Here is a 144,179-nt window from a genome sequence, read left to right as displayed (position 1 = left end):
ACAATAGTCACTAAAAATCCTTACCTAATATGCAATAGTATAAAATCCCTAACAGGAGCAAAAGGAGGAGGGAAGACAACATCAGACCCTCTCTGAGACCGGTGAGTGGATGTTTCTCCCTTCCCTACTCCCTTGGGACGCCATGTTGAGTGAGAGATAAAACTCTGTTCTTGAACCTATAGCTATGCATACTCTTTGTTAATATTATACTCTTTGTTAATATTGTATTTAGTAGTTACCCTGTTCTTGTATGTATTTGTATATGCTCTGCAGACAATCCCTATCCATGGTCTCTAAAGAACTCAACTATTTTGGATTATTCTGTTGCTTCAATAAACCTCACTTTTCAAGTCTTGTTGATAAGACTGAATTAGCCTCGGTTGGCAAGCAAGTAATTCCGTTACCATGTTAATTCGATAGTCAGCAATAGGACACAATAACGTATTTGTGGCTGTAAGATTGAGTAATAAGAAGTGCAGAGTAGTGTTAACAGCATGGTGGCCCCTCAGGATTGCGAGTTGTGCTAGCTACACGGAGGCCCAAATACTGCCCATTCTTTCGCCCAGTCGGTGCTACAGTGTGCCCTACTTGATCACGTGACACATGGTGTATGGACAGAGTATACTTCAAGAATACTAAGAGGTATCTCTGGAAAACTGTGCTTGACATTTTTATATCGCATGTATGGAGCTGGGACTGGATTATTAAGTGTTTATCTAAAAGAGGAAGGTGATAGCGAAGAGATTGCTTTATGGAGGAGAACAGGTGAACAAAGCATCTCATGGCTAAGGGGACTGATAGAATATCAAAGTGAAAGAAACCACCAGGTACAAAAATCAGTCAAGAGAAAAGATTAAACTTAACTATATGCTAGAATGAAAGTTTTGGATCTGAATAAAAAAAAAAAAAAAGAAAGAAAAAATGTAGACAATATTAAATGGCCATCTGAAGAAGCTGAAGTAATAAAAAACTTACAAATGAATGTGGGGAAGGAATTCTTAAATATATTAGTGGGTTACAAATATAAAAATAGTTCATTAATTAATTAACTCAAAATCTGAATTACTTAAATGCATTTTAATTTCACTTCTTGCCAGTAGCAGTAGTTTTATTTACATCATTTGTGGGAGCATATCTAAGTAACGGAGGCTTCCTGATAGAAGACATATACAATGAGCTGGACTAAGACCAAGGCGAAAAGATCATGGGAAAGTCACCAGCTGGAAGAACACAGAAGTAGGAGAGGAAGAACCTGTAAACAAGCTTATCAGTGCAGGATAGAGGACTGTGTGCGGGCCAATCATGTAAACATGTGCCCCCGATATCTACAGCCAACCTAGTACGGTAGAAGACGCGTGGAGAGTAGTATGCAACCAATCACAATGTAAGCGTACGTGTGGCTAGATGACTTAGCAGAAATGTAGTAGATAAATAGAGTGCTGTAACGCAAATAAAGTGATTTCTGTTAGACTCATATTGAAGCCTTCAGGAGTCATCTGGCCTCCCACAGCTGGTGATCCCGATGTGATGCAATTTCAGTGGGACACCCCAACGGGAGCACCTGGCTGGGGAACGGCTCGATGGGACCGAGGTCCGGGACGGATTGGGTGGCAATCCGTGAAGATTTGAAGATTCGTTGCAACGGTCACCTGGTGGAGGTGAACAGCTGGGGCAGGAGATGGGGCAGTCAGTAACTAAGGAAGAAAGTGCAATTGTTAAGCTCCTCCTGCATATTCTCTCTAAGAGAGGAATTAAGTATGATGAACAGACCCTCTGCAAGCTTTTGATCTGGTGCAGAGAGAACGGGTTCAAAGCCAAGCCCCACCTAGCATTCGATGTGGAGACGTGGGAGAACGTAGGGCGGCAGCTCTGGGATCATATCGCTGACGGGGATAAGCAGGCCAGGGACCTTGCCGCTACATGGCAGCTGGTCCTATCATCTACCTTATCCGATATGAAAGCAGAGAAGAAAGTGGCTGCCGGAGCCACGGCAGCCTTTGCAAGCACTTCAGGAACAGGACCATCACACCACCGAAAACCGCTGGTGTTGGGAGATCCATTGCCAACCCCCTGGCCCGCGCCCGCGTCCCCGCCCATGTCCGCGCCTGCGCCCGCGACCGCACCTGCGCCGTCTGTGCCCCCAGACCCCCCCAGAGAGCCTGAAGAACGGCCCGGCTGGGTCCAGGACTTGTTGGATCGCCTTGAAAACTTACAGAAGGGGGCCGAGGAAGGGAAAGCGAATGAGACCAAGGAAACGGTGGTGCAAGGAAAAGCGGATTGTGATCCCCAAAGTCACTGGAGGGAGATGAGACTGTCATTAGTGAGGCAAGGAGCGTTGTCAGCATTTCCTGTAATAGCGAGTCCTCAGGGTCAGCCAAATCAGTGGACACCTTTATTGTTTGATTTAGTGAGAGAGGCATGTAAATCGATGCAGCAATACGGCTTACATGGTCCCTTCACCCAGGCTATTGTTAATTCAATTCTATCAAATCACTTGCTGACACCTTTTGACCTGTGCCAGCTCATGCAGGTAATTTTGACCCCTATGCAAAAAGTCCTATGGTGCTCCCGCTGGACAGAGGACTGTGACATTAAAGGCCTCAATAACATGGAACGGTATGACGGGGATCCGTTGTGCCTAGGAGGGCCTGCTGCCTTAACGGGATCTGGAAATTTTGCTAACCCTGCAGATCAAGTACAACTTCCTCCCGAGGTGCTACGCGTGTCGGTGGACTTAGCCAGGGAAGCTTTGCGATCTATACCTGAGGATGGGAAACCGATTCCACCTTACACAAAGGTAAAACAAGCAAGCAGGGAGTCGTATATGTCTTTCTTAGACCGCTTGCGAGAGGCCCTAGAACACGCCTCTCTGACTCCAGAAGCGAGAGAAGCCATACTGATGTCTTTAGCGGATGAGAACGCTACTGTGGAGTGTAAGCGAGCGCTTAGAGCACTACCACGGGATGCCTCGATTGCACAAATGATGGAGGCTTGTGAGCGTATTGGCTCGGATGAGCAAAAGGCGGATTACATGGCATGTGCATTTGCAGCAGCCGTACGACCTTTAGTTAACAAAAACAACCCGCGCTGCTTCAAGTGCGGACGCCCCGGTCATCTCAAAGCCCAGCGCCAGTTCGATAAAAGGGGCGGCGGATATGCGTTTAATGGAGGTTGCAATAGATGTGGGAGGTTTGGTCACTGGGAGAAGGAGTGCCGCTCCCAGGCACACGCAAACGGAACCAGGTTGGGAAACGGGAAGGCGAGCGCGCCGATGAAAGTAAGATCCTGAGGAGCTTGGATAGCATCACCGCCGCCACAACAGGAAGTGCTGAAGTGGACATTGCCCTCACAGTAGACTCAATGCTCACCGACTCCAGTGTACAATGCCTCCCATCCGCTACTTGTGGCCCGCTAGGAAAAGCATTAAGTGCACTACTGTTAGGTCGCTCATCGGTTACACGCAAAGGCCTTTTTGTATTGCCTGGCGTGATCGATGCGGACTTTATGGGTACCATTCATGTGATGATCTGGACCCCCAGTCCGCCGATTCATGTTTCGGCTGGGGAGAAGATCACACAGCTAGTGCCGTTTTTTGCATGCGTTCCCAAATCTGCATCAAAAGTCAGAGGGAAACAGGGTTTTGGCTCAACCGGGACCCCTGCAATACATCTGGCAATGGACATCTCAAAACGACAACCAATGGAACGGGTAACATTAAAACACCCATGTGGGCATCAGACATCAATTTCAATGTTAGTGGACACTGGGGCGGACGTAACGATTGTCAGTGTGGATGCCTGGCCTCACACCTGGCCATTAGAAACTCCATTGATTCCTGTTATGGGGGTAGGTGGAGTGCAAACAATGCGTGTTAGTAAGGAGCTAGTTCAATGCTGTATGGCAGATGGCGGATGTTGCAGTATTAAACCATATGTCACCAATGCACCACTATCGCTGCTAGGACGACATGCACTAAGCCAGCTACGTGCGCGATTGTTTACTGATCAACAGGTTTTCTAGTGGCGGTCACTGGGAGAGAGCGACCGGTGATAAAATTATCCTGGACGGCTAGTACACCTGTCTGGGTCGACCAGCGGCCACTGTCTACAGAAAAGGTCGCTCACTTACAAGCATTAGTACAAGAGCAATTAGAAAAGGGCCATATACAGCCTTCAACTAGCCCCTGGAATATGCCTGTCTTTACTATGCCGAAAAAATCTGGGAAGTGGCGATTGCTGCATGATTTGCGGAAAGTAAATGCAGTTATGAAAGATATGGAAGCATTGCAACCAGGCTTACCATCGCCTGTGATGATCCCAAAAGACTGGGACATCTTAATAATCGATTTAAAAGATTGTTTCTTTACCATACCATTGCATCCTGAGGATCATGAAAAATTCGCGTTCTCTGTACCCTCAGTTAACAAACAAGCCCCTATGCAGCAATATCATTGGGTAGTGCTTCCCCAGGGTATGAAAAATTTGCCCACCCTGTGCCAGCTCCATGTCTCGTGGCCATTAACTCCCATCCATCAGATACACCCTGAATTACTGATCTACCATTATATGGATGATATCTTAGTAGCCAGAAAGCATCTGGAGGCAGAAAGTCTGCTGACAGAGATGGAAAAGATCCTAGGAGCGGGAGGTCTACAGATAGCGCCAGAGAAAGTACAACGGCAGCCAGCTTGGCGGTACCTGGGCTGGGAGATTACCAGAACAGTTGTTAGGCCACAAAAGCTCTTTCTGCGAACAGAAGTCACTACCCTAAATGATGTACAGAAGCTCCTGGGCGATATTAATTGGGCACGCTCGGTCTGTGGTATTTCCAACGCGGATATAGAACCCCTCATACAACTCCTTCGTGGGGGAGGCGGAGTTGATGCCCCACGTGAGCTTTCCCCCAAAGCAAAAGTAGCATTACAAAGGGTATCCAAAAGGGTATCAACTGCATATGCCAGCCGCTGGGACCCTGATGAACCGGTGGGTTTGCTCTTGCTAAACCACAACCACCCCCCGCTGCTGCTATTAATGCAATGGTTTGAGGATAGAGATCCCCTTCATATACTCGAATGGATTTTTTTGCCTATTCAACCCAAGCGTACGGTGACAACTCGTTTAGAAGCTTTTACACAGCTGATAATGAAAGGATGATCTCGGGCAGTGGAAATAGCAGGACTTGAACCCAGTTTTATCGTTGTGCCATTGGCTGCAGAATACCTACAGTGGGCTTTACATAACTCTGTGCCACTTCAAGTTGCCCTCTTGGACTATCCAGGGCAGGTTAGAGCCCACCTGCCACCCCATCATTTTATGGCCGCGGTCAAATTTGGACAGTTCGAGGAGCGCCCTCCTCGGCGATCCCCAACGCCGGTTAAGGGAGCGCCTGTGTGTACAGACGTTGGAGGGAGATCACAGAAGTCAGCATTCACCTGGAAAGAGGGAGACGTCTGGAAGGAGGTGGTGCTATCGGACTTTAGTGGTTCCACTCAACAACTAGAATTACGTGCTGTCGTCATGGCTTTTCAGCGCTGGCCGGATCAGGCCCTGAATGTGGTCTGTGACTCCCTATATGTAGTAGGTATTGTTCAACGCATGGAACGCGCAATTCTGAAAGAACTTAGTGATGCAGCTCTGTTTGCCCTCTTTAAAACACTCTGGCTCACGCTCGACAAACGCGAGGCACCATATTTTATTACACATATTCGGAGTCACACAGATTTACCAGGTGAGCTGTCGGAGGGAAACCAACGGGCAGATAGGCTGCTAGCTCCAGCATGGACAGGCCCCATACCGGATAAGTTTCAACAGGCTCAGCATTCCCATCAATTTTTCCATCAGTCTGCCAAGGCGCTACGACAACAGTTTAACCTGACAGACACTGCGGCACGAGGGATTATACAAACTTGCCCTGATTGTCAGCAATTCACGGGTGTGTTGCAGATAGTTAGGGTCCGGCGGCCGGAAGATATCGCGCTGTACGGAAAGATAGGGCCCCTAATAGCCAATAGTGTTTAGTCTATGATGTAAGCAGGCGGATGTGACGTTGTAAACCTTAGCTATATAACACCTTGTTACCCATCAATAAACACCATTTGCAGCATCCCCATATTGGTGTCTGTGCTCTTTGGCCCGGGCGCGGGTTGGACGTGCCTGTGCCGCCTCGGCGGACGGAGTCAATTGCCGATGTCAGGCAACAAGTGGTGACCCCGACGTGATACTCCGAGGCGGCGGACCGCTGGCAGTCGAGGGATCCGCGGATCATGGAAGCGATAGTCAAGGTCGTACTATCTTGTGCTCGGGAATGGGGGATTTCTATGAAATCAAATGCAGTTAAGAACTGCATCGAGCGGCTCCTGAAAGAGGGGGCGATTAACAGTGCCGGGGAAGTTTTATTCCCTCAGCACTGGCAGAGATGTACCATCGCGTTAGCGGAATACAGTATATCTAAAGGGAGTGCGAAAGATCTAAAGACGTGGGGAGTGATACGGCAGGTCCTCCAGAGAGCAAGGGAGGAGAGGGAGACTTGGAGGGCAGCACCGGAGGCGCTCGAGAAGAGCGAAGCAGTGGGAGTGCAGACGGAGGATGAAAGGGAGTTTACTGGGGAAGAGTCGGACGCCCCTGAGGAGTAAGAGGAGAGCCCGAGTGCCCCTGAAGGAATGGAACAGGAGGGGACAGTTCAGGTTTGTCCGGCGACAGCAAGGGCAAAAACGAGCGTGCCTGGCTCTGGCGGGGCTCCAGAGGAAAGGGCCGGAGTGGCAAGAAAGTCGGCAGAAATTTCGGGGAAGTTGGAGAATAGCGGCAGTGAGCATAACGCAGCCGTGGGTGCTGCGAAGCAGGCGCTGTTTTTAGTGCCATCAGAACGAAAGGCCCCATCATTTACGATGGTGAAGCAGGGATTGCGGGAGTCCTACCGAAATTTGGTGAGTGGGCTCGTGCAATCCCTGGAGCGGGCTACTGATGAACAGACCCTCTGCAAGCTTTCGATCTGGTGCAGAGAGAATGGGTTCAAAGCCGAGCCCCACCTAGTATTCAAACCCGATGTGAAAGCCAAAAGCAAAGTGGCCATCGGAGCCATGGCAGCCTTTGCAAGCACTTCAGGACCGGGACCACCATGCCACCGAAAACCGCTGGTGTTTGGAGATCCATCGCCAACCCCCCCGCCCGCATCCTCGCCTCTGCCTGCACCTGCAGCGCCTGCACCGTCTGTGCCCCCGCTTCCGCTTGTTAGATCGCCTTGAAAAAAGGAGAAAGGGGGGCTGGGGAAGAGAAGGCGAATGAGATCAAGGAAACTTATGTTGCTGAGGGCTTGACAACAGCCAAGGGGGAGGCGCAGAGGAATTTGATCTGTCTTTAAAAGTGGGGGTTGAAGAATTGTAATGCTTTAAGTGAGGACAGAAACTGTTATTAGGGCTATTATTTCTATTTGCTATGTTCATCTCTATTATGTGTTGTATCCTTTGTATATTGATGCTGACACGAGGTATGGTTGAAAAGCTGGAAATTTGTACAATCCGTAGAGTCATAAAGCTATTGTGCAAAATAGAATCCAAGACCCTGAGAAAGAAGATGTTTGCCTGCCCAGGCTGAGCGATAAGGAGTGCGGAGGCGGCTGCCCAGCCAGGCTCAGAGCCGACCTCCTCCAAAAGCAGTTGAAGGCGGCTGCTCGACCGGGCTTGTAGCCAACTTAACTGCAAACATCCTCTAAATTAGTTTGAAGGTCAAACACCCAAGAGGGAGGGAGATGAGAAAGGCAGGACCCTCAGACTGACGGCTGGGACCACTTACTGGTATGTGCACTTGTGCACCCAGGAGGGGAGGTTATGTGACTGAAGGCGGAGTTTGTCCGCCCCCTGGTCTGCCTGCTGGCTCGTACTGGCCCTACGTGGCAGGATGCACCGGGCGTAAACAGACAGTGCACAGAGAGGGGGGGTGAGACTCCTAACACTGAGACTCACGTTGTCTCTGCGGGGACGCCCGCCGAGTTAGGAGCCTGTCGGCAACCCTCTAATCTGCCAACTCGAGAGAATGTTCAATCTCAGTGTCCTGCCGATAACCAGTGGAACTCACTAGTGGAGTGCACAGCTACGTGAGGTCATGCCACTGGATAGAAACTGTGTTTGTGCTGTTTGTGTCTGTGGTCTTTAGATCTTTATTGCGTAATATATATCAGCAGAGAGGGCTAAATAAGCACAACAAGAAAGTCCAGAATTTGAAAATGGGAAAGCCAGGAATAACTCAGACTACGGCGTCCCCCCCCACCTCCCCCGCCCACCCCCCCCACCGATGGAGGACTGGGAGCCGTACTCTGACTTATATCCTTGGACAGAGCTTAGGGGAATACTTAATAATTGATTTAAAAGATTGTTTTTTCACCATACCATTGCATCCTGAGGACCATGACATAGTGGAACGTATGAACCAAACGCTGAAATGCCAGCTATAAAAAAAAAAAAAAAAAAGAGAGAGAGAGAGAGAATTGGGAATTATGCCTGCAGAAAAATTGACAAGAGCAGAATCTGTTTTAAAAATTTTGAGATTACCCCAGGATGGCCTAGTCCCTCTGATGGTCAAACACGGGACTGGGCTAAAGGGAGCCCTGACAGAAGTAAAGTTGGGTCCGTGTAAGATGATGCTGAGAGACTGGGACACGGGAAAAGGGACGGGACCTTTGGACTTGATAACCTGGGGGAAAGGGTATGCTTGTGTCGTTACAGATACTGGAACCAGATGGGTGGCAGCAAAATGGGTGAGACCTTGGCTGGAAGCAAACTCGCATACATCAGATGTAGCAGGCAAGCAGCTGGTACCCTAGCTGTGGAAGGCGTGAGCCTGCAGAAGAACAACATGGGAGGAAGAAGTGTTACTGTTATTATTAGCTGTATATTGTGGCTTTTAGGAGGACCGGATCATCGGACGCTCTGGTGACAGGCGTCCCGCCCGAGCCTGTGAGTTCCACGCCGACCGAATCCAGAAAACAACAAAACAGCCTCCGCAAGAGGGGGCTGCGAATTTTGCAGCTTGTCACTATAGGACAGGTAGAATCACATCAGCCCTTTAAATGGGGTACTTGAACAGATCGAACAATCTCGAGTAATTAGTACAAAAGTAACTACAGGGTCACCAATTTTCAGTGCCATGCCTTGCCAACCAGCACCCATTGAACCCTGTTCCAAACGCAGCTGGTACGAAAATTTGTTCACCTATTCGCCATGGTTAACCACCCTGATATCCACCTTGATAGGGCTGATAGCAATGATCATGATGACACTAATCTTTAGACCCTGTATGTTGAATAAACTCATGCCGTTTGTCAAGAGTCGACTAGAGAAGGTTAACATCATGTTAGTAGAATGCCGACAACGGCTTTAAGAATATATCCACTCAGTATTATCCCCAAGTTATCCCAAGGTACACCCTATTCCTATACCGCGGTATTACCTGTCATCCCCTACCTTCTACACTTTGTGCCTTATGTTTTTATGTCAAGTTTATGATACATAATTTTAAGATTGTTATAAACTATAAGAATAGAATAATATAATACTAAGAATAAGTAAGAGTAATATAATAAGAGTAAGTAAGTAGAATAAGATAAGAATAAGTAAGAATAAGATAGTTATATTTTAGCTAGTTTTGTTATGCATAGGGAGGGGGGAGACGTTGCAGATAGTTAGGGTCCGGCGGCCGGAAGATATCGCGCTGTACGGAAAGATAGGGCCCCTAATAGCCAATAGTGTTTAGTCTATGATGTAAGCAGGCGGATGTGACGTTGTAAACCTTAGCTATATGTCGGGGATTGCGGCTGGTCTGCCGGTGGGCTCGGGGGCTGGCGCCCCCGGAGGCGGCCATGACCTCTGCGGAGCGGAGCGCATGCCCGGAGCCCTGCGCAGACCGCCCCCTCTCTCTGGGCGGGTACACAAGATGGCGGCAGGCAGCCGGCGGCTGCAGCCCGCCTGGATGGCAGCGGCGGAACAGCCTGCAGCACCGGCCGGGCCTCCCCCCACGGCAGCCCGGCGGCGCCGGTGACGGAGGCAGGGGCAGGTGCTGGCTAGGGCAGCAACCATTTACTGCATGACCGAGGCAGAGCTGGTGGACATGGCCCTGAGGGTTCTGGCCGACATCAGAAGCTGCAGCGCGAGGAAGCGCAGGAGAAGATCTGCAGTGCAGCCAGCATGGAGGAGTGCAGCGACTGCGACAGCTATATAACACCTTGTTACCCATCAAGAAACGCCATTTGCAGCATCCCCATATTGGTGTCTGTGCTCTTTGGCCCGGGCGCGGGTTGGACGTGCCTGTGCCGCCTCGGCGGACTGAGTCGATTGCCGATGTCAGGCAACACGGGTGGCCGCCCGACTAGGGTGAATCCCAGAGGTACCGGTCCATTGGAACTGTGGCAAATGGACGTTACCCATATACCGGAGTTTGGCAGACTAAAATATGTCCATGTGTCGGTCGACTGCTTTTCTATGGCCGTCTGGGCCACGGCACAGATGGGTGAATCCAGCAAATATGTTCAACGCCACATGTGGGTGGCTATGGCAGCATTGGGAGTCCCACAAAGGGTAAAAACTGATAATGGGTCTGGCTATGTCACATGAGAGACAGAAGAGTTTTTCCATCTTTGGGGCATAGAGCATGTTACGGGCATTCCACACTCCCTTACTGGGCAGGCCATAGTGGAATGTATGAACCAAACGCTGAAATGCCAGCTGCAAAAACAAAAAGGGGGAGAATTGGGAATTATGCCTGCAGAGAGATTGGCAAAAGCAGTATATGTTTTAAATTTTTTGAGATTACCCCAGGACAGCCTAGTCCCTCCGATGGTCAAACACAGGGCTGGGCTAAAGGGAGCCCTGACAGAAGGAAAATCGGGCCCGTGTAAGGTGATGCTGAGAGACTGGAACACGGGAAAATGGACGGAACCTTTGGACTTGATAACCTGGGGAAAAGGGTATGCTTGTGTTGTTACAGATACTGGAACCAGATGGGTGCCAGCAAAATGGGTGAGACCTTGGCTGGAAGCAAACTCTCATACATCAGACATAGCAGGCAAGCAACCGGTACCCTAGCTGTTGAAAGTGTGAGCCTGCAGAAGAACAACATGGGAGGAAGAAGTGTTACTGTTATTATTAGCTGTATATTGTGGCTTTTAGGAGGTAATGTTGCTTTTAACGCTATTGTAGGAGCTGATGCTGCTTTTAACGCTAATGGATACGTTATGCTTCTTAGATGGATTGTTAATTATACCCAAATCAAGAGTTGTTGGCTTGGTAGGACAGCAGATCAATTTAATGCACTGGTGTTAGGTATTCCTCTAAGCAACTGGACAGACCTGAATCCGTATAGCCTGCTCAATACGTCATATCAGTGTACATAGGAGAATGTCACAATGGAAGGAAAGCCTTTTATACTTCAGTTGGTTAGTAACACGGTGCCTTACATACATTATAACTTATCAGGCCCGAATCTAGGCACCTTTCAAAACAAAACAGGCCATTGGACGACCATAAAGCTTAAATTGACCCATAGCGGGGATATAAATTCTGCAAGTAGCTATTCTGTGGGAGTAGGAGACCAACACTGGAAGAGCCACCACGAATACATATCTAATATTGATCAGTCCGGAAAAATACTCACAGATATCCAAGACATTTGGGATCACGCAAAGATTTTGCATAAAGTAAACAGAGGATGAGGGTCTGTCATGGTTGGACAATTCATTAAATGGATGGGAAATTTCGGGATGGTTTCACTCGTTAATCAGAAGTGCTGGAATGGTGTTGTTGATTCTATGTTGCATTCTACTAGTTGTGCCTTGTTTATTAAAATGTGTATCCAATATGATTGAGAATGCTGTAAAGAAGGTTTGGCTGGTTCAAGAACAAAAAGGGGGAATTGTGGGAGGATGTCTAAGTAACTGAGGCTTCCTGATAGAAGACGAATACGATGAGCCGGACTAAGACCAAGGCGAAAAGATCGTGGGAAAGTCACCAGCTGCCAGAACACAGAAGTAGGAGAGGAAGAACCTGTAAACAAGCTTATCAGTGCAGGATAGAGGACTGTGTGCGGGCCAATCATGTAAACATGTGCCCCCGATATCTACAGCCAACCTAGTACGGTAGAAGATGTGTGGACAGTAGTATGCAACCAATCGCAATGTAAGCATACGTGTGGCTAGATGACTTAGCAGAAATGTAGATAAATAGACTACTGTAACACGAATAAAGTGATTTCTGCTAGACTCATATTGAAGCCTTCAGGAGTCATGTCTGGCCTCCCGCAATCATTCATGCATTTTTTTTTCTTTAATTGTCCAAAGCCTTGTCTAGATTTAATATAATCACTAAGCTCTGATACTTGTAGGATGAACTTTCTGAGTTGGCACCAAAATCAAGGGTTAATGTGGGCCAGAGTTCTGCCTTTGATTTCAACTCTGCCAGAGAGAAAGCCTGCTTCTGTTTCTGTCAAAGAGAAAGCTGAAATTGTTGTTGACTGAAACAGCTCAAAACTGCACTTTATTTTTTTTTTCAAATTTCAATTAGTCTGGAAACTAATTAGAAAAAATGAACTTTTACTAAAAAGCAAGTTTTGCTCCATTAGTAAGAGCACAATATAATAATTTAACACTTCCCCCTCCCCCTCAAACCTTACCTGCATAATAAAGCATGGCAAAAAAATGGGCTGAAAAGAAAGAAAGAAACATTGTATCACTAGAATAAACTCTCATAAATGTATCAGTACTCTGTCAAACACAACGATTGTGTGTCAGATTGTGAGAACAAATATTTTATTATCACATGTCCCCAGATTCCCTGACCAAATAAAATCCATTCAGATAGACTACTGATGGAATATAAGTTTCTTAACATGAAGCAGGCTTTCAGGACACACTAGATCCTTGAATAGATTACAGTGGTATTTTTTTCTCCTGTCCTTCACCCTAGATGTGGTATTCATGAAGCTATGCCTTACCTTTACAGATCATTTCTGATTTGAAGCAATTCGTAGGGTGTCAATAAGAAGTGAGACAGCTATTGATGATATTCTGTTCCAGGCAGGACTTTGTTTAGGTAAGCAAAATAAACTTTGATTTTCTTAGGAGACACCTAGTAATTAATGTAGCATTTTATTTTGATTTGTTTTGCAATTAGGTGATAATTCTTCCATTGAATCCCCACTGAATGGGTCTAATTTTGGTATCATGCTGCTGGGCTACTGCAGATTTTTTCCTTTTTTATAACACGTGAAAACTGAGAAATTCCTGAGAACTTGGACTAGTAAGGATATTATGAAGCTTTTTAATAGCTGTATGGCCATCTCATTTAAAATCCAACATGATAATTGCATTCTTGTTATGTAAAATGATAAAAAAAGCAAATCATTACTCTATTTCCCCATTCATTTGTATTCTAGAAGTTGAAGCAATTCTGTTTTCATCAGGCTATCCTGACAGCTTAAATGAGCTATCTATTTTAAAGCATGCTTTAAATAATTACTGGACTGGTTTGAATATTCACCAATACATAGGAAGAACTCACAAGACTCATATTCCTTGCCTTTGCAATGAAATTATTGACTCAGGGCTTCTTAGTTTTTTGTTTATTTATTTTTTTTTCTCTTTTGCATGAGGTATCAGTTAGTTATTATATAAAAGCTTCCCATTTTGCATAGATCATCAAATATAGTATTTTAATGCTTTTGTAAGTCTTTCTGTCATATAGTTAAAAAGAGAAAAGTAGACGTGCACAATTAAAACCTATTATTGAGTTATCTTAAATCTGCATTCAGGGAATGTTTTGTGTTGGATACGGAATGGATTTTTTTAAATGAAATTATAACTATTTTGAAATAATAAAGAAAATATTATTAGCTATTAGTAATATCCTGCAGGTTAAGTGCAATTATTCATGACGACAAATCTCTCTGGGAAACTAACATTTTGCTGGAATTTTTTTGTGCTTTTGTATTCTTTTACTATAATGAATATATTTGTCATTCTTGCCAATAACAAAATGACTTTTAGTGTTCCAGTATAATTCAGTGTAAGCTATTGCCGTTTTGAACTATATGAAATGGGTTTGCATACATTTGAAGCTATAGCTTTTCTGGCATACAGTTCTTGTTTTTTAAAATAAAATAAGTTTGTATACTCACATAAACCATACTTGTATTTTTTTATACTTTGCCCAACCACAAATGCTTTGCATTTATGTTAATGAATTCATCCTTTTTTCAGATTTTGTATTTGCTTATAAGTTTTTGTTTTGAAATTATTCTAACTTCCTAATAAAATGTAACTTTGAAAATTATCTTATTGCTCTGCCTCAAAATTAGTTATTGGCATGAGGAGAAGCAGATGAATTTAATAGTTTGGATTCAATATTTCAAGTACTAAAAAAAGTGAAATGCATGGGTCATATCATCTAAGATAGTCAGCACAGAGCAGCCCAAAACCAGTCTCATCTGCTGCAAGGAGTTTCCGCACTGAGACGCACATGTGATTCTTAGAGTGACCACATCCCAATCTATTTCTGTAAGGCATGAACCCTGAAAAAATGTGAATAGCCTTTGCTCCTTTCAACACAAAGTATAGGGCTTTTCTAATTGGCATCACTAGCACCTGGGACATGTTAGATGAGATTTCAGATTGTTCTATTATAGAATAGATCCTCCCCATTCAAAACCTGTTTTATTGAGCTGTACAGAGCATTTTTTGAGATAAAAAAATGAAGATCCAGCCCCAGCACTTTTTTTTTTCATTTTTTGGTGACACAATTAAAAAGGTTGTGCAATTAAATATATTCAAGAACATACTTGTTTACTGGACCTCCTTCACCAGGAAACAACAGCCCATTTCTGTCTCTTACTAACTTTGCATGAGTTGAAGAACAGAGGGGGAAATTGAAACTTGGATTTAAAGGATTTTTATTACTTTTCAAGTTAAACACCTTCTGAATTTCAGTCTATAGAACAGGCAAATTTCCAGACTAGTGAAAAAGGAAAGCTGCAAAAGATCTGAAAATCAGAGACAAGGTCATTAAGGTTGTTCTACTGGCAAACCTCAATCCTGTGGTGAGATAAAAAACATCTGGATTTTTTTTATGTGCTGTACTGGGCATGTTTACTGTCAGATAATTTCTTCAAAAATCTATAAATATGAAAGAATCCACAATGCAAGAACCCACAAGTAATTGCTTTGAACCTGGTTGTGGCACAGTCCACAGAATATCCATGAAAGAGAGAAATTCAAAAGCTACCGTAACACCCCAAACACTAAAAGGCTAAAAGGTTTGTATTTGACTGCTGTAAATATAGCTTTGTGCTGCATCAGAACTAAATTTATCCTGAAAGCAGGGGAAAAGTCCTTTTTTGTTTAATACTCATTTTATTTCAAGATTTTTGATTGGTTGATATTTTGTCATAGCTTTCTTACCTCCTAAGAGGGCCAAATTCTGACCTCAGTTACACCAATGGAAATCCAGAATAACTATATAAAACATGATACACAAATGTAATGAAACCACATTATGGCCCAAACCTAACACAGCTCCAAGTTTACAGCCATGGAGCTTCACTAAGACAACTCCAGCTGAGCGCTGAAAACAAATGACATTTATCTGCCTGTATTTTAATCCATCTTAACATGATGTCTTCCAGCACTCAAGGTACACACAGCTCCAAAAGCACTACCATGTAAGGTAGAGGCACAAAGGGAGCACAATTTTCCTCCATGCTTACACACTGACTCAAGTACCCCTCACAATTTGAAGAGCAAATATATATCTCTTGCTTCCTCAAACAAACACTAAACTGTGGGAAACTGAGAAACCATGAGAAACTGTGGGAAGCTGTGGGAATGGTGAAAGTTAGGAGTGAGAAACGGTGAAAGTTAGGAATCACAGATTAGCAGATAGAGAAACCTAAAACACAGGCTGGGCGCACCAGTCTCTGGTTGGTTACCTGTTGTCCATTAGCAGGATTGGACCCAGATAGCAATAGAATCAAGGAATTGGCTGGAGGCAGGGGGAGGGAGCGTGTGGACAGTGTATGCTCACATACTCAGAGAATATATAAGTTTGGTCTGATATTCAATAAAATGGCTTCTGGTCCTAAACCTTAAGCTCCTGCTCCTTTCGATGACTCCCACAAATGGCACCCGAACAGGGACCGAGATAGGCGAACGGGGAAGATCATGCGGTGGAGAAAACTTGACAGGACGGACGAAGGACAACATCTAGGCGGCTGCAACTGATAAATGGTAATGAAGCTCTGAACCATGGGGGAGTGTGAGCCTCGGAAGCTCCGGCACTCGAGAATTGCGGGCCTTGGAAGCTCCAGCACTCGGGAGCGCGAGTCTCGGAAGCTGCAGCACTGGGAATTGCGGGCCTTGGGAGCTCTGGCGCAGTGAGAGTGCGAGCCTCAGAAGCTCTGGCACTGGGATGTGGAAGCCTAGCTGTCGAGGATGATGGGGGGATCCATGACAAAGGAGCAGGAAAAATTGCTGCAGACTATGCAGCATGTTTTAGATAGGTCCGGGAGAGGTCAGGATATCCAAACCGGGGATTTGATTTGTCTTTTAAAATGGGGATTAGACAATTGTGACGCGTTAAGTGAGACAACAATATGCGATCCCGGGGCTTGGGAGGAGTTCAGTGCTGTTTTGTGGGACTGGGCTACCCGAGGGGACTTTGCGGCATCATCACTGTTGCGCTCGTGGCGTATTGTATGTGAAGCATTGCGAGAATATGCGGTTACATCAGAAACAGGGATAGAAGGGAGCGCGGCCCCCACCTCCCCCACCCCCTCCAAGCAATTCAAGACCTCCGCTTTTGCCATCTTTGCTATCTTTGTCACCTTTGCAGAGGATCACTATCCACCAATGTATACTTATCCGCCCCCCCCCCCCCAGCCTCGGGTCTTCACACACAGCCTCCCCTCCCCTCGGACGGGGGATTGCAGGAGGTTGTGGTGCCACCACCCATGGAGTCGGGTAGGGGTCGTAAAAGGGAAAGAACAGAGAATCCGTGGGCAACGGTTAGGCGCGGGGTATTGCAGGACGGTGATTTCGATATAGGAGAGGCAGCAGGGCAGGAAATGGAAGATAACTCGGGCGATCCGTTGCAGATGCTTGCCGGTGCTTATGCGTCTCTTGCCAGAACTCGGTCGGCGGGTTCCGGGGCTTGCTATGCGTGTGGGCAGATGGGTCACTTTAAGCGAGATTGTCCGCGGCGCCGTAAACCGCCTGCGGCACCGGGACCCTGCCCCCGCTGTGAAAAGGGAAGGCATTACGCACATCAATGCCGCTCTTTAACTCATCGAGATGGGCGAATTGTAACAATTACTGCGCGGAAAGATTGGCCGCAAACATGGCCGACCCAAGCCACGCCCCTGGAAGCCACGGGAGTGGGAGTCGCGGTAGCTCCACGGGTCAGCTCCCATTCGATTTTGATTGAAATTCCTGAGGGGTGGGTAGCAACTCCACGCCCCTATATCCTGCCTGTTCCTGTAACCTTTTGGGGCAGGGATGTTCTCGGCCAATGGGAAACGACACTGCGTTTTCCCTAGGGGCTACTGACGCACAGCTGACTCCCGCCCTCACGTGGCTCACGGACAAGCCAGTGTGGGTGGATCAGTGGCCTCTCCCTGCGGAGAAGCTGCACCACCTTCACGAGCTTCTCGCAGACCAACTATGTCAAGGGCACCTTCGGCCATCCACCAGCCCGTGGAACACGCCTGTGCTTGTCATTAAAAAGAAAAGAGGGAAATGGTGATTACTACAAGATCTATGTAAAATTAATGAAGACCTCTAATAACCTGGGGGTGAGGGTATGCTTGTATTCATGTTGCAGGACAAAACCGTTGGGTACCAGTGCGATGGATAAAGCCGGCATTATCAACACTGACGGCTGCGGAGAGAGGAGAAGATCCCGAGGAAGAGTTCCAACAATCATCGGAGGACTAATCCTCTATGGACTTGCTGCAACCAAAGCGATCGCTGCAATGCCAGCACCACCACTTCAACCTCGAGAGAATGTGTGGGTAACCTTGGTGCACCTGGGGAACCAGACTCAAGCGAATATTTGTAATGGGATGTATAGTGCTAACTGTAATCATAATCCCTTGTATGTATTTGCCATGTCTCATACAATGGATACGTGCCTTAGTGGAAAGAACGATAACAACTGTTCTAAAGAAGAATGCGAATTTAGTCACCACCGTTGAAGAAAAGAAGAAGAAGAACTTGCTGAACTGTTGGGAGGTTTTACAACGTTGCCAAAGCCAACTCCTTGGCTATTGCGCTTTGGGTCCTTAACTATGCCTGGTGCTAGAAAACAAAAAAGGGGGAGATGTGGGAAACTGAGAAACCATGAGAAACTATAGGAAGCTGTGGGAACAGTGAAAGTTAGGAGTGAGAAACTGTGAAAGTTAGGAATAACAGATTAGCAGATAGAGAAAGCTAAAACACAGGCTGGACGCACCAGTCTCTGGTTGTTTACCTGTTGTCCGTTAGCAGGATTGGATCCAGATAGCAATAGAATCAAGGAATTGGCTGGAGGCAGGGGGAGGGAGCGTGTGGACAGCGCGTGGACAGTGTATGCTCACATACTCGGAGAATATATAAGTTTGGTCTGATGCTCAATAAAATGTTTTATGGCTTTTGGTCCTAAACCTTAAGCCCCTGCTCCTTTTGATGACTCCCACTCTAAACATCAAATGTAACATCCACTTCATTTTAGCGCTTACTTCAGAAAAGGATATCCATTTGTCATTTCAAGTTTCTTGGTTGCTTAGACGTGAATAGATGATCTTTTAATACCCCTTTATATTATTTTGGTCTGAATTCATTCTGTATGCTATTTTGTCCCCATCCTTCATCTGTTGATTTCTTGACTCGCTCTCTAACTTTCTCTGTCTCTCTGTATGTCTCTCTCTTGCCCCCTCTCACTCTCTCTCTGTCTCACTCTCCCTCTCTAGCCCTTCTCTCTCTGTCTCACTGTCTCTTGCTCAGCCTCTCTCTCTGTGTCTCTGTGTGTGTGTGTCTCTTTCTCCCCCTCTCTCTGTATGTCTCTCTCTGTCTTTTCCTCTCTTGGTATGTTGCGCGCTCTCTCTCTCTCTCCTTTCTTCTCAGTTTCTCTCTCCCTTTGTCTCTGTCCCTCACTCTCTCTCTCTGTCCTTCTCTCCGTCTCTCTCTGTCTCGCTCTGTATCTCCTTTTCTCTGTGTCTCTCTATCTCACATCGTCTCTCTGTCTTTCTGTCTGTTTCTTCCTCTGGCTCCCTCTCTCTCTCTCCCTCTCTCTCTCTCACTCGATATCTCTCTCCCTGTCTCTACCTCTCACTCTGTTTCTCTCCTTCTCTTTCTCCCCTTCCCTCTTTCCCTCACACTCTCTGTCTCAGTCCCTGTCTCTCTCTCTACCTCAGTCTGTTTGTCTGTCTTGTTTCTCTCTGTCTCTTTGCCTCTCTGTCTCCATCTCTGTCTGCCCTCTCTGTATGATGGTGTGCTCTTTTCCCAGCCCGCTGCCCAACCTGACCTTTTACCGGTAGCCCTATTCTAGTGATAACCACTAGTGGAAGTCATGTTGTTTGCATCTGGTCATAGTGACTGCATCCCTGATTTCTTCTGCAACCCCGCCTCGGACACTAACCAATAACAGTTGTGATATTGCTGTATCCTGCTTAATTTGGACTCTTGGGAGACAGATAACAGCACAATAGCCAAGGGCTAACTGAGCATGCACCAGAAAAAATTCGTCTGATATGCAAATATGACTAAGAAGTTAATCATCTTACCCCATAAATAAGGGGACAGCCCAGAGCCCTTTGAGCTCTCCTGCACAGCAGCAGGCTGCATTACAGGATCTCCCCTTGAGCAGGGATGCCTATCAAGGTTACTCCTCAAGGTTGAGAGATCCCTTACCAGCTACAGACCTTTGGTAAGTGACTAATAGTGTGCTGAAACTTTGTAAACTTTGCTAAGTTATATCTCTGATTGACTGTATATATAATCCTTTAGAAATAAACTGTTGACCAAGTCTGGGACTAAGATTGGATCCAACCACACTGAGACTGTTCTGAGGAGTTTGGAAAGCATGGGGTCCAGTCTGAACCTCATGACTCAATAGGAGGGTCTCCATGATAATTTTGTCTGACTCTGTCCTCTAAATAACCAAGTACACCTTGCCATTGAATCTTGTTAACCAATTGACATATTTAAAATTAAGCTGTTAAATCACTGTCCTATATCAATAAAACATATTACTACTTCTCTCTTATGAGTGAAGTTCATCACTCATCCATTACACTGTCTCCCTCCATATCTGTCTCTCTCACTCTATCTCTGTCTCTATCTTCGTCTCTCTGTCTCTCTCACTCGCTCTTCCTTGTCTCTTTTTTTTTCTCTCTCTCTATCTGTGTCTCTGTGTGTCTCTGTTCCTCTCTCTGTATCTCTCTACCTATGTCTATCTCACTCTGCCTCTCATTCTCTGTCTCTCTCTGCATCTCTCTGTCTCTCCTTTCTCTCTCTCTGTGTTCCCATCTCTGTGTCTCTCCTTTCTCTCTCTTTGTATCTCTCTGTCACTCTCTCACCATCCTCTCACTCTCTCCATCTCTTTGTTTCTTTCTTCCCCCCATCTCCCTCTCGCAGTCTTTCTCTGTCTCTTTCTCACTATCTAACGCTCTCTCCCTCCTTCTCCATCTCTATCTGACCATTTCTCTCCCCATGTCTCTCTGTCTCTCTCTGTCTCTCTCTCTCTGTTTTTCTCCCTCTCTGTCCCTCTCCCTCTCTGTCTCTCTCTCTGTTTCACTCTCCCTATCTCTCTCTGTCTCTATTTCTTTCACTCTCACTGTTTCTGTCTCTCTGTCTCTGTGTCTTTGTCTCTCTCTTGTGCTCTGTAACTCTCTATTTCTCTGTATCCCTCTGCCTTTGTCTCTCTCTGTTTCTCTCACACACACTCTGTCTCTCACTCTTTCTCCTTCGTGCTCTGACACACACACTCTCTCTCCCTACTGTCTACATCTCTCTGTTGATCAGATGACAACTCCCTCAGAGGTAAAGCAAGCTTGGCAAGCTCATGAATGATCAGGGCATTGTGGACCCATCACAGATCAGGCTTGGGATCTATCATGAGGCCATCCCATATTATTTATGGAACTCAATCTGGCCATGGAACTCATTCTGGCCACCACTGTAAAAGACAACAAAAATGTTTCTACAAATGCATTAACAAGGGTCAAGCAGAATCTCCATCCTTTATTGGATGTGCTGGGGAACATTGCCACCAAGGATGAGGATAAGGCTCAGGTACTTAATGCCTTCCTTGCCTCAATCTTTAACACCCATATCAGTTATCCTCAAGGTACTTGGCCCCCAGAGCTGGAAGACACCTATGGAGAGCAGAACAAACCCCCCATAATCCATGAGGAAACAGTCAGTGACCTCCTACTCCTCTTGGACACTCACAAGTCTATGGGGTCAGATGGGATCCACCAGAGGGTGTGAGGGAGCTGGCAGAAGTGCTCGCCAAGCCCCTCTCCATCATCTATCAGAAGTCCTGGTCAACAGGGGAGGTCCCAGATGACTGGAGACTTGCCAATGAGACGCCCATCCACAAGAAGTGTCGGATGGAGGATCCGGGGAACTACAGGCCTGTCAGCCTAACCTCGGTGCCTGGGAAAGTTATGGAGCAGATCATCTTGAGGGTGAACACACAGCATGTGTGGGACAACCGGGAGATCAGGCCCAGCCAACATGGGTTCATGAAAGGCAGGTCCTGCCTCACCAACCTGATCTCCTTCTATGACCAGGTGACCCGCCTAGTGGATGAGGGAAAGGCTGTGGATGTGGTCTACTTAGACTACAGGAAGGCCTTTGACACCATCTCCCACTGCCTTCTCCTGGAGAAGCTGGCAGCTCATGGCTTAGACAGGTGTACTCTTCGCTGGGTGAAGAACTGGCTGGATGGTCGGGCCCAGGGAGTGGCAGTGAATGGCGTTAAATCCAGCTGGCGACCGGTCATGAGTGGTGTTCCCCAGGGATCAGTGTTGAGGCCAGTCCTCTTTAATATCTTTATCAAAGATTTGGATGAGGTGATGGAGTTCACCCTCAGAAAATTTTCAGACGACACCAAGCTGGGAGGAAGAGCTGATCTGCTTGAGGGTAGGAAGGTTCTACAGAGGGATCTGAACAGGCTGGATCAATGGGCTGAGACCAACTGTATGAGGTTCAACGAGGCCAAGTGCCGGGTCCTGCACTTTGGTCACAACAACCCCATGCAACACTACAGGCTTGGGGCAGAGTGGCTGGAGAGCTGCACAGCAGAAAAGGATCTGGGGTTTTGGTCAACAGCTGGCTGAACATGAGCCAGCAGTGTGCCCAGGTGGCCAAGAAGACCAACAGCATCCTGGCTTGTATCAGGAACAGTGTAGCCAGCAAACCTAAGGAAATGATCGTCCCCCTGTACTCAGCACTGGTAAGGCCACACCTCAAATACTGTGTTCAGTTTTGGGCCCCTCACTACAGGAAGGACTTGTCGCCATAAATTACTGTGCAAAGGGTCATAAATTTGATTTACAGATGATGATGATTATTATTATTGTAAATTTAGGCCCTAGTTTGTCTCTAATTTCCCCCTTTTCAAATAATTCAAGCTAGTGGGTTAATAGAGAGAATGAATGGCATATTAAAAATTCAAAATTCGAAAACTCACCATCACACAAACATTAAGGTGGTGGATGAGCATGCTCCCACAAGTGCTGTTTATGGTTAACAATAAGTATTTTGGGATGCTTACTCCTTATGAGCAAGTACAAGCAAACTAACCCTAGCAATTCCTGCTTAATTATCTGTAATGGAAGGGGGGGGTGGGATTCCCCTCCATATACTTGCCTCCTGAGAGGTAGAACTCTACACCCTTGAGCAATTTACCATTAGTGAACAGAGAGTTGTAAGCTTACATTTAAGACTTGACTGCCCTTTACAGTGTGTATGGCCATTTACACCTTTAATATCTGCTAAGATAGCCCCACTCTTATTGACCTCAAGATTTATCTTTCCAGATATCTGTATCCATGCCAGTGAATGTCTCACAGGGAACACCAATACTGCGAGAAATTCTGATCCACAATGCCAGAGTGCCCCAAGTTCAGCCAACATCCTCAATACACTCTTTAGCCAGTGTGCGGATACTAACTCCCCAAAAGGAAAAATATCCTGGCACTGTTTTAGCAGATGATCCAGGAGCCACTGTTCTACTTCTTCCTGATGTTCCTACCACAACTTTCTATCTTCCCCTCAACAGGTTATCACACCAGCATCTATATGTTGAGTTTGGAATGTTGCTTCTTGCTGATCATGACACATGCCATTGATCTACAAGACCATCCAGCTTCCCATATAAATACATGGATTAGGCTCACACAAAAATCAGCTAATCTCTCTGCTTTCTGTATTGCAGGAGGGCAATCAATGGATGAGGTCTCAACTGCATGTTACATAGGCGTACCAGCTCCACTCACGGTATTGCAGTTATACATTTTTTTTTAAATAGAAAAAAAAAGATTTCTTACTGACATGAATTTATACAATTTAAGTATTGTTTCCCCAAAGACGACACCTTGAACTTACTCTTTCCATATAGCTAGCAGATCTAAAGCAGATACTTGCTTTCACTTTCTAAATGCTACCTCTGTTATGCAGAGTGTAACCAATACACAGTTATTTTGTAATGATACTATGGATATTACCTATGTGTCTGCTCACCTTATACTGCCATTAAGATGGTTTGTTCTGTGTGGCACTCCAGCACATGCATATGTGCCAGCCTCAGAAGCAGAGGTAATAAGTGATCAATATCAATCATAGTGTGCCTTGTGTTTGTGTATCTGTTCTTGCTAGGAGTCTGGGTGGCACACCAGCCAGACCCTTGCTGTCTCTCTGTTTCCTACCTTTCTCTCTCTCTCTATCTCTCTGTATCTTTGTGTCCCTTTCTCTCTCTCTCTCTCTGTTTCCCTCTCTCTCTCCTTTCTCTCTATCTCCCTCTCTCTCTCTCCTTTCTCTCTCTCCCTCTCTCTGTTTCACTCTCTATCTCCCTGTATGTCTCTCTCTGTCCCAGCCTCTCTTTCTATGCTTCTCTTTGTCTGCTCTCTCTCCTCACAGTCTCAGTCTCTCTCTCTCTCTCTGCCCTTTGTCTCTCTCTTCTGTCTCTCTCTGTCTCTGAATCTCTCTCCTCTCTGTCCAACTCTATCTCTGTCCCGTCTCTCTTTCCTCCCTCTCTTCCTCTCTGTCTCTCCTCTTTGTCTCTCCTCGGTTCTCTCTCCCTGTTTCTCTTTCTCTCTTCCTCTCTTTCTCCTTCTCTGTCTGCCTCTATTTCTCTCTCTGTCTCCTTCTCTCTCTCTCACTCCCTCTTTCTCTCTCTCGTTGTCTTAACTCAACTCCCATTGTCAAAAAAAAAAAAAAAAAAAACTACTTAATATGGGAGCTTTCATGAGGTGAATTATTTTAGTTTGTATTCTCAATAACTAAAGAATAAGAGGCGGTTACCTTTTGTTCAAATGGATTCTGCTTGTGCTTTTGCTCTCAGCAAGAAATGGTGCTCATCTTGCAACCACTTTGTGCCGATATGCTATTTCTTTGCCATGCCTTTACTACCATGTTGACATGTTTTCTAGCTTATCACCTGGTAAAAATTGAGCATGACCTTTGACATGAAACCAACATCAGTACACTGAGTTGCTATTATTAAACAAACAAATGAACAAACAAAAATCCAAATGGGTGTGCTTTTATTGTGTGTTGATAGCCATGGACAGTCATAGTTGGAGTGTTTCAGTGATCCCCTTTTTAGTTAGCTGGCCAGAGCCACTTTGAAAATGCTAAAGAAAGGTAGAAGATGCCCGATGTTGCAACATACTGTATTGCAACATACTTTTGAAATTTACACAAATACTTTGCATTTAATACGGTACTTCCTAGATTATGCTTTTAACTTTTATACTGGATGTCCATTTCCTAGTATGTAAACTGTCTGAGCATGTTGCTGTTGTAAAGTGCAAAGTAATTTACTAGCTATTGTACAACCTATGTGAAGCAATGTTTTAATCCCTTTTATACCCTGTGTAGGAAACTGGATCTGAGACATACAGTGTATTTCTCATTAGGTCAAAAGGGATGTGTATGGGGATAAATGGTATTTGCTTGAATGGTTATTGATTACAAAAGGGGCTTCTTTTGGTTGATTATCAGCATAATTTTCATGCTTTATGTGCTTTAGGAAATAGATGCTTGTAGATACCAAAATGGGACCAAAATGGTGTGATGCAAGAAAGATGTTTCATTACATGGTTTATCAAAATATTTGAAACACTGACATTTCTGTTTCTCCCCAAACCAAACTTCATGACTGCTTTAAAGTTTATGGGAGTCTTTCTGCTTTCTTCAAAAGATTTTTGTAGTTATATTAGTTATAGGCTAAAATGACAAAAAAAAAATGTATCCAGTCATATGATTAGGGCATATTCATTTCTGCCACAGAAGGAAACCTAAAACATGTATGGGATTTTTGTGTGCTTGCATGGTAACAGTGTAGCCTGCTACTTTTCTAAGAGGTTCTAAGGCTTATGTGGGACAAATTGTCACCTTATATAAAGACACTAGAGTGCATGCACCTGCATGTATATTTACATTCAGAATTCTCTTATCTCTACTGTATCCACAGAAGTGAGCCTGTGCTTTCTTTATGAATGTTCAAAATACAAATATACAAGCTGAGGTGTACCTGGCACATGTGAATTCTTTACAGTCAGTTGACAGAAACAGTTGTTCCACTGCTACAAAAAACCGGCATAGCTTTTGCTTGTAGTTCTTTTTCTGCTGTTGTCTTTGAATAGTCTTTTAGCTTCTTCCATTTTCATCTCCTTTTTTAATACTTTCTTCTCAGTTGGCTTTTCTTTTTTCAAACTACTAAGTGGGTTGGGAAATATGCAACTTATTTTTGTGTCCAAGTTCATTCTGGACTTTGGGTTTTCTTTCATATCTCTTCCAAATTGAAATACTGTTGATATTGAAATACTTCCAGTTGAAATTCTGGAAACTTTGTGTTAAAATGAGAAATGAAAGATTTCGGACCTTGATTCACTAGTGTGCTCAGATGCTAACACTCTTAAAACTTCATTCTGCATGTCGGCTAAGTCTGCAGCTGGGACCCTGTGCTGTTTCCTTAAGAGAGGAGATTCTTTTGGGTTTTTGTGTTGAGCATAAGAAAATCAGTGAAACAGTCTTTCCATTGCTTTAAACTTCTAGGGCTGAAGCTATCCTTCTCACGCTACAGAATATATTGATGATTTTGAATCCACCTTAACCATCCCTGAGGGTTACTCATTTAAAGAAGCAATGATTTCTGTGTCAAAGTTGTCAAACCAGATTGTGGGATTCACTAAAGCCTGTTATGAGGCTCCAAATTGGAGCCTGCTTCTGTTGCCTTCACTTGTTCAAGTTGTATTAAGACATGAGCGTACATCTGGCAAGTGAATACTGCACTAGCAGAGGGTCATCCAGAGCTTGTATGATACTTGGTAATTATTGGTTGTTTGAAGGCCCTGGCCCAATTTTTGTAGGTACAAGAACACAGGAGAGTATCACAGGTTCTGTCATGTATTTTACATGCTGTCACTCATCTTGTACTGCCAGTGAGAGGCATATATCTTATGCATTTGTTTCTTGACCCTTTTCCACTTCTATTTTTTGAGTTATGAAATCTACCTGTTGGATTCAGTCTCAGAGAAAGAATTGAGATAGATAGCTTTATGTATTCTCACACTCGGCATGTAAGTATATGGTATATATACAGAGAATTATTTTTTGTGCAAAAACATAAATTATTTAATCATAGTTGATACATACATGCTTGAAGAATAAGAAAGATGTGGACTACACATTTTGAAGAATGTTGATCACTAGTAACTCACCTTTCACTCATAAAATGGAAATAAAAAAACAGTTGAAGAGTTGAACACAGTATGAGGTTGCATGCTATGGCTAAAAAATACAGTTTCTAAAGTATGATACTAATTATATCACTTTGGAGTCGCTCACAGAAAAAAAAATCATTTTCTGCTTTCCTATCTAGAGTTGCATATCACTGAACATCATCTAAAAGACTTCGTTCTTAGAGAACAACAGCTGCTGAGAACAGACTAGAATTAGTATAAAGCAGCAGAAAGAGTATAAAGCAGTAAGTGTACAACTAAGAGCTTCAGAGGTAAATACTCGTGTGAATACTAGGAAATAAGCTATGAAAACATCTTGAATTGAAGCCTTTGTAGTGTAGGAAAGGATGCTTCTGTGTCTTTCTTTAGGAATGGGTATTGTCATAGCTGAATATTTAGCCTTGACTTCTGAATCATAGAATCATAGAATCATTATTGCTGGAAAACACCTTCAAGATCATTGAGTCCAACCATAAGCCCTTGAACACCATGCCTGTTAAACCATGCCCTTAAGTGCCTCATCTACATGTTTCTTGAACACTGCCAGGGACAGTGACTCCATCACTTCCTTGGGCAGCCTGTTCCAATGCTTGACTACTCTTTCTGTGTAGAAATTTTTGCTAATATCTAACCTGAACCTTCCCTGATCCACCTTGAGGCCATTTCCTCTTGTCCTAATGTAGTTATTTTGGAGAAGAGATCAACCTCCACCTCAACTACAACCTCCTTTCAGGTAGTTGTAGAGAGCGATAAGGCCATTGGCTTACTTGGCCACCTGGGCACACTGCTGGCTCATGTTCAGCCAGCTGTTGACCAACACCACCAGATCATTTTCTGCCATGAAGCTCTCTAGCCACTCTGCCCCAAGCCTGTAGCGCTGCATGGGGTTGTTGTGACCAAAGTGCAGGACCTGGGACTTGGCCTCGTTGAACCTCATACGATTGGTCTCAGCCCATTGATCCAGCCTGTCCAGATCCCTCTGTAGAACCTTCCTACCCTCAAGCAGATCAACTCTTCCTCCCAGCTTGGTGCCATCTGCAAATTTTCTGAGGGTGAAGTCCATCCCCTCATCCAGATTGTTGACAGAGATATTAAAGAGGACTGTCCCCAACACTGATCCCTGGGGAACATTGCTCGTGACTGGTCACCAGCTGGATTTAACTCCATTCACCACCACTCTCTGGGCCCGGCCATCCAGCCAGTTCTTCACCCAACGAAGATTATACCTGTCTACGTGTTCCGGATGGGCTTGGGGTTCAGCAACAACCACACAAAATGAGATGGCTATGTCGAACATTTATTCAGGTGAAGGCACGCAAAAGCAGCAAAGCATGGATAACTACTCATGAGGTAATACCCGCCGGCCAGTTACTGGACCCAAACATCCTCGGGAGCTGGCAGATCAGAGAGAGAGAGAGTTGCTGACCGGCTCCCGCAGAGACAGCATGGGCCTCAGAGTTTGGAGTTTCTCCTTCCCCTCCCTCTCTCCTCACTGTGCTCTCTATGCCTGGTGCATCCTGGCACAGTAGGGTCAGTATGACCCAGGAGGCAGGCCAGGGGGCAGACAAACTCTGCCTCTAGTTGCGCAACTCTTCCCCCCCCCCCAGCGCGTAGGCATGCATCCCAGTCGGGGGTCCCAGCCCTCAATTTGAGGGTCCTGCCTTCCTCCTCTTCTTCCTCATTTCCGGGTGTTTGACCTCCAAAGCTAGTTTGGAGGACGTCTGCAGTTAAGTTGGCTACAAGCCCAGCTGAGTGGCTGGCTTCAACAGGTTTCCAGGGGGGGGACAGCTGCCTGTGAACAGGGCTGAGCATCTGCATCCGTGCTCCTTATCACTCAGCCTAGGCAGGCAAACATCTTTTTCCTCAAGGCCTGGCCTCTGCTTCCCATGGGAGATTGTTATGACTCTACAGATCACAGAAATTTTATCTCCAATACAAAAGGTCAAGTTAGCAACAACAGGTTTTTGAGGTTTATATTTTGTCATGTCAGTTCAAGTGAGAACCTTAGGGTTGCCTTTTTTTTTATTATTTATTTAATGTGCCTAAGAAACAAAGCTGTATTTGTGACCCACATTCAATATTAGGGAGGATGGTAAGTCTTATCTGCTTATTAGATAATTGGCACAGTCACCTATGTGTTTATGATGATTGTTCAAAAGTCTTAATAATTGTCTTGCTTTGATAGATTGTTAATTTTAGTTTTGGTGCAATTTTTTTAAATAATTGGTATTAGTACTAAGAATGTACATTGCAGCATTTAATTCTTAAGGGAAGTTTTAAGAAAATCAAGATTCCACTTTTTATGTATAAATTTCCAAACTTGAAACAATTAAATACTGTCACTGAGCATGTGTTCAAACACAAATTAACGAGAAAGCATTGGCTACTGGTAACTATATTTTCTTAAACCTGCTTCTTATTTTGCACCAAACCAATTGCACCACTGATGAGCACAGCAGAATACAAATTGCTTATGAATACAAAATGCAAGTGGTTTCTACTGTTTGGTAGATGCCTTCAAGTAAGCTGTAACTGCAGCCCCACAAGAGTATAGAACTTTCCTGAAGTACTCAGATATAGCTCTATGTTGGTTCTCATGCTGTTTGCTGAAACAAATTTAAAACCACATCAGATGTATTTGTTTTCCATTCTTCTTGTTGCATATTGAGGTTTTCCTCTCCCCAAACATGTTTTCTTCTCTTCCCACCCTGAAAAAATTTACCTGCCTCAGGCTTGGGTCGGGCATAGCCAATGTTGAATCTATTTCAGATTTTCAGTGCCTAGAAAATGACTCAAAATCCTATTTCATGCAGCTCGGCAGGGCTTGAGGTGGGAGCTTTATGTGCAATTGAAAGCTGAGGTTTCCCACATCAGATGATTGAGAATTGGCTTTGACTCTGGAAATGATCAGAGGCATGATTATAAAACTGATGCTTCTTGTATGGAAAAAGCATCTATGTGTTGCCTTTCCCTGTATCCTTTGCCTTCATTATCATGAGATTAAATGCATACATTTCAAATGAAACTAATGGGCTTTTAAAGTTCTGCAATGCAAAATACAGTTCCAATTTAGAAGAATTCTTTGTGTTTTTAATTTAATACAGGGCATATACATATATGTAATGGGACATATACATTTTGGTGTACAATTGTCTTAATGTTAATTCAGAATGACAAAATAACTTGGCTGTGACTAAAAAGGCTGTCCTCCCTTTGTGACAGTATTATCTGTATAGCTTTAATGCCGGTCCTTCTTGTCCCGATGCGGTGCTTCCATGAGGCTAATGCTAGAGAAGGAGGGAAGTGGAGAAAAATCTAAATGATGGCTATTTGTTTTTCCTTCCTGAAAACATCAATGCAGTATAAAAAAAAATCTTTAATCTTTGTGTTTGGGAAGATCATTAAATGCTTAATTCTAATGAAGAATCTGTTTCCTAGTGCTCTGTAGAAAATGGGACTTCTGAGTTGATATCTGCCATCCACCCTAATTCTTGAGTGGACATGAGAACTCCAATGGTGATAACTCATGAATGTAACTGTTGTAACTGCTTCTGTTGTATTTAGGAAATAGAGATTAATAATTTAATTAATGCGTAATGTGAGCTATGTCAGTGGCTGTATCCCATATATTAAAAATGTGAAATAAACTTTTATCCAACTGTGTAGTCTTTAAATGATGAACATATCAAAAGAAAATTCTGCCAGTGGAAGACTCCCATATTTAACTAAAATACGCACACACACAAAATGGGGAGATGAAAGCTCTCCAAAGAATGGAAACATAGTTAAAGTTCCCAAACTGTCAGAAAGATGTTCAGAAACAAAATATTGCGGAGACGAATTTTAACTTACAATCTTATGCCTGTAGTAAAAACGGTAATGGTATATTCCCATGGCATAACTGTCTGTCAGAAAGATGAATTGCATGTGTAACCATTGACTAAATGTATTGTAAAGTATCTTTTGGATAAAAGGTTCCCAATCTCTTGGTATATGCTCCTTTTCACTTCAAAGTTGTTGGCAGTTCCCAGCTATCTGCCACTGAATGTTCACCTGAGCTGGAAGACAGAAACAAGTAGTTATTCCCAAGCACTTCCTCTTCAGTGTGTGCAAGTGGCAGGCCTGAGGTAGGGAGGGGATGTGCAGAGATAAGAAGTGAGATTTCTGGTAGCAGGGAGAAGAGATACTTAAAGATCTCCAAGCTTTTTGCCTGAATACTGCTGTTTTATGATAATCTGTAGTTTACTGTTTTATGAAAGTAGTAGCATTATATTTTAGCTACTGTTCTGATTGATAGGATAGCATTGTAAAAGTCACAGGGCTGGGCTGGTCGCCTTACCTATAGTAAGTTCTATGGTAATCTATAGTAAGTTCTGAAGTCTTAGGCTATTGTTCAAAAGTAAATACTCAAAAGCATATGTTCTGTTTTTCACTTAGTTTACAATACCAGTTTAGAAATTTTGGATGCTGTGTGTGTGTGTATTTTGCTAGTTGTATTATAGAGTATAGAGGTGGAATATGAAATAGCAAAGGAATTATTTTTGATTATGTAACTGTAAGGTTGTGCATTTTCAATTAAACTACCATTCAGCGTAAATCATATCCACTATGTTATCCCAAGTAGTGGAATAGAGTTAAATGGAAGGTAATAAAAAAAGAAGGCTCAAAGTACTTGTGCTTTGCCTTATAGGGAATTTATTGTAAAATAATCCATTTTTAGACATATGTTGAGTCTACATACTTCTGTAGTTGCGAGAAAATAAATTTAGCTGTATTAGAAGAGCATGCTTTTGATCAATTTATCTTGGCATTTGTTGACTTTCAGGAGAAAGGCAGAATGAGTTCTGTGTTGAAACAGAGATTTTCAATCTTTAAACTGTGATTTCATGTACCTTCTCTGATTGAGATGTTTTTTGGTGGTATACTAGTGTCACCTGTGGTTAGAACTGGAGTTAGAACATGTGCAAATGACTAATATTTAAATGTTCAGCTCTCTCTTAAGAAGTCAGTGAAATATAATGTAAAGTCATAGACAGTAGTAGAAATCAATAGGAAATTTAAAATAAAAAGATGTGTATTTTGATATCTAATAGCAACAATTTTGTCAACTAGATGATAGGAAGCATATTCTTACAGAGAACTGAGTCTGGACCAACATCTTACAAAAGAATTTCAAACTGTATGTACAAAAAAATGAATCTCTGCATATTTCTTAAATTTTGTATATTGTACACCATTATCATTTTTTACAGCAAAGAATACCGTATATTTAATGCTAGTAGTGTACTAGTAAGGGATGATGTGAATTTCCGGTACTATTGACTTGTATATTGTTGCTTACTGTTTTAAAGCACCTTTAAATAGCGAGCTAATAAAAGCTGGGGTATCCTATGACTATCACTTTGTTCTGTGCAGAGGGGAGAGGAAATCTGACCTGAAATTTCAATTAAAATCCACATTCTTCTATTAATAGAAATAATTTGAGGCCATATTCTTTGAGCTTATTGCTTTAATGGAGCAACATGAAAGTGCTGAAATCTGGCCTACCTGCCCTCCTGGAAGTCTTCTCAGACTTCAGAGTATTTTTATGGCTTAACTAGCATAGCCCCTAGCTTATACCTATGTCTGTGAGCATCTGTATGTGCACAAGGGAGGCAACTAAGGAGCAATTATGTATCTGTAGTAACACTGTAGTCGTCTTTCTCAGTCCATAATAGTTTGTGAGGAAATCTTGCTGTGGTAAATTTGAATATCTGGCATCCTGAATAAAAGTAATCTAATATTGTCTGGCTTATTTGATTTCCTTTTAGCAAACTTCACTACTTCATTAGCATTGCTGTAAAACATGTGTCTTTTGTAGCCTTTTCAGGCTCTTCTGAACATGTTGGAGGAAATTGCTGCTTTTCTGAATGAGGAAAAATCCAGGGCCTCCTGTTTCACAGGCCTGAATGCTTCAGTATGTTTGCTGCTTTCCCTCCTTACTCCCTTCCTCTTCCTCCACCTGTATTGTACTTGCTTCCCACTCTGTACTAGATCTCTTGGTATAGAATCATAGAATGCTTAAGGTTGGAAGGGACCTCTAGAGGTCATCTAGTCCAACCCCCCTGCACACGCAGGGTCACCTAGAGCACGTGGCACAGGACCGCATCCAAGCGGGTTTTGAAGATCTCCAGAGAAGGAGACTCCACAACCTCTCTGGGCAGCCTGTGCCAGTGCTCTGTCACCCTCACTGTTAAGAAATTTTTCCTTAAGTTCCTGTGGAACTTTTGATGCTTCAGTTTGTGGCCATTATCTCTATAATAAGCTAGACAGCAGGAACAATGTGCTGTTAATGCCAGATTCTGTATCTATTAGAATTTTAAGTAGGTTCTTCCAGAGGAACAGTATGTTGTGTGTGTTTAAAATAAAAATAAAAAGGTGCAGTAACCTGATATAAGCAATGCTTTACGAGACTTTTTTTTTTGGTTTAAAGCTAGAAACATATCTTGTTCAGTATACAATGCAATAGACTATGTAATTGTATTTGAACATAATCAGTGCAGTGTAATATTTTGATAGTCAAGGCTAGAAATGATAAGTATTTTGTTGATTGCTTGTTTTTTTTCCCTTCTGGCAGCTTATTAAAGAATACAGTAAGCAGACACAAGGAATACAACAGCTGATGGAAGAACTATAGGAAAAGAAAAAAATGTGTTGGATGACACAAGGGGAGGGAAAGGCGCAAGGGGAGGGAAGGGGGCTCAGCCTGTTGACTGACCCAGGAGTTATGATGGTTTCTTCCCCCCCAACTTTACATCCTTAGTTCACCTTTTATACTTTTCTTTACATTCAGGTGGAGCTTGAGTGACTAGAGTCATACCTAATATTGTTATTGATTGGTGAAAAAGTTTCTCGCTTTCATTTAAAGGTACAATCAATGGAAAATCTAGAGCGCATGCTCAGTGAGGGGTGGTCGTACCTCGGAGGCAGGTAACTTTTGGGATGGAGGTGTGGTTTTCATATTATAATGAGCAAAGTTCATCCAAAAGGAGTGATTTGCCACCCTTGCTGGCTCAGCACCAGACATGTTATCATATATCTCCCATTAGACAGCCACTGTGCGGCTTATCAGCAGCCCAGCACAGGGAGTGCAACAGAATTTGGCTGCGGTGTCTTCACTCCGCTGCATCCTCTGTTACTCCCCTTTGCAGCTGTGAGGAGGGCAGGTTGTGTTGCCCAGGGAACTGTGGAGGAGCAGAGTCCGTGCGCACCAGCCATCCTGGAAGTGGCAACTGTGTATCACCCCAAGCAAGCTTTGTAATTCCAAAACTTCGGTTAGGCCCTAGTTTTCCTCTCAGTTCCTGCTTTCAAACAATTCTTCCACAATATTGAAAGAGCTGCTCCATTGAAAGAGCTGGGCCTGTTCAGCCTGGAGAAGAGAAGGCTGAGAGGAGACCTGATCAGTGTCTATAAGTACCTCAAGGGAGGCAGTGAGGATGATGGTGCTGGCCTCTTTTCACTGGTGGCCACTGATAGAACTAGAGGAAATGGCCAGAAACTAAAGCATCAAAAGTTCCACAGGAACTTAAGGAAAAATTCCTTAACAGTGAGGGTGACAGAGCACTGGAACAGACTGCCCAGAGAGGTTATGGAGTCTCCTTCTCTGGAGATCTTCAAAACCCGCTTGGACGCAGTCCTGTGCCACATGCTCTAGGTGACCCTGCGTGTGCAGGGAGGTTGGACTAGATGACCTCTAGAGATCCCTTCCAACCTTAAGCATTGTATGATTCGATGATATACAAATATTTGACTGAACTAAATGAGTATGGAAACTTGGGCTGTAGTCCAAGGACTGAGTGGGCAGGAAGAGTCTCCTTAACTGAGGCTTTGCAAAAGCTAAAAGACCTATTGTTGCGGTTTGATGGGGGAGTAAACTTGGTAAGAGATGAATCCCCTTGCATTCCAGCCGTTCCTCAAAGATTGGAGGGACTGGGGGCAGCTGGACTCATCTCTTAATAGGGATATCAAATACTATGGAAACTATAGGCCCAACTGGCAGTATCGGGTTCACAAACAGTCTGTTGACTGGTCCGATCCCCTTCAAAACAATTAGTCGAGTTCACAAATAGCACAATTTATTCAAATGCAACATTAAGAGAACAGGTTTCAGATGTCAGTACAGGAAATTCTCTACTACAGTGTGGGGTTCTTAGCTAGTGTACAAATGCACAATCATCACTCACCCAGAACATAGGAAGAGGGCTCTCAGTCTTGAGGAGTCTTCTCAGGCAGTGTCCTGACCGGAGGGGAGGAAAGGGGTTCAGCCTGTCGACTGATCCAGAAGTTACAATGGAGTCTACCCTCTCCCTTCTTCCTTCTTTCCTTCTTCCCCGGTTCCCTCTTCCTTCTTTCTCAGTTCCTTCTTCCTACTATATCCCTCCTTAGTTCACCCTTTATATATTTTCTTTTACATTTAGGTGGTGCTTGAGTGACTCTAGTCATACTTTCGTTATTGATTGGTTTAAAAAGTCCCGAGTTAATCGAAAATCTAGAGAGCATGCTCAGTGAGCAGTGGTTGTTCCTTGGAGGCAGGTAACTTTTGGGTTGGGGTTGTGTATTGGTATTATAATGAGATTAGAATGAGGAGAAATTTGAGCAAAGTCCATCAGAAGGGACTGATCTGCCACCATTGTTGGCCCAGCACCAGACATCTTATCCTACTATGTGGCTTATCAACTGCATGGTACGACCAGGTTGCCACCTCTGCAGGGAGTACAACAGAGTTTGGCCGCTGTGTCTTCACTCCGCTCCACCCTCCATTCACTCATCAGCTGCACGGCACCATCAGATTACCACCTTCGCAGGGAATCCAACAAAGTTTGGTCATGGTGTCTCCATTCTGTTCCCCTCTTCATTTACTCTTATTAATGTGTGCTAGGAGGGCAGATTGTGTTGCCAAGGGAATTGTGGAGAAGTAGATTCCACACATACTAACCATCCTGGAAGTGGCAACTGTCTCTCACCTCAAGCAAGCCTCTATAATGCCATAACTTCTGTTAAGCCCTAGTTTTTCTCTAATTTCCCCTTTCTCGAGCAATTCTCTCACCTATCTGTGCACCTCATTGCAAGATTTGTGTTTCAAACGTGTGAATTGATCTTTAAAATGCTTGGCTTGTAGGAACCTTGAACCTGTATGGTTAATTAATGTCTGGACAGCATCTCTCCTTAATGTAGTTGTCTTGAAAATTTGCAGGATTTCTTCCTTAGAGTTCTGGGTTTTGCTGTTGTTGTTTGTTTGTTTGTTTTTTGTTATGTTTCAGGCTGAGGCATGTAATGTACATTTGACTTTTCTTTTCAAGAGTGGTACTTCCTATTTCAAAAGTTACCTCTTCTGGATACATGCCTGCTACATTGCACAGGCAAAGAGGATGATGGAGTCATGAGTGTTTGCTTTTTCCCTTGGAGCATTGTCATTGTTGACCAGAGGTCCTATTTTCAACTTTTCCAGTTGCACCCCGTCACACATTACCTTTCTCCAGACAGTGTGACAAGCAGTAAAACTGTACCACATTGTCATATTACTGGACAGTAGAGCTTTACTGTCCAGTAGTTCTGCTAGCTAAAGATTTTCTTAGAGATAAAAAAAAAAGAAAAGAAAAGAAAAAAAAAAAAACAAAAGAACTCCTCTGTATATAAAAGCAGCCACTGCTATTTGCAAATAGGCTGTAAACATAAGTGTATGCCTCCCATACACATGTTTCAGTTCATAACCTGATGATGCTTTGGCAGGTGCATCCTTGCTATGTTTAGAATTCTTCTGGTGTACACTAAGTCTTTGAAATGGATAGTATATTTAACCATGAAGCTTAGTGGAGCTACAGCATTATTTAGCATTCCTTAGCTGTGTATAGGACCCTTTCAGCTTTCTTGCTGCTCCTCATGCTGTTCTGCTTCCACTCAGCTCCTCTGGAACACTTGCTATAAAAACAAAAAAAAATAAAAAAAAATCAGTATGTGTGTGAGGAGAAGTAGCAGTTAAACACGCATGCATCATCCGACTTTTTCCACAGACTAGACAGGTCTTCCTCTACCACCATCTGCTGTTCTGACAAACATCTATGTCTGCTCATATAGAGAGAAAAGCAGCATGGAAATTGTGACTTACTGTGAGACTTAAAAAGATTTTGAGAAACCAAATACTCAAAAGTGCTTACTTATAAATCACCCTTTACTGTATTCTTGACTGTAATTGGCACTTGTGCAAGCATGTTACTGTTAATTTGGAAAAATTGTAAAGCTGTGCTTAGGAGATGAAATAGCAAGCTAAAACGAGGGAAGACCCTTACACAAGTACAGTGCTTGTAGCATGCTTACTTGAAAGTTGGGCTTGTATTGGAATAAGAATAAATGAAATCCATTAAGGCTGTTGTTGACTAACTTCTGTGTTCCAGACTTTGGAGTTACAGTGAGAAGTGATCAGATGCACAGACCTGGTCTTGACTTCAAGCTGATTACTCATAAGTATGGTAGGTGCTCTTTAGAGGCCAGAATATGCACTTGCTCTAGGCCTGATAACAAATTTTATTTAGAATTAACAGTACTGGAGGCTTTTGTTTATGGTTCATGTCCAGGTATCCTCTCTTTTGGTACTAAGCAATTTAGCTAATGCTTCCTTTCTAGAAGCTGCTGGTCCATCTCCAAACATGGCTTTCTATACTTTGTGGAAATGGACTTACAATTTATTTCATGAGCCTACTGTTGCTTGTTCTTTTAGCCTTTTTTTTTTCTTTTTTCTGAACTAATAAGTCTTAATTTTCACCTTCCTTGCCCAGTTCCTGTATCATTCCATTATGTCTTCTGGAAAGCAAATAAAGTGTTAGAGCAAGCAAATGTGTAAGATGTGAAATTTATTGTTCAATTTTACAACCACATTCATATCATTAACATGTTATCTGACATGGTCAATGCTGCCCATGCTTAGGGTTTAGGTAGTGGGGTTTTCTTGGTGGGGGGATGAAGTGAGAAAGGAAGATTTGTAATTACAGATACTTGCTGCTCACTAAGCTGAGCATGGGTCCTGTCCCCATATGCAGTGATAAATTAAGGGAAGGTCATGGGCAATGCATAATTTCTGCTCTTGTTCCTGCATTCCCAGAACCTTTAGCACCACCGATGCTATAAAGTTGCTGAACTAAAGAGCTGTATTGACTCAGTAGTACCCTGGTAATTGTACATCAAAGTGTTTCATAATTTTATATGAGTTATTTTGACATTATATACATCAATTTCCCTTCCCCTTTATTTAGTTTGCTTGCTTCTTGAAAAGCGTGCTGTATTTTCTTCTGCTTTAACTGACACAATACATGTATCTGGTGGGAGAGCCTACGTGATAAGAAGGGGGAATCTTGGTGCTCCAGCCTCACCACAAATGCACAGAGCCAAAAATCACCCTTTTCAGTTATGAGCTACTGAAACAAAATGTCCAAAATAGAACTTTTCTAGAAATTTTTGTTCCAGAAGCATTTTTCCCAATGCCTTGCTATTTCAGAATAAAGCCCAGGATGTCATAATTTCAGGGGAAGAGGGGATAGAGAAGAGAATTAAATCCACCTCTGCTCTAGGAGAAATTCTCCCCCTGTTCCAGCCTGAACATGAGAAGTGGCAGAAATGTTTCTCTTACCAATGTAAGATTAGGCAGGCTAAGAACCATCTCCCTCCTGTGAGGCTCATTCATCCAGCTGCCTTTTGTATGTTAGGACAGCCTGAACTGAATGTGGGATTTTCTGTGCAGGTGGTTATTTAGAAGTAGTTACTGTACATAAACTTCATTTTACTACAATGTTAACTTTAATCATTGACAAAGCTGCATGCGTTTAGCTATTCCAAAGTTTTCAGGGACTACCATGGCAGATGCTGAAAATCAGCAGGGAAAATATGCAAAACTAAAGGCAAGTAGCAGCAGCAGAGGCAGAAGACAGGAGAGGTAACCAGCCTACCTTCTCACTATAGCAGCCTCATATATAAGTTCATATATAAGGATGGTAAAAGTCATCTTATCTACTAGTCCTATAGTTTAGATGCTCCATTTTCCTTGTGGCTTCTGTTCAGCAATTCAGACTTCTAGATTTTGCTTTAATCACCATTGTATGGCCTAAGAAGCAACAGATAATACTGAAACAGAGGCTGACGGCTTTTGATATGAAAAACAATAGGGTATTTATCAGTTATAAGTTGGGGGCCACAAGACAATAAAAAACAGAAACAGATGTACCCTCACCTCACCTGCTCACCTTGTGGAGAGCAGCTCTGCAGAGAAAGACCTGGGTGTCATGGTGGATGACAAGTTGACCATGAGGCAGCAGTGTGCCCTCGTGGCCAAGAAGGCCAATGGAATCCTGGGCTGCATTAAGAAGAGCATCTCTAGCTGGTCGAGGGAGGTGATCCTGCCCCTCTACTCAGCCCTGGTGAGGCCGCATCTGGAGTACTGTGTCCAGTTCTGGGCTCCACAGTACAAGAGGGATGTGGAGCTGCTGGAGAGAGTCCAGCGCAGGGCTACAAGGATGATCAGGGGCCTGGAACATCTGCCCTATGAGGAGAGGCTGAGGGAGCTGGGCCTGTTCAGCCTGGAGAAGAGAAGGCTGAGAGGGCATCTAATCAGTGTCTACAAGTACCTCAAGGGAGGGAGTGCAGAGGACGGTGATGGTCTCTTTTCAGTGGTGGCCACTGATAGGACTAGAGGAAATGGCCGGAAACTGAAACATCAAAAATTCCATAGGAACTTAAGGAAAAATTTCTTAACAGTGAGGGTGACAGAGCACTGGAACAGGCTGCCCAGAGAGGTTGTGGAGTCTCCTTCTCTGGAGATCTTCAAAACCCGCTTGGATGCAGTCCTGTGCCACGTGCTCTAGGTGTCCCTGCGTATGCAGGGGGGTTGGACTAGATGATCTCTAGAGGTCCCTTCCAACCCTAAGCATTCTATGATTCTATGATTCTTCAAAAATAGAAGCTAAAAGCAACAGGGACTCCCCTCTCTCCCCAAAAGCTCCCCATAGAGCTCCTCCCCTGCTCTATATGCAGATACACAAACTGGAAAAAAATACAATGTATAATAATATAGAAAAAATATTTATTAAGAAGTAAATATGATGCCAGTCAAAAGTTCCATTTTTTAAAAGGGGAAGAGTTCCATAATGGCTGTAAAAGTGTTTGAGGAGATATTTTAGGGGCCAGGGAACTTTTAAACTAAGGACAGAATGTCACTGAAAGCACTGTAATTGCACAGTTTATGCCATTGGAAAAGCTTCCTTTGCTTTAAGGCAATCCCTTAAAGTGGACTTTGGTAAGTACATTGTTCTGACAATTGTGACTTTGCATTAAGTTATTGTTGATGTAGTTTGTCAGATGTGTCCGGGAAATGTGAGGAACTCGACCTGGAAGAGTTTTTGGCTCCATAGCAAAAAACATCAGGAAAGCAGCAATTGTTATGAAGGTCTGATGCAGAAAGAAAACCTTCCTAACTCCTTGACTCTGAAGGAGTGCTGAACAACACATGTTTTAGACTCTGATGGAAGTGAAAGAAGTCACCCTAGGAGGTAGATTACCCTTGTCTGTGGTTTTCTGAACCACTCTGCAGGTATTTAACTGAATTTTTATGGCATTGCATGTCCTGTTGCCTTTCTTCTCTTCTCAGTAGAAAAAAAAACTGCCCTTGTAGAAATTGTGCTCTCCGAATTAGATGGTCTGTATTCAGGGTCACACTTAACTCCTCATTTTTCAGCTGAAATCTTACTGCTAGCATACACTGGAATGTTTCTATTCTTCATAGGTCATGCCTAGTTGAAATTTCATCCAAAATTTACAGCATTCATGGAAGAAATATTCTGTAGTGTCTCTTAGAGAATAGTTCTTCTATGAATGCTGTAAATAGAGAGTCTTGTCAACACTAGGAAGATTTTGGTAGCATTTCCAGACCACTAAAGACAAAAAAAATAGCGTGTTTTAAGTGAGGAATGATAAATCTGATAATGATAAATGATAAAGTGCTGCATGATGGGATTGTAGGGGAATGAGCTTAATGTCCCAGTCCTGCATCCTTTTATTCCTAAAAAGGATGACAGGAAAAACAGAAAACTCTATGCTGTTTGGTGTATTTGTCTTTTGGATGTTCAATCTCAGCACAGAAAATACCCATGCTTGGGTGTAAAAATGATCACACTGCAAAATAAGTATCATATCAAAACCTGGTGTCTGTTTACATATCTTGTTCTAGCTGTAAATAGCACTATCCCACCCCTCTACCTGCCCTTCCAGAGGGTTAAATATTTCCTTGTGCCTGGGGTCTGATTTTGTAACCATACCCTTGCACAATTCAGGTATCAGGTTAAATTAGTTTATGTCAGTAATTGCTTTTAACTAATCCTGATTAAGTGTCAGTGAGCTTTTAGGGACTGGACTTCTTGTCTTTCCTTCCTTTAAAGGCTGAACAGGTGAATTACATCATTAGTCAATCCTTTCACACCCAGGGAAATCTCAAGGCAGCAGTGTGGCAGTGCAGGCTGAAGTATCGTTAACCCAGAGGACAGTTGCATAGTACAAGGAACAGCATTAGTCTAAGCTCAAAAGGCACTGAACAATGAAAAGAAACCACCTGGGAGCCAGAGCATGTTGGTGAGGTGATATTCTTCCCCCACTGCAAGTTGTGGAGAAGGAATGTCTGGGAAAATACCTGGGAAAATAGAAAAACAAGATCCAAGCTTATTAATGACTAGCAACACTGAGCTCTTTGAAGTTGGCTCATATTACACTCAACTCATGCATTTCATCATGCACAGTAGTATTTTTTTTATAATTATCCCAACCGATTTTCACGATCACTCTCTGATTCCAATTATTCAAAACAATTATTTGTTTTTTTAATTATTTTTTTTTAATTTGGACAATATATATACATATGTACAAAAACATCTATGGCTACTTTTTTTTTTTTTGCAATTTCATGTGATTTGCAAAACAGAACAGCAAAATAACTTATAAAGGATATGACTAGTGTACAAAATTAAAACTGATTAAACTGTTGGAAAGTTGGTATTTTACAGTGTTACAGATCACTAATCTGTAAAACAACATTTTGAAGTATGTGTCCAGCCTGGTGTATGCTCGGATAAGTCTATCTGCAAACTGAAAATAGATCTGTAATACATGTCATGAAAAATTGTTCAAAAAAGAAAGATGTATGTTGTATAGCTATACTTTTAAAGCCATAAATTCTCTAATGGGCTTTCTTAACCAAATAGGGGAGCTGTCCTAACTTCAGCACTATTAAGTATTTCCAAAATAGTATAACAAGAAACACTTTTCCTAAACTTAACTTCAAGATGCAAAGAAGCAACCTGGAGTTTATTTATACTTCATGTGTTAGAGCTGTTGTTTGCTTTAACTAAAAGAAAAAAAAAAGAACAAAATGATAAAATAGAAATCTCCAAACCTGAGAATTCCCAATGTATTCTGTTAGTGGTTAATGAATCACATTAATCCTGTCTGTCATATGCTGAAATACAGTATACATTAGAGCAAATCAGTTACTATTTATGAGAGTTTCTTTTTAAGAAACAGCGTCTTATCACAAATAACAATATGAATCCTCATGTTCTGTTGTTGCATGAACCAAAGTGCTCCCCATCTGTTAATTCTTTTAGAATTTGAAGAAACAATGATAGTTCTTTAAATGTGCCTTCTACCCCAAATATTCAAGCTGGAGTCCCTAAAGTTAGGCATCTATATCCATATGTAAGATAATGCTGGTAGCTAAGTAACCAAAACTTTTGCATATTGATTTAAGAAGTGTATATCAGCTGTAGTTACCCATTGTAGTCAATAGGATGTGAGGGTGTCTTGTATTTCACAGAATCAGGCCTTAATTTTCCAAGTACAGCATTTGTCCTACAAAACGGCAGCAATACAGACTATGGGACTAACTCTAAAGTTTGTGTGATCTTCACAGAGAAAAATGAAGATGAATATGAATGCTCCTTTGAATCTCACTAGGTTACATGTGGCCCTGACCTCACTCAACAAGGCAGCATTAACAATACTGTTAATGTATATTTCTACTTCAGTAGAAATACTGAAGCTACCTATTTTTATTAGGAAGAGCATATGTCCCTACAAGTCAATTTGGACATCAGAAATTAAATTTTGGTTTCTAAAATAAATGTTTCAAAAAGCTGAAACAGAGATAGAAAGTGTGCTTGGTTTCCTGATGTCTTAACTGAAGAAAACACATCCCTTTTTATTCCACAGACTGCTCAATATCCCTAATGCCTTTAAAGCAGTTCACATAGATGGAATTTATCATGAACTACACAGGTAAAAACACTATATGCAAACTGATTTCTAATGATGAAAGCCATATACAACCATAGAAGAAAATATTCTAAGTTGATTTTTTTATTATTTTTGTTTGTTCCTAGTGTGCAGAAAATCTCGCTGTCAAGAACTGAATGTCCAAAAGGAGACAGAGGAGTCCTAAAAGTTTATTCAAATAAAGGAAGAGTCCACCAGGCATATCCCTGTGGAGTCTCTCCAATTGCTGGGGGACGCAGCCCCCCTTTTATCCTAATTTCCCGACCGAGGGACGCCCTCTCCTTTTCCCCATTGGCCAAGGTACTCAGAAGTTACAGCCTTCCCGGCCCGCCTACACCGAACTCCGGCCTCCCGCCATCTGTTCTCACCTGAGCTCACCAACTCCTTTGTCCCCCTTGCTGAAGAATGTGGGGGAATTGCCCTATTTCCCTCCTTTGTAAAGGCCCCCACCTCCTTGCAGATGGCTCTTTTTGTCCCACTCGCTCATGGCTCCACTCAGTCTCCCCTCCCTTTGTCCTGCTCTTCAGCCAAACTGTGGGGAAATCCCCTTATTGATGAATACAGAAACTTGAGCATTCCGCTCACTAGGAAGCAGGTAAAACAATAAGATACTGTAACTGCAGGTGTACTAACAAGATTTTTATGTACCAAATTTTACAAGATTACCTAAATTCATCTGTAGTGGACAAAACTTAATTTTTCAGTATGATTATTCCCAAGAAGAATTTGGCTCTAAGTCTCTATAGTAGGGCTGCACCCCCCCCCCCTTCCTCTTCTTGAGGAAGAGGTAAAAACAAAACAGAAGAATGTTTCTGGAAATAAAAATGTGTAAACATAATTCTCCCCCTATAAATAGTTGGAATGGGAAAAGTCACTGATAACCTCTTACAGTTCATGCCTTTAGCATAAACAAAGATGAAATACTCAGATAATGACAACAATTTAAAGTTTTCGTTCAGTGATATGTTTTCTCCTCTTAAAGAGCAAACCATAGCTTTAAAATAAGTGCAATATTGCCTTTATCAGTACTTGACATGTTACACGTGACACAGGTACAATGCAAAGTACCTAGGGAAGCTTATGTCCTAAGGAATATTATGACACATTATCTGTGTTGCATTTCCAACTAGCTCACAGTTTTCCCCCATACTCTACTGAAACACCTATAAAGAGATATATAGGAACCCTTTCAAAGTGCTCTTTGCAATAATTTTAGCTGTTTCCATTAGCAGAGTGCTCTTAAGGAAAGGTCTACCCTCTGCATAAGCACACACAACTCCCATTGGATTTTGCAGGAGTTTTAGGCAAGTGTATGAAGAGAATAAATCTTTAAGGCAAATGTATGAAAAAAAAAACCAGTGGTTTATAAAGATGGCAGTGCTGTTATGCATCCATTCAAACAAAACACAGCAGAATAAAGCATTGTTAGTAACATTTCTATAGTACAGTATGGTATTTATTGTCAAATGAAAGTATAGGATCAATTGAGAGACGTATGTTTTTGCCCTCATAACCCTGCCACATTACATAGGCTGACTTGTATTTTTTCCAGGTAAGTGAATAATAAAGTTAAATACTTTAGTATTTAATTTAGTATTTAACTTTAGTGATTTCATTTAGTGAATAATGAGTTAAATACTGGCAGAAAATGACTGAGCTGCTGTGAGGTTTTTTTCGCTTTAAGTATCTGCTTGAATTATACACATTTTTTTCCTGGAAAAAAAAAGGGCAGCTTATATTCCAAAGTATAGCTAATACAATGAAAAATTTAAAAGACCCATTTATTTTAATGGATCTTCTTGAGTATAAATTCACTTTATTTCTGTATGACAAATGTTAAATGAAGGATCATTCTGAGATAGAAGTAAACGCACTACTAAAATGTGTTATGGAATTTTTACTTGAGAATTATTTAAGTGACTCAGAAAGTGGTACTACTCAACAATTTTTAAATACAAGCAGCATTACGTTGTTCAACAAAACATGTTCCTGACACAGCAATTACAAAGAACTTGAAATCACACTACCGTGGTGTCACAGGCCAAACCATCCAGTCAGACATATATACACCAGTGTCAATGCTTTAAATTACAAAAGAAAGTCATTGCCTAGTCTGATCGCTATTCTCACTCGTGCTCTGCAATTCACTTGTTTAAGACTTGTTCCCAGTGAAGTGGGGGGGAGGGAGGTACAGAGTACTTTTTTTTTTTGCACTTCGGCTACATGTGCTTTCAGAACGTGAATAGGGTCTACTAGAGGTACAATAGCAAGCTGCACTTGTGTTTTTCACCACATCCTCGCAATGGATCGCTTCCCCCCCACTGCCTTCCCCAGGCCAGCTTTGCCTTCACAAGGAGCTGGACTTTTTGGATTTCTTGATCATGCTGGGGTGAAACTCCGTGTGACGCCGGGCATGCTTCATCAGGTGATCACTCCGCATGAATCGCTTGTCGCAGAGGGGGCACCGAAACTGTTTCTCACCGGTGTGGGTTCGGTAGTGCCGGGTGAGCTCATCAGAGCGAGAGAACTTTTTAAGGCAGTCAGGCCACGTGCAGGGGAATGGTCGCTCACCTGAGGGAAGAAAAGATGACAAGAAGTTTAGGGGAGAGGTATTAACAGGTATATAATCTTTGCTGCAGCAGGGCAGCTGAGAAGCCAGGGAATACGCTGTTGAGCAGAAAAAAAAAATGCCTTGGTTTCTTTCTATGGTGCCAATGTCTGCAGAGCTGTTGATCACTCACTTCATCAGGTTTCAGTCTCACCTCTAGCAGGAGCCAAACCCCCTTCCAACCACATGAAACTCTCACTCTAGTGCAGAACCTTACATGACCACCAAATGCTGTCATAACAACAGATGAGCTCTGTCTATTCCTGTACATTTTTTATGTTGACCTCCCCATCATGTCTTGAGAAAGGAACACCAGTATTATTCCTCTAACACATTTTGCTGAATAAAATCATCTGTAACTGTTATAAAAGAAGCTAAAAAACAAACAAACAAAAAAAAAACTTTTACCTAGGACAAGTAGGTCCAGTCTGGGAACAATCAAGTGGGGATTTAAATGGGAGAGCTGTGCAGCCCAAGAGATAGGTACAGTAAATAGGTACAGCAAAAAATGCAGTGCCTGTAGAGAGAAGGCCTGTGCTCCCTTCTTTTCCTGTCCCTCCCTCCTAGAAACCCATGCTGCTTTAGAAAATAAAGGACTCCCCTCCATCTCTTAGATAGTTGATTTGAGGGCAAGAAAATTATCTCATTATTCACAGCTCTATCAATATGAATGTTTGCTATGGTGGTAAAGAACCAAACCAACCACCTTAACCTAAAATACACCACACATTTGTATTAAAAATTAGGATACCTGGAGTGAACAGTATTCACTATAATTTCTCCAGCACCCCAAATTCCTCCAGTTCATCTTTGCAGGTTGCATGGGTCTTGCATAAAGTCACAGGCTTTTCTCACCTGCAAAGCTGGCTCAATTACATGTCACAGAAGAAAACTTCAACTTTGCACAAAAGCTTTCAGTCACAGACACCATGTACCAGTGCATTTTGATGCCTTAATCCCCTTTCTTAAAGCTCTCCTGAAGGAAGTATAAATGACAGCTATTTTACAGCTATTTATAGTCATCCATGAAATATAAAATCTACCCCAGCAGAGACAAAAGGCAGTAAGACTAAAGACTTGAGTAATGAGTAGCCCAGAAGCTAGGACAACAACTGGGAATGGAAAGTATTGCAGGGCTTTAGGGAAGAGAATGGAGGTGGCAGGAGAATGACTGATAGCATCCAAAGGATGTAACATCAAAGAGGAAGATGATGGCCTAGATAAGTTGAGATTTAGCCACATAATGGGTGTTGAAAGTGCTTATGAAAGACTCCTAAATAATGCAGTTGTTTTAATCATTTATAGGATTCTAATTATATGGTGTTCCTTGACGGACAAACTATATCATCCCAGACTGACCAGCATTTGGTACAAGTTTTAGTGAGGTGAGTAGACTGTGTATGTTAAAGCAGCTTCTTAGGCCAGCCACAGCATAAGTCTGCTTCCTGTGCATTTTCTTTCCTCATCTCACAGCAAGACTGATCAGAGAAGAAATCAAAAATAGTAAAATGCCAACTTGGAGCACTAACCCAGAGCATCAAGGAGACATTCCTGTAAGCCATTCTGACTTGTGTTCTTTTTTGTTTGTTTGTTTGTTTTACAGTTTTTTTGGCTTCTTGATGTATGTTTTTAGACATGGCTGGAAGCCTTTCTGAATAACCACTGCTGGTATAAATGAAATTGATTAAAAGTGTCTGTTTGCTCACACCTGTGTGAAGGCCATGATCACAGCTACAATGCAGAGCAGCACTGGGATGTGTGCATAAACATACACAGCTACCAGTCTCTTCTGGCATTGCTCTGCCTGACATCTGTGCGTGGCCTTCAAGTCAAGCATTTCACTTGTACTGATCTTTTACTACCTATCATCTCATGGTTTCTGCCACAGCTTATTGAAGCAGGCATCAGAATGAGGTACAGAAAAGTTTTCTGGATCACCCAAGGAAGGTGGGAAAAGTACTATAAATCCTACATATGCGAAAGCATTTACTATATGGCCCTATGTCAGGTAACTACATTCCAGAGCAGCGGAGAAAGTTCAGGCATCCTTGCCCCTTCCCCAGAGGCAACATTTCTTATCGCCTACCTGACAACTCTTCATCCAGCAGAAGGGCCTAATTCTATTACAGATCAGTACCTAGGCTAAATAATCAGGATCACTATTTTTGGGACTCATCGTCTACATTTTAGACACCATAATGTGCAAACTGGGTGCCTAAAAGCAGGCGTTTTGAATCTAACCCCATATAACACTTGAGAAACCAGCCTACTTTTTCAGTACTTGTGGGAAGCAAGGAAAAAAAAAAAGAGCCTGATTCCTGGCATTCCTTCTGAAATGCAATGGGGGGTGTGTGACTTCCACCACTATTCCCCTGCATAACCATTTCATGTGATACAAGAAAATGTTTAAGGTGTAACATAACAGGGGTATTGGAAAATGCAGCACTTGCTCACGACTCCTTGGATAAGCTTGCAGCGCTACAGTACCTAGATAAGAGTACTGCTCAGCAGGGAATGGAGAGAAACAACTTCACAGTTAGAGTTGTGAAGGCCACAGAGCGCCTTGCACAGGATGGATATGCCCCACTATAAAGTAGAAGATCTGCCTATGTGCTTGGGGTGGCAAATACTGCAGAGATCCCTAAAACATGAACAGTTGCATTTCCTGAAATAAACAAGAACTACTACTGTAACTCATTGTAAGCTGCCTACACCCAAAGTACAGTTACAGAAAACAATTTAATCACATCGGCAATACAAGCTTTGGGAGATTGTCACAATCACTTTGGAGATGCATATATAAAAGCAGGACAGGCATGATCCATGCTACAAGAAAGTGCTAAAACTCTAGACTTTTCAAAGGCAGAGAGACAAGTGTGTGTGTGAGGGGGGCGGGTAAAGAGAGAGACTTTTCCAGGGCCTCAGTAATTGTCTCTGACCCTGGAAATCTACTGCTCCTATTGATTATAAAGCCATAACCAACTACAAAAGCCCAGAGAGAGGGTGATTCAGTGATTAACTTAATAGATACAGAGCAGTGGTGGAGTATGCATTTAGAAGGCTTTTAAAGCAAGAGATCTTCTCTTCCATCATCTTTGAAAGATCCTGGAGAACGGGAGAGGTGCCGGAAGACTGGAAGAGGGCCAATGTCACGCCAGTCTTCAAAAAAGGCAAGAAGGAGGACCCAGGAAACTACAGGCCAGTCAGCCTCACCTCCGTCCCCGGAAAAGTGATGGAACGGCTCATACTGGCCGTTGTCTCCAGGCACATGGAGGACAAGAAGGTGCTCAAGAGTACTCAGCATGGATTCACCAAGGGGAAATCTTGCCTGACTAACCTGATAGCCTTCTATGATGAAATGACTGGCTGGATAGACGAGGGGAGAGCGGTGGATGTCGTCTATCATCTCAACTTCACCAAGGCTTTTGACACCGTCCCTCACAACATCCTCCTGGGCAAGCTCCAGAAGTGTGGGATAGATGAGTGGACAGTGAGGTGGATTAGGAACTGGCTGGATGGCAGGGCCCAGAGAGTGGTGATCAGCAGTGCAGAGTCTAGTTGGAGCCCTGTAGCTAGCGGGGTCCCCCAGGGGTCAGTCCTTGGTCCAGTCCTGTTCAATTTATTCATCAATGACCTGGAGGAAGGCACAGAGTGCTCCCTCAGCAAGTTTGCTGATGATACGAAACTGGGAGGAGTAGCCGATACCCCAGAGGGCTGCGCTGCCATCCAGAGGGACCTGAACAGACTGGACAACTGGGCAGTGAAAAATCTCATGCAATTCAACAAGGGCAAGTGCAAGGTTCTGCACCTGGGGAGAAATAACCCCAGACACCAATACAGGCTGGGGACTGACCTTCTGGAGAGCAGCTCTGCGGAGAAAGACCTGGGTGTCATGGTGGATGATAAGTTGACCATGAGGCAGCAGTGTGCTCTTGTGGCCAAGAAGGCCAATGGAATCCTGGGCTGCATTAAGAAGAGCGCCTCCAGCAGGTCGAGGGAGGTGATCCTGCCCCTCTACTCAGCCCTGGTGAGGCCGCATCTGGAGTATTGTGTCCAGTTCTGGGCTCCACAGTATAAGAGGGATGTGGAGCTGCTGGAGAGAGTCCAGCGCAGGGCCACAAGGATGATCAGGGGCCTGGAACATCTGCCCTATGAGGAGAGGCTGAGGGAGCTGGGCCTGTTCAGCCTGGAGAAGAGAAGGCTGAGAGGGCATCTAATCAGTGTATATAAATACCTCAAGGGAGGGAGTGCAGAGGACAGTGCTGGTCTCTTTTCAGTGGTGGCCACTGATAGGACTAGAGGAAATGGCCAGAAAGTGAAGCACCAAAAATTCCAGAGGAACTTAAGGAAAAATTTCTTAACAGTGAGGGTGACAGAGCCCTGGAACAGGCTGCCCAGAGAGGTTGTGGAGTCTCCTTCTCTGGAGATCTTCAAAACCCACTTGGATGCAGTCCTGTGCCACGTGCTTTAGGTGACCCTGCGTATGCAGGGGGGTTGGACTAGATGATCTCTAGAGGTCCCTTCCAACCCTAAGCATTCTATGATTCTATGATTCTATGATCTCATCTGTTGACATGCAATGACTGTGCATTCAGCAAAGATGGGCATAGTATTTGCTGATTATATTCACACATTATTTTTTAAAGCACCAGAGGTGTGTTCGTGCAAGAGTCTACAGAATAAACAAGTCTTGAGGTACGGTGCCACTCATACATAGTTGGACAAGCAATGGTGCAAAAAACTTCAATACATGCTAGTGCTGCCTCCATCTGGTGCTATTGATTTCTGTGCCACATCCAAGTCAAACATATATTTTTTTTTCATATGTTTTTCCCCTCTTTATTTTGGGGATTAGTATCGCTAAGTCTAGACAAAATGAAACACTGAAACTGAGTGCTATTAAATACAATTTCCTTTGGTGGTAGTATGCTTCTTATGTTTTAAGGTATGCCTTAGCTTGGATTTTAATCAAGTAATGAAGGATTATGTGCAATATCTATCTGATTACAAGAGATAAAAGATGTAAATCATTTTATTCAAAACATATCCAGGACAGCTTACAGAAGTAACAAGAGAGATAACAAATGTAACAGAAGTTTGTTTACAGGTTCTTTGTCCAGTTTGACTCCTAGGATGGAGCTGGGGAAGCAGTACATGCTGGGATGGAGGAACAGTACAGCTTGACTTTGGCTCTTCAGAGGTCCTCTCTGGAGTCTGAAGAACTCTTGATTCTGCAACCCCAGCTCACTTTAAATCTCATATGAATGTACACGCCATTGCCTTTTGGTCTCTGTTCTCTTGCTTCCATTAATCTTTTCACCCTGTTTGTTCTCCTCACTCAAATGGTTAGTTTCTTCTTTCTCTGGAAGTTTAAACTCTGTATCCAAACTGCTTTATATGACCCAAAGCAGGTGACTTTCTTCTGACTAGACAATTAATTATTTAGTTTTGTACTACTTTGAGACATGCCACATTTTCCATATCGTGATCTTGGTGCAGCAAGGGTTTCTGAAAAAAGAAGATAAAGTGGGCATTAGTAGACTTGTTAACAATACAGGTAGCACCCACTATCCTGATTCATCATTTGTTTTCTCACTACAAAATGCTGCCTTTGATGTGGATGACTGATGTCCGGAGCTACAGGGCAGTGGCTTTAACAAACATGACAATTCAAACAAGCAACTAGCAGCCAACTTCTGGACTGAGTTGGTTTTCTTTTTCTTTCTTTTTTTTTTTTTTTTTTTGGAGGGGGGGGTGTATTTGAAAAAGCTGAAGACAAAGTTGACAACTCTTGGCTTAGAACAGGACATGCTCTAGGACTGGAGTACTCCCACTGCTCTCCTATACCTCCTTGCCTTTGTCTTCTAAGGTCCTCCTGAATCTTCGTGACTGCTGGAGCTTGAACTGTCCAAAGAAATCTTTGTATCCTGGGAAGATCTGGTCCTTGGCTTAGACTGCACCATGATAAGCATTTCCTTTTTTCCTTCTATGACCCCCCAGTCACCACTCCTGAGTGTCTCAGCATCTCCTGAAGTATCACAAGTTTTGTAGATGCCACGAACATGGTCCAGCTTATAACAGGAGAAATATATATACATATATATATATATATATATATATATATATATATAGACAGGCTTTCTTCCTTGCCCCAGAATAGCTGTTATCTCATGTCTCTTTTACTTTTTTTTTCCTCCAGTGTCCTTGTTTCCCCCATACGGTCCAAGTCATTTCCTGGGAGACATTGCATGTGGACACTCAGCCAAAATCCAAGGTGTTCTGATGAAGATGAATCTCATGCATCTGTACACTCACTTCTGGGCAGATGATTGGAGGCCTTTCAAGCAGCCTTTTTCCTCTTCTGAGATATTCCAAAATTGGATCATTAAAATACATGACAACGACAAAGCTACAGATACTGGTGAGAAGCAGCACAGAGCAAGATCAGTGTTGAGCATGTAGGTACTATTTGTATAAAACAAAGATTTCTAGAAGACTTAAACCCAGGTCAGTTAGTCTGGCAAGAGATCATATAGACCCCTAAACAAGGACAGATGATTACAGGATAGGCAATGAATGGATAATTTGCACCAAAGGTTTTATTCCACCAGCACTCAGGACTAAACATCTTAAATAGGATGATTAAGGTGTTAAAAAGCTGCCTTCAGCATGTATTTAGACTGCTCCAACGTCCTAAAAACCACTGTTCAACAGCTGCTTACACATGCAGGTATTTGAGGTTCTTTCAAAAGACCAGATGCAAAAGCACCTGCTAAAACCCAGCTCTGCTGAGCTGCTGGGAGTCCTAGGCTCATGCCTAAACCCCAGTAAGACTCAGTCTTTCAGTTACCCCCATGTGATAAAGTTTCAGATATAAGGTATATACTTAGAGCTTCTCTACTGGACTAGATTCCTCCTTGTTTGCCTTAGAAAAGACTTTCTTTGGGGGATTGGTTCCCCTGGTATCCATGAGTCAGGGAAGCTACTTAGGAAATGAAAGACCTCTTTTTAAATCCCACCACAGAGTTATGTCCACACTTTTCATAGCCAAGAGAAATATCTTCAACAGTAAATTCTTGGGTATTCTGGAGTAAGTTTCTATCTCTTCTCCCTTCCCATCTTTTTGCCATTTGAACTTCCTCTATTTTACAGTAATACTGAAATATTAATTGATAGAGCCTGACTCATAGTCTGGTGCTTAGGGCACTTACCTGGAATCAAGGAGCATTAGATTTAGGTTCCCGTTCTGTCTAAAAAATTAAATGCTTGTTAAAGGGGAGCTGCTCGAACAGAGGAAGGGACAGAAACTTGTTCCAGTCAGAGGGAATGCTCTCCAAACTCTACATAGCAGGGACTTGAAAAACAGGTCTTTCGGCCACTAGTAGCATTCTCCTACTACTGAGCTGCTGGGTACAATGGTGTTATGGACATTTCCATCTCTAGTGCAAAAAGGAATGACTTGGCACAGGCACAAACCTTCAGAAGGCTTATGGCTAAGTGAGCCTAGCCATGAGGAGCAGCATTTCTCTCCAGTCAGGAGTCAGGCACTGAACTATGGACAACGTGCTAGCACAGAGAGTCTTGTACACAGCTGGAGCTTCCTCTTCGAGGTGCTTGTCTGAAGGCTTTTCTTTGGACTCTGATGGGTGACCCGGCTCTGCAGAGAGATGTATTGCAACCCCCATGTCGGTGGGCCCAAAGTATCCACAGTCAACATGTGGTTGACTTAGCAAAGTCAAGTTGGGCAAAGTGAAGTCAAAGTTGGGCAACAGTGAACTTCTTACTTAATCTTTATGATTTTTGCCTGCTTTGCTCATCTAGTAAGCCTTACAGGCAACATGATCATGTTTCTCCCAGATATGGAAATACACCTATTAGCACTCCAGGAATTTACACATTTTTAATAAATTCTTGGGAACAGAGGTTTCAGATGGAGGTCTCATATGCTAATCTTCTCCATAACTGCTTATACTTGTCATTTTGTTCTACATCTTCACTTGCTTTCTCCTGACCTCTGCATTGCTTCTACAGCTCTCATCTTGTCTACATCTCGTGTGGGTGTCTGGATCAATTTCTATGCTCAGAAGGTCTTCAAAGAAAAGTCTATAAGACTTGCCCATACCACCTCAATAATGAAAATTCTCCTACAGACAGACCATTCTTGTAAAATCAACGAAAATTTGGAAGTGGCAGGAAGGATTAAGTGTTCTATTCTCATAACACTATTTATGAAGATAGGGTATCCTCCTTCAGACAAAAGCTTTTGGCTTATGAACTCTTTGGGGTAACACCACCTTTCATCTTCTACCATGCACCTCAGAGATGTAACTGGAAATAATTTACATAAAACAATCTTACTTGTAATAGCATTTCCATCCAGAATATCAGAATTTAAATAACAAATTCCAAGTTATTTTGGTGTAGTAGTGATGAGACAGGCAACACTTCACAGAATCACAGAATGGTTGAGGTTGAAAGGGATCTCTAGAGATCATCTAGTCCACCCCCTCCCCCCCCCCCCCCCCCCCCCCCCCGCCACTTAAGCAGGGACACCTAGAGCATGTGGCACAGAGTCACATCCAGGCAGGTTTTGAAGACCTCCAGAGAAGGAGACTCCACAACCTCTCTGGGCAGCCTGTTCCAGGGCTCTGTCACCCTCACAGTAAAGAAGTCCTTCCTCATAAGAAGATGATGTGGAGGCTCGTTCAAAGACAATAGTACCTTGTTAGCAGATAGTTAACCACAAGGATGTCAGTCTTCTCAGCAGATGGGGGACAGAGCCGAAAAGGGAGGACTGCAAAACACCTCCCCCTGCCCCGTGAGAGGAATGTCTTGCCAGAAGAAAAGAAACAAAGCCAGGACAACCACGCAGGTGGCAAGATGCTGATTGGTTGTAAGCTTTGCAACACTTGTGTTAAGAAAGTATAAGAAGAAGTTGGTTTGAAAATAAAGTTGTCTCACTCTGCACCCCAAACTGAGTCAGTTTCTTCACAAGGTGCAACAGATGAAACTTCCTGTGTTTCAACTTGTACCCATTAACCCTTGTCCTGTCACTGGCCACCACGGAGAAGAGTTTGGCCGCATTCTCTTTACATTCTCCCATCAGGAATTTGTACATGTTGATCAAATATCCTCTCAGCCTTCTCTTCTCCAGACTAAACAGGCTCAGCTCCACCAGGAATAAACAGGCGACTCCACCACTTCCCTGGGCAGCCTGTTCCAATGCTTCACCACTCTTTCCATGTAGAAATTCTTCCTAATGTCTAACCTGAACCTTGCCTGGCGCAACTTGAGGCCATTTCCTCTTGTCCTATTTTTGGTAGTTATTCTGGAGAAGAGATCAACACCTGCCTCACTACAACCTCCTTTCAGGTAGTTGTAGAGAGCAATAAGGTCACCTCTGAGCCTCCTCTTCTACAGACTAAATAATCCCAACTCCCTCAGCCGCTCCTCAAAGGTCTGTGCTCCAGCCTCTTCACCAGCTTCATTGTCACAGAATCACAGAATCACAGAATGTTTAAGGTTGGAAGGGACCTCTAGAGATCATGTAGTTCAACCCCCCTGCTCCAGCAGGGACACGGAGAGCACGTGGCACAGGGTGGCATCCAGGCGGGTTTTGAAGATCTCCAGAGAAGGAGACTCCACAACCTCTCTGGGCAGCCTGTTCCAGGGCTCTGTCACCCTCACAGCAAAGAAGTTATTCCTCATATGGAGATTAAACTTCCTATGTTTCAACTTACACCCATTACCCCTCGTCCTGTCACCGGCCACCACAGAGAAGAGCCTGGCTGCATCCTCCCTACAATCACCCCTCAGGTACTTGAACATGTTAATCAAATCTCCTCTCAGTCTTCTCTTCTCCAGACTAAACAGGCCCAGCTCACCTAGTCTTTCCTCATACGACAAATGCTCCAGTCCCCTAATCATCTTTGTGGCTCTCCGCTGGACCCTCTCTAGAAGCTCCATGTCCCTCTTGTACTGGGGAGCCCAGAACTGCACACAATACTCCAGGTGCGGCCTCATCAGAGCTGAGTAGAGGGGGAGGATCATCTCCCTCTATCTGCTGGCAACACTCCTCCTGATGCAGGCCAGGATCCCATTGGCCTTCTTGGCCACGAGGGCACATTGCTGACTCATGGTTAACTTGTTGTCAACCATGTGCGGAAAATCTCGCTGTCAAGAACTGAATGTCCAAAAGGAGACAGAGGAGTCCTAAAACTTTATTCGAATAAAGGGAGAGTCCACCGGGCATATCCCTGTGGGGTCTCTCAAATTGCTGGGGGACGCAGCCCCCCTTTTATCCTAATTTCCCGGCCAAGGGACGCCCTCTCCTTTTCCCCATTGGCCAAGGTACTCAGAAGTTACAGCCTTCCCGGCCCGCCTACACCGAACTCCGGCCTCCCGCCATCTGTTCTCACCTGAGCTCACCAACTCCTTTGTCCCCCTTGCTGAAGAATGTGGGGCAATTGCCCTATTTCCCTCCTTTGTAAAGGCCCCATCTCCTTGCAGATGGCTCTTTTTGTCCTTCTCGGCTCATGGCTCCACTCAGTCTCCCCTCCCTTTGTCCTGCTCTTCAGCCAAACTGTGGAGAAACCCCCTTATTGATGAATACAGAAACTTGAGCATTCCGCCTAACTGTGGAAAAACCCCCTTATTGATGAATACAGAAACTTGAGCATTCCGCTCAATCCCTCCTCTTTTTTTTTTTTTTTTTTTTTTTGAACAATATTTGTTTTTACAAACTAGGTTATTAACTAACAACCTGCAACCTGCATTCAGTATGTCTAGTACCCATGGGTAGTCTTCATATCCTCCTGGATTCTCACAGACCCAGCAACCCAGAGTTTATTTTCCAGACCCACTCCCCGTCAGCGGTACAGATCAACTGAGAAGTCCAGGCTTCTGGAGTCTTGGAAATCTTAACTCTGGTGTGATGAGTCCATCCATGCTCAGCTGTCTTGATTGATGTACCAAGACCCAATCCCCTGGTTGGATATCATGGACTGCAAAATCCAAGGGGAGGATCTGTGTGAGCTGGGCTTCCTGTCGGAGAGACTTCACAAGAAAAAGTATTCTGGCCACATATTGCTTTAAATATAATACAGTCATGGATTTCCTTTGGTTCTTCTCCCTCAGGACCAGTTAGACAAGAAGCTGGGTTAAACCCTCCCTCGCTTCAGAAGCCCCTTCAGATAGCAAGGCCCTGACAAGGTATGGGACCTTGACATCATGGGATCCCTCTGTGGTCAGTTTTCGGACCTCAGTTACTATTAGGACCGTACTTGCGCAATTCTGCAGACAATAAGGCCACCCCTTAGCCACTGGGTCTAACATATAAGCTATTGGTATTCGCATGCCTCCATGCTTTTGCACTAAAATTTCCTTGCCACGGCTCTGTTTGACATTCACATATAATTCAAATTCTTTCTCTGTGTCCAGAAGAGCTAAGGCCGGAGCCTGGGTCAATTTATCTTTTAATTTTCTAAAGCTCTGTTCTCCTTCTCATGTCCATACCACAACATTGGGGCTGTTTTGGGTTAAAAAGTCATACAGTGGTCTAGCTAATGCAGAAAAGTCTTCAACCCAGGCTCTGCAGTATCCTACTAGCCCTAGGAACTGCCGTAGCTCTCTCTTAGTCCTGGGTAATGGCACTTCTAAAATTCCCCGAATTCTTTCTGGGTCAAGGCATCGTAAACCTCCGGTCAAAATATGCCCCAAATATTTGACCCTTCTTTCCACCATTTGTGCCTTCTTTTTGGACACCCTAAGCCCTTTTTGGGCCAAGAAATTAAGTAATTTCACAGTGGCTTCCTCTACTACCCCCTCTTCTTCCCCTGATAGGAGCAAGTCATCCACATACTGCAATAACCTAACTTCAGGAGGTGGGGTAAATTCCTTCAGTATTTTCTGCAAGGCTTGTCCAAACAAGACCGGTGCCTCAGTGTATCCTTGCGGGAGAACTGTCCATGTCAATTGTTGTTTTATTGTTTTTCCTCCCTCCTCTTGTTCCCATTCAAAGGCAAAATATTGCTTACTATCCTCTGTGAGAGGACATCCCCAAAATGCATCTTTCAAATCAAGTACTGAATAGTACTGATGTGAAGAGGGGATCTGGTTTAGAATAGTGTATGGATCTGGAACTGTGGGATGTCTTGGTTTGATAATTTCATTTATTGCTCTTAAGTCCTGTACCATTCTATAGGTTCCATCTGGCTTCTTGACTGGCAGAATGGGAGTATTGTATGGAGACATACACGGCTCCAAAAGTCCTGCTTCCAGCAAAGACTCAATAGTAGGTTGTAAGCCTTTCCTTCCCTCTCGTGAAATAGGATACTGCTTTTTAGAGACTATCTGCCCTGGTTGCTTTAAAGTAATTTGGAGAGGTTCCATGTCTAGTTTTCCATATTTTCCTGGAACTGCCCACACTTCTGGGTTCACTTCAGCATAAGCTTTGTCAGACATTTTGCACAAAGTTACAGTAGTGCAAGCTTCTTTATCATCTCTTACAATACTGATTTGCATTCCCAATTTAGCCATCAAATCCCTCCCCAGCAGATTGCAATCACAATTTGGGACAAAGAGAAAATCATGCATCTCAAATTTATTTCCCACATCCACTACCAGTGGCTGGATAATACGCACTCGTTCGTCTTTCCCACTTACCCCTTGGATAACCAAGGAGCCTTTTGACAATCGCCCTCCTTTTGGCATAAAATTCAAGGTGGATCGAGAGGCTCCTGTATCTATCAAGAAACACACTTCCTCTCGGTCCGGACCCACCCTACATGTTATCAAGGGCTCCCGTGTGGTGGATCCTTGGTATAATGGGAGCCCCTGACACCCCTAGCAATCCATTTCCATTAGTCGGTGAATTTCCTCTTCCTGAGGATCTCTTAGCCTCTGTGGGCATTCCCTTCTCCAATGTCCTTCCTCTTTACACAATGCACACTGATTTCTTCCCAATTTTTGTTTTAGTTGGATATCTTCTGTTGAAGAGACCATCCCCCTGCTCTGCCTTTGACTACGCCCTTGAGATCGACCCCTTCCTCTGGCCCTTGGGGGTCCCTCAGGGGGCCTCACAGATCCTTGTGATTGTCTTATATACTGAGCCATAATCATTGCCTTTGTCTTTGCCTTTTCCTCATCCCTTCTCACATACACCTGTTGTGCTCTCTTTACCAATTCCTCTAATGGTTTATCCTGCCACTCTTCATCCTTCTGCATCCTCCTTCTTATATCAGGCCAAGATTTAGTGCGCATTTTGGCCTGCCTGCGGGTGTTCGTCCTCCCTCCTCTTCACTGTCACTAGAAGCAGGAGGTGCAGAGGGGACAAGACCTGTGGCTCCTGATGCGTCGTCCGACCCTACAGGGGGCCACCTAAATCCCCCTGGTAACTTATATTCTGGCCAAACAAAACAACAATATTTTATCATTAATTCCATAATTATTCGTAAGTTATCCCAAACCCTCAAAAGTCTCCCCAAGGGACTATATGGGGATAAGTTAAGGTCATCATTCCTTTCCCCAGCACCCTCTTTTGCCTTCCCTTCGCTGCTCTCCCTGGACTCCCATGTCGGGGTCGCCACCCCTTTTGTTCCCCACTGTCCCATAGTACTCACCAGTGAGATTTCAATGGTCCTTTCCATCAAACCTGGTCCTTTCCGTCGGACTTTAGCGCTACCTGGAGGTCCTTTCCTTCAGACCTAGTCCTTTCCGTCAGACTATAGCGCTACCGGGAGGTCCTTTCCGTCAGACCTAGCCCTTTCCGTCGGGCTTAGCGCTACCGGGAGGTCCTTTCCGTCAGACCTAGCCCTTTACGTCACACCCCTTGAGGACCCCCTCCTGGTCCTACCTGCGGATCCCCCAATCCGCTTCTCGTCTGTCTCCGGACAGTCTCGGGAACCCAATCAGTCGTCCGGTGCAGGCTGCCGTCGAAGGGAGTCGATCACCAAAAGCTATGGTGAGGCGCACCGTCGACTCCAATCGCCGTCTGCCGTTCCCGGAAGGTGGAAGGATCCCGGACGAGCCCCCATTTGTGCGGAAAATCTCGCTGTCAAGAACTGAATGTCCAAAAGGAGACAGAGGAGTCCTAAAACTTTATTCGAATAAAGGGAGAGTCCACCGGGCATATCCCTGTGGGGTCTCTCAAATTGCTGGGGGACGCAGCCCCCCTTTTATCCTAATTTCCCGGCCAAGGGACGCCCTCTCCTTTTCCCCATTGGCCAAGGTACTCAGAAGTTACAGCCTTCCCGGCCCGCCTACACCGAACTCCGGCCTCCCGCCATCTGTTCTCACCTGAGCTCACCAACTCCTTTGTCCCCCTTGCTGAAGAATGTGGGGCAATTGCCCTATTTCCCTCCTTTGTAAAGGCCCCATCTCCTTGCAGATGGCTCTTTTTGTCCTTCTCGGCTCATGGCTCCACTCAGTCTCCCCTCCCTTTGTCCTGCTCTTCAGCCAAACTGTGGAGAAACCCCCTTATTGATGAATACAGAAACTTGAGCATTCCGCCTAACTGTGGAAAAACCCCCTTATTGATGAATACAGAAACTTGAGCATTCCGCTCAACCAGGACTCCCAAATCCCTCTCCGCGGAGCTGCTTTCCAGCAGGTCAACCCCTAATCTGTACTGGTGCCTGGGGTTATTCCTCCCCAGGTGCAGGACCCTGCACTTGTCCTTGTTGAACGTCGTAAGGTTCCTCTCTGCCCAACTCTCCATCCTGTCTAGGGCTCTCTGAATGGCAGCACAGTCCTCGGGAGTGTCGGCCACTCCTCCCAGTTTGGTATCATCTGCAAACTTGCTGAGGGTGCACTATGTGCCCTCGTCCAAGTCATTGATGAACAAGTTGAAGTGCACCGGGCCCAGTACTGACCCCTGCGGGACACCGCTGGCCACAGGTCTCCAACCAGACTGGGCCCCATTTATCACAACCCTCTGGGCTCTGCCATTCAGACAGTCCACAATCCACCTCACTGTCCACACTTCCTAAGCTTCCCTATGAGGATGTTATAGGAGACTGTGTCGAAAGCCTTGCTGAAGTCAAGGTAGACAACATCCACGGCTCTTCCATCATCCAGCCAGCCAGTCACCTCATCATAGAAGGCTATCAGGTTCGTCAAACACGACGTTCCCCTTGGTGAATCCATGCTGACTACTCCTGATCACCTTCTTTTCCTTCACATACCTAGAGATGGCCTCTAGGATGAGCTGCTCCATCACCTTTCCAGGGACGGAGGTGAGGCTGACCGGCCTGTAGCTTCCCGGGTCCTCCCTCTTGCCTTTTTTGAAGACTGGAGTGCCGTTGGCTTTCTTCCAGTCCTCTGGCACCTCTTCCGCCCTCCATGACCTCTGAAAGATGATGGAGAGTGGCTGAGCAATAACTCCCACCAATTCCCTCAGCACTCTTGGGTGTATCCTATCTGGGCCCATAGATTTATGGGTGTTCAGTTTGCCTAAATAATTCCTAACCCAATCCTCCTCAACCAGCGGAAAGTCCTCCTCTCTCCCGGTTCTCTCTCTTGTCTCTGGGCTCTGTAGTTCATGGGGACTAGCCTTATCAGTAAAGACTGAAGCAAAGAAGGCATTTAGTAACTCTGCCTTCTCTGCATCCTCCTCCACCAAGGCACCCACTCCATTCAGCAGGGGACTAATGTTTTCCCAAGTCTTCCTCTTGCTGTTGATATATTTATAGAAGCCCTTCCTGTTGTTCTTGACATTTCGCTAACTCTAATTCCAAATGGGCCTTGGCCTTCCTCGTTGCATCCCTGCATTCTCTGACAATGTTCCTATATTGTTCCCATGCGGCCTGGCCCTTCTTCCACATTACGTATGCTCTCTTTTTCTCATTAAGTTTACCCAACAGCTCCTTGCCCATCCACACAGGTCTCCTGCCCCCTTGCTCGACTTCTTTCTTCTAGGAATGCACCAATCCTGAGCTTGGAGGAAGTGGTACTTGAATATTAGCCAACTCTCCTGGACCCCCTTTCCTTTTAGGACCCTGGCCCAGGGAATTCCTCCAAGGAGCTCCCTGAAGAGGTCAAAGGTAGCTCTCTTGAAATCCAGAGTTCCAATCCTACTTCTTGCCCAGCTTCCTCCTCACAGGATCGTGAATTCCATCATCTCGTGGTCACTGCAGCCGAGGCTGCCCCCAACCTTCACATTTCCCACTAGACCATCTCTGTTTGTTAGTATCAGGTCTAGCAGCGCCCCTCCCCTTGTTGGCTCATCAACCACCTGCATCAAGAACTTATCTGCAATGTTCTACAGGAACCTCCTGGACTGTCTGTTCCTAGCTGTTTGGTAATCCCAGCAGACATCAGGGTGGTTGAAGTCCCCCATAAGGACCAGGGCCTGTGATCGTGAGGCTTCTTGCAGCTGCCTGTAAAAGGCCTCATCCACTTCCTCTCCCTGGTCAGGAGGCTTGTAGTAAACTCCCACGACAGTGTCGCCCTTATTGTCCTGCCCTTTAATCCTCATCCACAGGCTCTCGACTTGTGCTTCATCCTCCTCTAGGCAGAGCTCCATACATTCCAGTTGCTCTCTCACGTAAAGAGCAACTCCACCACCTCGCCTCCCTGGCCTGTCCTTCCTAAAAAGCACAAAGCCATCCACGGCCATGTTCCAGTCATGAGAGCTGTCCCACCATGTTTCAGTAATTGTGATGAGATCATGGCCCTGCATCCGCACACGCATCTCTACTTCCCCTTGTTTATTCCCCATGCTGTGTGCGTTTACATAGAGGCATTTGAGTTGGACTCCCAATGTGCCTCTCTTTCTAGCTGGGGCAGCTGGAACTTGACCATGCGGGCCTTCAGAAGTTCTCTTATTTTCCCATTTAGCCTCTTCAGGCTTAGGATGCCCTACACAGGCTATGGAGTTAGGCAGCTGTGATTGGCATGACGTGCCATCATCTACCCCATAACCTGCTTCCCCGATGATATCCCCCTCCCGCCTCAAATCTAGTTTAAAGCCCTCTCAATGAGCCCTACTAGCTCATGTCCCAGGGCTCTCTTCCCCCTTTGAGAAAGGTGGATCCCGTTAGATTCCATCATGCCTGCCGCTTTGTAAGGCTTACTGTTGCCGAAAAAAAACAAAGTTGTGGTGATGACACCAGCCACGGAGCCACGTGTTAATGTACCATATCCTCCTGTTTCTTTCTGTATTCCTGCCAGCACTAGGAAGAATGGAAGAGAATATGACCCGCGCGCCTGAGTTCCTGATCATCTGCCCCAATTCCCTAAAGTCCCTTTTGATCGCCCTCAGGCTGCATGTTGCCACTTCTTCTCCTCCCACATGTAGGATCAATGTATTATCAATGGACAATAGTTAGTGAGTCTAACCAGGCTGGGAAGTTTCCAGGTGACATCCTTAACCCGGGCCCCAGGAAGGCAGCAGACCTTTCTTAGGGGAGGGTCGTGCCTACATATCGGACCCTCTGTGCCCTGAATTGAGGAATCACCCACAATTATAACCCGCCTTTTCTCCCTCATGCCTCTGGTAACAATACACGGGGTTTGTCTTTCTGATTGTATTACTATTTTTGGAAGAGAGGGATTCTCGCCTACCCTGTCTACTGATTGCCCTTCCTCCTCCAGGGCCTTGTATCTATTGGCTAGGGGTACCGGATTGGATAAGATGGGAGAAGGTTTCTTTCTTTCCACTGCGAGCATGGGCTTTTATCCATACACTGTTGTGATGCTTTCTTCCCCCTTGTATTAGCTGGGGGATGGAGTCTGTAATCACTCCTTGCAGTGTGCTTCTTGGTGCTTGCCCCTTTTTCTCCCTCACTAATTTACAAATACTTCTTAGCCTTTCAACCTCCTCTTTTAGCTCAGCTACCACACTGAGCAGATCTTCCACATGCTCACACCTCACACAGCTGCTCTCCCCCAGGCTTTCCAAAGGAAGTGTCAGGCTATGGCACTCCTTGCAGCCTGACACCCGGACAGCCTCATGCTTTACCAGTTGTTCAGTCTGGGTGCCCATCTCCTTCTTAGTAAGTGCTGACGTGGCCCTCCGACGAGTAATTGCCATAGTGGATACACCAGGGAGCTCGCTGCTGCACGCCCTGCCTGAGCGAACTGCCATGCCATGCCCTAGCTGACACGCCACTCTGGCTGACATGCCGGCTCCTGGTCCTCCTGGTCGCTTGCGCTCCCTGGGGGCGGCTCTTGTAGGCACGGGGCTTGGGTCATCTAATCTGCTGACTCCTCCCCGCTGCATCAGCGCCTCCTGGGGCTAGGGATGACTTGCTCTCCCTGTTCTGGTGCTTGCACTTCACTATGCGGCTTCTGGATGCCGATTTAGCTCCTCTCGGAAGGGTCTCATGGCGTGAGCGTCCACTCCGGAGCTGTTACCTACAAGGAATGTCCTTCTCTGGACACGCTCCAGCACCTCCATGACTTCCTTGTCGTGAGGAGTCCAAAACTCAACACAATATTCGAGGTGCGGCCTCACCAGTGCTATGTACAGGAGGACAATCACTTCCCTAGTCCTGCTGGCTACACTGTTCCTGATACAAACCAGGATGTCATTGGCCTTCTTGGCCAGCTGGGCACACTGCTGGCTCATGTTCAGCCAGCTGTTGACCAAAACCCCCAGATCCTTTTCTGCCGTGCAGCTCTCCAGCCACTCTGTCCCAAGCCTGTAGCACTGCATGGGGTTGTTGTGACTGAAGTGCAGAACCCAGCACTTGGCCTTGTTGAACCTCATACAGTTGGTCTCAGCTGAGCGGAATACACAAGTTTGTGTCTTTACAAATAAGGGGGTTCCCCACATTCTTTGACTGATGAGCAGGACAAAGGAATATATGCAGGGGAGGAGACTGAGCGGAGCCATGAATGAGTGGGACAGAAGAGCATATGCAAAGAAGGAAATTGCTCCCCCTTCTTTGGCAAGGGGAACAAAGGAATAAGGTGACCTCAGGTGAGAACAGATGGAAGGAGGCAGGGAGTTTGGTGTAGGTGGGCTGAGAAGGCTGTAACTTTTGGCCAATGGGGAAAAGGAGAGGGCATACCTCAGTTGGGAAATTAGGATAAAAGGGGGGGCTGCATTCTCCAGCAATTTGAGAGACCCCACAGGGGTATGCCCCAGTAGACTCTCCCTTTATTCAAATAAATTTTTAGGACTCCTCTGTCTCCTTTTTAGACATTCAGTTCTTGACAGTGAGATTTTCCACACACAGCCCATCGATCCAGCCTGTCCAGATCTGTCTGTAGAGCCTTCCTACCCTCAAGCAGATCAACTCTTCCTCCCAGCTTGGTGTCTGCAGCATATGAAATTCACTGACTTCGGCGGGGGTGAAACCAAAGACCTTTATTTAGAGTTAAACGCCACTTATATAGCTTCTGACCCCAGAGACAGCCCCGGCCCTGCCCGGCAGCACGCAAAGCCCAGCAACCCAACCAACCAATCAACCAGATGATCACATGCAAGGTCGTCCAATGAGCTTCTTGATCATGAGCTGGCCATGTGGCTGCAGCTCCCCGCCTCTTCTGCTCAGCCCCCCATCTGCCGAGGAGACACTCCCTGTTCCTGACCCCAGGCCGACCCCCACATCTCCCCCTTCCTTATTTAGTTTATTGATCGATCAATTAACCATTGTATGCATGATAACAGATAAGGTAGACAAATTAACAACAAGCAAAATACAATTAACCCAATAATAAAAACTTTACAATTTGCATTGTCCAAAGCCCAAACTGTCTTAACCAAGAAAATAAACATGTTTGAAAGGGATCGTCTGGTGTTGACATGGCTAGACAAAGGGTTGTCTGATTTGTCCAAAAGACCCTTCTCCTTCTCAGACACCTGTGCTATCATCTTTCAGTGAAAGGAGGCAGTATGGCAAAGACAAAGTATTCTAGCAGCTCTTGCCTAGAGGAAACCTCCCTGGTATTTATGAAACAGATGCCTGAGAAGATGCACTGTAGGCTTGCGCAAGTTTAACCACATCTGTCTGTGGCAATAGACAACACTATCTGCTTCTGCTCACCAGTTAGAAAGGCAAAGGTGAAGGAATATTTCCCAGGATAGAAGTTACCGACTCAGGAAGGGCCACCTAATCTAATAGAGATGCAGAAGAATGCTACTTTTTTCTCACTGCACTTTGATGTGCACAAAGCTGGTTCATGCTCATAGATGTGTGATGCTGGTCAGCTGAAAACGAACATGCATGCTGACATTGAATGGCTTTGTTTATACCTTGACAACTCCATATTTCTTCCTCTCTTTAAGCTCCCACCCTTCACTAAGGACAAAAGTTGTCTTTCAACCCATGTCAACATCAGCACACAGACCTATTACAAACAATGCACTCCTAACACATTATCTATTGAGCAATTAAAAACAGTATAACAATGCAGATTGGCAAAGGAAAACCAAGAGTGCGTTATCAAGCTTGGCATTTGCCAAGATCTGAAATCTTGCCTTTGCAAACTTTGGGGCTTTCAATGACTGCATATAAATATTGTCTGGCCTGACTTTTTGGCGTGTTGGGCTGTCCTCACAACAGCTAAGGGCCAAAAAAGATCCATTATGCTGGGCAGCCAATTAGATATGCTGTTTTCACATTTGAGTCCCTTGGCTGTGGACAAAAATCTCCTAAGAATCACTTGCATAAAAACTACAAAACAGAAATGCTCAAGCCATTCAGAAACTTCCTTTTCCACAAGCATTTAGAGAAAGTAAACAATAAAAAGGAAATGCTAAAAAGCCACTACATTCTAACACAGTTGCCTTTCCCAGTCTGCCATGGTCAAGTCAATCCTTACTCAAATATTGCACTGTACCAGGAACCAGAATCAAGACTGCAGTGAAAGGAACATTACTGTGCCCATTAAAAGGATATATACCTTTGCTGATCAGCTTGTTTACCTGGGTCATCATTATGCCAACACCTCAATCATTTAATATTTTTCCCCAATAATACAGAGGAAAACAGCAGAGGAAATTATTTTTAACATTGCCTATATGTTTCTTGACTGTTTGACCCAGTTTGGGACAAAGGCTCCACAGCTGCTGAGGATAGTCATGGCCATACACATCAGGAAGGGACCCATCTTGGTTTCCCGTCTGTTAAAATACAAGCATAACCTCTTCCCCAAGTTACTAAGTCTTCTGGACCTTTCCACTTCCCCATAACTAGATCTTTTATCGTAACTTGGCTGTAAATTTTCCGATCGTTGGCCAAAGTGTTGAGTAATTTGGCTCTCACCTGCTATATTACGATTTAAAAAATTAAGTACATATAAAGCTTTATCCAATCTTTCTTGGGGGCCATCTCCTTGAGCTCCCCCTTTCTGTTTAATTAACATATTTTTAGGGTCTGGTGCATGCGCTCAATAATTGCCTGTCCAGTAGGAGAATGAGGAATACCAAAGATATGTTGAACGTCCCATTGTTTAAGGGAGTCCTGGGTTTGCATAGCAACATATGCAGGCCCATTGTCTGTTTTTATAGTTTTTGGAACACCCATGGCCGCAAAACATCTCAACCAGTGCTTACACAGATCCTGACTTTTCTAATAAAGTAGGGATTGGCTCGGCTTTAACTAAGTCCATACATTTCTTCCGCTTCTGCTTTTTCTACTTCAGCTTCTTTTTCTGCTGCTGCTCCTGCTTCTTCTTCTTTGTCTTTGCCTTTTTCTTCTTCTTCTTGTCTTTTTCTTCTGCTTCTTCTGCTTTTCTTTGTCTTTTTCTCCTTCTTTTTGTGCTTCTTCTTCTGTTTCTTCTACTGCTGCTTTTGCTTCTCCCCTAAACATTTCCCAGCCATCTGACTCTCGATCCCCTTTTGTAACCCCATTATGTAGGTCTAGGGGGTACAAATCGGGTTCCTTCTCCAGGTCCACCTGCCCCCTTCTCCTGCCCCCTTGCTCGACTTCTTTCTTCTAGGAATGCACCAATCCTGAGCTTGGAGGAAGTGGTACTTGAATATTAGCCAACTCTCCTGGACCCCCTTTCCTTTTAGGACCCTGGCCCAGGGAATTCCTCCAAGGAGCTCCCTGAAGAGGTCAAAGGTAGCTCTCTTGAAATCCAGAGTTCCAATCCTACTTCTTGCCCAGCTTCCTCCTCACAGGATCGTGAATTCCATCATCTCGTGGTCAGGTCTTCTTCCTGCTCCATTCCTGGTTTGGCTGGGCTACGCTGCCAGGTTCGGTCTTCGTGAGCCTCCTCAATCTTTAAGCCCCACGTTGGGCACCGTTTGCAGCATATGAAATTCACGGACTTGGGCGGGGGTGAAATCGAAGGCCTTTATTTAGAGTTAAATGCCACTTATATAGCTTCCGACCCTGGAGATAGCCCCGGCCCTGCCCGGCAGCACGCAAAGCCCAGCAACCCAACCAACCAAAAGATCACACGCAAGGCCATCCAATGAGCTTATTGATCATGAGCTGGCCATGTGACTGCAGCTCCCCACCTCTCCTGCTCAGCCCCCCATCTGCCGAGGAGACACTCCCCGTCACTGACCCCAGGCTGACTCCCACAGGTGTCATCTGCAAATTTACTGAGGGTGCACTACATCCCCTCATCCAGATCGTCAATAAAGATATTAAAGAGGACGGGCACCAACACTGACCTCTGGGGAACACCACTCATGACCGGTCACTAGCTGGATTTAACTCCATTCACCACCACTCCCTGGGCCCGGCCATCCAGCCAGTTCTTCACCCAGCGAAGAGTACACCTGTCCACGCCATGAGCTGCCAGCTTCTCCAGGAGAAGGCAGTGGGAGACTGTGTCAAAGGCCTTATTGAAGTCTAAGTAGACCACATCCACAGCCTTTCCCTCATCCACTAGGCGGGTCACCTGGTCATAGAAGGAGATCAGGTTGGTGAGGCAGGACCTGCCTTTCATGAACCCATGTTGGCTGGGCCTGATCTCCTGGTTGTCCCGCACATGCTGTGTATTCACCCTCAAGATGATCTGCTCCATAACTTTCCCAGGCACCGAGGTTAGGCTGACAGGCCTGTAGTTCCCCGGATCCTCCATCCGACACTTCTTGTAGATGGGCGTCTCATTGGCAAGTCTCCAGTCATCTGGGACCTCCCCTGTTGACCAGGACTTCTGATAGATGATGGAGAGGGGCTTGGCGAGCACTTCTGCCAGCTCCCTCAGAACCCTTGGGTGGATCCCATCTGACCCCATAGACTTGTGGGTGTACAAGTGGAGTAGCAGGTCACTGACTGTTTCCTCCTGGATTGCAGCATATGATGCGCATGGACTCCAGTATAATGAACCAGAGACATTTTATTAAGCATCAGATACAACTTATATATTGTACTAAACTGGATACAATTCCTTATTTGCAAAAGCATGAAGCACAGTTACTAAATAAGCCAATAATATAAAGAATTACATCAAAATTATCTAATTGCTTCTTAATCATGTGCGAGCCGTGCAGTTACAGTTTTCCTCTTTTTCTTGCTTTGTTCTTTATCTGTTGATAAGATGTCCTATACTGCTGTCCTTGAGGTTAATTAACAAGATATCTGGATTGCCATCCTTGAGGTTGATTATCTGCTAACAAGGCATCCTATACTGCTGTTCTTGATGCGGGCCGCCACACTGGATTATGGGGGGATTTCTTCTGCTCTCCATAGCTGTCTTGCAGGTCTGGGGGCCAAGTACCTTGAGGATAACTGATCTGAGTGTTAAAGACTGAGGCAAAGAAGGCATTAAGTACCTCAGCCTTATCCTCATCCTTGCTGGCAATGTTCCCCGATGCATTCAATAAAGGATGTAGATTCTCCTTGGCCCTCCTCTTCTTGTTAATGCATTTGTAGAAACATTTTTTGTTGTCTTTTACAGCGGTGGCCAGATCGAGTTCCATCCAAGCTTTTGCCTTTCTGATTTCCTCCCTGCATACCCTAGCCATATCCTCGTACTCTTCCTGAGTTGCCTGCTGCTTCTTCCAAGGGTGCTAAACTCCCTTTTTTTTCCCAGAGTCTCAGCAATACTTGGCTTTTCAGCCAGGCCAGTCTTCTTCCCCTCCAGCTTTTCTTTCAGCACACGGGGACTGCCTGCTCCTGCGGCTTTAAGGTTTCCTCCTTGAGAAAAGTCCAGCTTTCCTGGACCCCTTTGCTCTTCAGGACTGTCTTCCAAGGGACTCTCCCAAGCAATATCCTAAACATTCCAAAGTCCATCCCTGAAAATTCAGTGCAGCGGTTTTGCTGACGCCCCTCCTGACTTCACTGAGAGTTGAAAACCCTATAATTTTGTGGTCACTATGCCCAAGACACACTACATCTCCCACCACACCCAGCTTCACATATCACCCAGCATTTCAGTCCAAAATATTGATAAAGTTACTCGATTCATGTGCTTTACCTTCAGCTACTAAAGAAATTCCAGTATTCAGGACTAATTAAGTGGCATAACAAACAGCTAGGCTATCTCCACCCAGTGCAAGAAGTTGAAAGTTTAGATTACCATAAGGTCAAGGTGAACTGACTTTACCTCTGTAACAGTAGAAGGCAAAATCTTTTTTTTTTTTTTTTTTTTGGATAAAGTACTATTTAAAAAAATGGCGGGGGAAGAAGGAATCATAGAATCATAGAATCATAGAATGCTTAGGGTTGGAAGGGACCTCTAGAGATCATCTAGTCCAACCCCCCTGCATACGCAGGGACACCTAAAGCACGTGGCGCAGGACTGCATCCAAGCGGGTTTTGAAGATCTCCAGAGAAGGAGACTCCACAACCTCTCTGGGCAGCCTGTTCCAGTGCTCTGTCACCCTCACTGTTAAGAAATTTTTCCTTAAGTTCCTATGGAATTTTTGATGTTTCAGTTTCCGGCCATTTCCTCTAGTCCTATCAGTGGCCACCACTGAAAAGAGACCATCCCCATCCTCTGCACTCCCTCCCTTGAGGTATTTATATACACTGATTAGATCCCCTCTCAGCCTTCTCTTCTCCAGGCTGAACAGGCCCAGCTCCCTCAGCCTCTCCTCATAGGTCAGATGTTCCAGGCCCCTGATCATCCTCGTAGCCCTGCGCTGGACTCTCTCCAGCAGCTCCACATCCCTAAGGAACTGGCATCATGCATAAACCAGAAATACTGAGATGTGGAATACTTTAGTTGGTGTATTTTTTTGTTTCTCAAGTGTCAGGAGAGAGCATAATGGAAAAAGACTGCATTTGAAATTATTTATATAGCTATTTATAAAGCATAGCTTGAAATAAAACCAGAGTGTCTTTAAAATCTTTGTACAAAAGTATTCCTGTCAGACAGGGGAGTTTTATTCTTGTTTTATCAATGGTGAGTTGAGGCACAAAGACATTGAGTTATCTACAACCCAAGGTCACTAAAGCCTGGTAAAAGGCCAAGAATACAACCTCAATTTCCACTGCTTCAACCACAGACCATCCTTCCTTGCAAAGACAGACAGGGCTCAAACTGTAAACAGCTTTATAGATTGCTTTTAATCTATGTAATTGAATATGGAAATAATTAGGGAGTGAGTACAGGATGTGAAACAGCACTTGCTCTCTTTCTGCAAGAAATAAAAATAAGCAGAAGTAAGTAAGTCAGACATTTTATACGCTAGCTCACTATATCTCTAGGTATAATAATAACCTCAGACAATAATAATCCTTTGCCGTGGATAAGTGGTGTAAGGTTGAAATAATTTAGCGTATCATAGCTGGGGGGTGGGGGGAACTAGCACAAAAGAACCAGTGGCTACATCTGCAAGATGATGAAAAATGAATAGAAAACACAAATAGAGCAATTTGTCTAACAAGGCAGCCATGAAGAGATGAATGTCAGTTTTTACCCTGTTTGAGAAATTTCCTATCTGATCCTGCATCCATTGGTCTTTGGTGCTTGCAAGATGCTAAGAAGAATAACAGGCCGTGTTATCCAGATCTGTTCAGAAGGAGATACAGAATGTATTGTTCATGTATCATAAAACTGAAATAAATATGGCTTGTTCTCTTTCCTTAAGACAAACTTTCCTTAAACTTTCTCTTTCCTTAAGAGGGGCAGTAACGTTTTCCCCTGACAGCTGACTCCCTGATTCATTAAACTGGACATGAGGAACATTTTCAAGTTGCAGTTTAGTCAGTCTTTTAATAGCACTCCCAGAACTTCTTTGGGTGACACTGTCCAAAACTTTCCAATAGGAAATGTCATAGTCTCTTATTGACATGAAAGTGACTTCCCAGAAGTTGACTTGCCTAATTCAAATCTAATAATCACATTAAAGAATGCTCAACTATATACCTAAAAGAGACAACTCTGATTTCATTGGTTTGTCAAGTAGAAGAAGCTGTTCTGGAGAAAAGGATTTCACAGATGCTGTGCAGCTAGAGAATGGAAACATTTTTCTTTATGATAAATGATTTGGAAAGAGGTAAGGAGTCATTAAGTGTGGCTGTGATGTGCAACACAGTAATACAGCAACAATTCAAAATCTTGGGATCAAATATAACTTATGTAAACTGAGCCAGCCTGAGGTAAGGGTGCTGGTGAGGAGAAACATACTGAAAAACTTCAGAGCTCAGGACCACCAATCATAATTATCACATGATCTAGGCAAGCAGGACTGAGTTTATTTTCTTTCTCATTATCACAGAATCATAGAATGCTTAAGGTTGGAAGGGACCTCTAGAGGTCATCTAGTCCAACCCCTCTGCACACGCAGGGTCACCTATCCCTTGTCTTTATTCTCTCTAGTTTAGCAGTACCACACATCTAACTTCGTTACTGCAAAAATCAGTAGTTCAACCATAGATTGCCATAATATTTTTTTTAGGAAAGAGATTATCTTGAGATATTTTGGACAAACTCATGTTTTTCTTAAGGCTATTGTTTTAGGCTCTCTGCAGGCTCAGGACTTTGCTGTTGTTGTTCGTTTATTTTGTTTTAAACTAACTCTTGGCATCTAGTTTAAAGGCTAGAAGATAATCTGTGACAAATTCCATAAAGAGGAAACATACTAAGCTTTTTAAATAACTGTGATATGCCTCCATAAATACATTCCCTGTTAAAGACAAAATAGTATATTTCATTTTGATACACGTAGGAGTCCAGAGCTCTGAGACTCCAATATAATTAGATCCAAAAATCACTTACTAAGTGATGTTAGCGGAATTTGATACTTGGAGACAGTTTCAAAATGACCACAATTAGTTTCTAACAACAGCATGTACATACAGTGGAATGGGCTTATGCTTGAAAACTGCTTTGTCTTCAGATGATCACAGATTGGGGCCATCACCTAGATTGGGATATAATGAAGAGAATATTTGGATTTTATTTCAAAACACTACATCCTTGTTTGCTTGAAGAATAAGTATGGTACACAGGCATGCTTGAAGAGACTTGCAGTCTGCATGAGCACTAAAGTTTTTGTGCTCCAATGGCCTTTTCATGTAAATGACCTTTGTGCTGCTATGACTAAGAAGGCATTTGACTGGAAAATGAGTGCATAAAGACATACAGAAATCAGTCATTTTACTTCATATTTTGTTCAGTTACTCCCCTGAGCTCTTTTACAGAATTTTATTTGCTGGCGTCTTCCTGCTAAAGTACAGAAATTCCTTTTGCTCCTCTATTAATATTTGCTAATGCTCTGAATGCCAGAAGTTCCAAATATTATTTCAGTTCCTGCTTTGACTTTTTTCATCCTTCATAGCCCTTGAAACTATGTTTAATATAAGCCCAATATGATTTGACAAGCCAATGAGGATTGACCAGTGGCAAGGTGGTTCAAAATTGCTATAATAATATGCCAGTGTAAATGGTCTATTCACCAATCTGCATTCTTAAAGTTTGTGGACATACTGAAAATTTGTTAGACATATCTGATATTCAGACAGCATTACAGAATAACATTAAACAGACCTATAAATACAAACACATTATAAAATATTTTATATGTACATGGCATCTTTCACACCAATGTGTTGCACAGGTTCTCTGCATATAGTATCCATGAGGCTCATGAGGCTACCCCTCCCATGAGACAACAGCAACTAACCACATCAAAGTCTAGTGGGGATGTTTACGCTTCAATAAAATTACAGCCCATGTGGGTGTAAGGGAGATGATTGATAGATTTAAACTCTATTTGGATCCTGGCAGCAGTGTAGCCATGGCAGTGTTGAACTCAGCGTAGGCTAGCTGCTTGAGTATGTATCCAGGATCCCAGATGGATTTTGCAGTCTGCATCAGACACTCTCTTTCAGTGCTTATATGGGTGTGTGAGTTTCAAGTTCAGAAGTAGAAAGCTAGACTAAAATTAATTTGGGAATGTCTACATTTGACTACAGCAAAAACATTCAATGAAAACTGAATTCACAACAAAGCCAGCACACAACATACATGGCAAATGTGGCCTGGGGATCAGCTTTGCTTTAGAGGTATATTTAAATCACATTAATTTCATTTGATTAAGTGATTCATGCTGGATATTCTCCCTATTATTTTCTTTTATATATATATAAATTATTAAAAAAACACTCCTCCCTCTGCTTCTCTCAATATTTATGCTCCTATACTAGTTGAAAATATTTTTTTTGTCATCTCTATCACAGGGAATTGGACATGAGCTCACCAGGTTGGTGTGTTATGTGTCTTTGTACATAAGGCTTTGAAACTTCCTAATATTGACTTGATATTAAAAGCCAGTGTTCAGCAGAGTCACCATTTCCCCATATAGGGCTGTCTCTGGGAAATGGTGCTGCAATACAGTCCATAAACATTGCCACCAGTTTACCCCATCAGATGGGCTATGCAAATGACACACATGAGGTGTTTCAGAATGTTTCAGAAACAGGAGATGGATTGAAATCCAGTGGGTCAAAGTGCAACATCACGGTGTATTTTGAATGAGTGAGGTCTTTTAGGCCTTTTACCTTTCTACATGTGAAGGAAAGTACTGTCGCTAGTGCACATAATTGCTACAGCCAGCTTTGTGTTGGCTCTTGTCAAGTCCTTTAAGTGGAGCTAGCAGTAACATGGCAGAGCTGTTGCTTTCAATAGTCTCCCCACCAGCGACTGGCCCCTGGCCCCTCTGCCAGGTTAACATGTTGGATGTTAACCTGGGCAGGTGCCACTAGCCTTGCAGTTGTATGAGCTTTTTATGGCACATGGCAGAACTTTCTTCTCCCAGCTTATCCATACTGAGATGGCCTGAGATGGGACTTTGCTTGGGACTAGCTGGCATTGCCATGCAGCCTGGTCTGCTTTCCAGCAGACCATCTGTCCATAGAGTTGTCATACCCCCAACCTTCCCCTGGGAAAAAATCCAAAGGGAATTTATTTTCTTTTCAAGGTGCTTTTTCTTTTCTTTTTTTTCTTACCCTTTTCATCTCTGCCATGGAGAGGCCCAGGGGCACACGGCAGCGGCCGGCCGGGATTGCGGCCCGGCCCCGCCCCGCACTGCAGGCTTCAAGCCTACATGCGACGGGGGCAGGACAGCCCCAGCGCAGCGTGGCGGCATCGCCGCTTTAAGGCGGTGGCGCATGCAGCGGGCGAGAGGGGAAGGTGAGGGAGTTGGGTTCATCCGAGGACACAGTCCTAGTTCTCAGAAATCCCTTCACTGCTGGAACATCTCACTCCCATTACTGCAGCTGAACAAACTGCCCTACATCGAGTGCTGCCGGGCCTGCCCCCAGCTTGCTTGCCGTGCCCCATGTGAGCCGCAGACGGCAGCCGGGCTCCGGCCACCGGCACCGTTGCCTTGGGTTGTGTCCTTGGGCCACCTGCACAGCTCCTGTCATTCAGCGCAAATGTGGACTTGCCCCGTCCCTTTCGGGTTTGGGGCTTTGAGTGTTATTTATTTATTTATTGTGGGGAGCTCCCTGCAAACCCACAGTGTAATCCTTTATAACCCTCCCGTCCGCACCAGGGGCCTCTGGGGTATCGTATGGGGTGGACGTGGGTAGGGAGCGAGGGTTTTACCCTTTATTTAATTATTGTTGCTTTCAGTGATAGATTTCTTTGCCAGAGCATAACATAGGATTATAGATTAGCTATTAGAATAGCTAAGACATGGTCTGCATTATATAGCAGGGAATGAGCTCTACGTGGATGCAACTCAGTGATTGGCAGACTGCAGGAGGAGGGTTATAATAACAACTTCTTTTAAGGGTGGAAGAATATAAAAGCACCTGCTCACTAAATAAATGACAGGCTACTGCACATTTATAAATAGAAGTATAACAGTACGTGTTTAGTGAAGGCAGAGATCCCCTCCCCTTTATACTTTCTTAAAAAGCAGCTCCCACTGCAGCCTGCATGCGAGTGACACATTTGCAGAGATTTTTTTTTTAATCACGCCCCCACCCCTGCCCGTAGCGAGTCACATTTCTGCGCTTCCTGTGGCTGTTCGCTCGAACACTTTGTTTCATTTTCTCCCCCCGCGGCTCCAGCCCCTACTGCCCCAAGAAGCAGAGGGGCTCGCCCCCCCTCTCACAGCCCCGCCGAGCCCTGTCCCCGGTCTGCCCTCCCATCGCCGCCTCTCGGCCCGCCCATCCTGCCTGCCTCCCTCCGGCGTCCCCGCCCCACTTCACCTCAGATGCCCTCCTTCTCTCTCCTCACTGCCTGCCTCCCGCCGCCTCCATCTTACGCCCCCGCAATGTCACAGGCACCGCAGCAACCTCCGCTAACAAGTCTACCCCCGACCCCGCCGCGTGCGGGTGATGGCACCAATCGCCTCCCGCGCGGAGGGAGGGGGCGGGGGGGGGGATGGACGGTGATGGAGGGGCCGGTCCCTGACCGCCAGGGGTGGCTGTGGGCTGGGCCCCTGTGCAGGGTGGCAGATGAAACTTGGGGGGGTTTGGCTTTGACACTAGGGTTTGGGAGAACCTAGCGGTTTGCCTTGCTTCTGGGCCCTCTCTGCAGCAGCCCATGGTAACCATACTGAATAAGTCACTTAGAAAGCAACAGGGTGTTGTTTTTTATTCAGTCCAAACAGTGCATCTTGTTTCCAGGCCAAACACCGCCTTACAGCTTTTGCTCTAGGAAGTTATAACCAATATATAAGATCTCATGAGCCAAGTTTTACGATTAGGTATTTTTGTGATACAAACCTGATTATTTTCCCATGCAGGCAGTAGGGCAGGTTTGTCCACAGTGCCCCACCCCACCCTTCAGAATCTGCTTGCCCCAAAACCAGCCCCTGGGACTTCTGAAGACAATGTAATGGCTACACCTCAGCCTTGTCCTCTGGCAGTGCTCCTGACTCGCCCTTGCACACAACCATCTCTCCCTGGTTCTGTGTAAAACCCACCACTTTCATCCTAAAAGGAGCTTTATAGTTGAATCCATTTGACACCCCTTCCTCTCCCCCGTGTGCCACGTTGGACAGACAGCAGGGATAAAGAGGTGTCCTTCAGGTGCCAAAAGAGGGTTTCGAGGGTTCAGGTTGACTGAATGGAAAGAGCTGCAAATCAAGCATTTTCTGCAGAAATCTGTGCAAGTGCTCTTCAAGATGCATACTTTGCATACATTTTTAGTGCCAAGAGAAGTTGAAATCTGTGTGGTGCAAGTTACTCAAGTATGTTTGGCTACTGTTAAATTTGTTGCTGGTTTGCTTTATTTTCAGGTGTCCTTTGAGTTAGGCCATACAGTTTTTAAGCCTGCTGGTCATTATCTAGGGGACCAGGCCTCTCCCAAAACCACATGCTGAAAACATCCAGCCTGTTCTTCAACATGTCTGGGCTTTCAGATAGCCTATAGCTTTTTCTAGTTTCCTTTGCTTGCTATTATAGATTTATTTTATAGAAAGATGGCCTTTCTCCAGATAACAGCTTTATGAGTTTGAAATTTCCATTGATCTAGTCATACTAACCTTAATCCATGACTGAAGGGCTTTCACACTGAAAAGATACTAAGAGGTGAGGAGTCATCTCTGCTTCCCACTACGAAAGGCAATAGTGATGCTATACTGCAGCATTGAGACCTCTCACACTTTATCATGGCTATTTGCCTGAATTTATGCCCATTTCCTGAAATCATTAATTTTCTACTAAGTGTGCCTAATATCTCCTATCAGTCTCTTCTCCTTTAACTTATAGTTCAATATTTTCTGCATGACCATAGTTCTTATCAAGAAGACAAGAGGGAGGGGGGAGGCAGGAAAATGAGTTGAGGAATGCTTGTATTACATATCCTGGAGATTAAAGTTATATTGTTCCATATTTTCCAATATAATATTTGGCTTCTCATTATATGCAGAATTTTTGTCTCCTTTCCTGCCCCTTTCATGTAGCTTTTTATCAGAAAACAAAATAGGTGTTTGGGTGGATTGTTTGGCTTTACATAACACTTTTGGAGTTTTCCAGTTTCTAGTCCTCCGTGTTTTTTTCCTGGCCAACTCTCCTTAGGAAGTAAGTGTCTTTGCGGTCTCTCACTAATGTATTACTACTACTACAATTCCTCCAGCAATGGGAGTGCTGAAGCATTAGCATAGGCCTGCTTTGGAGCTTTCTATAGAATTGAGAAGTCATGCTGGATGCTGTAACTGTACTTGCAAATAAATTTACAATAATGTTGTAAATGCTGCTACTGGTGGCATTACACAATGCAGTTGTGAGAAATTTCCTTAGCAAGTCTACTTCATCATCAGTGAAAATTCTTTCCAGACAAAGCCAAGATCTGATAATTGGATGAGTCAGTGAAGGTTCAGTCAATATTTAGGAATATATGACAAAAAATATTTTTTTCCACAGAATTTGAGAAATGCTATTATATTGCTAAACTGCAGAAAATACGGTATTTTTAGTTTAGACTTACAGTATGCTTTTCTGCATAACAATCAACCATCTACTTTTACTGTAGCACCTTTCCTGTGCCCCTGCTTAATGTTAGCTTATATTGAGTTTAGGTAAAATCTCCTTTACTCAGCTCTGCTTTGAAATCAATTTAAGTGACTTGACTGCATTAAGCTAGACTCTGTGGCCAATCAACTTTAGCTAACTTGATTTCTGTTGCTTTGGGACAGAGTCAAAAGAGGTTATAGATTCCTAAAGGATTATAGAGGCACCTAAATCCCATACAAACCAAAGGCCCATCTTCCAAAGGCCCATCTCAGCTGACTGTTGATGCTAAAAGAGCCTAACCTCTCTTAAATTTCTTCAATACTCTGCTCCTGTGAATGCCCAGAAACAATCCATTCTTCACAGAAACCATTCAGCTTGTGTATTTGCCTAGATTTCAGTTCCTGCTAGGAACATGGAGACAGCTGTGTCAAACCCATCAGGCCCATCATGCTGTTTGTAACAGTGGCCTAGGAAAGAGTTTAAGGCACTGCTTCAAATCATTCTCCCAGTCCCTCGAGATTTAAAACTCAGGCTTTATCTTTATGTTTGAATGCAAAACACTAAAGAGTCCTTCCATCAGGGCCTTTAATTCATATCTTAACTGCACCAAGGAAATATCCTAAGGAAGAGATTGGTTCTGTCATTCAAAATGAAATGGTTTTAAAAGGAAGGGTGGTGACTATCTTCTCTGAACTCAGAACTTCTCAGAGCTGCCCAACTGACTGAGCACTTCATATTAAGGTGAGAACTGTGGGTGTGAATATCCTCAGGAAAAAGGAAACCACACTTCTTTCTAAAGGACTGCACTGATGGGTGGTCCTCAGTGGGAATCTCACAGCTCTTCAGGACCAGACTCCAGGCACCATGGTCATCTGCTGTCTTTGCTATCTAAAATGACTTTCTCTGTGGATAAATGAATAGTTTCTCACCAATACTGTTCAAGGAACAGCTATTGCTGCTGCAAATACAAACTGGTATGAAATACCCTTTCTTATTGTTAGGTTTGTTGGAAATACAAAACAGCAGAGAGGAAACAGTCTAGGAGGTTTGTGGAATGCGTGGAAGATAACTTCCTATCACAACTAGTAAGTGAGCCTACGAGGGGAGGAGCCCTGCTGGACCTGCTCTTTGCCAACAGAGAAGGACTAGTGGTAGATGTGGTGGTCGGAGGCTGTCTTGGGCATAGTGACCGCAAGATGATAGAGTTTACAATGTTCGGTGAAGTCAGGAGGGGTGACAGCAAAACTGCTACGTTGGATATCTGGAGGGCAGATTTTGGGTGATTTAGGTTGGGAGAGTCCCTTGGGAGACAGTCCTGAAGAGCAAAGGAGTCCAGGAAGGCTGGACATTTCTCAAGAAGGAAATCTTAAAGGTGCAGGAGCAGGCAGTCCCTGTGTGCTGAAAGACAAGCAGATGGGGAAGATGATCAGCCTTGCTGAAGAAGGGGCAGGCAACTCAGGAAGAGCACAAGGATATGGCTAGGGTATGCAGGGAGGAAATCAGAAAGGCAAAAGCTTGGATGGAACTCGATCTGGCCACCGCTGTAAAAGACAACAAAAAATGTTTCTACAAATGCATTAACAAGAAGAGGAGAGCCAAGGAGAATCTACATCCTTTACTGAATGCATCGGGGAACATTGCCAGCAAGGATGAGGATAAGGCTGAGGTACTTAATGCCTTCTTTGCCTCATTCTTTAACACTCAGATCAGTTATCCTCAATGTACTTGCCCCCAGACCTGCAAGACACCTATGGAGAGCAGAAGAAACCCTCCATAATCCAGGAGGAAACAGTCAGTGACCTGCTACTCCACTTGGACACCCACAAGTCTATGGGGCCAGATGGGATCCACCCGAGGGTGCTGAGGGAGCTGGCGGAAGTGCTTGCCAAGCCGCTCTCCATCATCTATCAGAAGTCCTGGTCAACAGGGGAGGTCCCAGATGACTTGAGACTTGACAATGTGACATCCATTTACAAGAAGGGTCGGATGAAGGATCCATGGAACTACAGGCCTGTCAGCCTGACCTCAGTGCCTGGGAAGTTATGGAGCAGATCATCTTGAGGGCAATCACACAGCATGTGCAGGACAACCAGGGGATCAGGCCCAACCAACATGGGTTCATGCAAGGCAGGTCCTGTCTCACCAACCTGATCTCCTTCTGGAGAACTGGCTGGATGGCTGGGCCCAGAGAGTGGCAGTGAATGGCGTTAAATCCAGGTGGCAACCGGTCATGAATGGTGTTCCCCAGAGGTCGGTGTTGGGGCCAGTCCTCTTTAATATCTTTATGAAATATCTGGATGAGGGGATTGAGCACACCCTCAGCAAATTTGCAGATGACACCAAACTGAGAGGAAGAGTTGATCTGCTAGAGGGTAGGAAGGTTCTACAGACAGATCTGGACAGGCTGGATCAATGGGCTGAGACCAAGTGCTGGGTCCTGCACATCAGTCACAACCCCATGCAACGCTACAATCTTGGAGCAAAGTGGCTGGAGAGTTGCGCGGCAGAAAAGGATCTGGGGGTGTTGGTCAACAGCTGGCTGAACATGAGCCAGCCGTGTGCCCAGGTGGCCAAGAAGGCCAACGGCCTCCTGGCTTGTATCAGAAACAGTGTAGCCAGCAGGACTAGGGAAGTGATTGTTCTGCTTGTATTCAGCTCTGGTGAGGCCACGCCTCGAATACTGTGTTCTGTTTTGGGCCCCTCACTACAAGGAAGACATTGAGGTGCTGGAGCATGTCCAGAGAAGGGCAATGAAGCTGGTGAAGGGGCTGGAGCACAGACCTTATGAGGAGCGGCTGAGGGAGCTGGAGTTATGGAGTTATGGAGTTATTATTAAGGCACGTCTGGAAGGCAAGCTGGCAAGGGACGTTAAAAATAACAAAAAAAATTTCTTCAAATACATTAACAGCAAAAGGAAGATCAGGGAAAACGTCTGCTGGCGGACAGGATGGGCACCCTGGTTACAAATAACACAGAAAAAGCAGAGTTGCTCAATGCCTTCTTTGCTTCGGTGTTTACCAAGGGCAGCCCTTTAGAGCCCCAGGCCCTAGGGACAAGAGAAGAAGCGGGTGGAGAGGAAGACTTGCCCTGGGTAGAGGAAGATTGGGTCAGAGAGCACCTAAGGAACCTCGATACCCACAAATCCATGGGCCCTGATGGCATGCACCCCAGAGTGCTGCGGGAGCTGGCAGATGCCATAGCTAAGCCGCTCTCCATCATCTTTGAAAGATCCTGGAGAACGGGGGAGGTGCCGGAAGACTGGAAGAAGGCCAATGTCATGCCAGTCTTCAAAAAAGGCAAGAAGGAGGACCCAGGCAACTACAGGCCAGTCAGCCTCACCTCCGTCCCCGGAAAAGTGATGGAACGGCTCATACTGGCCGTTGTCTCCAGGCACATGGAGGACAAGAAGGTGCTCAAGAGTAGTCAGCATGGATTCACCAAGGGGAAATCTTGCCTGACTAACCTGATAGCCTTCTATGATGAAATGACCGGCTGGATAGACGAGGGGAGAGCGGTGGATGTCGTCTATCTCGACTTCACCAAGGCTTTTGACACCGTCCCTCACAACATCCTCCTGGGCAAGCTCCGGAAGTGTGGGATAGATGAGTGGACAGTGAGATGGATTAGGAACTGGCTGGATGGCAGGGCCCAGAGAGTGGTGATCAGCGGTGCAGAGTCTAGTTGGAGGCCTGTGGCTAGTGGGGTCCCCCAGGGGTCAGTCCTTGGTCCAGTCCTGTTCAATTTATTCATCAATGACCTGGATGAAGGCACAGAGTGCTCCCTCAGCAAGTTTGCTGATGACACGAAACTGGGAGGAGTAGCCGATACCCCAGAGGGCTGTGCTGCCATCCAGAGGGACCTGGACAGACTGGACAACTGGGCGGTGAAAAACCTCATGCAATTCAACAAGGCCAAGTGCAAGGTCCTGCACCTGGGGAGGAATAACCCCAGACACCAGTACAGGCTGGGGACTGACCTTGTGGAGAGCAGCTCTGCAGAGAAAGACCTGGGTGTCATGGTGGATGACAAGTTGACCATGAGGCAGCAGTGTGCCCTCGTGGCCAAAAAGGCCAATGGAATCCTGGGCTGCATTAAGAAGAGAGTCTCCAGCAGGTCGAGGGAGGTGATCCTGCCCCTCTACTCAGCCCTGGTGAGGCCGCATCTGGAGTATTGTGTCCAGTTCTGGGCTCCACAGTACAAGAGGGATGTGGAGCTGCTGGAGAGAGTCCAGCGCAGGGCTACAAGGATGATCAGGGGCCCGGAACATCTGCCCTATGAGGAGAGGCTGAGGGAGCTGGGCCTGTTCAGCCTGGAGAAGAGAAGGCTGAGAGGGGATCTAATCAGTGTATATAAATACGTCAAGGGAGGGAGTGCAGAGGACGGGGATGGTCTCTTTTCAGTGGTGGCCACTGATAGGACTAGAGGAAATGGCCGGAAACTGAAACATCAAAAATTCCATAGGAACTTAAGGAAAAATTTCTTAACAGTGAGGGTGACAGAGCACTGGAACAGGCTGCCCAGAGAGGTTGTGGAGTCTCCTTCTCTGGAGATCTTCAAAACCCCTTTGGACGCAGTCCTGTGCCACGTGCTCTAGGTGTCCCTGTGTATGCAGGGGGGTTGGACTAGATGATCTCTAGAGGTCCCTTCCAACCCTAAGCATTCTATGATTCTATGATTCTATGATTCTATTTAGTCTGGAGAAGAGGAGGCCCAGGGGAGACCTTATCGCTCTCTATAACTACCTGAAAGGAGGTTGTAGTGAGGTGGGGGTCGATCTCTTCTCCAGAATAACTACCAAAAATAGGACAAGAGGAAATGGCCTCAAGTTGTGCCAGAGGAGGTTCAGATTAGATATTAGAAAAAAATTCTACACAGAGAGTGGTGAAGCGTTGGAATAGACTGCCGAAGGCAGTGTTGGAGTCTCCATCTCTGGCAGCATTCAAGAAACGTGTAGATGAGGAACTTAGGGACATGGTTTAAGAGGCATGGTGTTGAAGGTTACAGTTGGAGTCAATGATCTAGAAGGTGTTTTCCAACCATAATGATTGTATGATCCTATGAAGGATTTAAGTAGAGAGATAAAACAAATCTACTATTTAGGCTTTATTAATGTTACCCATTGCCATGAAGTTGTAAAACTTCAACTCTTCTCATCTGACTGGAAACATCTCCCCTTTATATTCCAGTTTTAACCTGATTGAGGACCTTTCATAAAAAACATACGTGAATGAGAAGTCCGGTTATATTTAGCTAATTCTGGGACAAGTCATACTAGGTAGGAGTGGTGAGATAGAATAAAAAAAAATCAAATGGTTTATAAGGTCTGCAACATTTCACACGATGTTCTCTGTAAGTAGTAATCTAAATGATCTAACTTACTAATTAAATAGCCATCTGCATACAGTAAGTATGGTATGCAATGCATATTTAGCTCTACCAGTAGTTACATATACAAGAAACATATTGCTCTTAATGCTAAATCTGCCAAGAGCTTCATTCAGATCCACTAGTTGTCCTGCTTAGAATGCAATATAAGATCAAATAATAAAAGTTAACTTCATTAAACATTTATCTATGGAAATAACATTAAATAACTATGCTGTTCTTCTTAATATTCATTATTCTGTATTGTGTGCAAGACTGTGAATTGAAGTTCATTTTACCTGTTGATGTTTATATCAGCAGCTGTTTTGAGAATTTCAGCATTCATTCTATCAAGCAAGTAAATATTTACTGCTCTACTTCCCCTAAAGCAGCAATAGCTATTAAAGCGGTAACAAAGTAAATTTGGTATTTCTGCAGAAATGAATATATCTTGAATTTTCATCCCAGGAGTCACCCGACAGAAAGGCAGTAAAAGTGATTAAATACACTTTGGGGTAGATCTTCACATATATACACAACTTTGGAAAGCCTACTCTCTGCATGTTAAGAATCACAGTTGTTGATTTCAGCTCCTATCTAAATCTATTACAGCCACTGTAAACAAGAAGGAATTATAACTTGTTATTCCCATCCATCCATGTAAAAAAGACTAATGGGAAGCTTGTTCTCCCTAGTCTACTTATAAGGGCTTGCTGACTTTCAATCTGCTATACCAGAGAGGGTCCACAGAGAACAATAATGCTCAGCAGGTGCTGATCTGAGAGCTAATTTTATCTACCTCTCAGGTTGCTGAAGGTAGTACCTGAAATTTCCCTAATTGTCTTCCTCCCTTCTTAGCTTTTAAACTAAACCCACTTTATGGAATAAGCATTGAAGATAGAGTAAATATAACAACAGTTCATTCTTTCCAATAGAAGACCCCGAGAGTACAAGCAGTTGTCAGTGAGGAGTTTATATGCAGATCATATAGTATCTATACCTTGTAGTGCTTGCGCTGTAGAGGTATAAACCTTCATTTTGGGGGGATTTCAATCCACCATTGTTTTAAAGATGATTAAACAAACCCCAAAGAGTTATCATAGCAACCTTTGGTCTCCGTCGCATAATTTCAAAGTGATTGCTACATTTAATAACTAATATTATTCCATTGTGGAGTAATCTGCCCTGTAAAATATCAGGTCAACCCAATGTTTCTCTTCATATGAGTGGTAACTACTGGAACAATCACAAACAGTACATGTCTTATCTGGATTATCATAGTGGAGATCTAAATCACATATACAGTGCCCTTCAGCTCCTTTAGATATGCTGGAATGTACAGCCTGTTAGCAGTGGTTAATGTCCTTGGCTTGGGAATAGCTCACTCAAGAATTCTCTTAAAAGCTGGCACCTATATTCCTGAGCAATTTTTCTGTAGTCAAGATGTCTGTTGATCACTTGATATCTTTACATGGATTTGGGTTGTTTGTCCTGCTAGTTTTGTATGTAGTCAATGTTTTCACTGTTGTCCAGAATGATTTATAGCTTTGTAAAAACACTGTACAATACTTACTTAGAATAGACTTAACATTTCAAATATCTCATGTTATCAGCCTTTTAATTTTTTCCAGTGTTGTGCACTGGACATGTAGTGCAGATTATTTTTTTAAATAAATACAAAAAATAAACATCACTATTAAGGAAAAAAAAAAGCCTTTTGTATTCTTCAGGAACAGTGTGTAGTGAAAAAATATTCTTGGATAAATGGTTCCTTGAGATATTCTGCTATTCAATGGGCAGTTCCTGTTGTAATCGAAAAGTAAAAAGGAAGTCTTACACTTTCTTTGAAAGAGGTTGGACAGGCAGAAAATGACTATAAATTAATGTATTTATTGATAACTTTTTTTTTTCAGTGAGTGATACTAATTCTCCTATAAAAAAAAAGAAATCAAACTCTTAAAAAAATAATATATCAATTTAATGCCTTTTTTTTAAGAAGATATAGTTTCTAAAAGTGTCAGTAAAAGTGAACTTTGTTCGGAGTTTCTAATGATTTACTCTGTTCTGGTGCTCTAGAGATGGTCATTCAAAGTGAAGTAACTCTCTAGAAGAACCGTGTTAGATCTAAGCTATTGTTCCTGGTAGGCCAATGATTTATGGAATTATTTATAGTCAGTCTTCTGCTCTTTCAAGCTGACATTTTATTTTCATTTTCTAACAAAATGCAGTAAATAATTATGAGAAAGCAAGAGGAATCTGCCTAGATAATAGGACTTGAATATGCACTGTCAACATATTTTATAGAGATGGTGCCAAAAAATCCTTGAATGTGCACTGTCGTATCACTCTCAGATTCCCTGAAAATTTCTGGTTTCATTCTAGAAAGATATTCTGCAGTGCCCTCAACCCAGACATTCGCTCTTTCTCTGGAAAGCATTGCATTCCTGCATCTTACCTGCCTTTGTTAAAAAAAAAAAAAAAGTTAGGCAATGTGATAAAATAGATAATACATCCTGAGAACTTCTGCTTTCTTTTTCAAAAAAGCACTAGAAAGTGTGCAAATAACTAAAGGATAGGAAAAACAAACTCCTTGTATATTTTTAAAAAATGAACCTTTATATAATTGTAACTTTTTGTCACTTTTGGCCACTGTTTTTTATTAACATAGCAATTTATATTGATGAATTTCATCTCTGTTGGCAAACTGTTTGTGAAATAATATTAGAGTTCCCAGATTCATTCTCTGTTTGAACTATCAGTGAAATATCTGGAAAGTGCTTCCTTGGTTTTTGACTGTTTGAAAGCAACTTAATCTCTCTGACCAGAGAAAAAAAATCAACAGACCATTTTAGATTTTCTGATGAACAGAGTGGTGTATATCCAAATTCTTTTTTTGAAAATTAATTCTTGCACATATCAATTTGAAATTTAGATTTTGTAAAGAGTTTGCAACTAGCACTTGAAACTGCAGCTTCAATTAAGGCTTCAAGGAAAACTCACTTGAATGAATCTCACTAAAGAGAAGAAATCAAGGATAACTCCTATAATTCTTTTAGTATGTAGCTGAACAAATTCTTATAGCTTTTAAGGATCTGGGCAATTGCTGAGCAAGTGTATATAGTAGGCCAGGGGAGAAAACAGAGGAGAAGGGAAGCTGAAATGTGTCAATGTGTCATTGAACATGCGCTGTATTCGTCATATTCTTTTGTTTTGGTTCAACTGGTCTTTTTGTAATTTCTTACTAGGATATAAGAAATGCAAGTTGCAGTGAACATAAATTTATGTGGGCAGATAAACTGTGGTCTGTCATTCTCTCCTGGTCTTAGTTGATATCCAGATGGACACTTTATTCCCTGTTCACTCATATTTACACCTTTTACTCCATGGTCCTGGGAGAAAAAAGGCTAATTTAAGATAAAAGACTGGATGATTTGGGGCTGTTTAATCATTTACGAAGAAATCAAAACAAGCTCTCTTATGCGTTTTGGAGCTGGATTAAAGCCACTAAGGGCCATGGGTGTGCTGAGAAGTATTAGTCTAACCTGTGTAATGCACTATTCTCCTTGAAAATATCAGAGTAGTTTTGTATTTGGATATGCCTACTGAGACCACTGTGGGAAGCCTGTCACATGTTTGCTTCCTGTCCACAATATGAATGCGAATGTCAAAAGAATCATTATTAACTTACATAAATTGCTCCAGACTTGCACCTCAGAGTTTTTATTCCAAGAGGAGAGGGTCCTTAGAGAATGAAAAAACAGGAAAGAAAAGTAGTTGTCCTGAGAGAGTATTAGTTCATAACTGAGAGAGAATATTCTTGTTTTGGAGTACTTGTTATAAGCTCATTTGTTAAAGCTGCGGAAAATAATAGCTTTCCTTTGTTCTGATGTTGGCACCAAGCCAACAGTGCTCCAGCACTAGTGACATGATAGATGTGTATATACTCTTTTTACTTTGTCTCTATATAGTAACAGACTGCCAAAAGAAGACATCTCGCATCTGGGAGCTCAGCCACAAGCATAGGGAGGTTTGAGGACTATAGACCACCATCGGGAAAGAAAAATCTTTAAGAATAAATTATTTAACCAAAGGGTTCTCTTTTGTTGTATGAAAGGCAAGCTGAAATGTCTGGCCACATCGCTGAGAGGAAAGGAGTGGGCATACTCCAGTCCCAACATTTGCTCTTATTGCTAATGCTTTGGCACAAGTCCTCAATGTTGCTTTGTAGGCAACCACAACATTTATCTCCTTTCTTCCCCCTTTATCTCCTACTCCAGTCCAGTCAACATATGGTAGTGCAAGCATATCTCTGAACAATTCAGTCCATTCTTGAATTTCTCCGCTAATTTACTGTTTCAAGACACAAAAAGTTCAAATGCCAAAAGTTCAAAACTCCACCACCTCGCCTCCCTGGCCTGTCCTTCCTAAAAAGCACAAAGCCATCCACGGCCATGTTCCAGTCATGAGAGCTGTCCCACCATGTTTCAGTAATTGTGATGAGATCATGGCCCTGCATCCGCACACGCATCTCTACTTCCCCTTGTTTATTCCCCATGCTGTGTGCGTTTACATAGAGGCATTTGAGTTGGACTCCCAATGTGCCTCTCTTTCTAGCTGGGGCAGCTGGAACTTGACCATGCGGGCCTTCAGAAGTTCTCTTATTTTCCCATTTAGCCTCTTCAGGCTTAGGATGCCCTACACAGGCTATGGAGTTAGGCAGCTGTGATTGGCATGACGTGCCATCATCTACCCCATAACCTGCTTCCCCGATGATATCCCCCTCCCGCCTCAAATCTAGTTTAAAGCCCTCTCAATGAGCCCTACTAGCTCATGTCCCAGGGCTCTCTTCCCCCTTTGAGAAAGGTGGATCCCGTTAGATTCCATCATGCCTGCCGCTTTGTAAGGCTTACTGTTGCCGAAAAAAAACAAAGTTGTGGTGATGACACCAGCCACGGAGCCACGTGTTAATGTACCATATCCTCCTGTTTCTTTCTGTATTCCTGCCAGCACTAGGAAGAATGGAAGAGAATATGACCCGCGCGCCTGAGTTCCTGATCATCTGCCCCAATTCCCTAAAGTCCCTTTTGATCGCCCTCAGGCTGCATGTTGCCACTTCTTCTCCTCCCACATGTAGGATCAATGTATTATCAATGGACAATAGTTAGTGAGTCTAACCAGGCTGGGAAGTTTCCAGGTGACATCCTTAACCCGGGCCCCAGGAAGGCAGCAGACCTTTCTTAGGGGAGGGTCGTGCCTACATATCGGACCCTCTGTGCCCTGAATTGAGGAATCACCCACAATTATAACCCGCCTTTTCTCCCTCATGCCTCTGGTAACAATACACGGGGTTTGTCTTTCTGATTGTATTACTATTTTTGGAAGAGAGGGATTCTCGCCTACCCTGTCTACTGATTGCCCTTCCTCCTCCAGGGCCTTGTATCTATTGGCTAGGGGTACCGGATTGGATAAGATGGGAGAAGGTTTCTTTCTTTCCACTGCGAGCATGGGCTTTTATCCATACACTGTTGTGATGCTTTCTTCCCCCTTGTATTAGCTGGGGGATGGAGTCTGTAATCACTCCTTGCAGTGTGCTTCTTGGTGCTTGCCCCTTTTTCTCCCTCACTAATTTACAAATACTTCTTAGCCTTTCAACCTCCTCTTTTAGCTCAGCTACCACACTGAGCAGATCTTCCACATGCTCACACCTCACACAGCTGCTCTCCCCCAGGCTTTCCAAAGGAAGTGTCAGGCTATGGCACTCCTTGCAGCCTGACACCCGGACAGCCTCATGCTTTACCAGTTGTTCAGTCTGGGTGCCCATCTCCTTCTTAGTAAGTGCTGACGTGGCCCTCCGACGAGTAATTGCCATAGTGGATACACCAGGGAGCTCGCTGCTGCACGCCCTGCCTGAGCGAACTGCCATGCCATGCCCTAGCTGACACGCCACTCTGGCTGACATGCCGGCTCCTGGTCCTCCTGGTCGCTTGCGCTCCCTGGGGGCGGCTCTTGTAGGCACGGGGCTTGGGTCATCTAATCTGCTGACTCCTCCCCGCTGCATCAGCGCCTCCTGGGGCTAGGGATGACTTGCTCTCCCTGTTCTGGTGCTTGCACTTCACTATGCGGCTTCTGGATGCCGATTTAGCTCCTCTCGGAAGGGTCTCATGGCGTGAGCGTCCACTCCGGAGCTGTTACCTACAAGGAATGTCCTTCTCTGGACACGCTCCAGCACCTCCATGACTTCCTTGTCGTGAGGAGTCCAAAACTCAACACAATATTCGAGGTGCGGCCTCACCAGTGCTATGTACAGGAGGACAATCACTTCCCTAGTCCTGCTGGCTACACTGTTCCTGATACAAACCAGGATGTCATTGGCCTTCTTGGCCAGCTGGGCACACTGCTGGCTCATGTTCAGCCAGCTGTTGACCAAAACCCCCAGATCCTTTTCTGCCGTGCAGCTCTCCAGCCACTCTGTCCCAAGCCTGTAGCACTGCATGGGGTTGTTGTGACTGAAGTGCAGAACCCAGCACTTGGCCTTGTTGAACCTCATACAGTTGGTCTCAGCTGAGCGGAATACACAAGTTTGTGTCTTTACAAATAAGGGGGTTCCCCACATTCTTTGACTGATGAGCAGGACAAAGGAATATATGCAGGGGAGGAGACTGAGCGGAGCCATGAATGAGTGGGACAGAAGAGCATATGCAAAGAAGGAAATTGCTCCCCCTTCTTTGGCAAGGGGAACAAAGGAATAAGGTGACCTCAGGTGAGAACAGATGGAAGGAGGCAGGGAGTTTGGTGTAGGTGGGCTGAGAAGGCTGTAACTTTTGGCCAATGGGGAAAAGGAGAGGGCATACCTCAGTTGGGAAATTAGGATAAAAGGGGGGGCTGCATTCTCCAGCAATTTGAGAGACCCCACAGGGGTATGCCCCAGTAGACTCTCCCTTTATTCAAATAAATTTTTAGGACTCCTCTGTCTCCTTTTTAGACATTCAGTTCTTGACAGTGAGATTTTCCACACACAGCCCATCGATCCAGCCTGTCCAGATCTGTCTGTAGAGCCTTCCTACCCTCAAGCAGATCAACTCTTCCTCCCAGCTTGGTGTCTGCAGCATATGAAATTCACTGACTTCGGCGGGGGTGAAACCAAAGACCTTTATTTAGAGTTAAACGCCACTTATATAGCTTCTGACCCCAGAGACAGCCCCGGCCCTGCCCGGCAGCACGCAAAGCCCAGCAACCCAACCAACCAATCAACCAGATGATCACATGCAAGGTCGTCCAATGAGCTTCTTGATCATGAGCTGGCCATGTGGCTGCAGCTCCCCGCCTCTTCTGCTCAGCCCCCCATCTGCCGAGGAGACACTCCCTGTTCCTGACCCCAGGCCGACCCCCACATCTCCCCCTTCCTTATTTAGTTTATTGATCGATCAATTAACCATTGTATGCATGATAACAGATAAGGTAGACAAATTAACAACAAGCAAAATACAATTAACCCAATAATAAAAACTTTACAATTTGCATTGTCCAAAGCCCAAACTGTCTTAACCAAGAAAATAAACATGTTTGAAAGGGATCGTCTGGTGTTGACATGGCTAGACAAAGGGTTGTCTGATTTGTCCAAAAGACCCTTCTCCTTCTCAGACACCTGTGCTATCATCTTTCAGTGAAAGGAGGCAGTATGGCAAAGACAAAGTATTCTAGCAGCTCTTGCCTAGAGGAAACCTCCCTGGTATTTATGAAACAGATGCCTGAGAAGATGCACTGTAGGCTTGCGCAAGTTTAACCACATCTGTCTGTGGCAATAGACAACACTATCTGCTTCTGCTCACCAGTTAGAAAGGCAAAGGTGAAGGAATATTTCCCAGGATAGAAGTTACCGACTCAGGAAGGGCCACCTAATCTAATAGAGATGCAGAAGAATGCTACTTTTTTCTCACTGCACTTTGATGTGCACAAAGCTGGTTCATGCTCATAGATGTGTGATGCTGGTCAGCTGAAAACGAACATGCATGCTGACATTGAATGGCTTTGTTTATACCTTGACAACTCCATATTTCTTCCTCTCTTTAAGCTCCCACCCTTCACTAAGGACAAAAGTTGTCTTTCAACCCATGTCAACATCAGCACACAGACCTATTACAAACAATGCACTCCTAACACATTATCTATTGAGCAATTAAAAACAGTATAACAATGCAGATTGGCAAAGGAAAACCAAGAGTGCGTTATCAAGCTTGGCATTTGCCAAGATCTGAAATCTTGCCTTTGCAAACTTTGGGGCTTTCAATGACTGCATATAAATATTGTCTGGCCTGACTTTTTGGCGTGTTGGGCTGTCCTCACAACAGCTAAGGGCCAAAAAAGATCCATTATGCTGGGCAGCCAATTAGATATGCTGTTTTCACATTTGAGTCCCTTGGCTGTGGACAAAAATCTCCTAAGAATCACTTGCATAAAAACTACAAAACAGAAATGCTCAAGCCATTCAGAAACTTCCTTTTCCACAAGCATTTAGAGAAAGTAAACAATAAAAAGGAAATGCTAAAAAGCCACTACATTCTAACACAGTTGCCTTTCCCAGTCTGCCATGGTCAAGTCAATCCTTACTCAAATATTGCACTGTACCAGGAACCAGAATCAAGACTGCAGTGAAAGGAACATTACTGTGCCCATTAAAAGGATATATACCTTTGCTGATCAGCTTGTTTACCTGGGTCATCATTATGCCAACACCTCAATCATTTAATATTTTTCCCCAATAATACAGAGGAAAACAGCAGAGGAAATTATTTTTAACATTGCCTATATGTTTCTTGACTGTTTGACCCAGTTTGGGACAAAGGCTCCACAGCTGCTGAGGATAGTCATGGCCATACACATCAGGAAGGGACCCATCTTGGTTTCCCGTCTGTTAAAATACAAGCATAACCTCTTCCCCAAGTTACTAAGTCTTCTGGACCTTTCCACTTCCCCATAACTAGATCTTTTATCGTAACTTGGCTGTAAATTTTCCGATCGTTGGCCAAAGTGTTGAGTAATTTGGCTCTCACCTGCTATATTACGATTTAAAAAATTAAGTACATATAAAGCTTTATCCAATCTTTCTTGGGGGCCATCTCCTTGAGCTCCCCCTTTCTGTTTAATTAACATATTTTTAGGGTCTGGTGCATGCGCTCAATAATTGCCTGTCCAGTAGGAGAATGAGGAATACCAAAGATATGTTGAACGTCCCATTGTTTAAGGGAGTCCTGGGTTTGCATAGCAACATATGCAGGCCCATTGTCTGTTTTTATAGTTTTTGGAACACCCATGGCCGCAAAACATCTCAACCAGTGCTTACACAGATCCTGACTTTTCTAATAAAGTAGGGATTGGCTCGGCTTTAACTAAGTCCATACATTTCTTCCGCTTCTGCTTTTTCTACTTCAGCTTCTTTTTCTGCTGCTGCTCCTGCTTCTTCTTCTTTGTCTTTGCCTTTTTCTTCTTCTTCTTGTCTTTTTCTTCTGCTTCTTCTGCTTTTCTTTGTCTTTTTCTCCTTCTTTTTGTGCTTCTTCTTCTGTTTCTTCTACTGCTGCTTTTGCTTCTCCCCTAAACATTTCCCAGCCATCTGACTCTCGATCCCCTTTTGTAACCCCATTATGTAGGTCTAGGGGGTACAAATCGGGTTCCTTCTCCAGGTCCACCTGCCCCCTTCTCCTGCCCCCTTGCTCGACTTCTTTCTTCTAGGAATGCACCAATCCTGAGCTTGGAGGAAGTGGTACTTGAATATTAGCCAACTCTCCTGGACCCCCTTTCCTTTTAGGACCCTGGCCCAGGGAATTCCTCCAAGGAGCTCCCTGAAGAGGTCAAAGGTAGCTCTCTTGAAATCCAGAGTTCCAATCCTACTTCTTGCCCAGCTTCCTCCTCACAGGATCGTGAATTCCATCATCTCGTGGTCAGGTCTTCTTCCTGCTCCATTCCTGGTTTGGCTGGGCTACGCTGCCAGGTTCGGTCTTCGTGAGCCTCCTCAATCTTTAAGCCCCACGTTGGGCACCGTTTGCAGCATATGAAATTCACGGACTTGGGCGGGGGTGAAATCGAAGGCCTTTATTTAGAGTTAAATGCCACTTATATAGCTTCCGACCCTGGAGATAGCCCCGGTCCTGCCCGGCAGCACGCAAAGCCCAGCAACCCAACCAACCAAAAGATCACACGCAAGGCCATCCAATGAGCTTATTGATCATGAGCTGGCCATGTGACTGCAGCTCCCCACCTCTCCTGCTCAGCCCCCCATCTGCCGAGGAGACACTCCCCGTCACTGACCCCAGGCTGACTCCCACAGGTGTCATCTGCAAATTTACTGAGGGTGCACTACATCCCCTCATCCAGATCGTCAATAAAGATATTAAAGAGGACGGGCACCAACACTGACCTCTGGGGAACACCACTCATGACCGGTCACTAGCTGGATTTAACTCCATTCACCACCACTCCCTGGGCCCGGCCATCCAGCCAGTTCTTCACCCAGCGAAGAGTACACCTGTCCACGCCATGAGCTGCCAGCTTCTCCAGGAGAAGGCAGTGGGAGACTGTGTCAAAGGCCTTATTGAAGTCTAAGTAGACCACATCCACAGCCTTTCCCTCATCCACTAGGCGGGTCACCTGGTCATAGAAGGAGATCAGGTTGGTGAGGCAGGACCTGCCTTTCATGAACCCATGTTGGCTGGGCCTGATCTCCTGGTTGTCCCGCACATGCTGTGTATTCACCCTCAAGATGATCTGCTCCATAACTTTCCCAGGCACCGAGGTTAGGCTGACAGGCCTGTAGTTCCCCGGATCCTCCATCCGACACTTCTTGTAGATGGGCGTCTCATTGGCAAGTCTCCAGTCATCTGGGACCTCCCCTGTTGACCAGGACTTCTGATAGATGATGGAGAGGGGCTTGGCGAGCACTTCTGCCAGCTCCCTCAGAACCCTTGGGTGGATCCCATCTGACCCCATAGACTTGTGGGTGTACAAGTGGAGTAGCAGGTCACTGACTGTTTCCTCCTGGATTGCAGCATATGATGCGCATGGACTCCAGTATAATGAACCAGAGACATTTTATTAAGCATCAGATACAACTTATATATTGTACTAAACTGGATACAATTCCTTATTTGCAAAAGCATGAAGCACAGTTACTAAATAAGAGGAGGGTCCCTTCTACATATCAGACCCTCTGTTCCCTTTATTTTATGATAGGCTTGTCCTTGTATCAGAGGCTTTTGTGAGCACCATCAACTGACTTCTTCATTAAGATCACCACAGAAGAGTATTTTCTATGGATGTGTAACATAGGTCTTCTGGAAACTGAAATATACTCAAAGTCCCAAACTTCATGCAAACTAATAGTTATCACGCAGGTATTTTTAGTCTCTGAAATATAGGATGCCTTTGAACTAAGAGGTTGAGGGAATTACTAATAAGATACAGACCTTTAAACTTTGAACATCAAGTCTTTGTTCCTCTAACTTTATCTGTCATTTCATGTCTCACTTTCCAATTTTTAGATTCTCAAGAGCACAAATCAGTATTTAGAGCTTTCTAACTTGATTAGCTAGCATCCATAAGTAAACAATGATGTTGATACAAGAAACATCATGGGTATGAACAGAAATCCTGAGGTAACTTTCCAAAATTGAGAGAATGGGGGTAAATAGAATAGTAAAAATTTAAGACCAGGAAGTTCTGGAAGCTTTGTCTGTATTGGGCAGGGTGGTGGCGAGGAGGTAGTCTGTAAGAGAATTTATCTGTAGCAAACCTCCTTTAGGTCCCTGTGATATTTTTACTGAAACTATCTAGAGTTAATCAGGCTTAACACGAGGCTGCAATTAGCAGTCTACATCCCTGTGATTCACACCCCAAAAGGGAGGATGTCAAGACTCTTGAGATAAGGCCTGCCTGGGTACCAGGACTCTCCCTGCCCAGACCTGGAGAGACAAAAGCCTTTACTCATCCCTGGAATAATGCTAATTGTTGCCATCTGGACTATCTCCTCCTTGTCAGAACCTCGAGAGACAACATCGATTTCTTTGTTCAGGGTCCCTCTTTGGGGGCACCCAGCTCAAGCTGTAACTACTGTGTGTGTCATTAATATTTATTTCACTCTGATTTGACTTCAAACTTCTTCCTCAGCAGGAAACTGGAGGCAGACCCTGTTATGGTGGCTGGTGAGCCTAAGTTGTTAACATAAGAGAAGTTTCTATTAGTGGCTATGTACTTACTTCAACTAAAGACTACAAGTAGCAAGAAACCAAGTTGATGGCCTGGAAACTCATCTCAGATTAAAAAGTACCCAGTAATTCTCATTCTCATGACCTTTTGAGCTAAGCATACAAGAAATCTGCCAGCAGGGACAGCAGTGGGTAGGCAACCAACTCCAAGTCTCCTTGTTTGCAGTACAAATACAGCTAGAGGAACAGGCAAGCCAGAGCAATAGGAGCTTAGCCAAAGTCTGGATTTGGCCATGCCCTACACAGACAGCACTAAATACTAAAACAATGCCTCACGGTATTTTTCTCAGTGAGATATTAATTTTGTACTTCACCACTTACCATCACTGACAATATACAAAAACAAAGAAAAGAACAGACATCTACAAAACAGATGTGATGCATGCAAAATAAATGTTGGCAGTGTTTGTTTCTTTTAATCCACTCCTCTCCATACTCATATGCCACCCTTTAGTTTAAAGCAATTTTTAAGCAGTCTTGTGTACTGGCACTGTGACCCTAATTGCAATTCAGGCATGTACTGTTTTTTATGTTTTTTTTATTCAATCACTTGCACTAAAGGATTCAAAAAAAAAAAAAAACCTATGCTCTTAATTCTTAGGTAGAGACAGGGGAACTAAGAATTGCTGCAGGAGATATTTTCTATCACTAGGTTTCCATTTTGCCACACCCTCTAAACCACTTGAGCAACTACATGGGTTTTAAAGTACACAGTCTTATGAATGAAGCCCTCATGGAAAATGCCATCTCAGCTGGGCTGTGATAACAGGTTTTAAGAGACTGTTTTGGATTGTGTTTGTCTCAACATTGTTGCCATACCATTTAGGACTTCTTGACCTCGGCATCCTGTCTCTGGGAAGACTATGATATGAGCTCGAGGTATCTTATCTCCATACAATTTACGACTTCTTGGTCTTGGCATCCTGCCTCTGGGAAGACTGTGATATCAGCTCCAGGTGTTTTATCTACTTCTTGGCCTTGGCATCCTGTCTCTGGGAAGATCAGCTTGAGACCCGAACAATGTTCAGCAGCGCCTACCAGGCCATGCTTACACTCGAGTCGGGTAAAGAGGAGCACCAGAGCACGCAGCACGTACGAAAGTGGGTGGACTCTTCAAGAACTGGGACATAAAAAGGACTGTGTATTCCTCCTGTGTGTGCAGCTTCTTTCCCTGAACTCTCCTTCAAGAGATCATCACCTGCACCGGGGCGGAGCCAACGAAACCTAGCTGGACTGGTGGTGGTGGTAACTAATCTTGCTGCATCTCTCCCGCTTTCTTGCTTATCTTTCTTTTTCCCTTCTTCTTCTCTCTGTCCTATTGCGCTTATGAGAATAAAGCTTACAAGGTTGTATGGCATTTGACCCTGTTTGTGTCTTAATCTCGTTCTTGGGATCATATCAAAACCTCCCCCAACAGTGGATCGGAACACAGGTATAAAAGGGAACAACTGGGTAAAGCAGAAGCCAACAACTTATGGACAGTGGCCAAATCCTCTAGGCCAAGTGAGCCATATCTAGTGAGTACAAGTTAACCTGCTGGTATCATTCACAATGTACCCCAACTCCTGGAAGAAAGTCTCCTCCACTGGGAATCTGTAGAGTTGACCCATTTTTTTATGGCACGTACTTTTGAAATTTCCCCCTCAAGCTTAGATTAACAATTCACTTCACGTAGACCAGAAATGACATACAGCATGGAGGCAACACACTCAGAGTCACAACCATCCTATGTGTCAGCATCCGAGCCATCACTAGGGTTATGAGACATCCAGTCTCCCTTGCATTGTTTAAACAAAGATATCAGAACATGGACTTCAAAACTGATGAATTAAACCTAGCTTCAAAAGGTAAAATCAATTATTAAGCATTGGCAAATGTATGTCATTTTGAAGCACAGGAATTTTTTTTTTTTTTACCTAAGGCCACTGTTTTATTTTTAGAAAATGGGTCAAAATCTCTGCTAAAGCAAGTGGGCAAAATGCTGACATCTACAAAGCTTGCTCGTTTACATTAAAAAAAAAAAAAAAAAAAACACCTCTGTGTCCTTCCCGGGCTTAATATTGTTAGAAGTGGCAAGGATTTACTTGAAAACACTCAAAACACGTTCAGCATCTTCACTTAAAGCCACATTGCAACAGTCAGGGCTGCAGTAAGTGCCTATAACGAAGGTGGATGTCATATAACTAAGGAACCGGCACGTTGCAGCACTGAATCACAAAGTCTGAGTGAAGAAGCTGGTGATACAGAGGATGATACAACATCCGCGGAATACCCCCAATCAGTCGCTTCTGCTCCGGTGGCTCCAGTTACCTAAAGGTTATCTATCTCACTTGGCCGAGGCCGCCGCACTCAAAGTGGGAGCTTTCGGGAGCACGGCTCGGCGCTGCCGTTGTCAGCCCAGGGTGGTTCCGCCGTACGCGCACGCCCCGCCCCGGCGGCGCTGCGAGGAGGCGGGGGAAGGAGGAAGGGAAAAACCGGAGGTGAGGAAGGAAAAAAAAGGAAAAGTGGGCTTGCATCACCCGCGGCGCGCAGAGTTCACCCGAGGACAGGCCCGGCCCCTCCCACCGGCCCCGCCGCTGACCTGTATGCACCCGGTAGTGGGCTTTGAGGTGCGAGGACTTGCCGTAGACCTTGCCGCAGCCTCTGTAGGGACATTTGTGCCGCTTGTCCGCCGCCAGCTTGCCCTTGGGGGAGGCGGCAGCGGCGCCGCGGAGGCGCGGGGGCTGCCCCGGCGCCGGACTGCGCGCCGGGCTGGAGCCAGGCTCCGTGGTCACGTCGCTGTCGGAGCCCATGTCCTCGTCGGGACTCTCCACGCTGTCGCTGCAGACGGAGGGGGCGGGTAGCGGCGAGTACTTGTTCAGCTCCAGCAGGCTCTTGGCGATGGCCACCAGAGTGCAGTAGTCCTTCCAAGCATCGCGGGGGTCGCGCAGCTCCTTGCCCACCTCCCCTTCGCCCGGGACTTTGAGCCGTGACGTCTCGGATACGGCCGAGCGGTTGGAGATGGACACCAAACACTGGGCAGCCAGGAAGTCCATGTAGGCGACGGCTGACATGGTGAGGGCGCCCCGCCGCCACCGAGCGCGGCACCCCGCTCCGCGCCACCAGCTGCGCCCCGCCGAGCCCCCGGGCGGCGTGGGGCGCCTCAGTGCGCGACGACGGGTCCGACCGCGCTACCGCGCTGGGCGCCGCTATCCATGATCCGTTCCCGGGCCTCGTAGAGCTGTCACCACTTCAAGTGGGGGGAGTTAGAGAAGAAAATGGGGTGGAAAAAATAAAATCAGGGAGCATCGCCCGGGGCAGATCTTTCACCCCCTGCCCCTCCAGAGGCGAAGGGAGAGGTGACACTCAGCAGGCGGGGCAGCGCCGGGGGGCGGTGCACCTTGCCAGGCGCCGACCGTGCGGCAGGGCCGGCTCTGGCGGTGGCGGATGCTGAGGTACGGCCGCCGGCGGGGAGGAGGCTGGAGCCGCTAGGCGCACCACCTGCCGCGCCGCTGGGCGCCCCGCGCCGCGCTCGCCGCCCGCGAGTTCCTGCTCAATAATAGTTTTGCCGAATCCCATTACGTCAAATTCGGAGCACCCCCCCCCCCCGCCCCCCGCCCCCCCCCTCCCCGATTGGTTAGCGGGCAGAGTGAAACGGGTCTGTTTACCTTCTCCCCCTTCCACTCGGAAGGGCCTTTTTGCAGGGGGTGGGAGGTGTCCAGCGTGTAACCGTCTGTCCAATCCTCGCACTCCCTTCCTATGCCGCGTGCTACTCCGGGCGCCTCGCCGCGTCCGCTTAAACGGGCGACTGCGCGGGAGGTGTGGGAGAGAGTGAAGCGAGCGGAGCGGGGGGAGGGGGTGAGGGAGTTAGGTTCTCCCTCGCGGCTCCCCTCCATAGCCTTCCCGAGGCTCGCGTAACACACTCGTCCTGCACCCTCGGTCAGAAGGCGGCGGGGGCGGCGGGCAAGGGCCGGGGGTGCCCCGCGCGGGGCGGCCGCGCAGCGCCGAGGGAGTTAAGTGCCTCTCTGGAAGCCCTACAGTCCCAGCAACCGTCTGGCCAATGAAAAGTAAGTCGGCTGATGTCACTGGCAAAGGCTCGGCCAATCAGCGCCGCGTTCCGAGAGGTGTGCAGCACTTGTAAAACGGGCGGGCCACCCCGTCCCCAACCGCCCTTACAAGGGGGCCCGGTCCTACCCGACGCGACCTGACGCAGGGGTGGGGGGCGCCAAGGAGCTCAGACGGTGCCCCGAAGCCTTTGGTTGGCTCTGCCATAGGTGCAGCACTGGATAGATACCTACCACCTCTTTAGGGCATCGTGCTTCGACTTTGCCTGAGGCACCCAGAGCTACTCCAGTGATACACCGGCATTAATTGGTCGAAATGTCATTTTTCTCCCCATGTTCAAAGCATCTGAAAGTTGTTTACTGACATAAGAGCTTAGAATCATAGAATCATTATGGTTGGAAAAGAGCTTTGAGATCATAAAGTTCAACCATAAACTATTCAAGACCATGCCTGTTAAACCGTGTCCTCAAGTGCCTCCTTTACACGTTTCTTGAACAATGCCAGAGACGGCGACTCCACCACTTCCCTGGGCAGCCTGTTCCAATGCTTCACCACTCTTTCCATGTAGAAATTCTTCCTAATGTCTAACCTGAACCTTGCCTGGCGCAACTTGAGGCCATTTCCTCTTGTCCTATTTTTGGTAGTTATTCTGGAGAAGAGATCAACACCTGCCTCACTACAACCTCCTTTCAGGTAGTTGTAGAGAGCAATAAGGTCACCTCTGAGCCTCCTCTTCTACAGACTAAATAATCCCAACTCCCTCAGCCGCTCCTCAAAGGTCTGTGCTCCAGCCTCTTCACCAGCTTCATTGTCACAGAATCACAGAATCACAGAATGTTTAAGGTTGGAAGGGACCTCTAGAGATCATCTAGTTCAACCCCCCTGCTCCAGCAGGGACACGGAGAGCACGTGGCACAGGGTGGCATCCAGGCGGGTGTAGGAGAAAGGGAGACTGCTGACACCAGTTGGTCATCAACAAGACTCGTTTATTAGTCGTTTTAGCTTGCTTCTTATACATTTTGGTTGTTTACTCGACCGGTATTTTGGTTGTTTATTCGAAAGATAACTTCTGTCTGGCCAGCCCAGATTACGGTAGATAAGCAAGCAGCTTCTTCATTCTTCCGGTATCAAACCGGTTCCTGTTTGCCTTTGTTTTGTGCAGCTGCATCAACTTCTTTATCTCAAGGAAACTCTGTCCTTTGTCTTACTTAAGCCCTCCGTATCAGCTCTGCCTGGCTATGTCCTTTTTCCATTAACCAGGTTTGAACAATGCTCTCTACACTTCCCCCGTTTTCTTTTTGGGCTACTAAGCTTGTATTCCACTCTTGATTAACTATTCGCGTAAGCATGTTTTGCAAGCATTTAAAGATACATGGTACAAGAAGCAAAATTGCAATAAACACAATCCCTATGGTAATTAAGTGTTGCACAATTGATGTTAGCCATGGGCCCAAACCGAGACCTTTTATCCAGTTGTCAAGGCCGAATCCTGTATCGTGCTGTAAATGTGTAGTCAATTCATGCAATTGTTCCAATTGCTTATGTATGGAATTTGAATGATCAGAAAGGTTCATACAGCACATTCCCTCTAGTTCCTTGCAACCATGACCGTGTGCTAATAATAGGACTTAGTCAGTCCTCTCTGCTGATATATATTATACAATAAAGATCTAAAGACTACACATACAAACAGCAAAAACATAGTTTCTGTCGAGTGGCACGACCTCACGTAGCTGTGCACTTCACTAGTGAGTTCCACTGTCTCAATTGCCAAAGCCGATCCTTGTCGCCAATTAGGTGCGAATGGGCTTGGGATTTGGCAATAATCACCCAAAACAATGTGGCTACTGCGAACCTCTATTCAGGTGAAAGCACCTTTAATAAGCAATCCCATTATGACTCTACAGATCATACAAATTTCCTCCTTTCAACCATACCTCGTGTCAGCATCATTATACAAAGGACACAACACATAATACAGACGAACATAGCAAACAGAAATAATAGCCCTAATAACGGTTTCTGTCCTCACTTAAAGCATTACAATTCTTCAACCCCCACTTTAAAAGACAGATCAAATTCCCCTGCACCTCCCCCCTGGTTGTTGTCAAGCCCTCAGCAACGTAAGTTTCCTTGATCTCATTCGCCTTCTCTTCCCCAGCCCCCCTTTCTCCTTTTTTTTTTTTTTTTTCCAAGGCGATCTAACAAGTCCTGGACGTAGCCGGGCCGTTCTTCAGGTGCCACGGGGCGGGGTCCGGAAGCGGGGGCGCAGACGTTGTAGGCGCCGCAGGTGCAGGCACAGAGGCAGGCACGGGCGGGGGGGTTAGCGATGGATCTCCAAACACCAGCGGTTTTCGGTGGCGTGGCGGTCCCGGTCCTGAAGTGCTTGCAAAGGCTGCCGTGACTCCGGCGGCCACTTTGCTTTTTGCTTTCACATCGGATTTGAATACTAGGTGGGGCTCGGCTTTGAACCCATTCTCTCTGCACCAGATCAAAAGCTTGCAGAGGGCCTGTTCATCAGTAGCTTGCTCTAGGGATTGCACGAGCCTATTCACCAAATTTCCGTAGGACTTCCACAATCCCTGCTTCACCATGGTAAATGATGGGGCCTTTCGTTCTGACAGCACTAAAAACAGCGCCTGCTGCGCGACATTTTGCCACGCGTCCTTTCTCTCCCTTACTCTTTCTTTGATCAAATCCCCGTCACTGCCCTCCCAAGGGTCCGTTATTGAGGCTGAAGACTGGGGGTCCCCCGATTGCTCCTTTTGCTGCGGCTCTTCTGGAGGGGCAGCGCTAGTTTCAGGTGGCGGTGGTGCCGTAGGTAGCATTACTCTAGTCACGGAAGGAGCTCGTGGCTGATAGCCCCCCTCCGGGTACTGCAAATTTTTCTTATGAGCTTCAATCGCCTGATCTGCGGCCTTTTTCTCTGCCACCCGTTGTAGTAGAGTATTGTGTACCACCCTCCACAGCTTCCCCATCTTCCTAGCTGTCTTATCATCATCTATAGTTGCTTCCCATAACTTATCACCCAATTTTCGCCACTCCGATAATTCATGCACTGTATGTGGGACAATAAAGCAACCTTTCGCATACCCCCATGCTAACATCCCTGGTAATTCTTTCTTTAAGTCAATTCCCTGCACATTATGCTGCTGTAAGGTACGAATAAATAATTCATATGCCACTTGCCTATCCATTTATATCGTCGGCGCCGTTGCAGCTCTCCAGGCTTCGGTGGCACGTATGGCCCAAAATCACCTATATGATCTTCAGGGGTGCCGTCTTTCCAGCGTTTGCTCGGCGGACTTCGCACCGTCCCGGCTGCAGGGGACCCAACTCCTACTTTCTCCACCGTGGTGCGTCCTCCCCCGCTTTCTTTTCAGTCCGGGAGGATTTCAGTCCTTTGCTGTATCACGTCGGGGTCACCATTTGTAGGAGAAAGGGAGACTGCTGACACCAGTTGGTCATCAACAAGACTCGTTTATTAGTCGTTTTAGCTTGCTTCTTATACATTTTGGTTGTTTACTCGACCAGTATTTTGGTTGTTTATTCGACGGTAACTTCTGTCTGGCCAGCCCAGATTACGGTAGATAAGCAAGATACAGGCGGGTTTTGAAGATCTCCAGAGAAGGAGACTCCACAACCTCTCTGGGCAGCCTGTTCCAGGGCTCTGTCACCCTCACAGCAAAGAAGTTATTCCTCATATGGAGATTAAACTTCCTATGTTTCAACTTACACCCATTACCCCTCGTCCTGTCACCGGCCACCACAGAGAAGAGCCTGGCTGCATCCTCCCTACAATCACCCCTCAGGTACTTGAACATGTTAATCAAATCTCCTCTCAGTCTTCTCTTCTCCAGACTAAACAGGCCCAGCTCACCTAGTCTTTCCTCATACGACAAATGCTCCAGTCCCCTAATCATCTTTGTGGCTCTCCGCTGGACCCTCTCTAGAAGCTCCATGTCCCTCTTGTACTGGGGAGCCCAGAACTGCACACAATACTCCAGGTGCGGCCTCATCAGAGCTGAGTAGAGGGGGAGGATCATCTCCCTCTATCTGCTGGCAACACTCCTCCTGATGCAGGCCAGGATCCCATTGGCCTTCTTGGCCACGAGGGCACATTGCTGACTCATGGTTAACTTGTTGTCAACCAGGACTCCCAAATCCCTCTCCGCGGAGCTGCTTTCCAGCAGGTCAACCCCTAATCTGTACTGGTGCCTGGGGTTATTCCTCCCCAGGTGCAGGACCCTGCACTTGTCCTTGTTGAACGTCGTAAGGTTCCTCTCTGCCCAACTCTCCATCCTGTCTAGGGCTCTCTGAATGGCAGCACAGTCCTCGGGAGTGTCGGCCACTCCTCCCAGTTTGGTATCATCTGCAAACTTGCTGAGGGTGCACTATGTGCCCTCGTCCAAGTCATTGATGAACAAGTTGAAGTGCACCGGGCCCAGTACTGACCCCTGCGGGACACCGCTGGCCACAGGTCTCCAACCAGACTGGGCCCCATTTATCACAACCCTCTGGGCTCTGCCATTCAGACAGTCCACAATCCACCTCACTGTCCACACTTCCTAAGCTTCCCTATGAGGATGTTATAGGAGACTGTGTCGAAAGCCTTGCTGAAGTCAAGGTAGACAACATCCACGGCTCTTCCATCATCCAGCCAGCCAGTCACCTCATCATAGAAGGCTATCAGGTTCGTCAAACACGACGTTCCCCTTGGTGAATCCATGCTGACTACTCCTGATCACCTTCTTTTCCTTCACATACCTAGAGATGGCCTCTAGGATGAGCTGCTCCATCACCTTTCCAGGGACGGAGGTGAGGCTGACCGGCCTGTAGCTTCCCGGGTCCTCCCTCTTGCCTTTTTTGAAGACTGGAGTGCCGTTGGCTTTCTTCCAGTCCTCTGGCACCTCTTCCGCCCTCCATGACCTCTGAAAGATGATGGAGAGTGGCTGAGCAATAACTCCCACCAATTCCCTCAGCACTCTTGGGTGTATCCTATCTGGGCCCATAGATTTATGGGTGTTCAGTTTGCCTAAATAATTCCTAACCCAATCCTCCTCAACCAGCGGAAAGTCCTCCTCTCTCCCGGTTCTCTCTCTTGTCTCTGGGCTCTGTAGTTCATGGGGACTAGCCTTATCAGTAAAGACTGAAGCAAAGAAGGCATTTAGTAACTCTGCCTTCTCTGCATCCTCCTCCACCAAGGCACCCACTCCATTCAGCAGGGGACTAATGTTTTCCCAAGTCTTCCTCTTGCTGTTGATATATTTATAGAAGCCCTTCCTGTTGTTCTTGACATTTCGCTAACTCTAATTCCAAATGGGCCTTGGCCTTCCTCGTTGCATCCCTGCATTCTCTGACAATGTTCCTATATTGTTCCCATGCGGCCTGGCCCTTCTTCCACATTACGTATGCTCTCTTTTTCTCATTAAGTTTACCCAACAGCTCCTTGCCCATCCACACAGGTCTCCTGCCCCCTTGCTCGACTTCTTTCTTCTAGGAATGCACCAATCCTGAGCTTGGAGGAAGTGGTACTTGAATATTAGCCAACTCTCCTGGACCCCCTTTCCTTTTAGGACCCTGGCCCAGGGAATTCCTCCAAGGAGCTCCCTGAAGAGGTCAAAGGTAGCTCTCTTGAAATCCAGAGTTCCAATCCTACTTCTTGCCCAGCTTCCTCCTCACAGGATCGTGAATTCCATCATCTCGTGGTCACTGCAGCCGAGGCTGCCCCCAACCTTCACATTTCCCACTAGACCATCTCTGTTTGTTAGTATCAGGTCTAGCAGCGCCCCTCCCCTTGTTGGCTCATCAACCACCTGCATCAAGAACTTATCTGCAATGTTCTACAGGAACCTCCTGGACTGTCTGTTCCTAGCTGTTTGGTAATCCCAGCAGACATCAGGGTGGTTGAAGTCCCCCATAAGGACCAGGGCCTGTGATCGTGAGGCTTCTTGCAGCTGCCTGTAAAAGGCCTCATCCACTTCCTCTCCCTGGTCAGGAGGCTTGTAGTAAACTCCCACGACAGTGTCGCCCTTATTGTCCTGCCCTTTAATCCTCATCCACAGGCTCTCGACTTGTGCTTCATCCTCCTCTAGGCAGAGCTCCATACATTCCAGTTGCTCTCTCACGTAAAGAGCAACTCCACCACCTCGCCTCCCTGGCCTGTCCTTCCTAAAAAGCACAAAGCCATCCACGGCCATGTTCCAGTCATGAGAGCTGTCCCACCATGTTTCAGTAATTGTGATGAGATCATGGCCCTGCATCCGCACACGCATCTCTACTTCCCCTTGTTTATTCCCCATGCTGTGTGCGTTTACATAGAGGCATTTGAGTTGGACTCCCAATGTGCCTCTCTTTCTAGCTGGGGCAGCTGGAACTTGACCATGCGGGCCTTCAGAAGTTCTCTTATTTTCCCATTTAGCCTCTTCAGGCTTAGGATGCCCTACACAGGCTATGGAGTTAGGCAGCTGTGATTGGCATGACGTGCCATCATCTACCCCATAACCTGCTTCCCCGATGATATCCCCCTCCCGCCTCAAATCTAGTTTAAAGCCCTCTCAATGAGCCCTACTAGCTCATGTCCCAGGGCTCTCTTCCCCCTTTGAGAAAGGTGGATCCCGTTAGATTCCATCATGCCTGCCGCTTTGTAAGGCTTACTGTTGCCGAAAAAAAACAAAGTTGTGGTGATGACACCAGCCACGGAGCCACGTGTTAATGTACCATATCCTCCTGTTTCTTTCTGTATTCCTGCCAGCACTAGGAAGAATGGAAGAGAATATGACCCGCGCGCCTGAGTTCCTGATCATCTGCCCCAATTCCCTAAAGTCCCTTTTGATCGCCCTCAGGCTGCATGTTGCCACTTCTTCTCCTCCCACATGTAGGATCAATGTATTATCAATGGACAATAGTTAGTGAGTCTAACCAGGCTGGGAAGTTTCCAGGTGACATCCTTAACCCGGGCCCCAGGAAGGCAGCAGACCTTTCTTAGGGGAGGGTCGTGCCTACATATCGGACCCTCTGTGCCCTGAATTGAGGAATCACCCACAATTATAACCCGCCTTTTCTCCCTCATGCCTCTGGTAACAATACACGGGGTTTGTCTTTCTGATTGTATTACTATTTTTGGAAGAGAGGGATTCTCGCCTACCCTGTCTACTGATTGCCCTTCCTCCTCCAGGGCCTTGTATCTATTGGCTAGGGGTACCGGATTGGATAAGATGGGAGAAGGTTTCTTTCTTTCCACTGCGAGCATGGGCTTTTATCCATACACTGTTGTGATGCTTTCTTCCCCCTTGTATTAGCTGGGGGATGGAGTCTGTAATCACTCCTTGCAGTGTGCTTCTTGGTGCTTGCCCCTTTTTCTCCCTCACTAATTTACAAATACTTCTTAGCCTTTCAACCTCCTCTTTTAGCTCAGCTACCACACTGAGCAGATCTTCCACATGCTCACACCTCACACAGCTGCTCTCCCCCAGGCTTTCCAAAGGAAGTGTCAGGCTATGGCACTCCTTGCAGCCTGACACCCGGACAGCCTCATGCTTTACCAGTTGTTCAGTCTGGGTGCCCATCTCCTTCTTAGTAAGTGCTGACGTGGCCCTCCGACGAGTAATTGCCATAGTGGATACACCAGGGAGCTCGCTGCTGCACGCCCTGCCTGAGCGAACTGCCATGCCATGCCCTAGCTGACACGCCACTCTGGCTGACATGCCGGCTCCTGGTCCTCCTGGTCGCTTGCGCTCCCTGGGGGCGGCTCTTGTAGGCACGGGGCTTGGGTCATCTAATCTGCTGACTCCTCCCCGCTGCATCAGCGCCTCCTGGGGCTAGGGATGACTTGCTCTCCCTGTTCTGGTGCTTGCACTTCACTATGCGGCTTCTGGATGCCGATTTAGCTCCTCTCGGAAGGGTCTCATGGCGTGAGCGTCCACTCCGGAGCTGTTACCTACAAGGAATGTCCTTCTCTGGACACGCTCCAGCACCTCCATGACTTCCTTGTCGTGAGGAGTCCAAAACTCAACACAATATTCGAGGTGCGGCCTCACCAGTGCTATGTACAGGAGGACAATCACTTCCCTAGTCCTGCTGGCTACACTGTTCCTGATACAAACCAGGATGTCATTGGCCTTCTTGGCCAGCTGGGCACACTGCTGGCTCATGTTCAGCCAGCTGTTGACCAAAACCCCCAGATCCTTTTCTGCCGTGCAGCTCTCCAGCCACTCTGTCCCAAGCCTGTAGCACTGCATGGGGTTGTTGTGACTGAAGTGCAGAACCCAGCACTTGGCCTTGTTGAACCTCATACAGTTGGTCTCAGCTGAGCGGAATACACAAGTTTGTGTCTTTACAAATAAGGGGGTTCCCCACATTCTTTGACTGATGAGCAGGACAAAGGAATATATGCAGGGGAGGAGACTGAGCGGAGCCATGAATGAGTGGGACAGAAGAGCATATGCAAAGAAGGAAATTGCTCCCCCTTCTTTGGCAAGGGGAACAAAGGAATAAGGTGACCTCAGGTGAGAACAGATGGAAGGAGGCAGGGAGTTTGGTGTAGGTGGGCTGAGAAGGCTGTAACTTTTGGCCAATGGGGAAAAGGAGAGGGCATACCTCAGTTGGGAAATTAGGATAAAAGGGGGGGCTGCATTCTCCAGCAATTTGAGAGACCCCACAGGGGTATGCCCCAGTAGACTCTCCCTTTATTCAAATAAATTTTTAGGACTCCTCTGTCTCCTTTTTAGACATTCAGTTCTTGACAGTGAGATTTTCCACACACAGCCCATCGATCCAGCCTGTCCAGATCTGTCTGTAGAGCCTTCCTACCCTCAAGCAGATCAACTCTTCCTCCCAGCTTGGTGTCTGCAGCATATGAAATTCACTGACTTCGGCGGGGGTGAAACCAAAGACCTTTATTTAGAGTTAAACGCCACTTATATAGCTTCTGACCCCAGAGACAGCCCCGGCCCTGCCCGGCAGCACGCAAAGCCCAGCAACCCAACCAACCAATCAACCAGATGATCACATGCAAGGTCGTCCAATGAGCTTCTTGATCATGAGCTGGCCATGTGGCTGCAGCTCCCCGCCTCTTCTGCTCAGCCCCCCATCTGCCGAGGAGACACTCCCTGTTCCTGACCCCAGGCCGACCCCCACATCTCCCCCTTCCTTATTTAGTTTATTGATCGATCAATTAACCATTGTATGCATGATAACAGATAAGGTAGACAAATTAACAACAAGCAAAATACAATTAACCCAATAATAAAAACTTTACAATTTGCATTGTCCAAAGCCCAAACTGTCTTAACCAAGAAAATAAACATGTTTGAAAGGGATCGTCTGGTGTTGACATGGCTAGACAAAGGGTTGTCTGATTTGTCCAAAAGACCCTTCTCCTTCTCAGACACCTGTGCTATCATCTTTCAGTGAAAGGAGGCAGTATGGCAAAGACAAAGTATTCTAGCAGCTCTTGCCTAGAGGAAACCTCCCTGGTATTTATGAAACAGATGCCTGAGAAGATGCACTGTAGGCTTGCGCAAGTTTAACCACATCTGTCTGTGGCAATAGACAACACTATCTGCTTCTGCTCACCAGTTAGAAAGGCAAAGGTGAAGGAATATTTCCCAGGATAGAAGTTACCGACTCAGGAAGGGCCACCTAATCTAATAGAGATGCAGAAGAATGCTACTTTTTTCTCACTGCACTTTGATGTGCACAAAGCTGGTTCATGCTCATAGATGTGTGATGCTGGTCAGCTGAAAACGAACATGCATGCTGACATTGAATGGCTTTGTTTATACCTTGACAACTCCATATTTCTTCCTCTCTTTAAGCTCCCACCCTTCACTAAGGACAAAAGTTGTCTTTCAACCCATGTCAACATCAGCACACAGACCTATTACAAACAATGCACTCCTAACACATTATCTATTGAGCAATTAAAAACAGTATAACAATGCAGATTGGCAAAGGAAAACCAAGAGTGCGTTATCAAGCTTGGCATTTGCCAAGATCTGAAATCTTGCCTTTGCAAACTTTGGGGCTTTCAATGACTGCATATAAATATTGTCTGGCCTGACTTTTTGGCGTGTTGGGCTGTCCTCACAACAGCTAAGGGCCAAAAAAGATCCATTATGCTGGGCAGCCAATTAGATATGCTGTTTTCACATTTGAGTCCCTTGGCTGTGGACAAAAATCTCCTAAGAATCACTTGCATAAAAACTACAAAACAGAAATGCTCAAGCCATTCAGAAACTTCCTTTTCCACAAGCATTTAGAGAAAGTAAACAATAAAAAGGAAATGCTAAAAAGCCACTACATTCTAACACAGTTGCCTTTCCCAGTCTGCCATGGTCAAGTCAATCCTTACTCAAATATTGCACTGTACCAGGAACCAGAATCAAGACTGCAGTGAAAGGAACATTACTGTGCCCATTAAAAGGATATATACCTTTGCTGATCAGCTTGTTTACCTGGGTCATCATTATGCCAACACCTCAATCATTTAATATTTTTCCCCAATAATACAGAGGAAAACAGCAGAGGAAATTATTTTTAACATTGCCTATATGTTTCTTGACTGTTTGACCCAGTTTGGGACAAAGGCTCCACAGCTGCTGAGGATAGTCATGGCCATACACATCAGGAAGGGACCCATCTTGGTTTCCCGTCTGTTAAAATACAAGCATAACCTCTTCCCCAAGTTACTAAGTCTTCTGGACCTTTCCACTTCCCCATAACTAGATCTTTTATCGTAACTTGGCTGTAAATTTTCCGATCGTTGGCCAAAGTGTTGAGTAATTTGGCTCTCACCTGCTATATTACGATTTAAAAAATTAAGTACATATAAAGCTTTATCCAATCTTTCTTGGGGGCCATCTCCTTGAGCTCCCCCTTTCTGTTTAATTAACATATTTTTAGGGTCTGGTGCATGCGCTCAATAATTGCCTGTCCAGTAGGAGAATGAGGAATACCAAAGATATGTTGAACGTCCCATTGTTTAAGGGAGTCCTGGGTTTGCATAGCAACATATGCAGGCCCATTGTCTGTTTTTATAGTTTTTGGAACACCCATGGCCGCAAAACATCTCAACCAGTGCTTACACAGATCCTGACTTTTCTAATAAAGTAGGGATTGGCTCGGCTTTAACTAAGTCCATACATTTCTTCCGCTTCTGCTTTTTCTACTTCAGCTTCTTTTTCTGCTGCTGCTCCTGCTTCTTCTTCTTTGTCTTTGCCTTTTTCTTCTTCTTCTTGTCTTTTTCTTCTGCTTCTTCTGCTTTTCTTTGTCTTTTTCTCCTTCTTTTTGTGCTTCTTCTTCTGTTTCTTCTACTGCTGCTTTTGCTTCTCCCCTAAACATTTCCCAGCCATCTGACTCTCGATCCCCTTTTGTAACCCCATTATGTAGGTCTAGGGGGTACAAATCGGGTTCCTTCTCCAGGTCCACCTGCCCCCTTCTCCTGCCCCCTTGCTCGACTTCTTTCTTCTAGGAATGCACCAATCCTGAGCTTGGAGGAAGTGGTACTTGAATATTAGCCAACTCTCCTGGACCCCCTTTCCTTTTAGGACCCTGGCCCAGGGAATTCCTCCAAGGAGCTCCCTGAAGAGGTCAAAGGTAGCTCTCTTGAAATCCAGAGTTCCAATCCTACTTCTTGCCCAGCTTCCTCCTCACAGGATCGTGAATTCCATCATCTCGTGGTCAGGTCTTCTTCCTGCTCCATTCCTGGTTTGGCTGGGCTACGCTGCCAGGTTCGGTCTTCGTGAGCCTCCTCAATCTTTAAGCCCCACGTTGGGCACCGTTTGCAGCATATGAAATTCACGGACTTGGGCGGGGGTGAAATCGAAGGCCTTTATTTAGAGTTAAATGCCACTTATATAGCTTCCGACCCTGGAGATAGCCCCGGCCCTGCCCGGCAGCACGCAAAGCCCAGCAACCCAACCAACCAAAAGATCACACGCAAGGCCATCCAATGAGCTTATTGATCATGAGCTGGCCATGTGACTGCAGCTCCCCACCTCTCCTGCTCAGCCCCCCATCTGCCGAGGAGACACTCCCCGTCACTGACCCCAGGCTGACTCCCACAGGTGTCATCTGCAAATTTACTGAGGGTGCACTACATCCCCTCATCCAGATCGTCAATAAAGATATTAAAGAGGACGGGCACCAACACTGACCTCTGGGGAACACCACTCATGACCGGTCACTAGCTGGATTTAACTCCATTCACCACCACTCCCTGGGCCCGGCCATCCAGCCAGTTCTTCACCCAGCGAAGAGTACACCTGTCCACGCCATGAGCTGCCAGCTTCTCCAGGAGAAGGCAGTGGGAGACTGTGTCAAAGGCCTTATTGAAGTCTAAGTAGACCACATCCACAGCCTTTCCCTCATCCACTAGGCGGGTCACCTGGTCATAGAAGGAGATCAGGTTGGTGAGGCAGGACCTGCCTTTCATGAACCCATGTTGGCTGGGCCTGATCTCCTGGTTGTCCCGCACATGCTGTGTATTCACCCTCAAGATGATCTGCTCCATAACTTTCCCAGGCACCGAGGTTAGGCTGACAGGCCTGTAGTTCCCCGGATCCTCCATCCGACACTTCTTGTAGATGGGCGTCTCATTGGCAAGTCTCCAGTCATCTGGGACCTCCCCTGTTGACCAGGACTTCTGATAGATGATGGAGAGGGGCTTGGCGAGCACTTCTGCCAGCTCCCTCAGAACCCTTGGGTGGATCCCATCTGACCCCATAGACTTGTGGGTGTACAAGTGGAGTAGCAGGTCACTGACTGTTTCCTCCTGGATTGCAGCATATGATGCGCATGGACTCCAGTATAATGAACCAGAGACATTTTATTAAGCATCAGATACAACTTATATATTGTACTAAACTGGATACAATTCCTTATTTGCAAAAGCATGAAGCACAGTTACTAAATAAGCCAATAATATAAAGAATTACATCAAAATTATCTAATTGCTTCTTAATCATGTGCGAGCCGTGCAGTTACAGTTTTCCTCTTTTTCTTGCTTTGTTCTTTATCTGTTGATAAGATGTCCTATACTGCTGTCCTTGAGGTTAATTAACAAGATATCTGGATTGCCATCCTTGAGGTTGATTATCTGCTAACAAGGCATCCTATACTGCTGTTCTTGATGCGGGCCGCCACACTGGATTATGGGGGGATTTCTTCTGCTCTCCATAGCTGTCTTGCAGGTCTGGGGGCCAAGTACCTTGAGGATAACTGATCTGAGTGTTAAAGACTGAGGCAAAGAAGGCATTAAGTACCTCAGCCTTATCCTCATCCTTGCTGGCAATGTTCCCCGATGCATTCAATAAAGGATGTAGATTCTCCTTGGCCCTCCTCTTCTTGTTAATGCATTTGTAGAAACATTTTTTGTTGTCTTTTACAGCGGTGGCCAGATCGAGTTCCATCCAAGCTTTTGCCTTTCTGATTTCCTCCCTGCATACCCTAGCCATATCCTCGTACTCTTCCTGAGTTGCCTGCTGCTTCTTCCAAGGGTGCTAAACTCCCTTTTTTTTCCCAGAGTCTCAGCAATACTTGGCTTTTCAGCCAGGCCAGTCTTCTTCCCCTCCAGCTTTTCTTTCAGCACACGGGGACTGCCTGCTCCTGCGGCTTTAAGGTTTCCTCCTTGAGAAAAGTCCAGCTTTCCTGGACCCCTTTGCTCTTCAGGACTGTCTTCCAAGGGACTCTCCCAAGCAATATCCTAAACATTCCAAAGTCCATCCCTGAAAATTCAGTGCAGCGGTTTTGCTGACGCCCCTCCTGACTTCACTGAGAGTTGAAAACCCTATAATTTTGTGGTCACTATGCCCAAGACACACTACATCTCCCACCACACCCAGCTTCACATATCACCCAGCATTTCAGTCCAAAATATTGATAAAGTTACTCGATTCATGTGCTTTACCTTCAGCTACTAAAGAAATTCCAGTATTCAGGACTAATTAAGTGGCATAACAAACAGCTAGGCTATCTCCACCCAGTGCAAGAAGTTGAAAGTTTAGATTACCATAAGGTCAAGGTGAACTGACTTTACCTCTGTAACAGTAGAAGGCAAAATCTTTTTTTTTTTTTTTTTTTTGGATAAAGTACTATTTAAAAAAATGGCGGGGGAAGAAGGAATCATAGAATCATAGAATCATAGAATGCTTAGGGTTGGAAGGGACCTCTAGAGATCATCTAGTCCAACCCCCCTGCATACGCAGGGACACCTAAAGCACGTGGCGCAGGACTGCATCCAAGCGGGTTTTGAAGATCTCCAGAGAAGGAGACTCCACAACCTCTCTGGGCAGCCTGTTCCAGTGCTCTGTCACCCTCACTGTTAAGAAATTTTTCCTTAAGTTCCTATGGAATTTTTGATGTTTCAGTTTCCGGCCATTTCCTCTAGTCCTATCAGTGGCCACCACTGAAAAGAGACCATCCCCATCCTCTGCACTCCCTCCCTTGAGGTATTTATATACACTGATTAGATCCCCTCTCAGCCTTCTCTTCTCCAGGCTGAACAGGCCCAGCTCCCTCAGCCTCTCCTCATAGGTCAGATGTTCCAGGCCCCTGATCATCCTCGTAGCCCTGCGCTGGACTCTCTCCAGCAGCTCCACATCCCTAAGGAACTGGCATCATGCATAAACCAGAAATACTGAGATGTGGAATACTTTAGTTGGTGTATTTTTTTGTTTCTCAAGTGTCAGGAGAGAGCATAATGGAAAAAGACTGCATTTGAAATTATTTATATAGCTATTTATAAAGCATAGCTTGAAATAAAACCAGAGTGTCTTTAAAATCTTTGTACAAAAGTATTCCTGTCAGACAGGGGAGTTTTATTCTTGTTTTATCAATGGTGAGTTGAGGCACAAAGACATTGAGTTATCTACAACCCAAGGTCACTAAAGCCTGGTAAAAGGCCAAGAATACAACCTCAATTTCCACTGCTTCAACCACAGACCATCCTTCCTTGCAAAGACAGACAGGGCTCAAACTGTAAACAGCTTTATAGATTGCTTTTAATCTATGTAATTGAATATGGAAATAATTAGGGAGTGAGTACAGGATGTGAAACAGCACTTGCTCTCTTTCTGCAAGAAATAAAAATAAGCAGAAGTAAGTAAGTCAGACATTTTATACGCTAGCTCACTATATCTCTAGGTATAATAATAACCTCAGACAATAATAATCCTTTGCCGTGGATAAGTGGTGTAAGGTTGAAATAATTTAGCGTATCATAGCTGGGGGGTGAGGGGAACTAGCACAAAAGAACCAGTGGCTACATCTGCAAGATGATGAAAAATGAATAGAAAACACAAATAGAGCAATTTGTCTAACAAGGCAGCCATGAAGAGATGAATGTCAGTTTTTACCCTGTTTGAGAAATTTCCTATCTGATCCTGCATCCATTGGTCTTTGGTGCTTGCAAGATGCTAAGAAGAATAACAGGCCGTGTTATCCAGATCTGTTCAGAAGGAGATACAGAATGTATTGTTCATGTATCATAAAACTGAAATAAATATGGCTTGTTCTCTTTCCTTAAGACAAACTTTCCTTAAACTTTCTCTTTCCTTAAGAGGGGCAGTAACGTTTTCCCCTGACAGCTGACTCCCTGATTCATTAAACTGGACATGAGGAACATTTTCAAGTTGCAGTTTAGTCAGTCTTTTAATAGCACTCCCAGAACTTCTTTGGGTGACACTGTCCAAAACTTTCCAATAGGAAATGTCATAGTCTCTTATTGACATGAAAGTGACTTCCCAGAAGTTGACTTGCCTAATTCAAATCTAATAATCACATTAAAGAATGCTCAACTATATACCTAAAAGAGACAACTCTGATTTCATTGGTTTGTCAAGTAGAAGAAGCTGTTCTGGAGAAAAGGATTTCACAGATGCTGTGCAGCTAGAGAATGGAAACATTTTTCTTTATGATAAATGATTTGGAAAGAGGTAAGGAGTCATTAAGTGTGGCTGTGATGTGCAACACAGTAATACAGCAACAATTCAAAATCTTGGGATCAAATATAACTTATGTAAACTGAGCCAGCCTGAGGTAAGGGTGCTGGTGAGGAGAAACATACTGAAAAACTTCAGAGCTCAGGACCACCAATCATAATTATCACATGATCTAGGCAAGCAGGACTGAGTTTATTTTCTTTCTCATTATCACAGAATCATAGAATGCTTAAGGTTGGAAGGGACCTCTAGAGGTCATCTAGTCCAACCCCTCTGCACACGCAGGGTCACCTATCCCTTGTCTTTATTCTCTCTAGTTTAGCAGTACCACACATCTAACTTCGTTACTGCAAAAATCAGTAGTTCAACCATAGATTGCCATAATATTTTTTTTAGGAAAGAGATTATCTTGAGATATTTTGGACAAACTCATGTTTTTCTTAAGGCTATTGTTTTAGGCTCTCTGCAGGCTCAGGACTTTGCTGTTGTTGTTCGTTTATTTTGTTTTAAACTAACTCTTGGCATCTAGTTTAAAGGCTAGAAGATAATCTGTGACAAATTCCATAAAGAGGAAACATACTAAGCTTTTTAAATAACTGTGATATGCCTCCATAAATACATTCCCTGTTAAAGACAAAATAGTATATTTCATTTTGATACACGTAGGAGTCCAGAGCTCTGAGACTCCAATATAATTAGATCCAAAAATCACTTACTAAGTGATGTTAGCGGAATTTGATACTTGGAGACAGTTTCAAAATGACCACAATTAGTTTCTAACAACAGCATGTACATACAGTGGAATGGGCTTATGCTTGAAAACTGCTTTGTCTTCAGATGATCACAGATTGGGGCCATCACCTAGATTGGGATATAATGAAGAGAATATTTGGATTTTATTTCAAAACACTACATCCTTGTTTGCTTGAAGAATAAGTATGGTACACAGGCATGCTTGAAGAGACTTGCAGTCTGCATGAGCACTAAAGTTTTTGTGCTCCAATGGCCTTTTCATGTAAATGACCTTTGTGCTGCTATGACTAAGAAGGCATTTGACTGGAAAATGAGTGCATAAAGACATACAGAAATCAGTCATTTTACTTCATATTTTGTTCAGTTACTCCCCTGAGCTCTTTTACAGAATTTTATTTGCTGGCGTCTTCCTGCTAAAGTACAGAAATTCCTTTTGCTCCTCTATTAATATTTGCTAATGCTCTGAATGCCAGAAGTTCCAAATATTATTTCAGTTCCTGCTTTGACTTTTTTCATCCTTCATAGCCCTTGAAACTATGTTTAATATAAGCCCAATATGATTTGACAAGCCAATGAGGATTGACCAGTGGCAAGGTGGTTCAAAATTGCTATAATAATATGCCAGTGTAAATGGTCTATTCACCAATCTGCATTCTTAAAGTTTGTGGACATACTGAAAATTTGTTAGACATATCTGATATTCAGACAGCATTACAGAATAACATTAAACAGACCTATAAATACAAACACATTATAAAATATTTTATATGTACATGGCATCTTTCACACCAATGTGTTGCACAGGTTCTCTGCATATAGTATCCATGAGGCTCATGAGGCTACCCCTCCCATGAGACAACAGCAACTAACCACATCAAAGTCTAGTGGGGATGTTTACGCTTCAATAAAATTACAGCCCATGTGGGTGTAAGGGAGATGATTGATAGATTTAAACTCTATTTGGATCCTGGCAGCAGTGTAGCCATGGCAGTGTTGAACTCAGCGTAGGCTAGCTGCTTGAGTATGTATCCAGGATCCCAGATGGATTTTGCAGTCTGCATCAGACACTCTCTTTCAGTGCTTATATGGGTGTGTGAGTTTCAAGTTCAGAAGTAGAAAGCTAGACTAAAATTAATTTGGGAATGTCTACATTTGACTACAGCAAAAACATTCAATGAAAACTGAATTCACAACAAAGCCAGCACACAACATACATGGCAAATGTGGCCTGGGGATCAGCTTTGCTTTAGAGGTATATTTAAATCACATTAATTTCATTTGATTAAGTGATTCATGCTGGATATTCTCCCTATTATTTTCTTTTATATATATATAAATTATTAAAAAAACACTCCTCCCTCTGCTTCTCTCAATATTTATGCTCCTATACTAGTTGAAAATATTTTTTTTGTCATCTCTATCACAGGGAATTGGACATGAGCTCACCAGGTTGGTGTGTTATGTGTCTTTGTACATAAGGCTTTGAAACTTCCTAATATTGACTTGATATTAAAAGCCAGTGTTCAGCAGAGTCACCATTTCCCCATATAGGGCTGTCTCTGGGAAATGGTGCTGCAATACAGTCCATAAACATTGCCACCAGTTTACCCCATCAGATGGGCTATGCAAATGACACACATGAGGTGTTTCAGAATGTTTCAGAAACAGGAGATGGATTGAAATCCAGTGGGTCAAAGTGCAACATCACGGTGTATTTTGAATGAGTGAGGTCTTTTAGGCCTTTTACCTTTCTACATGTGAAGGAAAGTACTGTCGCTAGTGCACATAATTGCTACAGCCAGCTTTGTGTTGGCTCTTGTCAAGTCCTTTAAGTGGAGCTAGCAGTAACATGGCAGAGCTGTTGCTTTCAATAGTCTCCCCACCAGCGACTGGCCCCTGGCCCCTCTGCCAGGTTAACATGTTGGATGTTAACCTGGGCAGGTGCCACTAGCCTTGCAGTTGTATGAGCTTTTTATGGCACATGGCAGAACTTTCTTCTCCCAGCTTATCCATACTGAGATGGCCTGAGATGGGACTTTGCTTGGGACTAGCTGGCATTGCCATGCAGCCTGGTCTGCTTTCCAGCAGACCATCTGTCCATAGAGTTGTCATACCCCCAACCTTCCCCTGGGAAAAAATCCAAAGGGAATTTATTTTCTTTTCAAGGTGCTTTTTCTTTTCTTTTTTTTCTTACCCTTTTCATCTCTGCCATGGAGAGGCCCAGGGGCACACGGCAGCGGCCGGCCGGGATTGCGGCCCGGCCCCGCCCCGCACTGCAGGCTTCAAGCCTACATGCGACGGGGGCAGGACAGCCCCAGCGCAGCGTGGCGGCATCGCCGCTTTAAGGCGGTGGCGCATGCAGCGGGCGAGAGGGGAAGGTGAGGGAGTTGGGTTCATCCGAGGACACAGTCCTAGTTCTCAGAAATCCCTTCACTGCTGGAACATCTCACTCCCATTACTGCAGCTGAACAAACTGCCCTACATCGAGTGCTGCCGGGCCTGCCCCCAGCTTGCTTGCCGTGCCCCATGTGAGCCGCAGACGGCAGCCGGGCTCCGGCCACCGGCACCGTTGCCTTGGGTTGTGTCCTTGGGCCACCTGCACAGCTCCTGTCATTCAGCGCAAATGTGGACTTGCCCCGTCCCTTTCGGGTTTGGGGCTTTGAGTGTTATTTATTTATTTATTGTGGGGAGCTCCCTGCAAACCCACAGTGTAATCCTTTATAACCCTCCCGTCCGCACCAGGGGCCTCTGGGGTATCGTATGGGGTGGACGTGGGTAGGGAGCGAGGGTTTTACCCTTTATTTAATTATTGTTGCTTTCAGTGATAGATTTCTTTGCCAGAGCATAACATAGGATTATAGATTAGCTATTAGAATAGCTAAGACATGGTCTGCATTATATAGCAGGGAATGAGCTCTACGTGGATGCAACTCAGTGATTGGCAGACTGCAGGAGGAGGGTTATAATAACAACTTCTTTTAAGGGTGGAAGAATATAAAAGCACCTGCTCACTAAATAAATGACAGGCTACTGCACATTTATAAATAGAAGTATAACAGTACGTGTTTAGTGAAGGCAGAGATCCCCTCCCCTTTATACTTTCTTAAAAAGCAGCTCCCACTGCAGCCTGCATGCGAGTGACACATTTGCAGAGATTTTTTTTTTAATCACGCCCCCTCCCCTGCCCGTAGCGAGTCACATTTCTGCGCTTCCTGTGGCTGTTCGCTCGAACACTTTGTTTCATTTTCTCCCCCCGCGGCTCCAGCCCCTACTGCCCCAAGAAGCAGAGGGGCTCGCCCCCCCTCTCACAGCCCCGCCGAGCCCTGTCCCCGGTCTGCCCTCCCATCGCCGCCTCTCGGCCCGCCCATCCTGCCTGCCTCCCTCCGGCGTCCCCGCCCCACTTCACCTCAGATGCCCTCCTTCTCTCTCCTCACTGCCTGCCTCCCGCCGCCTCCATCTTACGCCCCCGCAATGTCACAGGCACCGCAGCAACCTCCGCTAACAAGTCTACCCCCCACCCCGCCGCGTGCGGGTGATGGCACCAATCGCCTCCCGCGCGGAGGGAGGGGGCGGGGGGGGGGATGGACGGTGATGGAGGGGCCGGTCCCTGACCGCCAGGGGTGGCTGTGGGCTGGGCCCCTGTGCAGGGTGGCAGATGAAACTTGGGGGGGTTTGGCTTTGACACTAGGGTTTGGGAGAACCTAGCGGTTTGCCTTGCTTCTGGGCCCTCTCTGCAGCAGCCCATGGTAACCATACTGAATAAGTCACTTAGAAAGCAACAGGGTGTTGTTTTTTATTCAGTCCAAACAGTGCATCTTGTTTCCAGGCCAAACACCGCCTTACAGCTTTTGCTCTAGGAAGTTATAACCAATATATAAGATCTCATGAGCCAAGTTTTACGATTAGGTATTTTTGTGATACAAACCTGATTATTTTCCCATGCAGGCAGTAGGGCAGGTTTGTCCACAGTGCCCCACCCCACCCTTCAGAATCTGCTTGCCCCAAAACCAGCCCCTGGGACTTCTGAAGACAATGTAATGGCTACACCTCAGCCTTGTCCTCTGGCAGTGCTCCTGACTCGCCCTTGCACACAACCATCTCTCCCTGGTTCTGTGTAAAACCCACCACTTTCATCCTAAAAGGAGCTTTATAGTTGAATCCATTTGACACCCCTTCCTCTCCCCCGTGTGCCACGTTGGACAGACAGCAGGGATAAAGAGGTGTCCTTCAGGTGCCAAAAGAGGGTTTCGAGGGTTCAGGTTGACTGAATGGAAAGAGCTGCAAATCAAGCATTTTCTGCAGAAATCTGTGCAAGTGCTCTTCAAGATGCATACTTTGCATACATTTTTAGTGCCAAGAGAAGTTGAAATCTGTGTGGTGCAAGTTACTCAAGTATGTTTGGCTACTGTTAAATTTGTTGCTGGTTTGCTTTATTTTCAGGTGTCCTTTGAGTTAGGCCATACAGTTTTTAAGCCTGCTGGTCATTATCTAGGGGACCAGGCCTCTCCCAAAACCACATGCTGAAAACATCCAGCCTGTTCTTCAACATGTCTGGGCTTTCAGATAGCCTATAGCTTTTTCTAGTTTCCTTTGCTTGCTATTATAGATTTATTTTATAGAAAGATGGCCTTTCTCCAGATAACAGCTTTATGAGTTTGAAATTTCCATTGATCTAGTCATACTAACCTTAATCCATGACTGAAGGGCTTTCACACTGAAAAGATACTAAGAGGTGAGGAGTCATCTCTGCTTCCCACTACGAAAGGCAATAGTGATGCTATACTGCAGCATTGAGACCTCTCACACTTTATCATGGCTATTTGCCTGAATTTATGCCCATTTCCTGAAATCATTAATTTTCTACTAAGTGTGCCTAATATCTCCTATCAGTCTCTTCTCCTTTAACTTATAGTTCAATATTTTCTGCATGACCATAGTTCTTATCAAGAAGACAAGAGGGAGGGGGGAGGCAGGAAAATGAGTTGAGGAATGCTTGTATTACATATCCTGGAGATTAAAGTTATATTGTTCCATATTTTCCAATATAATATTTGGCTTCTCATTATATGCAGAATTTTTGTCTCCTTTCCTGCCCCTTTCATGTAGCTTTTTATCAGAAAACAAAATAGGTGTTTGGGTGGATTGTTTGGCTTTACATAACACTTTTGGAGTTTTCCAGTTTCTAGTCCTCCGTGTTTTTTTCCTGGCCAACTCTCCTTAGGAAGTAAGTGTCTTTGCGGTCTCTCACTAATGTATTACTACTACTACAATTCCTCCAGCAATGGGAGTGCTGAAGCATTAGCATAGGCCTGCTTTGGAGCTTTCTATAGAATTGAGAAGTCATGCTGGATGCTGTAACTGTACTTGCAAATAAATTTACAATAATGTTGTAAATGCTGCTACTGGTGGCATTACACAATGCAGTTGTGAGAAATTTCCTTAGCAAGTCTACTTCATCATCAGTGAAAATTCTTTCCAGACAAAGCCAAGATCTGATAATTGGATGAGTCAGTGAAGGTTCAGTCAATATTTAGGAATATATGACAAAAAATATTTTTTTCCACAGAATTTGAGAAATGCTATTATATTGCTAAACTGCAGAAAATACGGTATTTTTAGTTTAGACTTACAGTATGCTTTTCTGCATAACAATCAACCATCTACTTTTACTGTAGCACCTTTCCTGTGCCCCTGCTTAATGTTAGCTTATATTGAGTTTAGGTAAAATCTCCTTTACTCAGCTCTGCTTTGAAATCAATTTAAGTGACTTGACTGCATTAAGCTAGACTCTGTGGCCAATCAACTTTAGCTAACTTGATTTCTGTTGCTTTGGGACAGAGTCAAAAGAGGTTATAGATTCCTAAAGGATTATAGAGGCACCTAAATCCCATACAAACCAAAGGCCCATCTTCCAAAGGCCCATCTCAGCTGACTGTTGATGCTAAAAGAGCCTAACCTCTCTTAAATTTCTTCAATACTCTGCTCCTGTGAATGCCCAGAAACAATCCATTCTTCACAGAAACCATTCAGCTTGTGTATTTGCCTAGATTTCAGTTCCTGCTAGGAACATGGAGACAGCTGTGTCAAACCCATCAGGCCCATCATGCTGTTTGTAACAGTGGCCTAGGAAAGAGTTTAAGGCACTGCTTCAAATCATTCTCCCAGTCCCTCGAGATTTAAAACTCAGGCTTTATCTTTATGTTTGAATGCAAAACACTAAAGAGTCCTTCCATCAGGGCCTTTAATTCATATCTTAACTGCACCAAGGAAATATCCTAAGGAAGAGATTGGTTCTGTCATTCAAAATGAAATGGTTTTAAAAGGAAGGGTGGTGACTATCTTCTCTGAACTCAGAACTTCTCAGAGCTGCCCAACTGACTGAGCACTTCATATTAAGGTGAGAACTGTGGGTGTGAATATCCTCAGGAAAAAGGAAACCACACTTCTTTCTAAAGGACTGCACTGATGGGTGGTCCTCAGTGGGAATCTCACAGCTCTTCAGGACCAGACTCCAGGCACCATGGTCATCTGCTGTCTTTGCTATCTAAAATGACTTTCTCTGTGGATAAATGAATAGTTTCTCACCAATACTGTTCAAGGAACAGCTATTGCTGCTGCAAATACAAACTGGTATGAAATACCCTTTCTTATTGTTAGGTTTGTTGGAAATACAAAACAGCAGAGAGGAAACAGTCTAGGAGGTTTGTGGAATGCGTGGAAGATAACTTCCTATCACAACTAGTAAGTGAGCCTACGAGGGGAGGAGCCCTGCTGGACCTGCTCTTTGCCAACAGAGAAGGACTAGTGGTAGATGTGGTGGTCGGAGGCTGTCTTGGGCATAGTGACCGCAAGATGATAGAGTTTACAATGTTCGGTGAAGTCAGGAGGGGTGACAGCAAAACTGCTACGTTGGATATCTGGAGGGCAGATTTTGGGTGATTTAGGTTGGGAGAGTCCCTTGGGAGACAGTCCTGAAGAGCAAAGGAGTCCAGGAAGGCTGGACATTTCTCAAGAAGGAAATCTTAAAGGTGCAGGAGCAGGCAGTCCCTGTGTGCTGAAAGACAAGCAGATGGGGAAGATGATCAGCCTTGCTGAAGAAGGGGCAGGCAACTCAGGAAGAGCACAAGGATATGGCTAGGGTATGCAGGGAGGAAATCAGAAAGGCAAAAGCTTGGATGGAACTCGATCTGGCCACCGCTGTAAAAGACAACAAAAAATGTTTCTACAAATGCATTAACAAGAAGAGGAGAGCCAAGGAGAATCTACATCCTTTACTGAATGCATCGGGGAACATTGCCAGCAAGGATGAGGATAAGGCTGAGGTACTTAATGCCTTCTTTGCCTCATTCTTTAACACTCAGATCAGTTATCCTCAATGTACTTGCCCCCAGACCTGCAAGACACCTATGGAGAGCAGAAGAAACCCTCCATAATCCAGGAGGAAACAGTCAGTGACCTGCTACTCCACTTGGACACCCACAAGTCTATGGGGCCAGATGGGATCCACCCGAGGGTGCTGAGGGAGCTGGCGGAAGTGCTTGCCAAGCCGCTCTCCATCATCTATCAGAAGTCCTGGTCAACAGGGGAGGTCCCAGATGACTTGAGACTTGACAATGTGACATCCATTTACAAGAAGGGTCGGATGAAGGATCCATGGAACTACAGGCCTGTCAGCCTGACCTCAGTGCCTGGGAAGTTATGGAGCAGATCATCTTGAGGGCAATCACACAGCATGTGCAGGACAACCAGGGGATCAGGCCCAACCAACATGGGTTCATGCAAGGCAGGTCCTGTCTCACCAACCTGATCTCCTTCTGGAGAACTGGCTGGATGGCTGGGCCCAGAGAGTGGCAGTGAATGGCGTTAAATCCAGGTGGCAACCGGTCATGAATGGTGTTCCCCAGAGGTCGGTGTTGGGGCCAGTCCTCTTTAATATCTTTATGAAATATCTGGATGAGGGGATTGAGCACACCCTCAGCAAATTTGCAGATGACACCAAACTGAGAGGAAGAGTTGATCTGCTAGAGGGTAGGAAGGTTCTACAGACAGATCTGGACAGGCTGGATCAATGGGCTGAGACCAAGTGCTGGGTCCTGCACATCAGTCACAACCCCATGCAACGCTACAATCTTGGAGCAAAGTGGCTGGAGAGTTGCGCGGCAGAAAAGGATCTGGGGGTGTTGGTCAACAGCTGGCTGAACATGAGCCAGCCGTGTGCCCAGGTGGCCAAGAAGGCCAACGGCCTCCTGGCTTGTATCAGAAACAGTGTAGCCAGCAGGACTAGGGAAGTGATTGTTCTGCTTGTATTCAGCTCTGGTGAGGCCACGCCTCGAATACTGTGTTCTGTTTTGGGCCCCTCACTACAAGGAAGACATTGAGGTGCTGGAGCATGTCCAGAGAAGGGCAATGAAGCTGGTGAAGGGGCTGGAGCACAGACCTTATGAGGAGCGGCTGAGGGAGCTGGAGTTATGGAGTTATGGAGTTATTATTAAGGCACGTCTGGAAGGCAAGCTGGCAAGGGACGTTAAAAATAACAAAAAAAATTTCTTCAAATACATTAACAGCAAAAGGAAGATCAGGGAAAACGTCTGCTGGCGGACAGGATGGGCACCCTGGTTACAAATAACACAGAAAAAGCAGAGTTGCTCAATGCCTTCTTTGCTTCGGTGTTTACCAAGGGCAGCCCTTTAGAGCCCCAGGCCCTAGGGACAAGAGAAGAAGCGGGTGGAGAGGAAGACTTGCCCTGGGTAGAGGAAGATTGGGTCAGAGAGCACCTAAGGAACCTCGATACCCACAAATCCATGGGCCCTGATGGCATGCACCCCAGAGTGCTGCGGGAGCTGGCAGATGCCATAGCTAAGCCGCTCTCCATCATCTTTGAAAGATCCTGGAGAACGGGGGAGGTGCCGGAAGACTGGAAGAAGGCCAATGTCATGCCAGTCTTCAAAAAAGGCAAGAAGGAGGACCCAGGCAACTACAGGCCAGTCAGCCTCACCTCCGTCCCCGGAAAAGTGATGGAACGGCTCATACTGGCCGTTGTCTCCAGGCACATGGAGGACAAGAAGGTGCTCAAGAGTAGTCAGCATGGATTCACCAAGGGGAAATCTTGCCTGACTAACCTGATAGCCTTCTATGATGAAATGACCGGCTGGATAGACGAGGGGAGAGCGGTGGATGTCGTCTATCTCGACTTCACCAAGGCTTTTGACACCGTCCCTCACAACATCCTCCTGGGCAAGCTCCGGAAGTGTGGGATAGATGAGTGGACAGTGAGATGGATTAGGAACTGGCTGGATGGCAGGGCCCAGAGAGTGGTGATCAGCGGTGCAGAGTCTAGTTGGAGGCCTGTGGCTAGTGGGGTCCCCCAGGGGTCAGTCCTTGGTCCAGTCCTGTTCAATTTATTCATCAATGACCTGGATGAAGGCACAGAGTGCTCCCTCAGCAAGTTTGCTGATGACACGAAACTGGGAGGAGTAGCCGATACCCCAGAGGGCTGTGCTGCCATCCAGAGGGACCTGGACAGACTGGACAACTGGGCGGTGAAAAACCTCATGCAATTCAACAAGGCCAAGTGCAAGGTCCTGCACCTGGGGAGGAATAACCCCAGACACCAGTACAGGCTGGGGACTGACCTTGTGGAGAGCAGCTCTGCAGAGAAAGACCTGGGTGTCATGGTGGATGACAAGTTGACCATGAGGCAGCAGTGTGCCCTCGTGGCCAAAAAGGCCAATGGAATCCTGGGCTGCATTAAGAAGAGAGTCTCCAGCAGGTCGAGGGAGGTGATCCTGCCCCTCTACTCAGCCCTGGTGAGGCCGCATCTGGAGTATTGTGTCCAGTTCTGGGCTCCACAGTACAAGAGGGATGTGGAGCTGCTGGAGAGAGTCCAGCGCAGGGCTACAAGGATGATCAGGGGCCCGGAACATCTGCCCTATGAGGAGAGGCTGAGGGAGCTGGGCCTGTTCAGCCTGGAGAAGAGAAGGCTGAGAGGGGATCTAATCAGTGTATATAAATACGTCAAGGGAGGGAGTGCAGAGGACGGGGATGGTCTCTTTTCAGTGGTGGCCACTGATAGGACTAGAGGAAATGGCCGGAAACTGAAACATCAAAAATTCCATAGGAACTTAAGGAAAAATTTCTTAACAGTGAGGGTGACAGAGCACTGGAACAGGCTGCCCAGAGAGGTTGTGGAGTCTCCTTCTCTGGAGATCTTCAAAACCCCTTTGGACGCAGTCCTGTGCCACGTGCTCTAGGTGTCCCTGTGTATGCAGGGGGGTTGGACTAGATGATCTCTAGAGGTCCCTTCCAACCCTAAGCATTCTATGATTCTATGATTCTATGATTCTATTTAGTCTGGAGAAGAGGAGGCCCAGGGGAGACCTTATCGCTCTCTATAACTACCTGAAAGGAGGTTGTAGTGAGGTGGGGGTCGATCTCTTCTCCAGAATAACTACCAAAAATAGGACAAGAGGAAATGGCCTCAAGTTGTGCCAGAGGAGGTTCAGATTAGATATTAGAAAAAAATTCTACACAGAGAGTGGTGAAGCGTTGGAATAGACTGCCGAAGGCAGTGTTGGAGTCTCCATCTCTGGCAGCATTCAAGAAACGTGTAGATGAGGAACTTAGGGACATGGTTTAAGAGGCATGGTGTTGAAGGTTACAGTTGGAGTCAATGATCTAGAAGGTGTTTTCCAACCATAATGATTGTATGATCCTATGAAGGATTTAAGTAGAGAGATAAAACAAATCTACTATTTAGGCTTTATTAATGTTACCCATTGCCATGAAGTTGTAAAACTTCAACTCTTCTCATCTGACTGGAAACATCTCCCCTTTATATTCCAGTTTTAACCTGATTGAGGACCTTTCATAAAAAACATACGTGAATGAGAAGTCCGGTTATATTTAGCTAATTCTGGGACAAGTCATACTAGGTAGGAGTGGTGAGATAGAATAAAAAAAAATCAAATGGTTTATAAGGTCTGCAACATTTCACACGATGTTCTCTGTAAGTAGTAATCTAAATGATCTAACTTACTAATTAAATAGCCATCTGCATACAGTAAGTATGGTATGCAATGCATATTTAGCTCTACCAGTAGTTACATATACAAGAAACATATTGCTCTTAATGCTAAATCTGCCAAGAGCTTCATTCAGATCCACTAGTTGTCCTGCTTAGAATGCAATATAAGATCAAATAATAAAAGTTAACTTCATTAAACATTTATCTATGGAAATAACATTAAATAACTATGCTGTTCTTCTTAATATTCATTATTCTGTATTGTGTGCAAGACTGTGAATTGAAGTTCATTTTACCTGTTGATGTTTATATCAGCAGCTGTTTTGAGAATTTCAGCATTCATTCTATCAAGCAAGTAAATATTTACTGCTCTACTTCCCCTAAAGCAGCAATAGCTATTAAAGCGGTAACAAAGTAAATTTGGTATTTCTGCAGAAATGAATATATCTTGAATTTTCATCCCAGGAGTCACCCGACAGAAAGGCAGTAAAAGTGATTAAATACACTTTGGGGTAGATCTTCACATATATACACAACTTTGGAAAGCCTACTCTCTGCATGTTAAGAATCACAGTTGTTGATTTCAGCTCCTATCTAAATCTATTACAGCCACTGTAAACAAGAAGGAATTATAACTTGTTATTCCCATCCATCCATGTAAAAAAGACTAATGGGAAGCTTGTTCTCCCTAGTCTACTTATAAGGGCTTGCTGACTTTCAATCTGCTATACCAGAGAGGGTCCACAGAGAACAATAATGCTCAGCAGGTGCTGATCTGAGAGCTAATTTTATCTACCTCTCAGGTTGCTGAAGGTAGTACCTGAAATTTCCCTAATTGTCTTCCTCCCTTCTTAGCTTTTAAACTAAACCCACTTTATGGAATAAGCATTGAAGATAGAGTAAATATAACAACAGTTCATTCTTTCCAATAGAAGACCCCGAGAGTACAAGCAGTTGTCAGTGAGGAGTTTATATGCAGATCATATAGTATCTATACCTTGTAGTGCTTGCGCTGTAGAGGTATAAACCTTCATTTTGGGGGGATTTCAATCCACCATTGTTTTAAAGATGATTAAACAAACCCCAAAGAGTTATCATAGCAACCTTTGGTCTCCGTCGCATAATTTCAAAGTGATTGCTACATTTAATAACTAATATTATTCCATTGTGGAGTAATCTGCCCTGTAAAATATCAGGTCAACCCAATGTTTCTCTTCATATGAGTGGTAACTACTGGAACAATCACAAACAGTACATGTCTTATCTGGATTATCATAGTGGAGATCTAAATCACATATACAGTGCCCTTCAGCTCCTTTAGATATGCTGGAATGTACAGCCTGTTAGCAGTGGTTAATGTCCTTGGCTTGGGAATAGCTCACTCAAGAATTCTCTTAAAAGCTGGCACCTATATTCCTGAGCAATTTTTCTGTAGTCAAGATGTCTGTTGATCACTTGATATCTTTACATGGATTTGGGTTGTTTGTCCTGCTAGTTTTGTATGTAGTCAATGTTTTCACTGTTGTCCAGAATGATTTATAGCTTTGTAAAAACACTGTACAATACTTACTTAGAATAGACTTAACATTTCAAATATCTCATGTTATCAGCCTTTTAATTTTTTCCAGTGTTGTGCACTGGACATGTAGTGCAGATTATTTTTTTAAATAAATACAAAAAATAAACATCACTATTAAGGAAAAAAAAAAGCCTTTTGTATTCTTCAGGAACAGTGTGTAGTGAAAAAATATTCTTGGATAAATGGTTCCTTGAGATATTCTGCTATTCAATGGGCAGTTCCTGTTGTAATCGAAAAGTAAAAAGGAAGTCTTACACTTTCTTTGAAAGAGGTTGGACAGGCAGAAAATGACTATAAATTAATGTATTTATTGATAACTTTTTTTTTTCAGTGAGTGATACTAATTCTCCTATAAAAAAAAAGAAATCAAACTCTTAAAAAAATAATATATCAATTTAATGCCTTTTTTTTAAGAAGATATAGTTTCTAAAAGTGTCAGTAAAAGTGAACTTTGTTCGGAGTTTCTAATGATTTACTCTGTTCTGGTGCTCTAGAGATGGTCATTCAAAGTGAAGTAACTCTCTAGAAGAACCGTGTTAGATCTAAGCTATTGTTCCTGGTAGGCCAATGATTTATGGAATTATTTATAGTCAGTCTTCTGCTCTTTCAAGCTGACATTTTATTTTCATTTTCTAACAAAATGCAGTAAATAATTATGAGAAAGCAAGAGGAATCTGCCTAGATAATAGGACTTGAATATGCACTGTCAACATATTTTATAGAGATGGTGCCAAAAAATCCTTGAATGTGCACTGTCGTATCACTCTCAGATTCCCTGAAAATTTCTGGTTTCATTCTAGAAAGATATTCTGCAGTGCCCTCAACCCAGACATTCGCTCTTTCTCTGGAAAGCATTGCATTCCTGCATCTTACCTGCCTTTGTTAAAAAAAAAAAAAAAGTTAGGCAATGTGATAAAATAGATAATACATCCTGAGAACTTCTGCTTTCTTTTTCAAAAAAGCACTAGAAAGTGTGCAAATAACTAAAGGATAGGAAAAACAAACTCCTTGTATATTTTTAAAAAATGAACCTTTATATAATTGTAACTTTTTGTCACTTTTGGCCACTGTTTTTTATTAACATAGCAATTTATATTGATGAATTTCATCTCTGTTGGCAAACTGTTTGTGAAATAATATTAGAGTTCCCAGATTCATTCTCTGTTTGAACTATCAGTGAAATATCTGGAAAGTGCTTCCTTGGTTTTTGACTGTTTGAAAGCAACTTAATCTCTCTGACCAGAGAAAAAAAATCAACAGACCATTTTAGATTTTCTGATGAACAGAGTGGTGTATATCCAAATTCTTTTTTTGAAAATTAATTCTTGCACATATCAATTTGAAATTTAGATTTTGTAAAGAGTTTGCAACTAGCACTTGAAACTGCAGCTTCAATTAAGGCTTCAAGGAAAACTCACTTGAATGAATCTCACTAAAGAGAAGAAATCAAGGATAACTCCTATAATTCTTTTAGTATGTAGCTGAACAAATTCTTATAGCTTTTAAGGATCTGGGCAATTGCTGAGCAAGTGTATATAGTAGGCCAGGGGAGAAAACAGAGGAGAAGGGAAGCTGAAATGTGTCAATGTGTCATTGAACATGCGCTGTATTCGTCATATTCTTTTGTTTTGGTTCAACTGGTCTTTTTGTAATTTCTTACTAGGATATAAGAAATGCAAGTTGCAGTGAACATAAATTTATGTGGGCAGATAAACTGTGGTCTGTCATTCTCTCCTGGTCTTAGTTGATATCCAGATGGACACTTTATTCCCTGTTCACTCATATTTACACCTTTTACTCCATGGTCCTGGGAGAAAAAAGGCTAATTTAAGATAAAAGACTGGATGATTTGGGGCTGTTTAATCATTTACGAAGAAATCAAAACAAGCTCTCTTATGCGTTTTGGAGCTGGATTAAAGCCACTAAGGGCCATGGGTGTGCTGAGAAGTATTAGTCTAACCTGTGTAATGCACTATTCTCCTTGAAAATATCAGAGTAGTTTTGTATTTGGATATGCCTACTGAGACCACTGTGGGAAGCCTGTCACATGTTTGTTTCCTGTCCACAATATGAATGCGAATGTCAAAAGAATCATTATTAACTTACATAAATTGCTCCAGACTTGCACCTCAGAGTTTTTATTCCAAGAGGAGAGGGTCCTTAGAGAATGAAAAAACAGGAAAGAAAAGTAGTTGTCCTGAGAGAGTATTAGTTCATAACTGAGAGAGAATATTCTTGTTTTGGAGTACTTGTTATAAGCTCATTTGTTAAAGCTGCGGAAAATAATAGCTTTCCTTTGTTCTGATGTTGGCACCAAGCCAACAGTGCTCCAGCACTAGTGACATGATAGATGTGTATATACTCTTTTTACTTTGTCTCTATATAGTAACAGACTGCCAAAAGAAGACATCTCGCATCTGGGAGCTCAGCCACAAGCATAGGGAGGTTTGAGGACTATAGACCACCATCGGGAAAGAAAAATCTTTAAGAATAAATTATTTAACCAAAGGGTTCTCTTTTGTTGTATGAAAGGCAAGCTGAAATGTCTGGCCACATCGCTGAGAGGAAAGGAGTGGGCATACTCCAGTCCCAACATTTGCTCTTATTGCTAATGCTTTGGCACAAGTCCTCAATGTTGCTTTGTAGGCAACCACAACATTTATCTCCTTTCTTCCCCCTTTATCTCCTACTCCAGTCCAGTCAACATATGGTAGTGCAAGCATATCTCTGAACAATTCAGTCCATTCTTGAATTTCTCCGCTAATTTACTGTTTCAAGACACAAAAAGTTCAAATGCCCTTGACATTTTTTTACATTTTCTGTGATTCAGTCTCATACACTTCCTTGCATTTACTATGTTGTGCTTTCATTGTCTCCCCCTTTTATAAGAGTGTCATTTAGCTACATATAGATTTGTGCCTCCTAGTTTCTAGGCTGCAAAGTGTTGCAGCTGCATTTCAGGGTGAGAACTGAATGTACAACAGCTTTTCCTGTGCCTTCAAAGCTCTGCTGGGATAGTTGAGAACCCCAACACCTTGGCATTAGGATTTAAGGAAAAAATAGTAGAATATATAGCATATCAAATGTTTTGGAAACTATGGAAATTAAAAGCCTACGAAATTAGAAAGTAGAGATAATGAAATACAGACACTCACAAAATCCTTCCTGGAAAGGTATATGCTGCTTTCATCTGAGGATACCACTTTCCAGTTTTAAATGATATTCCTGGTTGGAATACATTTGAATGAAGGGACCTTGATGAGTTTCTGTAGGCCACATGATTCTTTTATGTCTGCAGCACTGAAAGAGCTACATTAGCCACTGTGCAGGTGTCACGGAACAAGTGGTGGTGGGGATGAGTGACACAATGCACTTCACTCGTGGGAAAGAATAGGAATAGGTTTTATTGGTAATGACAATGGTTTCACGAGATTCTATGGCAAGGTCACTTATTAGTTACTGCATGGAGGTTCAAGATACACACAGAATTATCAAGGACACCCTCCCGTTGGGTCACGAGGTTCAGATTGGACCCCCTTGCTTTCCAAACTCCTTCTGAGAGGAGTCTGGATGCGGCTGGATCCAATTTTAGTCCCAGAGGGAGGGCATAGCATAAACCACAAGGAGCATGGTTGTGTTGCCAATATCAGGCCCTTGTCTGAACCAAGACAGACAGGAGAACTCAGTATATTCAAGCACACAGAGGTTCAGATGGCAGAGGAGAGCCATTCTCCCCTTTCAGGGGAGAATCAGATGTTAGGCAATCAGCTGTTATTATTTCTATTTCTAGTTAGGCTAGATATTAGACTGTGACACAGGATCAAATATTCAAAAATGTTTAGGCATCTAATTCTTCATGGATAGTTTAATATCAAAATACTCAAAAGAACTGAGCTTTGCTCCTTCAGCCCCATAGCCTTTTTGTAATTGAGTTATCCAAGATATTCAAACCAAAAGGGTCACAAACTCAATCTCAGTCAGTTACTTAAACTGTGAATAGATATTTATTGATATTCTTCAACTATCTGTCTATCTCACTATGGGATCAGCACACTAAAGCTGTTTTAATATGAGCAATTCAATGGTTCCAACACAGCTTTCAGGTCTCTTAAAACTCCAAGCAGTAAAATGAGCACAAGACTTTCTTTCATTGTATTTTGAAGGTATGGGGAACACTATTTACAAGCTTTATTTTCTTTAAATCTTACTTTAAAAAAGCATTATTAAAGCTGCAAAATCTCCAAAACTCCCTTTGTGCAGAAAATGATAATTTCATTTACATATTCAAATACTATTTCCCCACACAGTTTATCACAGTCTTTATCGTAGTTAAGGCATAAATCCATTAAGCATCCTGTTCTTTTTCAAGCATACTTTGTCACTTGTTCTGTTTACTGAATATATCTGGCTCATAGAAGATATTTCTCTATTGTAGGGCATGACTATTAAAGAGGTCTTAACTATCCTTTTTTGTTCTTGAAAAAAAAAAATTAGTTTCATTTTCAGGGACAAACATCCTTTTATGTACAACTTCAAATAATTTTGGAAAAAAATTACTGGACAGCACAACACAGCAGGAACAAGAAGGAAAATGGCAAGAGTCACTCTTTTATCTTCTATTCACACCTTCTGTGAAGTTACTATAAAAATGTCCTGGAAATGCCTTCCACCTAGTGTCACTGTAAAGGCATGATGCAGACTATTAGAAAATATTTATATATATATGGCTTTGATAAGCAAGCCAAAGATTATAAACATCCTTCGTCAAACAGCTTTATTTCAAAGTTCACAGAATGCCATAGATACACAGCAGTGTATCTATATCAGTAAAAGTCTACAAGCTGACTAACTCTTGGCCAGGATTTTCAAAAGTAGACATCAGAGTTCACATTCAGACATTTTTTTTTCCACTGCCCCCCCGCCTCCACTCTTTCCTATTGGTCTTTCTGTAGCCTCTTCTCAGAATGAAGAAATTTTTGCAAGAAAATTCTGCCTTTCCAGACTTGTTAAGTCTGGCTTCACATACATTTCACAGAATATATGTTATATATTTAACAAATTTGGCAGAGATGAAAAATGTCCCTATACTCATATCCAGAAGTTCCAAGGAAATCCAATTATAAGTGTATTCAGATGAAAACATTTATGTCAGAAAGTCTTCCAACAAAATGTTACTTACCAGGGTTTTTTAGAGTATGATTTGAACTTTCAGGTCACCAGGGACTACTTGAAATTTCTACCCTAATTTAATGTTTAAATAAAAATAAAATATTTTTAAAATAGGGTTTCAAGCTCCAAAAATTCAGTAGTCTTGATTTATCATTGTAAATATATGCAACAGTTTGAAAACCAATACATGTATGAGCCAAGAAATTCAGCATAAGAGTACAGAAAAACAGCCTTTACTCTGATACATACTGTGATACCTTCATCACTGAGTACTCATGTACTCCCAAAATATTCATGCACTCTCAAATCACAGATCACAGTCCCAATATGAGTCATATCTTCTGCATGTGAGGAAATGACCTTAGATAACCTTTGCACAGATCTTGGATAGTTATGGCACAGTAGCTTTCCAAAGCACAGAGGGAGAAGGCCACCTTAGTTCTTAAGGGCTGTGGATAAGATTGAACCATCAGGGCCATGAAATAGCCATTCCCTGCTAAGAAGCAGAGGCCGGGGCAATGCCAGATGCTAATAACCAAGACAATCCATAAAGCGGTGCAGCTGGAAGGTAAGGGACAGAAGGCAGAGGGAGGGGAGCATCAATGGGACCTGGGACAATGAGGTAGAGTTTCATGTGGCAGAAAGAAAATAAGGAAGACAGATTTGTCCTGACAAGGTACCAGATCGGGAGTCTCCTTCTCCAGAAGGCTAGGAACGCACGAGGCATAGCCAGCACACATCCCCCAACCCCTCCATGCATAGCCCCGCAGACTTTAACAAGGCTACACAATGCCCAGCACCTGACCCCCTTGAGCCTCCTCTCTTGCCCATCCTCCTTCTGGTCCTGGGGCTCCTAGGGCAGAGGTGGGGAGCCGCAGATGGAAAAGAGCCCAGAGCAGACCAAAAGGGTGCTGCTGCCTCACTGCCTTTTGGAGCAAGGCTTGGGGCATGTGTTTCCTGGGAACTTGTTCTTGCACTTGCTGGATCCGTCTGTGGGGATGCAAGCAGAACAACTTTTAAAAGGGCCACGGTGTAACTTTTCTCATGGTTCCCAGGGGATCAACTCCAAAGCAAGAGAGGGACCTTTCCTCTGCATGTTTTCATACTTGAGATGCAAGAAATTTACCCAATATTTGGGGTAATATAGTAGTAAAACATGAGAAAAATCCTAAATCAATGGGGTTTAAAAGCAGACTGCAAGAGGGTGCATCATTTAGCTACCGAACAAGCTACATAAAAAAAAAAAAAAAAAAAAAAAAGGCATTAAAAAAAAGTGTTCTTAAAAGATTTGATGAGGTGCTTAATGAACCGGAACACACTAAGGATATAACACACGGTAATGATATAAATCCCAACTCGCTGATAAAAAAAATATATGCAGATGGAACCAGTCAGCACCAAGAAATAAATTAGAAGCTAGTTAAACTGGACTAGGTGGTGAGATTAGCTATTGTGAACAATACACAGAAAATGGGTTAGTGGGTTAACGCTATGCTCTCCATAATGAAATCAGAAAAAGGCAGAAGTTCTTCCATAAGCTACGAAAGTCTGACATTTGAATGAAATCATAGAATCATAGAATGCTTAGGGTTGGAAGGGACCTCTAGAGATCATCTAGTCCAACCCCCCTGCATAAGCAGGGTCACCTAGAGCACGTGGCACAGCACTGCATCCAAGCAGGTTTTGAAGATCTCCAGAGAAGGAGACTCCACAACCTCTCTGGGCAGCCTGTTCCAGCGCTCTGTCACCCTCACTGTTAAGAAATTTTTCCTTAAGTTCCTCTGGAATTTTTGATGTTTCAGTTTCCGGCCATTTCCTCTAGTCCTATCAGTGGCCACCACTGAAAAGAGACCATCCCCGTCCTCTGCACTCCCTCCCTTGAGGTACTTGTAGACACTGATTAGATCCCCTCTCAGCCTTCTCTTCTCCAGGCTGAACAGGCCCAGCTCCCTCAGCCTCTCCTCGTAGGGCAGATGTTCCAGGCCCCTGATCATCCTTGTGGCCCTGCGCTGGACTCTCTCCAGCAGCTCCACATCCCTCTTGTACTGTGGAGCCCAGAACTGGACACAATACTCCAGATGCGGCCTCACCAGGGCTGAGTAGAGGGGCAGGATCACCTCCCTCAACCTGCTGGAGACGCTCTTCTTAATGCACCCCAGGATCCCATTGGCCTTCTTGGCCACAAGAGCACACTGCTGCCTCATGGTCAACTTGTCATCCACCATGACACCCAGGTCTTTCTCTGCAGAGCTGCTCTCCAGAAGGTCAGTCCCCAGCCTGTACTGGTGTCTAGGGTTATTCCTCCCCAGGTGCAGAACCCTGCACTTGGCCTTGTTGAATTGCATGAGGTTTTTCACCGCCCAGTTGTCCAGTCTGTCCAGGTCCCTCTGGGGTATCAGCTACTCCTCCCAGTTTCGTGTCATCAGCAAACTTGCTGAGGGAGCACTCTGTGCCTTCATCCAGGTCATTGATGAATAAATTGAACAGGACTGGACAAAGGACTGACCCCTGGGGGACCCCGCTAGCTACAGGCCTCCAACTAGACTCTGCACCGCTGATCACCACTCTCTGGGCCCTGCCATCCAGCCAGTTCCTGTTGGGGCCTTAGTAAGAATATATAGGAAAGTGGAGTTTGTGGGGAACTGGACCGACGCCTAGCAACCGAACACCTGGAGGAGAACCAATCAGCTGGGAGCCTGTAGCCAATGAGTGCTGCTCCTCAGCGCATGCCCACCTGCACGGGTATAAAGCTCTGCTGCAGACAACAGCAGAGTGGAGTTGACCTCACTTTGTGTGGAGGTGTTGTTTGCTCTGGCTTGTGGGGAGGGCCCTGGCACTTGGTGCGAGAGTGACCCTCGATATCTGGTGACCCCGACGTGATCGTGGGCGACGTGATTGTGCGAGAACGCGAGGGATCTTACTGGAGAAAAGCGGATTGTGATCACGACCTGGTGAGTCAGAATGGGAATTGGCGCATCTAGAGTGGAAGTTGCTGCAACAGCAATGCAACATGATACTGTTGGACGCTTCATAAGGCTTGCTCAAAAAACTAAGATTGAGGTCTCGAAAACCGAGTTAACTGATTTATTGCTATTTTGTAAGAAGAGAAAAATCATAGAAGAAGCTTCCCAAGCATATAAATTTGAATCATGGGAGCGAGTAGGAAGAGAACTATGGGATGGTGTACGATTAGGCTTGGAGGAAGCGTGGCGCCTCACCAAGACATATCGTCTCATATGGCCTATGTTTGAGCGGTTAGTCGCTATCGCCTTTTGGGAAGCGCTCCATGGAGAAGAAGAGGAAAATGGGTCTGAAAGTTCTGAATGTACTAACAATACTGAGCCAAATCAGTGTAAGAAAATAGATAATAAGAAAAAGGTAACCTCACCTAAACAGGCATGTCCGGTAACTTTGGCCGAACGAGAAGTATGGGGGGGAGTGGATGAGTATCTCCCCCCATGGGAGGGGGAGGAGCGACCACCCCCCACAGCACCCGAATGGGAAAAGCGACCACCTCCCACAGCGCCCAAAATGGAAGTGGACCCAATTAAAGTACCGATCCCAGATGGATCGGATGATGATAATGCCGTGGTTCAAAAAATGCGACAAGAACTTCAGGGACAAGCAGAGAGAATGACAGAATTATTAGAACAAATGCGGCGATTAGACTGTGGGTCCAAGGCCAGAGATGTGAAGGCAGCATATAAGGCTGCCCACAGGGCTATAGTGGAAGGGTTGGAAAATGTAGACAAACAATTGGAGCAGTGGGAGGCATGAAAAGATACTCCTAAGATTCAAAAGAAAGCAGCTGGAGGAAGTGACCCAGCTGAAGAAGGATTGTTGCTGGAGCTCCCAGCCACTGCAGGTGGAAGTAATGATGAGGGAATGCCACCTGTTGATCCAACATTTAATGCGGGAGCATGGTATAAAGGACTCGTAGAGAATGCTCAGTTACAAGGAGAATTTGTATTAACACCACTAGCAGCTCCTGTAGTAATGGGAGCCCAGGGCCCCAGGTGGGAACCTCTCGATTGGAAATTGGTTCAAAGCATACAAAAAAACAGTAATGCAGTACGGGCACGACAATAAGTTGGTGAGAAATCAGGTCTCTGCTCTGTTTAAATATTCCCATATGGTGCCTGCGGATAGCAGAGCGATAATGGAGCTTCTGCTTTCCTCTACTGCTTATATGCTTTGGTTAGCAAAATGGCAGGAAAGATTAGAGGAAAAACAATTGGAGAATCTAAATCGCAGTATGGATGATCCATTAAGGGTTGCCACCCTTGATCAACTGATGGGGAATGGGCGTTACCGGGCAACCGAGGCCCAGGCAGCGCTCCACCCCAGGATACTACAGCAATCAAAAAATGCAGCGCTAGCCACTTTTCTTGCACTACCACAAATAGGAACGCCACAGTTGCCATACACCAAAATAATACAAAAGCCGAATGAGTCTTTTTTCAACTTTGTTGATCGGCTGAAGGAAGCCCTGGATATGGCACCTAATGTGCCTTCGGAAATGAAAGCAATATTGGCAAAAGATTTAGCAGTTCAAAACACAAACCAAACTTGCAAGCAACTGTTAGCTACTTTGCCACCAGGAGCTTCAATTGTCCAAATGAGAGACCTGTGCCCGAGCGCCAATGATGGAGCAAGAACAGAAGGCAAAAATACATGGTGTGGCTTTGGCCGCAGCAATTAAAGGAGAAAGAATGTCTAGAAAGGGAGACAAGAGATTTCATGGGACATGTTTCCTATGTGGTCGATTAGGACACATGAGGAGGAAGTGTCCTAACAGATTCAGAATGGAAGGTATGGGCCTGAGAGGATTCAATGGGACCTGTACGAGATGTCAAAGGTTCGGGCATAAGGCAGTGGAGTACTGATCACGGTTCCGCAAGAACGGCATGCCGATACAGGGAAACGGGAGCCGCCGCGTTGTGAGGGACGCGGTGAACAAGTATCCCCAGACGATGGCTGCCTCTGTGAACTCTCCGCCGCAACCCGAGGAAGTGCAGGAGTCAACCTCTCTGTGGCAAAATCCACAGTGATTAGAGACTGACGTGCACATATTAGAATTGATGTGCACTGGTCCCCTGGGGAGGAGCTGAGAGCCAGCGACACCCCCCCCCCCCCCCCCAACTGCCACCCTCTTCTCCTTCTCCCGCCCCCCAAGCTGCAGTGTCGCCGGGAGCAGGCCAGGGCGGGCGGACGAACCGGACAGAGTAATGAGCAGTGTATGGAAGAGCAGATTTGTGGTCCTCTCAGAGGTGGCAGTGAAGTGCAACTTTAGCATGGGAAAATGAGTGAGCTTGACCAGTTATGCCAGGAGGCTGAGCAACTGAAAAACCAAATCAGGGATGCTAGGAAAGCATGTGCTGACGCCCCCTTGACTCAGATCACAGCCAACACTGACCCCGTGGGGAGAATTCAAATGCATATTAGAAGAACACTCTGGGGACACTTGGCTAAAAATTACGCAATGCACTGGGGGACTGATTCCAGGCTTCTAGTCAGTGCCTCCCAGGATGGCAAGCTTATAATCTGGGACAGCTATGTCTCCTCCTAGCTGGTTATGACGACTTCAACTGCAATGTCTGGGGTCATGATAACCGTGTCAGTTGCTTAGGTGTGACTGATGATGGAATGGCAGTGGCAACAGGATCGTGGGACAGCTTCCTCAAGGTCTAGAACTGAAAAGAGCGGCAGACTCCGTGACTGGAAGAACTTTCCAGCGGTTGAAAACTAAAAATGATAGCATATCCAGTCTGACCATACTAACTTGGACCCCCATCCTCCCCAGCTCCAAAGGGCAAGATTTTTTCCTTCTCCTGTTGCTGAAATGAAGAGCACAATTACCTTTCCAAGAAGAATTTCTGTGGTTGTAAGCAAAATGAAATTGTGTATTCCTTTGGGGACCATTTTCTTTTGTCTTGGGAATTTAAAAATGAAACATTATCATAAAAGTGTGACCAGAATGATCATACTTGTGATTGCAACTATGTTGCTTTGTTTTTGTTTATAATATTTTGATGCATGATATTGCCAATTTTTGTTTTTTTGTAAAAAGAGGGGAAAATGCTGAGGTTTACAGCTATGTTACTTTTCTTTTGCCAATGCTGTAATGTTTATTGCTAATTTTTGTTTTTTGGAAAAAAGAGGGGGAGATGTTGGGGCCTTAGTAAGAATATATAGGAAAGTGGAGTTTGTGGGCAACTGGACCGATGCCTAGCAACCGAACACCTGGAGGAGAACCAATCAGCTGGGAGCCTGTAGCCAATGAGTGCTGCTCCTTAGCGCATGCCCACCTGCATGGGTATAAAGCTCTGCTGCAGACAACAGCAGGGGGGAGTTGACCTCACTTTGTGTGGAGGTGTTGTTTGCTCTGGCTTGTGGGGAGGGCCCTGGCACTTGGTGCGAGAGTGACCCTCAACAAGTTCCTAATCCACCTCACTGTCCACTCATCTATCCCACACTTCCGGAGCTTGCCCAGGAGGATATTCGACGGTGTCGAAAGCCTTGGTGAAGTCGAGATAGACCACATCCACAGCTCTACCCTCATCTATCCTGCCAATCATTCCGTCATAGAAGGCTATCAGGTTAGTCAGGCAAGATTTCCCCTTGGTGAATCCATGCTGACTACTCTTGAGCACCTTCTTGTCCTCCATGTGCCTGGAGACAACGGCCAGTATGAGCCGTTCCATCACTTTTCCGGGGAAGGAGGTGAGGCTCACTGGCCTGTAGTTGCCTGGGTCCTCCTTCTTGCCTTTTTTGAAGACTGGCGTGACATTGGCCCTCTTCCAGTCTTCCGGCACCTCCCCCGTTCTCCAGGATCTTTCAAAGATGATGGAGAGCGGCTTAGCTATGACCTCTGCCAGCTCCCGCAGCACTCTGGGGTGCATGCCATCAGGGCCCATGGATTTGCGGGTATCGAGGTTCCTTAGGTGCTCTCTGACCCAATCTTCCTCTACCCAGGGCGAGTCTTCCTCTCCCCTGGCTTCTTCTCTTGTCCCTAGGGCCTGGGGCTCTAAAGGGCTGCCCTTGGTAAACTCCAAAGCAAAGAAGGCATTGAGCAACTCTGCTTTTTCTGTGTTATTTGTAACCAGGGTGCCCATCCCGTCCGCCAGCAGACCCACGTTTTCCCTGATCTTCCTTTTGCTGTTAATGTATTTGAAGAAATTTTTCTTGTTATTTTTAACGCCCCTTGCCAGATTGTGTTCCAGCCATGCCTTAGCTTTCCTTGTCGCATCTCTGCATTCCCTGACTCCGTTCCTGTATTTCTCCTATGGGACCTGTCCTTTTTTCCACATTCTGTATACCGCTTCCTTCTGCTTGAGCAGAAGAAATACAAGAAATAATTATACAGAAGACCCCCTGAAATTTCCTGAGATTTCCCAATTCATTTTGATTGAAGATTGGCACGAATCTGATTACACCGACCGTTTGTTACACATACCATTTATGGGTTGGAGCAAAATAGACAAACGGTCTGTGCTTTGGTGGGCATGGGAGCCAAGGTCACAGTAGGGCACGGGAACCCAGAAAAGCACAGAGGTGAAGTAATCCCTGTTTGGGATTTGAGTGACCAGCCTGTCAAGGGAAAACTTGTGACCGACTGCCATCAAGCCATACACCAGACTCTTGAAGCTGCTGGGGTGTTGCGACCAGGGAAGGTCCAGATGATTCAATCAATCAGGGCACTCAACGATAGAGGGTTGACCAAAGAGTAGGCACCCCTTACCCTGATGAGAGGGATACCCCGTGTGATTCGTGAGGTAGCCACCTTGATTGTAGCATATGAATCCGGAGCGAACTCGAGTTCCTTCCCTGCTAGGGAAGGATTGGTATTAAACCATAGAGGAATACTTGAATGGGATCCCAGGGGAGGATTTCTTGAAAATTAAGGCCCTGCTGTCCACCCCATTCATTTCCCGCCCCACCACCACAAGCGGATCAGATGTTCCGGGAGGATTGGGAGCCGTACTATGATGCGACAGCCAAGCTCCAATATGGGGGCAGGGAAGGATTAAACAAAATAATGTGTTTCTCGCTCTTAATTGCACGCAGGCCCAGACGTGGGTACAGAGTGTCGTTGCAGGTATATTGAGAGACAGAGACAATGGAGTCCACCCCACCGAGATCTGAAAAAATCGTGTGGGACGTGGCCACAGAGAAAGAGCGACAGCTTCAAGTGTGATGGAGACCTGCGAACTTCACCCATGACCAGGTCCGCAGCGCAGTCATCACCTACGTACTGACTGTGGCGGATGCCACTATTAAGAAGGCCTATCTGTGCTCTACCCTCCCCCACCCCCACACCCCTGAAGATGATGCCCTTAAGGCAAGCAATGTTTCCTTTGATACCAAAGAGGGCCTATCCCATTTTGGGATCAATCCACAGAGTAATAATAAAACCGCATTAGCTTATGTAGGGAAAGCATGGGTGTGTTCTAGAACAACGTGTAAATATGTACTAGAGTAATGAAAGTTATAACCAGGATGTGTTTAATGACTCTGTGTGCTTACAATGTAGTTCTTATTAGAGGCTATGATTTTGTGTGTTACCTGTGTTTACTAGTCAGTTGCTAATGAGAAACTATACCCTATATTATAGCATGAACCCGACCCTAATCGGAATGGACTTGTCTCTTGTAAAAGAACTGTTTGAACTTTTAAATTTATAACAGCTGTTAGAAAATGCTAAGGCAGAAGCTAAGAAGATCCTAATAACTGTGCATCATGATGACAACAGGATAAAGCAGGTCATGGAATGGATTAAGATAGTGGGAGGCCACCACTTATGGGAAATTTTCTTTGGCCAGTCGCCCATGGCGACCGGTGTGTTCAATGCACTGCTTCATCCTGTCGCCGTTATACTACTAATGCGAATCTGCGTGTGTGTGTGTTGCCATAATAGCGGCCTGCTATTGCATGAGGCAAGTGAGACACTACCTTAATGACCAGCTGAAAGGTCTAAGCACCTCCTACCATAGTCAAGGGCAAGACTGGGTTGGCCTCTGTGTTTGCCATCAAGAAGAACCTCGAGCTCCGCTCTTGGCTGCAACCCATTAGGCGCTGAGCGGCGGGGACCCATGCCATGCCAGACCTTGATGTGAGTGATGGCCACCTCTGTCTCTGAGGGCCATCTAGGAGGTGAGTGTAGGCCAAGTGGCCTGCTGCTGCTACGAGTGACACTTAGTGTAATTAGCTTGTGACTAAGTACACAGAACTTGCCTGTAAATTGCTTATGCTAACTCGCACGTCGGCCTGCCAGGCTGATCTGACTCATCAGTTGAGAGTGGATGGTGATTGAACTCCATTCGGACGATGGATGTGGGGTTGGCCATGGCTACAGAA

The 144,179-nt window shown here is 44.9% G+C and overlaps 1 protein-coding gene across 1 annotated transcript; it reads right to left on the bottom strand.

Annotated features, from left to right (window-relative positions):
* Nucleotides 1–45,156: 45,156 nt before the first annotated feature.
* On the bottom strand, nucleotides 45,157–99,366 carry LOC148594862 (Krueppel-like factor 9). Its single transcript, XM_088523507.1, has 2 exons — nucleotides 98,895–99,366; nucleotides 45,157–45,893 (listed from the first exon to the last, which is right to left on the bottom strand). The coding sequence occupies exons 1-2, from the start codon at nucleotides 99,364–99,366 to the stop codon at nucleotides 45,670–45,672; spliced, it is 696 nt and encodes a 231-aa protein (XP_088379633.1). The 3' UTR covers nucleotides 45,157–45,669.
* Between the last annotated feature and the right edge of the window lie 44,813 nt (nucleotides 99,367–144,179).

Source organism: Tinamus guttatus, unplaced genomic scaffold, assembly GCF_059628265.1.
Source record: "Tinamus guttatus ecotype Peru unplaced genomic scaffold, ASM5962826v1 Tinamus_guttatus_pri_ptg000192l, whole genome shotgun sequence".
NCBI classification, from domain to species: Eukaryota; Metazoa; Chordata; class Aves; order Tinamiformes; family Tinamidae; genus Tinamus; species Tinamus guttatus.
The sequence above is the reverse complement of the archived record's forward strand: the minus strand, read 5'-3'. Positions and strand labels throughout refer to the sequence as shown.

What these genes read in the sequence shown, in the direction of transcription:
- LOC148594862 (XM_088523507.1), bottom strand. Translation starts at nt 99,366, where the DNA reads ATGTCAGCCGTCGCCTACATGGACTTCCTGGCTGCCCAGTGTTTGGTG. An exon ending in CCACTACCGGGTGCATACAG is followed by an intron (nt 45,894 to 98,894) that starts GTCAGCGGCGGG and finishes TTCTTCCCTCAG; the next exon opens with GTGAGCGACCATTCCCCTGC.